Genomic DNA, 144179 nt, shown 5'->3' on the forward strand with positions numbered 1-144179 from the left:
AGGTTATAAATAGACCTATAAATTTTTTTAACTAGAAGGCAACAGGCTTAGCATAGCTATTCTTCCTTGCTGGTTCTCCTCCCTGCGCTGCTTTGCCTATTAAATCCCTGCTACCAGGCAGATCCACCTGCCTCTTAGCCAATCCGCTGCAGCAGCCTCAGGAGTGCTAGGCTGGAAACTGGCTTCTATTGACTCCAGGTTGTGACCTTGCTTGTGGAAAAGTGTAAATCTTCCTATCTTCTCTCTGGCTAATTGGGCAGGAGGTAGAGGAGACAAGAATTTATGCTACAATTTTCCACCTGCTGACTAGAACACTAATGTATCCATTTCAGAGGCGGGCACTGATTTTAGTGACAGGCTGAAGAGAAAAAGGATGTAGGCTGGGTTTCTGGAACATGTAGTGAAGACCTGCTTGTGGAGCTTTTAACTACAAGATCTGAAGACTGGTATTTTACTGGCCAAGTTATATGTGGCTTGTGTTTTGTGTGTGTATGAGAGAGAGAGAGAGAAGCAGAGAGACAGAGAGATTGATTTCATCTCTCCTAACAGATCCAAAGGCATCTGAGCATTCAGGGACTTAGAAATTATTTAGCCCAGGGCGTCTCAAACTTTGTTGTACATCAGAATCACCTAGGGCTTGTTAAACACTGATTGCTAGGTGCCGCCCTCAGTGTTTCTTTCTTTTTTTAAAAAAATAAATTTATTTATTTGTTTATTTATTTTATTTATTTGGCTGTGTTGGGTTTTCATTGGTGCACTCAGGCATTTTCTAGTTGCCGCTAGCAGGGGCTACACTTCGTTGCAGTGCGCAGGCTTCTCATTGCAGTGGCTTCTCTTGTTGCGGAGCATGGGCTCTAGGCGTGTGGGCTTCAGTTGTTGTGGCACGTGGGCTCAGTAGTTGTGGCTCGCGGACTCCAAAGCGCAGGCTCAGTAGGTGTGGCGCACGGGCTTAGTTGCTCCGCGGTATGTGGGATCTTCCCTGAGCAGGGCTTGAACCTGTGTCCCCTGCATTGGCAGGCGGATCCTTAACCATTGTGCCACCAGGGAAGTCCCCCACCCCCAGTGTTTCTGACTCAGTAGTTCTGGGTGGGGCCTGAGAATTTGCATTTCTCATAAGCTTCTGGGTGACACTGATGCTGCCAGTCTGAGGACCACACTTTGAAAACCACTGATTTAGCCCAATGTCCAGATCACAGATGAGGAAACCAGAGCCCAACAATTAATAAACGTATGTGTTTAAGGGCCCACAACTGATAATTAGCTAAAGTCAGACTAGAATAGAGACTCCCGACTCCTAATCTGGTGCTTTCCCCACCACTTCAGGCTGGTGCATGGTCAGAGTGCCAGGGAGGTACCATTCTAACGATAACCATGTTATCCTTTATGGCTGAAGATTACCAGTCTCCACGTTGTTTCCTCTTCTGCTGCCCTCCCCAGCCCAACGTCACTGGTCCTGCTGGCTCAGTACATAAATAGCCCAGCCCAGCCCACTCACTCCACCATCCAGTGGGACTAAGAATCAGGTCCTGTTCCCAAAGCCTGGTGCCTACTCCTAAAGGCTGGTGCCTACTCACTCCCCTCATAGCCTCACGGGTAAATGAGTGGAGATCTGAGGCCTCTGCAGTGACCATTGGTCATGCATATTGGCCCCGAGTTACAGCTCTTCCTACATCCTCCATGTTCATCAGAGCTTTGACCTTGGTGTCTGACATTTAAGTCTTTTATCCTGCTTAGCAACTAAGTCCCCTTCTGAGGCTGGAGCTCCACTCTGAATGACCATCCAGCATTGGGGGACTATGCTTCTGTTGGTCTTCTTCCTGTGCTGGACTGTTGGCCTATTCCCAAACCTGGTGACTGGGTCCTACAGCCCATGGGCAAACCTCCTACATGGTGTTTGCCCACCCAGAGGTCTTCTGAGCACTAATTGTCTCTTGAATTCCCCAGGGCTGTGCTCTACCTGCCAGATTGGAAATCCCAGGCTTGACCTGGTATAAGTCATTGCTGAGATTTTCATCAAGCCTTGGGATGCTTGTCTGCCTATCATGGGCCAGCTTCTCCATTGGATCAGTTCCCCCACCCCATCTCACCCTAGCCACATTCCTTGGTTTGCCCAGTGAGATTCAGCACAAAGATGTCCTAAAGAGGGCAGGTGCTTTGAGTGGGTTTTCCCCAGCGTGGGGAAGGGATACACTGACCCATCCACAATGGTACCTTAGAGGCCTCTTTTCATTTGGAAGTGATGCTCCAAAGGCATGGTCTGAAAGCAGACAAAGAGTTGGCTAAATTATTCTGCATAAGGAATTGGTGGATACTGGAGGTGATGGAGAGAACACAAAAGAGAGGACCCTGGAGAAGTTTGGAGTAGTTTGAGTGACACAGCAGGATGCTGTAACCTAGGGGGAAAGGAGCCAATAAGAGATTCCCTGTGTGGCATGACCAGAGGACTTCTGCTGTTCAATTTTAATTTGTCTGCTGTGGGACAATATGACCTCTTCCCTGCTAAAAATCTGGATACACCTGTACAGCTTTTGTGGTGGAGACATGAAGAGTGAGAGAGCAAGACAGTATAGAGAAACGTGGTCTGCTCCACTCTCCTCTGCTGAGACTCACGTGTAGCTAGCAGCATTGGATCTCGATTCTAGGCTGGAATCTGCTAGTTCCAGGTGGTCAACACTAGAGGGGTGAGCAGAAGCTAAAAGTGGGTCTGGGAGAAGCAGGGAGGAGTCTTTGACACAGAAACAACCGCGGGTAGACTTAGGCAGGGACATGAAACATACCCCCTGTTTGCCAAACATACTGGAGGCTTTGAAGGCAACTCTTAGATGACTGTGCCGGGTTATTCTGGGATTCACTGTCATTACACACTCACCATTTGAGAGAGCTGGCCTGATATGAGACACTCTAGAGTCTCTTAAATTTGGATCCAATTAACTTGGAATTTGTGTTCCCAGGGTCAGGGGTTTGGGTGAAATTATCTTTTTCTTGTCTGTGAAGAAACAAATCAGAAGTAGAGACAAGATGGTAGGAAACATGTTCAGCCTTTGTAAATTTAGTAATTCTTGGTTTATCGCCCTAGGGAAAAAATTACAATAAATGCATTGATAGTTAATGGGGGTTTACAGTTCTGGGGAAAATTGTTTTTAAAACCCTTGATCCTTTTTTTACAATTTGATTTGAGGATAGTTCCAAACCTCTTCCTAGCCACTCCCTCCCCTGTAGAGAGTTTATTCCTTTATTTCTCCCAAGCATACCTTGCATGGTGAGAAGATGCTATGGAAACCCAGGTTGCCATTTTAAAGGCTCCCCCAAGCATCCTGGAATGGGACAAATTTTCTTTCTCGCCTCCAAGTAAGTGTCAATCATCAGGGCTGGAGTAGATTGTCAGGATGTGGCAGTGGGAATGAAAAGGGAGGCGAGGAAAAGGTTTTTGCTGAAACCATTCCCTTTCCTTCATTTGTTCCTAATCCAAGAGCTGCTGGAAAGTATCTCTCAGAGCACACCTTGGTCCTTTTCCTGAGAAATCCAAACTTGGAAGTGACTAGCAGGTCTAACTGTGCCTCTGTGGAATCTAAATTCTGGAAGGAGACAAAGAGAGTTCTGGAGGCCTCTGACTGAAGAGCCTAATGGATTAAATCCAAGTCTCTTAACAGTCCCAAAAAGCTGTCAGGGTGCCTGGGCAGTGTGGAGCCAATCTGGACGATGCATTCCAGATGGTTTGCCTTCCTTCCTTGGGTTTGGGGCCAGTTGGAGCTCCCGGGCGGTCTCCCAAGGTAGACCCCCAGAGAGCACAGGGCAACTGTCCAGATGGGAGGGACCAGGCTGAGGATCACTGTGGCAGGCTTGAAATTAGAGGGAAGGGCCCCCTCCTTTGTGTTGAGCATCTGGATATCATTTTTCAGGCTATTAAATAAACTAACTCTACTCTGCTAAATGCAGCCAATTCATTTTTTTCAAAAAGCACTTGGGGGCCAAGCAGTTGCCCCAGAAGGGATCCAAATAATTCGGGGCTATATGATATGGTGAAGCTCAGAGAAGGGGCTCCAAAACTCTCTAACAGGCATCCAGCCACCACCCCCACTCCAACCTCCCAACTTCACCAGTTCATGGGCAATGACGCCACCAACTGCAAAGACTCAGGACCACGCCAGGTCTTTGCAGTATATTTTACTTTTTGTTTTTGTGCAAAATGTATGAGGCAGATGTAGAAGACTTTCTTCCATGTTGAAGGCTTTCTGATTAGGTTACTGAAAATAAGCAGGAGACAGATAGAAGGGTGGGGGCAGGAAGAGCATGTGAGAGAACAGAGAGAAGGAGCAGACTAGATGAACCACCAAAAATTCTCGGTGGACTCCAAGGTCTGTGAATAGGCTCTTGCCATGACTGAATTTTCTACTGCAGAAAGAAGGCCTGTTTGCCTATGGTCCTGTTGCAACCATGCGGTTTGGCCGGCAACCTAAGGGCAGGCAGCTAAGAGCAGCCCCCTCCCCAAGGGGCCTGGGGAGGAGACAGGAGGTGAAGAGTGAGCTTCTACCTATGAGTGTCCCAGGCTGGTTGGAAGAGAAGCGGTCCCTGCTCTGGGGAAATCCAGGCTAACGAGGCAGCAGGTCCTAGCGCTGGGGAGCTTTTGGCTTACTAGAAAAGAGTAATCACAGAGCAGCATGCGATAAACAATTGCAAGGGAAGGGAATCCATAAATATTGAGGGGATACAGGGAAGGGGTGAGCAGAACAGTCTGCGATTATTTGGAAGGAGAAGAGTTGCTAACAGAGAAAACCCTTTCCAATCCAATAATAACCTTACACAGAGGAAGCAGAGGAAGCCCAGGCACAGATCCTGCCCAACCATCCCAATGTCTAGTCTGTTGCTTTTGGAACTGTGCTTTAGTCAAGCTATTTTGGATACATTTCCAGAGGGTAAGTATTAGAGAATTAAAATCTTACACACCCAATTAATCCCCGAAAGTCACCCTATTTGAGGAGTGAACATGTCTTCTATATATATCTCCCAACTCTATGAACTACCTATGATGGCAGAAGCAGGTTTCCTAAAATTTTCAGCCTAGTCCATGTTGGGAGAAAGTGATGACATTCAGGACATAAATGTCTAAATATACATCATTATACATGAACAAGCCATGAATAATCAAATACACAAATCTGTATACTCCAGACTTGTGGTGGCATACCCCTGTGTGATGTATCCACACACCCCTAACTCTTACACTTTGTCCTTAGGAATCAGTCAAGAGTATTGTTATTGCCATTATTTAGAGACCTCACTTGACCCTGGTCCTCCTGGATGCCTGCAAATCTCCAGCCCCAAGCCTCAGACCCTCACCTCTCTTGACAAGGCTTTTCTAGGCTGCCAAACAGCTCCCTGTTGTATGTATTAATTAATGTTGATCTCGTTCATGGCAGCTCTGCTGTGAAATGTCAGTCCTGTTAATAGCTCACCATCAGGCTCTGTGCTTGTCTTCTCAGAGTCGTACCTCAGGACTAACCTTTACCTTCTTTTATGATACCAGAACATTGACAGACTCTCAAATGCCATAAACAATAATTTTCTGAAACTCATCCGCCTTGTAAGTGAAACACGTCATGAGCACCAGCCAATCCTTCTGAAATAATATTGATGTAAGTGACAGGCACGCAAGGAAATGATAGGTATTTTTGCCTCCAGATTCAAATGGAGTGTTTTGATATTGTTTCCCAGACCAGAAGACTTACATGGTGGAGAACCTTCCTGGACTGAATCTTTCTTGCTCACTTGAATATTAAGAGAAACTTTCTCAAGGGGTCCAGACAAGTATTGCTCTAATTCTTTACATGGAGCAACATTAGTTCTTGTCTTGTTCATACTTGGTAACCAGCGTTGCTCTCCTGCATGATGTTATGTACTTTCCCGCTATGGTTGGACCTCTGCCCTTGTGACTCCTGCTTCTTCACAATAGGTTGATGAGGGAGCCCGGGATTCTCCCAATCAGAGAAACCTGAGACAGGCCCCAAATCAGTTAGCCTAGGGAACAGAAGCAACAGGGGCAGGGCATTGCTACCCAGCCCCAATTCCATGGCCATCCCGTCCTCATTTCTTTTCCTGGAGTTGCCATGAGCTCCACTTGAGGTAGAAGCTCTGGTGCTTGCTCAGGAAGGAGATGCCTGGGGAACTATTCCATGATGAAAACTGGACTCCTTAAGGCTCTGCTCCATAGGGGTTTGGTCTAGATTTCCTAGGATAACTCATCCCCCCAGAGGAAATGAGCTCATCTGGTCACTGACCTGACAGATGGCAATGATTTGGGTCCAGAGTGCCAAGGAAAACTCCCCAGAAGATTGCTGCTCCTCCCTGCGGCTTTAGTGGCAGTGCCACATGGATGGGTCTGTCTGCCTGGTAGCCTTCTCACACCCACAGGGTGTAAATACCAAGAGCAGCCACGTTCCTTGGGATCTGCATAGGGGATGCCTCTGAGGGCATCTGACCTGATTTGAGTCAGCAGAGGAGAATCTGTCAAGCCAGATCTCATTCGGGAAATGTGGAGCTGTTTTTAGACTCTCACCTGGTAGAGTCCATCCTGGAACCACGAGCTGAGGAAAGTTGGCTGAAAAGAGCAAGACTCATTTAAGAAGCTGTGATGGAGGAACACCCATCCTGCCCTGGTGGCTGGCTGCCAAAGTAGATTGGCTCCAGGTAAGTCACTGGCAAAGACAAGAATACTTCTTCCTGCTCTGCCTCAGTACACTGTGCATGGATCGTGAGCGGCTGGAGCAAGGGCACGCTGTGGAATTGGAAGGGCACCAGGAGGTTTTTGCAGTCTGTACTCCTGGGGCTCAATGAATTCTTCCATCTGATCTCCTACTTCCAGGAGGCTTCCTCTCCTCGCTTCTCTCCAGGTACCGTGATAGGCCTTTCATTTGATATTGAACAGCTATTTCCATACCCTCTCTGTCCATGCCTTCATCTAAGAGAATTTGTTATGTTCTTGGCTGACCGAGGTGAATACAATCTGGGCTTTTTTCCCCCCAGTTTCTTTCACTTGTAACTGAGAAATGAGATTACCATGCAGTAAGTACTCTAGGAAGAAGGTACACATGTTTGCTGTTACCAAGAGTATCTAAATCCATAGCAATTCGTGTTAGACGGAAAGGCACAGCAGTTTTCCTTTTTCAAGAGTTTTCCCTCTGATTGTTCATTTTGTCCTTGTAACTCTTAGGACCTTGTAGGAACGAGTCAAATTACCTCCGTTTGACAGCTGAGGACAATGCAGCTCCATAGTGACTTGTTTGAGGGAGTCCAGAGAACTGGTGACAAAACTGATGTCTGGTCCTGATTTCCATTCCAGGGTTCTTTTTACCAATCTTCCTTATTTCATTCATTCAGTGTAGCAACTGAAATGAAAAATTGCCTACTACATGACATGGTAGAAATAGGTTTGTAGCCTTATCTCCCACAGCCTGCCCACATAAACCATCTGTCCAGCCACACCAAAATAGCATCGTGTTTCAGCCTCTGCACCTTTGCTCCTGCATGTCACTTGCTTGAACTGCCCTCCCCCAATTCTGTGCTTAATGAAACTTAACCATCCCTCAAGCCCAAGCTCAACTGCCCTCCCTTCTATATTGCTCTCCTGATTATAGCACCAAGAAGTAGTTTTTCTTGCTTGGGATGGAGTTAATAAAAAAGGGGCAACTTTGATGCCATCATATACTGCCTTGGATTATAGCTTTTTGCAGGTGAATTTTATCTCCCCAAATAAACTGTGAGTCAAAAGGAGACAGAAATTTGTGTCACAGATCTTGTGTTCCCTAGAGAGTCTTGCATAGACTATAAGCTCAGTATTTACTGAATGAGCAAATGCGACATGGAGGAGGTTAAGTGGCTCCTCTACAGTTTCACAGTACTGAAACTTGAATTCAGAATTCCAGAAGCTGATCTCCATGTTCTTTCCACCAAGTCATGCTGAAAACAATGCAGTTTTCACTATGATTAGCCTCTTTGCAGGTCAAAAATGGTTGAAAGTAGGCTACTTCATATTGGCTCAATCTAATACAATGCATATGGAGTTATTCTGAAAGAACAGAATAGTTTAAATGATTGGGCTCAAAAAAGTGAACTTCTTGGGCTGTTGGCTTGCATGAAATGAGCAGCCCTTTCCCAAGGATGCTGCTTCCTTTCATAAATTTGAATTGATTCTCACCATGAGTCAATGTGGGAATAAAGTATGGTGGTCATTAAGGTGCCTTCATGGGCCAAACAAAGAGGAGAATGAGAGAGTGATCCAGTGTTACCTTCTTTTGATCATCCATGCACTATTTACATCTGCACTGACTAAGCATGCTCTGTCTGCCCACAGTGGACCAGTTAATGTAGATACAGAAAAAAAGACAAAAGTCCCTAATGGAATGCCAGTCTAGTGACCATCTATGGCCATTTAAGTAAAAATCTTAAATTCAGTGGAATTTTTTGTCTCTCTTCTTTTTGTTTCACCTGAAGAGTTGAATTAAGGTTGGAACTCCAGGTATCGTTCTGTAAATGAAATGTATACTCAGTCTGTATACTGAATCAATCTATATACTGAAATGGAATAAAATAGAGCTAATTATGCTTACTTGGAACCTCTCAGGAAGCTGCTTGGGGAGGGAGACTCCCAAGGGAGTTACTCAAGTGACAGCAGAAGTGTGCTCACCTGCCTTCAGAGAGGGGTGGGGTGTGGTCAACTGTAGAGCTCTTCTGCTGAGCAGAGGGTACAAGTTTGGGTCAGAACTAAATTGCTCAAGCCAATAGAGAAGAGACAGATTCTATCCTCTTTCCCTTGTGGTTGTCAGGCTGTCTTTAAATAAATATTAAGCCCATATTTAAGATTATGTGTTTGAAGCAATACCAAATTGGCCCATTAAGGCAGCTGTCTGTCTTGGTCTAGGCTTGTTTATCGGTGTCATTTTACTTATCAAAGGAAATAGACCACTCCTTGAGCAGTCACAGAAACCACAATGGAACTCAGGAATCTTAACCCAGTCTTGCATCCTATGCATTAACATCCCATTGCTAATAGCAATTCATTCCATTTGTTTATTTATTAATGACAATTATCTGCATTGCTCAAATGACTTCCTCATCCAAATTAAATATTAGGATATTAGGTCAACAACATCAGTTTTCTGAAGGCGATTCCTCTCTGAAGTACAAAAGAGAGTTAACAAATCAAGCGAAGACCAACAGCCTACTTCCTACCAGGTGCTGTGCTGGGCACTGGATGTCACAGTAGGTTAGATCTAGTTTGGTTTATTCAGAAGACAACTCTGGTAGACAAACCAAGGAAAGTTTTTGTAGAAGGATAAAAATAGTCTTTAGTACATAATCTTTACAAAATTATAGACACATCCTAAGCAGCTCTTGCTTCCTTTAACAACTCATTGTGAATTCTTTATCCATGCAGTTACCTACATTCCTATAGCATTTATTTTGTTCATGTCTCCAGTGCTTCTTGGTATGACGAATTTATAACTCAAAGACTAAAAGCAGAATTTCCTCTTACATGTTCTAAAATTACTCCTTTCAAAGTTCAATGGCTGCTTCTTCCCTTTAGTTTTAGTGATGGAAAATCTGGTGGATCATTCCTGATTACACAGTGTATTAACTTCATATTTTCATAAAATCTAATCATGTTTCTGTTCAGTCTTCTTTCCAAAGTGCTTCACCCCATTCAGTAAGTCAACAGTCCTCAAGTCATTTCTGAAACCTTTCTGGAACTTTCTAGATCTTCATGTTTATATTGATGTGTATTGTTTCCAGGAGAGAAGGCAATAGGTACTTGAGGTACAGACTACCACGATTCTATATATATCCAGGTTGATGTCTACATAGTTCTTTAATAATAAACAGGTCAGTATTTCACAGCACAGTTTGTCATTAATCCATGCTTCTTACCCAGATATTTCATTGCTATATAAATTTCCTTACTGCAAAAACAAACAAAACAGCTCTACTGAAGCAAACACCTGTCTAGAACATTCCTTCAAAACTCCTTGTCTACTGCTACATTCTCTTCCCTGATTTTGGTTTTCTGTGTACACTTAAGCACTCATCTATGTGCTCAAAATAAACAAACATGCAAAACAAAACCAAACCAACATATCCTTCCTTTTCTCCTGCAAAATACAAATCAACAAACCCTCTCCTTATTCCCTACACACCCCGATTTTTCTCTTTACCATACTTCTACTCTCTCACTAAACTCCATTTTCTCTTCTGGCCCATAGGGGTTCTTTGTCATCTTTTTTTTTTTTTCCCACTGGGTATATGTTGAAAACACAACAAAAAGAAAAGACTTCCCATTCTCCAACTAATGTGTAGCCAACGCAGCAAGGAGAAAATAGGTCTCTTAGGCCAAATAAATTTTAGCAATTAACAGTATCTTCTGTGCCTCGTACTTAAAAATACAGCTTTTGACATTTCATACTTCACAAACGTCAATTGTGAAACTTGCATTTAGGTAATAATTAACTGCTTTAAAAATAGACTCCACAACATTGAGTATGATTTAGCATGGTTCCTTGTGTATAGCAAATGTATAGTAAGTAATTGATGAGGCTTTACTCTGATAACTACATGAGAAATGCCTCACTATCCTATAGGTTATACTTCTTACTGCAGATGTCTGGTGGTAGTTTAGTTAGCTCTATGAATGTTTTTGTTGGATGGATAGAAATCATGTTGTGGATTGATGAGGAATGGATGGAGTGTATGGGTTTTAAGTTTTTAGGAGGTAATATTCCCTTTGGGACCTTCTAGATAGTTTGAGGGCTAGTACTCTGCAGAATTAACACAAATATGACAGCGATATATATTTAAGTAAATTAATTAGTTCTAGAAAATGATGCATTTTAATGTTTCATTGGTGTGTCTTCAAAAAAGGCAGCATTGTATCCATTCACTCAGGAAAAGCTTGTTTTAAAAAAGCAGATTAAAATTGGAAAATTGTCCAGAGTGTCTTTAATCTTTCACTGAACTGTCCACTCTAAGTACTTTTAGTCTAGGGAATCATCATTGTCCTCAAAACTTCCCAAAGAAAGCCTCTACTGAGTTTTCATCCTGAGTTTTCTAGTGACAGGTTCAATGCCAGTAGGGCTGCATGGACATGTAAGTGTCACCTTTACATACTCAGGCCACTGAGTAGGTGGCATCATATTTCAGTATTGGGAGTGAACACAAAATTCACAGGGACAAATGTTGACCCAAGCATAAGAAGATTGCTGAGTCTAATATTCTAAAATATATAATTAGTCAATGACTAGGAACCCTTCCACACATCAGTCTGGAAAGATAGTCAAATACAGAATGTTTTCTTTTTCTTAAATATCTGCACTAGTTAAGTAGACAATACTATGTCCGTTGCTAATTTTAGAGGCCTTGGACTCAATTTTACAGTATAGACATAAACGAAATATGAGGACAAAAAAAGCAATTTTTTTGAGAACATAACGAAAGTCCCTGTCAGAAGCTACATGTCGTTCATGAGAATCCTGTTGAAATGGAAGAATATAATAAAAACCAACTGTCCATCCCTGCTGACTTACTTTTTGAAGAAAGCTGAAAAAACACAGACATATGACTTGTGATTTGAGAGTTGCCCAAATAAACTCCTTCAACATATTTATATTCAAACGACCCCACAGAGATCTTCAGTTTCTGCTTCAAAGATGCTATGGCTTATGGAAGGATCCATATGCACCTTCCTCCTGACTGGGCCTCTGAAAGGCAGTATGTTTCCCTGTCCTCCAGCTGCCTTATTCATCTCAGAGCAGTCCGTAAAGATTCTATAAAAATTCTACAGAACTGAAGATCCCACCAGCTCTTATTTACAAAGCTCTCTGATACCTATTCACAGACTTTTGGTTCAGAATGAAAATGCACAGCACGTACAGCCTCTTCCTAGAATATTCACTATTTTCCTTTTGCTATTTAAGAATAGGAAGTGTATTAATTTAAAGCAAATTTCCACAGAAAGCACATCATCCTCCAGGTAATTTGGTCATATCTACCAAATTTTAAAGCGAGGAGGGAATTCTGGGAAGATGGAGGAAGTGGTAGCATAGCTTTGAATGCCCCCAGATCCCTTCCCCAAAAAAAAGTAACTAGATAGCAAAACTCAAAACCCTTGAAAATATTTACAGTAAAGCTAGGTGACACAGTAGCTCCATGAATATCAAAATATCAATGAAAGGGGATAGCCAGAAGACCTGCATGTTATCAGCACCTATGCAGGAGGAAGCAGAGAACTCCAAGAGAAACAGTGTATCCGAAAGATCTGGGGACAGGTAAGTTCAACAATAGCTAAGGGGTATTCACTGGAAAGCATTGTGGGCTCATGTGACAACAACCCTGAGTTCTTCAACAGAGAAATTGGAAAGGAAAAGAAAAGTTTGGAAGGGAAAACTGCATATTTAAAGAGATTTAAAAGATACATCAGAAGTTTTTTTAGTGGACAAAACTAAACTATCATGTTTATGGATGCTACTTGGGTGGTAAAACCACAAAAAAATAGAAGGAAGTGATTTCTATAAAAGTCAGAATAGTGGTTATTTTCAGGGAGGGAGGAAGTTTTGATCACAGAGCACATGGAGGGCTTCTTTCGTTGCTGACAAAGTTCTCTTTCTTGATCTGGGTGATGGTTAAAGGGGCCTTGCCTTATAACAATCCATTAAGCTCTGCATTTACTTTGTTTGGTTTTCTGTATTTGTATTTTATAATAAGAGGCTTTAAAATTTTTAAATGCACATATCCTTTGTCCTAGTAATTCCACTGCGAGGGATTTGTCTATAAGATAAACTCACCAAAGTATGCAAAGATAGGCATGCCCATTGCATCACTGTTTGAAATAGCCAAAAAGTTGGGGGTGGTGGTGGTGGAAATGAATGTCTGTTAGGTGGGGACTCATTGAATAAATTATGATACAGCCAGCCATACAACAGAATAGTATGCAGTCAAGAAAAAAAATGAGATGGGTCTGGTCTATGGGTTCCCAGACATATCGTTAAGTTTTTAAAAGAGAGAGGCATACAACAATATTATTATGATCCCATGTGTGTAAATACACACAGAGACACACATTGTATTTGCATTTAAAATATTTGGAAGAATATCTAAGAAACAGTTAAATTCTTTACCTTTAAAGTTGAGGTGGGACTAGGGATGGAGTCAAAGGGTGAGAATTCACTTGTCATTTTATATGCTTTTATACTTTTCAAAAGTATGTATATATTTTACTTTTATAATTTTTAAAAAGCTGATGCCTTGATTGCAGTCTTGTGAGAGGCCCTGAGTGGGAGAAACCAGCTAAGCTGTACCTGGATTCCTGACAGAAAGAAACTGTAAGATAATAAGTATTGTTTAAGCTCTCAGTTTTGGGATATTTGTTACACAGCAACATAGAACTAATACGGTTGACTAAATCCCATCCCTTTTGGAAGTAGACCACATAAGGAAAGACACTTGCCTTTGGGAGAATATCTGGCACATTGGGTGGATGTAGTAAAGTCATGATGGTTTGATTTTTAGCAAATGTCCTCACCTGTGCCACTTTGTTTTGTTTCACCCCTTCCAGTGAGGTGACCTTATCTGTGAAGGCGCAGTTCAAAATGGGCTTTCTTTACAAATTCATTTTGTTTTCTGGCATTGAGTTTTTTCAATCTCATTTTTTTTTTTTTTTTTTTTTTTATGGCTGTGTTGGGTCTTCGTTTCTGTGCGAGGGCTTTCTCTAGTTGTGGCAAGCGGGGGCCACTCTTCATCGCAGTGCGCGGGCCTCTCACTCTCGCGGCCTCTGTTATTGCGGAGCACAGGCTCCAGACGCGCAGGCTCAGTAATTGTGGCTCACGGGCCCAGTTGCTCCGCGGCATGTGGGATCTTCCCAGACCAGGGCTCGAACCCGTGTCCCCTGCATTGGCAGGCAGATTCTCAACCACTGCGCCACCAGGGAAGCCCTCAATCTCATTTTTAATTTGAAAACTGCAATTTGAAAGTGATTTAGTTAAGAATCATCCCAGACTCCAATTTATTACTCTATACACTTATTATTTTCTGTCCTTGACTGCTTTTCTCCATTGTCTGCATTCTTCCACCTTTCTTTAAAGTTTTTCTTAATTCTTTCAGCTCTTGGATGGAGCATAAGAATCTACTTGAGTAAGACCTCATATTATTTCCACATTTCAACATGTTTTCTTTTCTTTTTCTGGCTGGAACTGCATTTTTTATATTATAGTCATTTCTCTGAAAGCTTGTGCATGACTTCCTTTAATTTCTCATTTAATTAAAAAAGAAGGAATAAATTCTACTTTAAGAGATAGACCATATGACCACATTTAGTAGTGGGAGAACAATATTTGCATTATTTTTTGCAGAATTGTCAGAATACTTGTTCTTTGAACAACATAAGGAATCCAGATTTAGGAGGCCTGAAATTAGAGGGTGCTCTTGCCTCCTCTCCCCACCACCTCTCAGAATGGTAATTCCTCAGCTATATGGGAGAATTTAGAAAGATAAGTGGAAAGGGAAGATTTTTGAATACCGTTTTACTTTGTTTACCAAGTTCTGAGAAAGCCTATCTGGCATGAAACACAAAGGGATCCAAAGATTATTTTGACTGAATCAAGATTATAGGCTCTCTGGGACTTCCCTGGTGGTCCAGTGGTAAAGAATCCGCCTTCCAATGCAGGAGACGTGGGTTCGATCCCTGGTTGGGGAACTAAGATCCCACATGCCGCGGGACAACTAAGCCTGCGGGCCACAACTACTGAGCTCAATGAGAGATCCCGCGTGCCACAAACTACAGAGCCCACATGCCCTGGAGCCCACGTGCCACAACTAGAGAGAGAAAACCTGCACACCACAACTAGAGAGAAACCCACGTGCCACAACTAGAGAGAAACCCGCGTGCCACAATGAAAAGCCCATGCCACAACGAAAGATCCCGCATGCCTCAACTAAGACCTGATGCAGCCAAAAAAATTAATTAATTTTAAAAAAATGGACAATGCATTAAACACAGTTAAAGCATTAAAAAGAAAAGATTTTAGGCTCTCTAAGTTACAAATAATAATAATAACAAAACAAACCAAAAAATACATCACTTTTCCTTCTAAAATATTTAAAGAGAGATGCACGCAATGTGAGGAAAATAGCCTTAGAAGAACATAGCAATATATGTCTTCTACCACGAAAACACACATGAGATCATGTCAAATAAGAGATCAAAAAAGCTGACAACGAATCCTGCAAGGTTTTTACTTATTTTACCCCTTTCTAAGTGCAGCACAGACCTGACATAGTAAATGTACTCTTCACCAATCAAAACACAGTGGCAACAACAACAAAGACATGCATAAAAAATTTGTTAAATTTTATTTGTTTGTTTGTTTAATTAGCACATGGCCCCAGAGAAGCTAACCGAAGACTCAGTCCTCTAGCTCTGGGTGTTACTCTAAGTTGCTCCTCAGGGCAATGCAGACATCAGATATGGGTACTTGAAGAAGAAAGATACTCCTTTCCAACCTAGAAGAAAATATTCAAGGATTTGGGAGAGAGCATATGATAGTTTGCAAGGTGCCACCAGTCTTTCTCAATAAAATATCACCAGTGAAAATACATGGAGGCCAGAAAGGGCTGCTGAAGGAGAAGTATGACAAGGAGGGCTGGCAAGAGTAAACCCTTGGTGAATTCAACCCAAGGGAAGATACAGAGAGAGAACATAAGTGAGTATTTCTCAAAAGTTTTTCTCACCAAATTCCTTTCATTTTAGAGTTTAGGAAACTGAGACATGGGCATAATGACCAAAGGCATACAACTAGTAACTGACAGAGCTGGCTCTTTCTACTATATCACAGTGCCTCTTCACGTTCCTAATTTCCTACCTCTGTTCTATTCTAAATTGCCCTTGTTAATTGGCATTAAAGTCTCTGCACCTAGTGTTTTAGACGTATTCGGAAACTTCTTTTAAACACGTTGATTCATTCATTCAGGGCTGAATTATTTGTGACGGCAGTAACAACTCCACCCTGGGGCGTATCCAACAGGGTGAGGGATTCAGGAATCAATCATGTTGTGTTCCATTCTTCCAGGCTCTCGATATTTTCACAGAGGAGAAATCAGTTTCCTGAGAGTGCACAAGCCCCAACAAGCCATCATAAGGGTGTCTGTGGAGAAAAGAAGGCAAAGTCCCATGGGTCCAGCTACCCTCCACAATCATCCTTAGGATGAACTTGGGGAACTTGATTCCTCCTTTGGCAAGGATGTATGTGGATTGGGTGATTTGGGAGAGGCAGGTTAATGAGCTATATGTATGTAGTTAAGTCTTTGGTCCTTCTTAGCATCAGCTGGCAAGACCATGTCCTTGTCGCACTGCCTCTGAGAGCCGCTGCCTCTAGGCAGGGAGAGGAAGAGGGGGTGATATTGCATCTAACTTTGAGAGTAACCATTACCGTGTCAGTGTGCAAATGACATGTTCCAATGGGCACAGAATTGTCTACCTATCTTGTATATTATAGGCATGGTCTAATTCTTCCTCATATTCTTTCTTCCAATAATGAATTGTGAGAGAACAGGATGTACTGTTGTGCTTTATAATTCAGGAAAACAATACAGGTATTGGCTAACGTTGACATGATCAGCTGCTTTTTAAAAAAATTTTTAAAGCCAGTCTGGCAGAAAAGCATTGGCCTATTGTGGGAGTTGTGTTGGCCCTTCCAACCCTTTTCAGTCCAGTCCATTAATCAGCAGCAGAATTGCCAAGAGACCACATTACTACGTTGTAGCTCAAAAAGGTCTGTGGTTGTGAGTGAGTTGACTGGGAACAAAGTTATATCATTCCAATTCTGATTGATTAATGCTGAAGTCCTTGCTAAATAATGATCACCAGTCCCAGTCTCCACAAATCATTCAGCGGTGAATAAGGACTAAGTTAAACAAATTTGGGCCTGTGAACACAGATTTTTCTTGCAGTGGGGGGCAGAGGTGTAGAGATGGTAGGAGAGGCGAGAGAAAATCTAGATTTGACTGAATAAGCGAAGAAAAAATAACTGCAGTCTGGGTTCTCATGGCGCCTTGGGCACTTCCCTTCCTCCTGCTGTTGCCTTGTCCCCATCTCTGCATTCGCCATCTCTCTGCAGTCAGATTACCTCCAAATGGTACCACCATAGTCACTCCCTTCTATCACCCTTGGCTCTTTCCTTACAGATGCCCATTACTAGCCAGATGGAGTTATTGCCTAGTCAAATGGTTTAAACCTCCCCTCTCTGAAGGCTTTTCTACCCAAATTCTCCAACTCCCCCCAATTCCTCCCAATTACTTGTTTCTAGCAAAGTACATTCCAAGTCATTCCCTTTGTCTCTTTCTCCCAGTTTCTCTTCTTTTTCACTCCCATATCCAAGTATGCTCATGCGTGGAAAGATAGCATTCTTCTGCTTTGGTTAGATGGCCTTTTCAAAAATGCTTAGTGTATTTCCACCAATCCTGGACATGGAGTAGGTAGGGTATTAGAGTTGCATGAATGTTTTGGACAATATCAAATTTAAATATTGCTTTTCTGTTTGGGGTTCTTTGAGACATATCCAAACAATAATGGGGAAAATTTTTTTTTCAGTTTTATGTAAGCTCTGGTTGCTTCGGTGTCAGCAATCTCAAGTGTTGCTTCTTGCCAGCTTTCCATTTGGTAGAAGGTGCTTCCTAAAGATGAACTTCTGTGAAGTCAGAACCAGCATAGACTGAGCCAAATCACGATTAAAATGCTTGCTGGCTGCTCCTTTTGCCAGTATAGGTCTGTGTTTCCACTTGTTGGAAATCTATCTGCCTATCAATGTTTGCAAACGCCAGTACCTTTTTGTTATAACAAACTCACAATGTTCCCTTCAAGAATGCCAGCATTCGTAATTTTTAAGCTTCCAACTTTGAAGAAATGGAAGCCTCTGAATTTAAAAGTAGAAAGGGTAGTATTACATAGCTAGAATTTCTGTAAAGTGGATTGGCAATAATGTTATTTATGCTTTCAAAAATAGGGTTCTTCTAAATTTATGCCTGTGTATCAGTCACAAGCTAATAAATTCTTTGACTTTAAACTACTTCGTTTCTTGTCCTAGAAATCCTGAATGATTGCTATGATGTAGACATTTACAGAAGTTTGACTTGAGACAAAATGTTTCAAAACTCAGGTAGATGTAAATTATAATTTATTACTGGAAGGAAAACACTTAGTTCCAACATCTCTGACTGGAAAGTTTTTGAATTTTCTAGATATGACAAATAAAGATTTATGAGGTGTGATTTCACAGAAGAAAAAGCATTTTGAAGAAAACTTTTTTTTGGTAGGTAAAATAGGAAATCACAAGAGTAACCAGGATGAACTTCAGTGAAAATCATCTGTGAACTTAATTGATCAAATGAAATCCATTAAACTCTGGGAAACTAAACATACATGTTTATTATTTAGTTTCTGGTATTGAGTCCTTTCCATTTCCCTACAGAGTTGTTTGTGGGATCTATTATTTGGAAAACATTCTATTTTAACTTGAGTTGTCAATAACTTGATCCTAGTAATTTGGTAGAAAGGGCATTAGATTAGGAACCAGATGGCCAGGGTTTCATTCTCACTCTGCTACTCACCAAGTTTGTGACTCTGGACATCTCTCTTCCATACTTTGGACCTCTGTCTTCTCATCTGTTTGACAATAAGAAGAAATACCTGATCTGTTGCCTCTTAATGTTGTTGTGAGGATCAAAAAAGGTCCTAGTTGTTAAATCATTTTGAAACTATAAAGTGCTATATAATATAAGGCAGTCTACTCATTATCACCTCAGAATTCCTCTCAGATTACATTGCCTCAAATGCATTATTTAGGAAAAGCACAAACTTGAATACCATATGGAGTCCCTGTTGACACTGCAGATGTTGGTTAATTTTAGATTCTGAAAGAACAAAAGAACAGAAGCACCACCAAGCAAATTAGCCTCTCTTTAGCTTTTTCTTCGAAATCTCCTATTATACAAATACCAAACTAAAACTGGCATGCTAAATATTATAGAAAATTACATCATTTGAAGCACTGAAATTCTGTATATCCAAGCCTTTTTGCAGTTTATTTTTGCAGGAGTTTATCCCCTTCAAAGCACATCACCAGTGAATTTAATGCTATAAGATTAATTATGGTTATTTCTTCGAGGACCAAGTAAGAGGATTTTAATCTTAAACTTTAACCTCAAATAGCACAGAGACAGGGGAAACAAATGTTTCAGAAGAGTCACAAAAAGATATGCAATCCATTTTGGTGGTCATAGTCTCTCTTGAACTAGTGGAAAACTGAACTAAGCTCAGCTAGCCTTGCGCTCTGATTCTGAAGGTTCATATTTACGAGTGGGAATTTCCTTGTAGAACAGGTGTGCACATACCTGTTCACATATGTGAACAGACTTGCACATACTCATGACAACTGCTTTTACAGCCTTATCAGTTTGGAAAGACCTGTTCTGCTCATGTGTGCCATCTGTAAGACATCTCTTTGCATTTTGTCAAATCTGACTCCCTGCTTACACATGCACCAGCAAGAGGTGTTTTTGTAAAATATATAGATGGCATCTGTCTTTCTATCTCTTGTTTGTATACCACCCACTAACAAAAAATATCCTGGAACAAGCTGAGCATTCTGTAAGTGTCTTGAAATTATTTATATTATAAATATATAATAGTTATATTATTATATAATAAATTATAACTATTATATTTATTATATTTACTTATTTATTTATATAATAAATTATAACTATTATATTTATAGTTATATTTATTATATAATAAATATAACTATAACTATTATAAATATATAATAGTTATATTATTATTATAACTATATAATTATATATATATAAAGGTCCAGTTGATATTCTAAACCTAGATTTTTACTTTTTATTTTAGAGGATAATCAATGTCCCCAAATTGTTCACTAAGTTTTAGTGCCTTGAGATATTGACAGACTATCACTTTAATTAGAAAAAATTTTCAAACTCAGGCCATAAATGTTTCAGCTACAAGACACTTGCTCTTCTAAAAGAGGTAAAATTTTCAAAGTATGTTTCAGCCTATCTTTTAGTGATTTGGTGGATACTATATGATATTTCAAAATATGCTCTCATGTGGATTAGAAATATTAAAAGCAAATCCAAAGAGTAGATTTTATGACACAGCTTATTATGGATGCAGTCTAGGCTGATTATTTTAGTATTAACTATACTATTAATCACCTCCCTCTCCTGCCCATATGCTACCTCTTTTAGCACAAAATGCCTAATAAGACAGGTGCAACTTGATTCTACTTTACATAGTTCTCTCAAACTGGAACAAAATTTTAACTCCCCCAAATATTTTCTCTTTGTGAAGGACTTTGGATTACTGCAGGTGATTACAGGCCTAAACCAGAAATGGATTCAAACAACTCTCATTCACTGCTGAAACTGAACTGGAACTGACCCCCAAAATAAATTGGCTTAATTCCCTATAAGAGGAATATGAATCAGGTTGCCATCTGTTCCCTTCTTTCTTTAACTTCACCAGTGGGCTGGGTTTAAACATAGAACTGGAGGAGTCTTTAGGGGAAGGGGAAGAGATTTCTGGTTTGGTGTCTAGACAGGTATGCTGCAAGGGTAGATTCACTCTAGATGCAAGAAGAAAGGAGTCTGTGTATTAGCTGGGGAAATCATGTAATTTGGCAAACCGTGGGAACAACGTGAGTTTAATTTGTCTAATTTTGTTTGAAGATGTTGCATCAACTAAAAATCCTTTGCTCTCCAGAGGTGAAAAACGTAATCCAAAGTAGCTTAATCAAAAGGGGTAAATTTACTGGCTCATGTAACTGAATAATTTAGAGTATCTGGTTCAGGTGAAGCTTGATCCAGGGCTCAAACAGTATGACCTAGGACTTGGTTTCTCTCTCTCCATTTCTCAATTCAGCATCTTCAACATTGGCTCCATTCTTGGGCAAGCTCTCACCTCGTGTACCCAATAAGGATGCAAGCTGCTACTTACCTGTAGGTTCAAATCCAGAGCCAACTTTTCTAGTAGATCTAAAATGGATCACTGTGACCAGGGGAATAGGATATACTGATGACCTAGACCAAGGTCACATGTTTCACCCCTGAGGCATGGGGGTAGAGATATCGCTATTCTCCCCAAGCCCTGAGAGTATGGAGGACCAGAGTCCCCAGAACAAAATTAGAGTGTGGTCAGTAGAACTGATGTTCTCTACAAACACTCAGGGACCAGATGCACAAATAATTTTGTCAAGTATTATTCCTCACTTAAGCAGGAATTCTGGCTATCTCCTAAAGACAGAGTCCAAGTCTTACCAACTGAAGAGAAAAAAGGGGAATGTATAATTGACATTTCCTAATGTTCACATAGAAGAGTGAGTACTTAATGAAAACTTGAAGGATAAATATTGCAAATAGAGAAACCAAAATATATGAGAAGGAATTTAAAAATTAATTAATTTAAAAACAAAAAAGGTGGGGGGGGGGTGCGTAATGGCCAAAAGAGAGACTGTAGAATCCTCGTGTGAGACATTTAAAAAATTGAAGATAGTTTCAGTTAGAGCTGGGACTAGATACGCTTCAGAGATATTGTACAGTTCTAGTTCTATAATTTGTAGATTTTGTGATTTCTGACGAAGAGAGCTTTAGAGCTAAGGAAAGCTTCCTAGATGGCTGTTGGCTGAAACTTGTCAATTTCATGGGGTTTTTTTTGTTTAATAAATTTATTTATTTATTTATTTATGGCTGTGTTGGGTCTTCGTTGCTACACGCTTTCTCTAGTTGCAGAGAATGGGGGCTACTCTTTGTTGCGGTGCACGGGCTTCTCATTGCGGTGGCTTCTCTTGTTGCGGAGCATGGGCTCTAGGTGTGCAGGCTTCAGTAGCTGCGGCACACGGGCTCAGTAGTTGTGGCTCGCAGGCTCTAGAGTGCAGGCTCAGTAGTCGTGGCCCACGGGCTTAGTTGCTCCGTGGCATGTGGGATCTTCCTGGACCAGGGCTCGAACCCGTGTCCCCTGCATTGGCAGGTGGATTCTTAACCACTGCGCCACCAGGGAAGTCCCTCATGGTTTATTTTTAAATACTTCCTTTCATGCTATAATTAAAACAAACAAGCAAATAAACAAACCTCCCCACACATAAAATGGAACCAAAGAGAAGTTCTATGTGGAAAGATAATTTTATTTTCTAATAATGATAGTAATATGGACGGGCTAGCTTCTTAAGATGTATACATATATTTTTTAAATGGCAGCTCTCACTGACACGTTACTTGTACATATTTCTACATCTGTATATGCTCTCCTAAATATTTCATGTAAATTAAGTGCCCTAGGATTCTTCCATCCTGGTCTCATGTATCTGGAATCTAATAAATAAGAAAAAGTATGGGTGGTGGCTAGTGTAAAGACAAGATACTTACTTTACATGGCTCAGTTATAAAGTACATTTACCGAAGTCTACCCATTTCACCAAGCCGTTAAACCTATTTTCCAAAAGCAACCATGGAAAACTGAAGAATTACAAAGAGAAATGTAAAGGGGTGCTAATAAAAAATGGCTGAAGGATATTTGACCCTGGGGCTAGGGTAGCACTAGAGCTGTTTGGGGCAGTGTATACCTTACAAGTTCTCAACTCCAAACCCATCAATCCCATCTGAGACTTCATTCTAGAGATGCTTCTATAGGTTGAATTAAGAAAACTCAAGTATTTTCTAGAGTTTGCAATTCATTAACTGGGGCATAATCAAGCTGAATTTTATTCTCTCTTTTTTCTTCTTTTTTAAAACATTATGCCAGCTATTACTGGTTGCAGGAGAAGCAGATTAAATATTTTTAAAATTTCTTTTTTGGGGCTTCCCTAGTGGCGCAATGGTTAAGAATCCACCTGCCAATGCAGGCGACACGGGTTCGAGCCCTGGTCCAGGAAGATCCCACATGCCACGGAGCAACTAAGCCCGTGGGCCACGACTACTGAGCCTGCACTCTAGAGCCTGCGAGCCACAACTACTGAAGCCCACGTGCCACAACTACTGAAGCCCGCACACCTAGAGCCCGTGCTCCACAACAAGAAGCCACTGCAGTGAGAAGCCCGTGCACCGCAACAAAGAGTAGCCCCCGCTCGCCGCAACTAGAGAAAGCCTGTGCACAGCGATGAAGACCCAATGCAGCCAAAAATAAATAAACAAATAAATTTATTTTTAAAAAAATTCCTTTTTGGAAAACATACAAAGATACAATTTACAGGCCAACGAATGAGGAACTATTCTTAGTGGAATGTGAGAGTTAATCCTTGGAAAGCTAAGGTTCTACTTTGGAAATCTAGTCATACCACCTTAGAATATTCCTTTAGAAGATTTTATTAAAGTGTTTGGGAGACTTCTGGGGATTTATCCTATGGATAAAGCTGCAGACATATGTGTCAGGTTATTCATCACACCACTGTTTGTAACAAATAGCAAAGATTGTAAACAGCCCAAGTGTTCATCAACAGGGGAATGGTTAAATAAACTGTAGTGTAATGCTATGCAGCTGTTTAAAAGAATGAGGAAGCTCTCTTAGTACTGATATGAAAGATCTCCAAGAGACATTGTCAGAGGGAAAGCAAGATGCAGATCAGGAGATATAATATGCCACCTCTTGTGTAAGAAGGGAGGAAGAGAAGAAAGAAGAATTGCTTGTATTTGTGTGAAGAAACACTGTAAGGACACATGGGAAAACACTATAAATAGTTATCTCTACCTATGAGGGTGGGTGGGCATGGAGGGTGGAAGAAGCAGGGTGGGAGGGAGACTTTTCACCATATACCTTTTAATTTTGTTTTGATTTTTGAAACATGTGAATGTATCAGCTAGCCAAATATTAAAAATTAAATAAATACCAGAAAGAAAAAAGCTTGAGAAAAGCCATTCAGGAGTCATATGGTAACTTCATAAAAGTTCCAGTTACAATTACAATAAAAAGAAGAAGAAATCTGAATTCATCCTCAACCAAAGGCATACTGTTGGCCTGGTACGAGTAGGCGGGTACAGCAGAAGCTCAGACCATACTGATTCCCATTCCTGTTAGCTGAGCACCTTGCCTCTGTCCAGCATCTTTAACCTACTGGCTGTTTTTCCATATTCTTCCTTCCTCTTCTCTTAAAAAAAAAATCCAAGATCCTGGAAGATGCTGCTGACAACTATGGAAAGTTATTCATAAAGAGTTAAATTAAAGCTTTATCTAGAATGTGGATTGCTGCACATATTCACAAAAGCCAAGAAAGTGCCCTAGTTATCTTCCCAAGAGAGTAGGCCTCCTGGTTCACTTAGCTGGACTAGACTAGGGGCTCCTTCCTGACACTCTCAGTGTACTCTATGCAGAGCTCTGACATTGTGCTTAAAACATCCCACAGAAGTCACCGGGGTAGGAGGCAGACCTCCCCACTAGCCTGGGTTTTTTGAGAGCAAGTACTGTGTCTTACTCAGTGGGCTTTGTATTCTCAGAGCCTAACACAGCACCTCCGCCTCCGTAGGCACTGTGTCAACTCAGTAAACTGAACTTTTATCCACCTCACTGCTTAGCTCTTAATCCTGAGTCATCTTTAATGTCTTTCCCTCACTCACTGTCACTAAATCCATCTAGACTGGTCAATTCTATCTGCCAAACATACACCCAAACCTACTACTCTTTACAATCTTCAGGCTACCACCCTAATCCAGACCACCACCATCTCTAGTCTGGACCAAAATCACTAGTCTGCTTTCTGATCCTCTCTCCCATTGCCCCCAGAACGCATTCTCCATATGTAGTTAGGGAGATCTTTTTAAAAAACAATCAAATCATATCATACTCCTGCTTAAAATCCTTTAGAGGTTTCTATTACAATTAGAATACAATTTAAACTCTTTACCCTGCCCTTCCAAGCCCTGCCTGCTTCTTTGACTTCACCTCCTACCACTGCCCCTCCCTTCCTCCACACCATGTCGGCCTTCTTTCAGTTCCTCACATCTACTTTGCCTTCTCCTGTCTCAGGGCCTCTGTCTGTGCTCTTCCCTCTGCCTGGAAGGCTATTCCTCCTTCCTTCTGTAGGATTGTCTCCTCATTACTGATGGTCAAAGGCCACTTTCTCAGGGAGGCTTTCTCTGACCACTCCTGTTCCACCAGCCCCACCCTCAACATTGTTCTATTTGTAGCACCTTTGACTCTACAGATTACCATCTTTATTTGTTGGTTTGTGCTTACTGTCCCCACTCTAATGTAAGTTCTGTGAAGGCTCTTGTTAGCCTCTGGATGACCAGTGCCTAGAACAGGGCTGGCATTTAATGGCTCTAAAAAGTTTTTGTTGAATAAAAATAAAGGCATTTAAAATTAATCATGGATAGACTATATATTCCATTTCCTCAGAGACCTTTGATGAAACTATTTAATTATAAAGACAATAAACAATTATGAAAAGAAATGAGGATGTCATGATTGGCTTTTATATTGTACAAAGTAGGCTAAGAGAGTAAACAGAGAGAATATGATTCTGCAAGAAATGGTAACTTACGTCATAAACCAGTCTAGGCAACAGGCAGCTCTGAGTATTATGTTAGGTAGAAGGGATATAAAGATAACCAGATGCTGGTTTTGCACTCAAGGAGCTCACAATATATCAGAAGATACAGCTTTGTTATTATATCTCTAATATCTGTATAGTGCAGATCACGTTCACATTTATAATTATTTCATTTAATCACCAGAAGAGTCTTATGAGGGGGTTATTATTATGTGTTATCCCAATTTTATAGATTAAATAACTGAGGTTCAGAGAGGTTATGTGACTTGCCTCAGATGCACAGCAAATGGTGAATGAGATTTTTAAGTTAGACCCAGATCTTCTGACTCAGCTCTCCTGTTCTATTTCACCACTCTGTCTGTTCAGTGTGATAAATGTATGTGCAGCATGCTATGGGAGGTCAAGTGTAACAGACAGAAAGATTATTTTTATCTGGAGAGGTCTGGGAAGACTTTACCGAGGAAAGTCATATAAATGGGGCTGTGAAAGTTGGAGGAGTTTCCCGGTGGAGGAAGAGGCACATTTCAGACAGAGATCTGAGAAAATGCACAGAAAGATGAAAATGTATAGCATGCTTTATGTGGCAGGGAGCAGAGGAATCCAGGAGGGGAGGTTGGGACTGTACGGTGAAAGATTTTCAGTGCCACTTTGTATGCAGTTGGGCAGTCTCTGAATGTAGAGGTTTTAAACAGTCAGATCTGGGTTTTCAAGAAAATTAGAGTGGCAGATTGGTGGATGAATTGGATCATGAAGAAACTAGTCAGGAGTTTTTTTGTGATTGTGCAAGTGAGATGTGTCTGAATGGGGATACTGGAAATGGAAAGGACTGATTACAAAATGTTTGTGTGAAGTAGAATCACTTTTTTGGGAGGTTGAAGAGAGGGAAGAGTGAAGATTATTTTTAAAATTTTCTAGCTTATATGACTCAGTGGATGATGACTACCTCAGCCAAATTGAAGAATACAGAAAAATGATTTGAGAAGGGAATTGGAAGTAGGAGAGGGGGGTTTTCTTGTAGCTAAGATAAAGCACTTGCTTTATCTTTTCGTCCTGTTTGATTTGAGGTACCTGTGTGTAGTATCCAGGTAGATATGTCAAGTAGGTAGCTAAAAGTATGGGCCTAGAATTTGAAAGCGAGGTTGAAGCTGGCGATCTAGATTTAGAGTAACCAAAATATAAGTTGTATTAAAATTCCAACTGCAAAAGGGCCACAAGGGAGCTTTTTGGGGGTGATGTAAATGTTCTATTTCATGATTACAATAGTGGTTACAAGGGTATACGTGTCTCAAAACAGATCAAACTGTACACTTTAAACAGGTTCATTTTATTGAATCTTAAACTCCTTGAAAAAAACCCCACTAAAAATAGAAGTGAACTGCCTTGTACAACATAGTGCTAAATAGTTTTTAAAAAATTGTTAATCAATTGTTTTAGAAGAAATAAGAGAATGAGAAATTGTTCTACATACATCAGTTAAAAACAACTGATAGGCAGCAGGGAAAGCTGCCACGGTTCCAGTTGTTTCAGAAGCCAGTGCCCGATGTGCCAGTTTATGGGCCATTTGGGAGTCCTCCATTCAAAAACTTATTCCCTCCCCAAACCACCCTCCTCCATCCTCACCCCACCCTTGTACCACCTGGGTTGACTTCCTCATTTGGAAGAACTGAGATAATAAAGGTACTTGAAGAATATAATATGACTCATCACTGAACAAGAACTCTTTCTCCTTATTGATTGATTTTAGGCTTATGGCCAATTTGGCCTCCTTGTTTGGCACCATTCCCTCAGCATCACTTCTGAATTGTCCTTTCAATGCTCAGCTTAAAATCTATTTTGTTCAAAAAACCATTTTTAATTTGACAGAAGGAGGTGGTATCTGATACCTATATTCATCTCCCAGTGTGGACACATCTACCATGAGTATACAGTCACCAAATTTGCATATTTATGTTAGAATCTCAGTTCTGTCACTAAGTCTTTGAGACCTTGAAGAAAATAAGGATAATAAAACCCACCTTGCAGGGTGGTGTGGATCAAGTCAGTTAGCATATGTGAAAATGCCAAGTATGGCATTGAGTAGGTGCTCAATAAAAGGCAGATGCCTTGTCAAGCCTGACTATACCTGCTGAATTATTTAGTCTGTATTATAAGTTTCTTGAAAGTAAAAGCACTCTTTTCTGCACTCTGTACTCCCACCCTAACTAATACATCCTCTTGAGACATTGTAGAATGATGTTTAGAAAGCTGGCAGGTCAAGGATAAAGTTGAAAAAGATTTACACAATAAATATGTAGATGAGAAGAGATCATTCAGGGGACATGGAAAAAAAGGAACTCCATTTAGAGGTGGTGGCAAAGGTCTTTCTTTACATTTCCTCTTTTCATTCATTTAAAATTTTATCTTGCCAAAAAGAGGGGACAGAAGGTTTCATTTTGATGAGCGGAGCTGCAGGACTGTGTGCCAATACACCTGGTATTGATTCATGCCAGCTGGGAGAGGAGCTTGGCTTCTCTGTGTTTTACTACTGTGGTTTTCTGGGCTGGGCAGCTGGGTGCCTAATAATGATAAAAACCATAATAATACTTCATAATTACGCACCGCCCTTTGCCAGAACTTGGGTTTAATTACAATGACTATGTCGGAACTGGCAACATCTCACTCCCTGTTGGGGTGCAATACCCAAGGGCCTGGAAATAGAGTCAAGTGGCAACTGCAATCCTTCTCCTGCAGGGCCTCTCCTGGCAATTCACCCAGAGTGCTCTGGGTTTGAAGCTCGTCATCAGAAACAAAGAATACTTTTAAATTGCCCACATGTACTAGGCACTGTCAAGTAAAGTAGTGCTTATGATGCAACTCCTGCGCGACATGGGGCACAGCATCATGGAATCCCAGGCCTGGAAGGGACCAACAGAGGTAATCTCATTCATTATTACCCTGCCCCCTGCCATGAGGCATCACTGCCTCTACACTCTAATAGATGAGCTCACTGACCTTCCATTCTGATTGGGCTGGAGATGCTTCTGTGGCAGCCTGATTCAGGGGTCAGGGGATTCACCAGTTCATTTCAACATGCATTTTGTGAGCACCTATTCTGAGCCAAGGCCCTGTGGAGGCACAAAAATGTATAAGGTGTGATCCCTGCCCTCAAAGTAGCTTATCTCCTAGTTGGGGGATTTGTATTAAGGCAGCTGTAACATAAAGATAGAGGGAAGTCCTGGCAGATGAAAGGAAAGAAAATCACTCCAGTTGAAAGGATCAGGGCCATCTTTTCTTCGAGAATAAGAGGAAAGGATGAGAAGGTGTTGAGCAGGGTGGGGAGGCCGAGGGGCATGGGGGAGCGGGCTGGGGGAGATTGACGCGAAGAGCTGGGCAACAACTTCAGGAGGTTCTTGCAGGTTTCCCTGTTTTTCTGGGTCGGGGGGGATCTTTATAGCACATATCACCCCTGAATTATTTTTTTCCTTAAGAAATATAGCTTATTTATTTTTTTAATTAATTTTTGTTGAAGTATAGTTGCTTTACAATGTTGTGTTAGTTTCTGCTGTACAGCAAAGTGAATCAGCTATACATATACATATATCCCCTCTTTTTTGGATTTCCTTCCCGTTTAGGTCACCACAGTGCACTAAGTAGAGTTCCCTGTGCTATACAGTATGTTCTCATTAGTTATCTATTTTATATATAATATCAATACTGTGTATGTGTCAATCCCAATCTCCCGATTCCTCCCACCACCCCCTCTTACCCCCTTGGTATCCATACATTTGTTCTCTACATCTGTGTCTTTATTTCTGCTTTGCAAATAAGATCATCTGTACCATTTTTCTAGATTCCACAAATATGCGTTAATATATTTGTTTTTCTCTTTCTGACTTACTTCACTCTGTACGACATTCTCTAGGTCCATCCACATCTCTACAAATGACCCAATTTCGTTCCTCTTTATGGCTGAGTAATATTCCATTGTATATAGTACCACATCTTTATCCATCCCTCTGTTGATGGACATTTAGGTTGCTTTCATGTCCTGGCTATTGTAAATAGTGTTGCTATGAACACTGGGGTATCACCCCTTAATTATTTATTTGCTAATTTACTCATATATACTTTGTCTCACCCTACTCAGGAATTTTGTCCGTTTTGTTCACCACTATATCCTGAGCACCTCAAAAAATGCCTGGCACATTGTAAAATGCTTAGTAAATACTGGGCTAATGAATAAATGGCCCAGGTGAGGCAGTGGCTGTAGAAATTGAGACAAAAGGGCATTTAGTAAATATAATCAGCATGACAAAGTTCAAAGGGGTAGGGAAGTGTTACAGCAGTGAAGGAGTAGCCTGGAGGACTGCTCGCAGATTCTGGTTTGCTTAAGTGAATGAATGGTAATGTTATCAAAGAAGATAAAGAACAGATGGGAAGGAGCAGGTTTGTGGTCTTCTTAGTACAGTATTTGAGTTCTGATTTGGATATGTCAAGATTAGATTCAAGTGGAGATATCCAAAAGCACTTAGGTATGCAGATCAGGATCTCATTAAAGGTACACTCAGCCATCAAAATGGTTAGACCACCTAGCGTGCAGTAGAATGACTATGCACCAACTGAGGATCAGATCCTGGGACTCTCTTAAAAAGCCAACACAGAACCGATTTATAAAGGTTAACTGAAGAGAAATACAATCTGAGGGTTTATGGTCTTAGGTAAACTGGGGTGAGGGGTACATTGGGGAGGAGAGAAAGGATGTAGTCCATAGAATCAACTGCAAAAGAGATCATATAAGAACGAAAAAGTGATCCTTGAACTCGATCATATGGATGTCACTGGTAGCCTTAAGAGAAGCACTTTCAGTGGGTTAGTAAGGAGTATAATTTAGTCTGTACTGGAAGCATGAATTGAAATAAGGATGAGAACTAGACAGGGTCTCATAGTCAACTTTGTTTTGTTCTGTCTGGAGGCGTTGTAATACGATCAGGGGTATGTCTAACACAGAAGTGGCGGGTAAGTTTGTGAATGACGACAAGGCTTCTATAAGGCCAGATGGCCTGCCCTGGCGTCGGCACAATGCCTCAACTACGCTTTTATTCTTTCAGCCATTTCTAGGGCGGGGGCCCTTCCATACAAAGTGCAAGCAAAAAGTGGGAGACACTCCTCCATCTGATCATTGAGTCACGTTTGTGACAGCTGGGAGTGGGGATGGGAATGCTTGAATTAAAGTGCCCTGGTTCCCGTGGATCTTGGAATTTAGTAACAGGGAGGCTCCTTGCTGGAGGGAGCTAGGGAGACTCATTCACATTTTCCGACCGGGCACTCACGCCCTCCATTCAACATTTTTCCTTTCCTTTTCCCTAACAGAGTTGAAACCAGGGACAAAGCTTTCCTGCTTCTCCCACCTCAAGGTTGACCTTCCGCCCCCAAGCCCACCTCTGGACCTTCTCCGACCACGTGACCCTCTTCAGCCCCCGTGACTCGCCGCCGCCAACCCCTCCCCTCCGGCCGCAGCCCGCCTTATCCCGCCTCTCAAGCTCACGTGACCCCCTCTCTCCCACCTGACTGGCTCCTCCCTTTCCCCCGGGCCAGACCCGGCCGCCGTCGCAGCGGCCCGACTCCAAAATGGCAGCCGCGCACAGCGCGCACCCGAGCGGCCGGACCTCCCTGACTCCCGGGCCTCCCCGCTCTTGCTCCCTGCCTCCCTCCTTCGGCCTTCACCTACACGCCTTTGGATTGGCCGTTAGGAATCCCGCCCCTCCAGAGCCCCGCCTGCTATTGGTCACGGTAGGCTGCCTTTCAGAGAGGCGTGCCCCCTCCGCCCCCCGCCCCGGGAGGTATTTTCCATTCCGGTGGGGGTTGGGGGGAGGGGGGGAGGGGAAAAGGGTGAAGAGGGGGAGGTGGCCGGGGAAAGGGGTGGGGGCTTGGCGGGGGCATCCGGCGGAGCTGGGGTCCCCGGACTACGTCCGGAGGAAGCGAGACTGCACCCGCTCGGGCAGTCGGTGGGAACGGGACGGGACCGGCGGGCGGGCGGGCTCGCCCTCTCGGTGACTGCGCCGTCCGGGCCCGTCCTGCCTGGCCGCAGGTGCCCCTGGATGAGGCCGCCCCGCGCGCCCCGACCGGTGAGTGTCCCCGGTGGCCCGGCCGTTGAGTGCTCCCCGGCCCCCGCACAGCCGTTAGCGGCCGCCTCTCCGGCCCCCGGTGCTCGCGCCCAGCGCAGTCCGCCTCCGGCCGGCGCCTCCACACCCCGGGCGGAGGCAGCGCCGGCCCTCTGGCCGAGAAGAGGACGACGGGCGGGGGACGGCGGACCCGGGCCGCGAGCCCCGTGCAGACCGTGCGGCGCGTAGTGGGAGCTTGCGCTCAGTGGGCTCTTGATGCATTTCGTTGAATTGTTTTTCTGGTTGGAGGAACGTAGGGCCCCTAAGAGGAAGGGGGTCGCTCCGGGCTAGCCGGAGGGCGTTCGTGATATGGGTCGTGGTGAATCGGGGGGGAGGTCACCGGAGACTGTGGGGCATTTGCGCGCGCTGCAGGGGAGGGGGCACCCGCCAAGTCACTTGGGGCTCTAAGGCTCCGATCCGGGGGTCCTCAAGGTCGACGAGAAGAGAGGTTCATCCGGAGATGAGAGAGGGAACTGGGGAGCTTGGATGGGGGAAGTGACTGGAGCACCTCCGGAGTTTAACCCGAGGTGGAAAGGGATGCGCAGGCGGGCGCTGGAAGACCCTCTGCAACTACTTGGGGTCCTCAGATTCTTTGGTGCTGGGATTTGGGGATTCAAGCAGCTGAAGCGAAGCGACTTTCTGGAGAGGGAGTTGCATTTAAAAAAGGATGCTCAGAAGCAGTTTAAGCACACAACTTGCTTGGTTCTGAACTTTGAGAGGCCGGGGTATTGGAGTCACGAGGTGATTTCTGACATTTTCTTTCGGCATTCCAACCAAAAGGTGGACCTTGGCAGTTATCTTTTATTTTAAAAGGTATGTATGCGTTCGATGGTGTTTTACCAGTTACTAGTTTTGCTGGAGATTCTCAAACTGCACCTTGAAATTCTTGTAGCAGCTTCTCCATCTGCTGAAGATCCTTTTCTTCAGGTCTCTCCATCCATAGCAGTGGCTTACTTCCAATTTAACATTTAGACTGGACTGTATTATTACAGTTTGCTATTGGCATTTATTCTAGAAGATTAATAAGTAATTCACATGCTTTCTTTCCCTTGCTTTTAACTGTTTCTTTACAAGGTCATGCAATTTTAACTTTTTTAAGTGTTGAACTGGGCAGATGTTGGTAAGCTAGCAGCTCTAGAAAGCAGTATGCAAATTTGGGAATCTTAATGTCAGATGCTTAGTTTAATTTTAATAATCTTGTATTTGCATAACGCCCTTGAGAGTTAAGAACATAGAAAATGCATACCAGGGTTGGTCCACAGAATCCACCTCTGTGGCAGCCCACGAGGTGCTTCATGTCACTGAGAAGAGGAAGCTAAGAATTGCACAGCTAGCTTTTTAATCTTTTCTTAATCATATATGTTATCTTACTAGTTCCTCACAATTTACAAAATAAAAGCTTTTTTTTTAAAGGGAGCACTTAAACATGTATGAGAAAATTTTGTAGATTGTATTTTCCCTTTGCTATAAAATGTAATTCATCAGAGAAAACATTTCTGCAAAAAGGTGTTAATATATTCAGTTGGCACTTTCTTAGTTATTGAATAAATAATGGATAATTAAATTTTTTCTCCCTATTGTCCTTGAATTTTACTATCCGTCTTTAGGGAGAAAGTACTGGCACACAAAACAGTAGCCTAAAATATTGAAACCTAACACCTTTTAACATTATAATAGCTTTTACATTATGCACCTTCAGACTCATCTATGGCAAACCAGTGGTCAGGAAGGCTTTCTCCTATCACCTTTGTTTAGAATGGGCTGTTTTCTCCCATTGTAAAACTAAGGAAAAATAACGCTTAATGCCTGCAAAGTAGTGGTAATAACTAAACAGAATGAGAATGGGAAGCTTGGAAAAAAGATGTATGTGTATGAGTCACATTTCTTTTAGAGCTGGAAGAGTAGACCATGGATATGATTATGTTGCAGATCAGGAGACTGAGACCCAGACCAGTGGAAGGGACTAAAATGCTAGCTAGCGACGAGCCAGGATTGGTGGGCAGGTCTCTGAACTCTAGTCCAGGGTTTTTCTACTTTATGACATTCACATTGTTTATTTCTAAAGCATTCTAGTGCCAACTGTAAGTGGTTTTAGGATTATGGGTGATGTTGTTCCCTTCTAAGGATAGAGAAGTTTGGGTTGACTAGTTTTATGCATGAAATGACATAAAACAAGATGAGCTTTTATTGCAAAGTTTAAAACAGTATGCTGCAGTGTTAGTGGAAGTGCTGATGTTCCCCTCTTATTGGGAAGAGACAAACTGTCATCTAGATTGAAGTATTGGATGAACTTCTTGGAGTAGGCTAGTGTGCTTTAACTTTTATGCTAAAAATTAATTGCTTAAAAATTTCTCAGAATTCAAAAGGCTCTAGTATTTTCAAGATAAATTATACAAAAATTATTATTTTAAGGAAGTGTGGGGGTTTTGTTACGTTAAAATGGGTTTTGGTACCTTTGCAAAGAGCAGTAGTAGAATTACATGATACTTACAAAAACATGATTTTGATCATAGTTGTAGTAAAGACTGGATTTGTATAATTAACATTATGATCCTTGGCAAGTTATTTAACCATTATGTACCTAGGTTTCCTCACATGTAAAGTGAGGTTAATAAAAGTACCCACCTCAGTAGGGTATTGGTGAGGATTAAAAGTGTTTCCTTAGCACAGAGAAAGGGTGCAACAAATACTAGATATTATTTGTAATGTTCATTAGGTATGTACAGGTACTTGTATGCTCATTTGTTTCCTTGCTGTTAACGAAGTCACTTTGTGGCTACAGAAAATTCCCAGATAAATACGTGATCAGTATTTATCATATTTATTTTATAAATAACAGTCTGCTTTAAGGGGCACTTAGTGCAAATGATGCCCTCATTTATTATTTTTTTTAGTCCTTACTCTGCTCACCTTGGACCTTGAGTTAGGTGTACCTATCAAGTTAGAGTGAAGGTGGCTGTTTTTCTGAATGTCATTGGGAGACCCTGTTGCAGTTTCATTATTCTAGAATTAAAATGTTAATAATTGATTTGCAGATATTCTACTGAAAATACAGTGAGTTCTGGAGTCCTACTGGTCAAACTTAGCTGAGGAAACCAGGGCTTTATAAGGCCTATTATTATTTGCAACCCCTTTCTCCCAATGGAACCTTGAGAAAATCATTGAGCCTTGTTTTCTGTTAAGTGAATATTTTGATGACTTCATTCATTAAACTGTTAGGTTTTAGTGATAAAATTTGCTTAGCTCCAATTTTGTAACGTTTCGTTCTTTTTGATTTGCTATAGTCCAGGCCTAGTTAGTCTCAAGAACATGTGGTTTAGCAAATGTGCTTTATGGTGACAGTGGTGGATTTCTTCTCCTGGATATTCTGGAGTTCTTCCTTATCAGGTTCTGCAGCTGATTTTATAGCAGCTCGTCTTCCATTTACAGTCCTCTTAACTTTTATTCTCCCACATGTTTGTGGTCTTTCCTTCTCACAACATCTTTACCATCTGTACCTCCACGTAGCTTCTTACCAGCTGTCACACATGAGCTTACTTTTTTTTATACCTCTTTTTTTTAACATTAATTTCAGTTATTTTTAAAATGTATATCACATAATATTTTAAAATTGCCCTTATTTTTAGAGTTTCATTGAATTGAGCCCATTTTACAGGTTTGAGATTAAAATCAGAAACAGGTTATAGCTCAAAAGCATCTTTATTATGCCAGTAGTTGATTTTTCCTATTTTGTTTTAGATCTCAGGCAGGCATTCTGTTGGTGGTACTTCAGATGATAAATACGTCCCTTTACTCTGAAGTAATGCTAACCAGCAGGGCTAAGAGAGTTACATGGAGCCATCAAAAGCTTCCAGTCATTTTTTTTTCTTTCATTGATACAGAATTTTAATGTTTGAGAGTGACTGGCTCCTAATCTTCTTCTGATAAATTGTTTTAATAAAGATTATGAAATTATTACAATTTGTTGGCCATTTTTGGCCTCATGACATGCTTTTAGGAATTTTGCAGAACTTAGACATGCAGATCTTTTCTTCACGTCTATTGCATAATCTAATTACGTGAATAAAATATTTAGTTAAATATGGTTTCAAAAGATACCGTAAATACCGTGCTATAATAAAAAACAACCAACCATTGCTCAGTTTTTCATTAAGTTGATTTTCTTTATATATTTAAAAATAATAAACACATATATATGGAGTCTAAAAAAAATGGTTCTGAAAAACCTAGGGGCAGGACAGGAATAAAGACGCAGATGTAGAGAATGGACTTGAGGACACGGGGAGGGGGAAGGGTAAGCTGGGACAAAGTGAGAGAGTGGCATGGACATATATACACTACCAAATGTAAAATAGATAGCTAGTGGGAAGCAGCCACATAGCACAGGGAGATCAGCTTGGTGCTTTGTGACCACCTAGAGGGGTGGGATGGGGAGGGTGGGAGGGAGGGAGATGCAAGAGGGAGGAGATATGGGGATATATGTATATGTATAGCTGATTCACTTTGTTATAAAGCAGAAAGTAACACACCATTGTAAAGCAATTATACTCCAATAAAGATGTTAAAAAAAATAATTATGGCTTATGAATTGCCTGTTAGTCATATTGAAAATTCATGGGTACATGGACTGAGTAGATACAACCCATGCAAACTACTTTCTTAGCTTCAATGTAGATGTTAGAGAGTGAGAGTTAGAGATGTTAGAGAGTGAGATAGTCTAAATTATATTTAGAGGCTGAGTTGTGACCCAGGAAGGGGATCCAGAAGTCATGGAGATAACTTCCTTGAAGGCATTTATTGTAGTTACTGGCTGGCTACAAAGTCCGAGGAAGAACATGTTGAGTGTTGTGGGACATGGTTCTGAAAACAAGAATGATGTTGTACGTGAAAATAATTATAAAAGGGGTTACCATTTTTTGACTGTTATGTTCCAGGCCAAGTGATTTGCAATCATTCTTTGATTTAATTCTCTTAACAGTTCTGAAAGGTGGGTGGCATTATCCAGTTTTATCAAAGAGGAAATTTGATTCAGGGAGGTTAAGTGACTTTCCCAAGTTGGCCAATATGTGGTACAATTGGGACTAAGGCCCTTGTCTTTTGATTGTTAACCCTAAACATTTCCGGGATATCAGAAGGCAGCTCTTAAAACTTGTAATTGTTTAATTTAGAGTTTATGAAATGCCGTTTTACTTCTTTGCTGTGGCAACTTTGGATGTCATCACCACAAGAGGTAGTATCTAGATATTTTGAGAGGATTTAGAGACATTCCTTAAATTCTTGATTGTTAAGGAAATCTAGGGATGTTTTGGTGTACAGTCTTATCTGCAGTGCTGGCTGCCCATAAAATGTTTCTCCTGTTGCCTTTGTAAAATGCTGGATCATTAATGGGCATTAATAAGGGTAACATTAACAAAGAAAATAGTTTTTGGTGGAAAAGACTACAGAGTAGGCGTCCAGAGACCTGGGTTCTTCTAGTGGTCTGAAAGACTGGTGTGAAAACATTAGGATAGCATTGAAACAGGCTTAACGTTCTTGCTCTGGGAGTACGGGAAGGCCTGAGCTGTGTCTTAAGAGACGAGCAGGTGAGGAGAGGTTGTAGAGTTGTAAGCAGAGGGAGTACCAGTGTGTTAGATGAATCACTGAGCTGTATTTTTTTGAACTGTAATTTCTTCAAATGTGAGTTAAAATATAAGAAAATATTTTATATTTTACTTATAAGGGTAACGTATTGTAAAGAAACTGTTACACATATTTTGTATTTGTTGATTTTGGAATCCTCCAAAAATGAGGTTCTAAGAACCAAGTAAATGTGAAAGTGCTTTGTAAATTTTTAAGTGTTCTACCAGTAAGAGGGATAGAGGAATACTGATACTCTTGTGAAGGATGGACAAAGAGGATGCTGTGAAAACTTAGGTAGCAGGAAGAGAAAAGTACAAGAGGAGAAACAGCAGAAGTGGAGAAGGGAGGTGTTAAAAGATGAAAGAAAGGAAGTGAATAGATGTGAAGAAGATTGAGTTGTAGTTCTCTTTGTGCCTGTTGATCAAAAGGAGGGTTATAAGTCTGTAACTGAAGACTTTTAACATTAATTTATGGTAAGGAAAAAGCTCAGCAGGTAGTTGAAACATTTTATTCACTTTTCGTGTAGTCCACACTGACCATGTTAACAAGGCTATGAAAATAGGCTAATTGAGAGTTGGCTGTATTGTCTGATTGTTTCCTCACTTCTGTATAGGTTTAGCTAATGGCTTTAAATTGTATAAGGGTGCTCATAAAAATAAAATAAGCTGCACTGAGTTACTGTTTATTCTAGATTTATTGAAAATAAAAGGGCATAGTGTGTTTAAGGAAAAGGGTGAAGTTTGATCTGTCAAAATGAGTGCAAAAGAAAATTAGGAAATCAGACTAGAACCAAGGTAGAATGGGAACAAAATGCCATAGTAGGAGTTAGTATTTTTATTTTGTTTTATAGATGAGGAAGTGATACAAATAGTTTGGTTCTTTAAAAACTGCTTATAGCTGTAATGAAGAGTACAGGCTGGAGGAACAGAGAATTGAGACATTTATTCACCAAGGAATACGTATGGCAGGGTGAATGAATGAGGCATTTTCTCTGGCCTCTGGTAGGCAAATCACAGTCAAGGATGCCATTTAAGGCTCTGCCCTAGTTCAGGAACGAGATTATGATGGTCTGGATTAAGGAATTTGTAGTAGGGATAGAAACAAGACCACTGATTTCAGAGATATTTAGGAGTTTAAGTCCTCCAGACTTGGTTAGTGTTTGGAGGTGATAGAAGTTGAAGACGAGTCTAAGGTTCCTGACTTGGCAGGAGAATAATATGTGCAAGTTTGAGAGAAGGGGAATACTGAGTTTGCTTTCAGATAAGTAGTTACACTTTTTAGATAAGTAATAACAAGATATCAGTTGGAAATAACGGGTCTAGCTCAGGAACATGGTTAAGTTTATAGATGTGATTTGGAAGGCATGATGTTTATAGTTGAAAGTTTTGAAATTAGACAAGTAATGACCATAATTCCTAAATAATAATGCATGCAGAACAAAAAGTAACTGCCAGTGCTGGCCCTAAGTTTGAGAGTGTAGACGTTTTAAAATATGTATTTTAAATTTTGCCCACCTCCAGGCAAACCCCCACCGCGTAGCTTTATAAAGAATATATAGAAATATTTGCTGCCAGAAATATTTTAGTGTCCTTGAAATAGTGTACCGCATCCTGTCTGGCCATCAGCATAACAGGGAATTTGTAGACAAATGCACTTCCTTATTCTTCACTTTAGTCTCTTTTTGGAATTCTCTTTGCTTCCTTGAGCTGGTGAGGTAGTCTGAACGGATTTTGAAGCCTGAAGGCTTTTTTCACCTTCTTTAAAATCTAGCCCAGATCAGCCCTATTCAACCATCTCTTTGCCTCTCTTTCTCTCCTACTCCTACAGCCCTATGGAGCTCAAGGCTCTGGCAAATAAAATGGCACTCCAGGAAAGAAAAGTAAAAACAGCACAAGAGAAAGAACCTTGAAGAGGACTGTAATCTTTTCAGTTCTCCCCCAAAGGTTCTACTCTCTAAGCCAGGGGATGGAGTTGGTGAGTCATTAAGAAGTGATGTCCAAATTCAGTAAAATAAATACATCTATTGGGAGCAAGGTCTTCAAGTGCTGAGGGAATTTGGAAAGAATCTGAGGTGGTTTAGCACTTAGTGGAAAAGATGAGTTTTTGGTTCAGTTTTAAAGGAGGTAGAAAGACAAGGCTGTGCAGCAAAAGGTAACAATAACATTATTAAAGAGGGAGGGAAAACAGTATGTACCAAGGAAGTAGAACATTAAGAAAAAACAAAGGAACTGGTGAACAGGACTCTTTATCTAAAATGCACGGTTTGGGATGGAGTTAATGAGAAATTAGGGTTGTTAAATGATTGAAGACTAAAATTTGGAGTTAGTACTCCTTGAACACATAGTAGAAAATTGAACATGAACAGAAGAGTATGTAACATGATTTAAATAGCAATTAAGCAATTATGGAAGATGACAACTGTTATATATAGGTTATGATGTATATGGCACTGATTAATTTATATACCACCCAAATCCCTTATATTTTCTCTTTTTGTTTTCTTATTATGTACTTCTATACCCGTAGTTCTCAAACTTTCCTGGGCATACAAATTATATGAAGCTCTTGTTTGAAATATAGATTCATCCATGTTACATGTAACAGTGTTTAGGTCCTTTCAGTTGCTGACTAGTGTTGCATTGTATGGATATACTGTAGTTTGTTTATTATTATTGTGGAAAGAGTTGTTCTAGTTTTCAACTGTTATGAGGAAAGCTGCTATGAACATTCTTGTATAGGCTTTTTGTGACACATGTATTCTTTACTTGTCGGTGAATACCTAGAAGTGGAATTGCTGGGTATATGGGATAGGTGTGTTTAACATGAGAAATTAACAGAGCAATTTCCAAGGTGGGTTTACCATTTTACACTCCTACCAGCAGTGTTCCCACTTCCTTTCTTTTAGGGAAGAGTTTGGGTGCAATTGATGTTCTTCCTTAAATGTTTGTAGACTTCACCAATGAAGCCATCTGGACCTGGAATTTTCTTCGTGGAAAGGCTTTTAATTAAGGATTCAGTTTTTAAAAGAATAGGTCTAAGACTGTTCAGATTTTCTGTTTCTTTTTGTGTCTGTTTTGGTAATTTGTGTCTTCCAAGGAATTTGTCCACTTCATCTAACTTGTCAAATTTATCAGCTTGAAAATAAATTATATATTTTATGAAACAGTATTTCCTTTTAATGTGAGTAGGATATGTATTGATGTTCCCTTTTATTCCTGGATATTGGATTCATTTTCTCCTTTTCCTTCCTGATTAGTGTAGCTAGGGGTTATCAATTTCTTCAGTCCTTTCATATAATCAACTTTTGGTTTTGCTGATTTTCTCTGTGGTTTATCTGTTTTCCATTTCATGATTTGAGCTCTTTTACTAATTCCTTACTTTCTCCATACTTGGGTTTAATTTGCTCTCCTTTTTCTAGCTTTTAAGGTGAAAGCTTAGGTCATTGATTTTTAATTTTTTAAAAAAATTATCAACACTTAAAGCTATACATTTTCATTATCATTATATACAAAATAGTTCCTAATTTCTCTTATAATTTTTCTTTGATTCATGGGTTGTTTCAAAGAGTTTTGCCAAATAATTTCCCAATATTTGGAATTTTCCAGGTGTTTTGTTACTGTGTTTTCATTTAATGCCATTGTGATCAGAGAACAAACTCTTAATAATTTCAATCCATTTAAGCTTTTTTTATTGTTTTATGGCCCAACACGTGGTATATCTTGCTGAATGTTCAATGTGTACTTGAGAAGAATGTATATTCTCCTGTTGCTGGGTGGAATGCTCTCTAAATGTCAATTAAGTTAGGTTGGTCTTTGTATATCTTCTACATTTTTACTAATTTTCTGCCTGCTTGTTCTGTCAATTACTGAGAGAGCAGAGTTGAAGTTTTCACCTACAATTTTGGATTTCTCTGTTTCTCTTTTCAGTTCTATCAGATTTTGTTTCATGTTTCAAGCACTGTTAGAGCACTGTTAGGTGCATGCACATTTAGGATTGTTAAGTCTTGTTAATGAATTGGTCCCCATGTCATCATGAAATGTCCCTTTTTATTCCTGGTAATTTCCCTTGTTCTGAAGTCTCTGTGTCCTTTTGATTTTGCATGGTATATCTTCTTCCATCCTTTTACTTTTAACCTATCTGTATTGTTATATTTAAAGTGGGTTTCTTGTAAACAGCATGTAGCTGGGTCTTGCTTTTTTATCCAGTCTGACAATATCTCTTTTAATTTGGTGTGTTTATACCAGGAATTGGCAAACTATGGCTGGCAGACCAAACTCTACCACCTGTTTATGTAAATAAAGTTTTATTGGGACATAGTCATGTTCATTCATTTACATATTGTTTGTGGTTGCTTTTGTGCTACAGGTGGCAAGGTTAAGTAGCTGGGACAGAGACCAAAGCATAAAATATTTTCTGGTTCTTTATAGAAAATGGTTGCCTACCACTAGCTTAGACCATTTACACTTAATGTAATTAAGGTTGGATTAAAATGTACTATCTTACTATTTGTTTACTATTTGTTCTTTTTTCCTTGTCTTCTTTTGGATGGATTATTCTTTATGGTTCCATTTTATTTTTTCTGTTTATAAAATATTTCTCCTAAAAAAATTTTTAGTGGTAGTCCTTATAGTTAATTAATAACAGTCTGCCATCAAATAATATTATACCACTTCATGAGTAATGCAAGAATCGTACATAATGTTACAATTTCTCCTTCCCATCTTTTGTGCTTTTTTGTCATACATTTTGATAATGTGTGTTTTAACCCTGTTGCTGATCTTTTTGCTTTTGTCAGGCAGTTACCTTTTAGAACAATTAAAAATGAGAAAAATGTCTTTCATATTTGTCTCATTTTAATCATTTCTTTAGATCTTCATTTCTTTGTGTAGATTCAAGTTTGTGTCTAATATCATATTCCTTTTGCTTGAAAAGCTTCCTTTTACATTTCTTTTAGTGCAGCTTTCTCTCTCTTTCCCTCTCTCCCCACTTTGTCTCTCACTTTGCCTTCAGTTTTGGAAGTTATTGTTAGTAGTTACAGAATTCTAGGTTTTCAGGGTTTTTTTTACCCCTTTGAGCACCTTAAAATGTTATTCTCCATCTTCTCATATGCATAGCTTCTGACAAGAACTCTGTGGTGATTTTTATGTTTGTTTCCCCATATGTAATATGTGTTTTCCCTTTGGCTGCTTTTATGATTTTTCTCTTTATCACTGGTTTTCAGCAACTTTATTATGATGCTCCTTGGTGTGGTTTTATTTGTGTTTATTCTTGTGATTTATTGAGCTTCTTAGATCTGTGGGTGTATTGTTTTCATCATATTTGTAAAATTTGTAGCCATCTAACTTCGAATTTTTGAATTCCCAAGTATTTTTCTCCTCAGACTCCAGTCCTGCATATGTTCATTCAGCCACTTAATATTAGTTCACAGGTCACTGAAGCTCTCTCCATTTTTCTTCTAATCCGTTTTTCTTTTCTTTCAACGTGAAAAGTTTGTGTTTCCCAGTCTTCAAGCACACTGATTTTAAAAAATTCTCCTTTGTCTAATAGGCTGTTATACCCATCAAGTTAAATTTTTATATCAGGTGTTATTTTTTTTTTTAGTTCTAGAATTACCATTGATTTAAAAAAAATAACTTCCACTTCTCTGTTAAGATTTTTTTCTTTTTTTTCATTATGTCCATGTTTTCCTTTAAGCCTTTGAACTCTTTTCTAATAGCTATTTTGAAGTCCTTGTATTAAAATTCTCTTTATCCCTACCACTCCTGGATCCTGATTATAGGTTACCATTTCTTATTTTTTCTTACATCTGGTAATTTCTTTGGGGGTTATGGTGTTGAATATTTGCCTTGATTTTTTTTTTTTTTTTTTTTTTTGTCTTTCTTTCTTGAGTATTAAGTTTTATTCTGGCAGGCAGTTGCTTTGTGGATCAGATTGATCTTTTGAGTTTTGTTTTCAGGGTTTTTTGGGTTTTGGTTTTGGGCAGTTCTAGAATAGCTTTCAGTTTAGGGCTAGTTTGGGCCCATTACTGAGGCATGCCCCTTCTTGTGTCTCACTTGATTGCCCCATGTGTTCATCAAGGTTTATTCATCCCAGCTGGTGGAAACTGAATGATCCTGGCCCTGTGTGAACTCTGGAAGTTGTTAGGCTTAGAGCTCCCTGGTATTTGTTATTTTCTTGAAGTTTTTCTTTGTCTAGCCTCATAGATTTACATACCACACATACGCAGATTGGTGTTTAGCCAGAAACTCAGGGAGACCTCTTCTTTAGATTGTTGAGCATTTCTGTTTAGTTTCTTCCTTTATGGTAATATGCCCTGCAAATTCTAGTCGTCTCAGACTCCACAAATTCTGAGCTCTGTCACCTCATCTCAGTGAGACTGTTGGCTCTGTTTGGGTTCCCACTCCTTTTGTTGTAGTTCCAAACAGAAAGCTGGGGCAGTCTTTGGGTTCACCTCATTTCTTTCCCTTTTTTCAGAGGTCATATTTCCATACTGCCTGTTACCTAGTGTCTGAAAATAATTGTTTTATGTTTTGTCTAGTTTTCTACTTGTTTGTGTCAGGAGGACAATTCTGGACTTTGTTGGTCCCTTTTGCCTTCATTTTTGAAGGGTATTTATGCTGGATGTAGAAATTTAAGTTGACAGCTCTTTTTTTTTTTTTTTTTTTCCTTGTAGCACTTTAACATCATCATTTCAATATTCTCTTGTTTAAGTTGTTCCTGATGAGAAGTTAGTAGCCATTCTTACCATTGTTCACTTGATGTAATACGTCTTTTTCCCCCCCTCTGGCTGCTTTAAAGATTTTCTCTTTATCTTTGGTTTTCAGCAATTTTATTTATTCCAAGACTAGCTTAGCCCTAATACCAAGGCATGGCCTTTCTGAGATCTCTATCAAATGCATGTCATGTTCATTGAGGTCTCTCTACTCTAGCTGCCAGGAATTTGAACAACTCCCAGGTAGTTGTTCAGCTCATGCTCCATAGTTGTTCTTTCACCAGATTTTGTTCTTTGACTCGCCTCATGCAGTTTTGCCTTGTGCATATGCAGCTTAGTCCCTAGGCAAAGGATTAGGAGATCTCTCTACAGGTTTTTGAAACTTTTTCTCTCCACAGCTCCCTTCTTTCTTGTATTGTGCTCCTTAAATTCCATGCCTTCAGTAGCCTCAGACTTGGAGCTCTATTTTCTCAACTCAGTGAAATATCTGTGTTCTTTGGGGGTTCCCCTTCCCTGTGGCACAAGCAGAAAGCCAGGGCGTTCGTGAGTCTTTGTTTCCCTTCTCTCAGAAATCACAGTCCTATGCTGCCTGTTGTCCAGCATCTGAAAATTATACTTAATATATATTGCCCCGTTTGATGGGCAATACGTATAAAGTATTATTTTCAGATGTTGGACAACAGTCAACATAGGACTGCCTTTCACATCAGGAGGTCATAACTGGAAATGGAAGTGTAGAATTTCATTTTAATTTTTCTTCTTTTTAAAAACTTTTTTGCCTCACGGCTTGTGGGATCTTAGTTCCTGACCAGGGATCGAACCTAGGCCCTCGGCAGTGAAAGTGCAGAGTCCTAACCAGTGGACCGCTGGGGAATTCCCTGAAAACTTTTATAATTTTTGGTACAGTATATCATACTTTTTAGAGTATGGCTTCATTAAAAAAATAATGCCAGCTCATATTTTAATTTGCAAGCCATACAGAGAGCTACAAAGAAGAAAGTTCACAAGAAAGAAAGAAAGAAAGCTCAATATCCCAAAACCCAGAGTTTACCATGGTTACCTTTATCATTTCAGATCTCATTGCAAATATGCACATAGAAGAATAATTTATTTTTTAAATGGATTCATGCAGTTCATGCTATTTTTAATTAAAAGCACTTAAATTTAATTAACGGGGTAAATTTATTAAACAGAAGCAACACTGGAAAAATGGCTCAACCACAGATAAATATTTATTTACTACAAGAGATATTTCCTAAAAGATTTTTCTCTAAGGTTATGAAATGAGATTATGGAAAAAGCCTAAGAGGTTAGAATCATTATGTCATAGTTCGCATGCTTCAATAGGTCTCTCATATAAAAAAGAATCACGTGTTGGTAAATACCTGCTGTTGGTAGGAGAATAAATTGGTACAAATTTCTAAATGGCTATTTTAGCTCAAGCTGCTATAACAAAATACCATAAACTTATGGTATTATAAACAACAGGTGGCTTATAAACAACAGAATTTATTTCTTACAGTTCTGGAGCCTTGAAGTTCGAGATTGGGATGCCAGCATGGCTGGGTTCTGGTGAGTGCCCTCATCAGGGTTGCAGACTGCAGACTTCTTGTATCCTCAAATGGCAGAAAGAGAGCTAGCTAGCTCTCTGACTGCTTCTTATAAGGGCCCTAATCCCATTCATGAGGGCTCCATCCTCGTGGTCTAATTACCTCCCAAAGGCCCCACTTCCAAATACCATCACATTGGGGATTAGATTTCAATATATGAATTTTGGGGAGATACAAACATTCAGTCCATTACAATGGCAATTTGGCAGTATTCAGAATCCTTAAAAATGTTCACATCCTTTGCCCCAAATTCCATTTTTAGGAATTTATTATAAGCAAATAAGAGATGTGTACATTATGTGTACACATGAGTGTGTGTGTGTGTTATTCATTTCAGTGCTATTTATGTTTAAAAATTAGAAGCCTGTTAAATGATTAAATTATGATACAGCCATATAACCAAATACCATAAAAACATAAATTATGTTTTTTAAATTTTTTGTTTAGTATACTACTAATAAAAATAATTGGCAGGTGATAAAAATCATGAGCTTTAAGATGTTTAAGGGTATAAGGTATAAGAAAATATTCAAATATAGTAAATAAAAAAAGTAAGATGATATTTTGGAGTATCTTAAAAAGGATATATTTATTTAAAAAATAGGATGTAAAATAAAATACGCTAACTTTGAGTAGTTAAATTATGGGTTATTTTTCAATTATATACTGTTTAATATTTTTCACATTTTCTACAATAAGCATGTACTATGTTAAAAATCATACAAAAAACTTAATTTTTAAAATTCTGATAAATTGAATGATTGGGAGGATGAGGGAAGAAGGATTTAAGTGATTGTAGTTTTTCTCATCTTAATCATGCCTCTTCTCCATTTTTGCAGGTACTTTAGCTTGAACTTTATCTGTATAGATTTAGTGAAACAGGCATTTATTCTTATACTGTATATGTAATATATATCCTAAACTTTTTCTAATTTAAGGCAATCTCCCATGTTTCATAGTTTAAAATTGTGGGTTTGTATCAAGCACTGCTTTGCACACTTGAAGAGATTTAATATTGCTTTCTTTCCCTTTTCCATTTATTTCCAGAGCTGTTTTTTTAAGTTTTTGTCTTGCTTTCTCAGCCAGTGTTACTGCCCACCTCCTTGCAGATGTGGATGCCTTTATGTTAAAGAAAGAAGTCGTAGTCTTTAGTTTTCTTAATAAAATATTACATTTGCTGTCTCAGTCCCTAGCATCTTAGGCATATGGACCTGGTGCTCTTCAGGAACTCACTCTAGTGACTCAGCTTCACATTTTTTGCTATATATTGAACATGTTAGAAATCCAGTGGAGAAAGTTACTATTCTAAAAAAGAGACAAAGGAATGTTGTGGTTAATGAATAAAGAAATAGACATGTCCTCCAGGGAGGTATCATTTATACCAGACTTCAGAGAATGACCTTAACTTGAATAGTCTAGTGTCTATACCTCAGCAGTTACAGATCCAGAAAACTCATTTTGGTCAGGGGAACTGATTTCATGCTAAGCAAATTTACTGAAGACTCATATGGGAAACAAAGTTAATTTCTTAATTTACATTAAGAAATAATATCAAGCCATAATATTTTGATAGCCTACATCTTCATTGTAGGGCTACATCTACCAAAGGGATGTGAACAGTTGGGGTCCAATAATCAGACTGTGTTTTCCTGAAGGCTCAAGGCAGTACATTCTTCTTCGATTACCTTATTTTTAGTCTTTGTGAAGGGCTCTATAGCTGTGGGCAAATTTTTTAACCTCCAGAGTCTCATCATTAAAATTGTGATAATAACTAGCTACTTCCTAGGCTTGTTGTGAGAACTAAATAAGATAATCTATGAAAAGTGACTAACCTAGTGCCTATCAGACAGTTGCCATTCAGTAATTGTTCAGATGATTTGTTGTCTTCTACTTCTAGATTTGAGGTCTGGGGTTTAAGAAAGGCACTCTTGTTCTTTTCTTTCCCTCTGCAGGCATTGCTGGGAACTCTACTGGGCTAAGTGGTGTTGAGGTACTAACACTACTTGATTTACAAGAATATTGTTGTTCTGAGTGATAAAGTTTAACTTAATCTAGTGAAGAACTGTAATGAATCTTTGCATAGGTTATGTTTCACTGTGAGATCTAGCCATTTTAATATTTTGAGACTAAGGTAAGAATCATTCTTTTAAGGAATTCGGTAGTGTTTGCTTTTCCAATTTGACATTTGTAAAACAGCTTGCTATTTCTTGTAAAACAAACAAGTAAATTCCAGATAACAAATTTAATAAGCTGTTTTTACTCGTTGCTGACAACTTAGTAAGGTTCGTGCTCTGTAGTTAATATTTCTAATTCATTATATTCATAGATTGTAATGTTGTAAAAGACCTAATCCCTTCCCCTTTCCTTCAGATGAGCTTACTGAGGCCCAGAGAACCAGCCTGAAACTAAGCCAGACAGCTGATGCATCATAGCGGGTCCCTGGGACTGTGAGGTGCCAGTGCAGCTGGGCCCAGGACAGTGAGGCCCTTGATATAAGAGTTTGTACTCTGGAGGAGGCAAGGAGAGCGGCCAGCTCCTTCTTTTGGATGTCAGCATCCTTTCTTTCACATGGTTGTGAGAAGGCGGTATTGAATTCAAGCAGTGAGCTTGCCATAGTCCTGAGTGGCAGACATCCTAAGTGAGTCCCTTCTAGAAGGAGCCCCTGCTTGCCCCTCCTTCCTTGCTTAGCCAAATCCAAATCAGAGTGAATGAACAAATGTCCTTTTTGTGTCAGGTACCACGTCTACTAACTAGGCACTGTGGAGCAGTTGGGACTTACCTGGGAGGTTTTTTTTTTTTAATTATTTATTTTTGGCTGCGTTGGGTCTTCGTTGCTGCGCGTGGACTTTCTCTAGTTGTGTCTAGCGGGGGCTACTCTTCATTGCGGTGCACGGGCTTCTCATTGTGGTGGCTTCTCTGTTGCAGAGCGTGGGATCTAGGCCCGCAGGCTTCAGTAGTTGTGGCACACGGGCTTAGTTGCTCCGTGGCATGTGGGATCTTCCCAGACCAGGGTTCGAACCCGTGTCCCCTGCATTGGCAGGCGGATTCTTAACCACTGCGCCACCAGGGAAGTCCCTACCTGGGAGTTTTTAATGGCAGAGCTGAGACAGGTCTCTAGACTCCAGCACACTCTTCTTTTTGCCATATCCCTGTCCTCCCTACATCAGATGAATTTTTTTTTCTCTTCTGAATTACTGCTTGACTTATATGGGAGACTTGTTAAAGAATATTTTGACATCTGTTTAGAAGTTATTCTCTAATTGTCCTAAGTAGTACTTTCTTATTTACAGTTCTGGTTTCTCATTATCTCGTGGGTGTGTATTATGTCCTCAGCTAAATCCTTGTGGACCTATACCATTTTGATCTCTTTCCTGTGACCCTTAGGGCTTGGAATATTTTAAGCATTCAGTAAATTGTTGATCAGTAAGTAAATATTGGTTATCAATTTTTTAATTGTACCAGACTTTACATTTTAACATACTTTCAACTAGAGAAGGATCTGGATTTGCTACTTAAAGCTTGTAATCTCAGAAGATTTAAGATTGAAAAGAGTTATAAAAGTGCTGTTGTCATTTGAAAGAAATTGAGTGCTCTCACAGATAACTAACTTCGAATGCTTTAAGATCTAGGAAAAGTTAGGGACGGTGAGGTTGGTCCCTTATTTAAATGAATGACTTGTGGCCATCCGGTTGTGTTTTTGTTTTTTAAAATCACAATCTAAGATCTAACTTTTTTGGCAGCCAGCAAAAAATATATATGGTTATAGAGAAGAGCTGTCTTGAATTATAATCCTCTGTGTGTTTTGGTGGACTAATTTGCTATGGGTTTATTTCTTGAGAAGAAAAAAAAAATTTCATGCCTCCTTAGGATGGTTTACAGAGGTGCAGTTATGACCAGTCTTAGCACGTGGTCCCAGTCAGCAGTCTTTTTTCTCCCCCCAGCTTTATGGAGGTATAATTGGTAAGTAAAAATTGTACATATTTAAGGTATACAGTGTGACGATATGATACACATATACATTGTGAAATAATTACTGCAATCAAGCTAATTTATATATCCATCATCTCACATAGTTACCCTCTTTTGCGGGGTGGCTGAAAACATTCAGGATCTACCCTTTTTGCAGATTTCAAGTATACGATACAGTAGTGTTAACTGTAGCCACCATGCCATACATTAGATCCCCATAAATTATTCATCTTATAACTGAAAGTTTGTGCCCTTTGACCAACATCTCCCTATTTCCCCCACCCCCAGGCCCCTGGCAATCACCATTCTACTCTCTGTTTTTATATATCTCACCTTTTCTTTATCTATCCTGTCAGCATTCTTAAAAGTGTATGCTTTTTATATCAAGGAGAATCAGATGAGAAAAATCTGGATAAACCGTTGTAAATCTATAATTGCTATTAGAAAAAATAAGGGACATACCATACTAATAATGGACAATAATGTCATTTTTATTTCAAGGACCAAATGAATATCTAGTATGAATGTGGAATCTTTCTTTTGACTTGATATTATTTGTTTTGTCTCAAATTATCTTTCTTACATGGTGATGTTAAATATTTATCTTTAGTTGTTACTAGGTATTAACAGCCTCTATGGTTGGTTGAGGGATGTAATTGTTTCTGAGTCTAGAATTTATACTTACGCCATATCTTTGTATAATTTTTTAAAATTTACGTCTCCTGTCTGCTATCTCTGCATGCTCCCATTTCACTGGTGTTCACATTTATTTTGAGCCTTAATTTGTAAATAACTAGAAAGTTCTAGGATAATTTATACTATGTATTTTTTTTTAAACAAGTTTTCATAATCAGAACAATTTTTGTGGTTTTTTTCCGGCTGTGTTGGGTCTTCGTTGCTAAACGCAAGCCTTCGCTAGTTGCGGCGAGCAGGGGCTACTCTTCGTTACAGTGGCTTTTCTTGCGGAGCACAGGCTCTAGGCACGTGGACTTCAGTAGTTGCAGCATGTGGGCTCAGTAGTTGTGGCTCACGGGCTGTAGAGCACAGGCTCAGTAGTTGTGGCGCATGGGCTTAGTTGCTCTGCAGCATGTGGATCTTCCCGGACCAGGGCTCAAACCCGTGTCCCCTGCATTGGCAGGCGGATTCTTAACGACTGCGCCACCAGGGAAGTCTCTACGTATTTTTAAAAGCTTTAAAAACCTTTGATTAACGTACAGTAAAATTGACTTTTTTGGTGGGGAGGGCATATGGTTATTTAAATTTTACCTCGTATATAGATCCATGTAACCACCACCACAGTCAGGATACAAAACAGTTCCATCATGCCCCAGAACTCCCTCATGCTGTCCCTTTGGATCACACCCCAAACCCCTGGCTATCCCCTCTTAACCCCGGACAATCACTGATGGTCATGTAAATGGAATCATACAGTATGTATACTTTTGAGACTGGATTCTTTCATTCGCAGTAATGCTCTTGAAATTCATCCAAGCTACTGCATATATCAATAATTCTATTTTGTTGCTCAGTAGTATTCCATTGATAAACTGTACTACAGTTTGATTATCTGTTCACCTATTGAAAAACATTTGGGTTATTTTCAGTTTGGGGCAATTATGAAAGAACTGTTATAAACACTTATGTACAGGTTTTTGTGTGAGCACAGATTTTCATTTCTGTAAGATAAATACCAGGGAGTGGGATTGCTGGGTCATATGGTAAGTGTATATTTAACTTCATAAGGAACTTGCCAAACTTTTTCAGAATTTATGTCCCATTTTGCCTTCCTACTTAGAATGTATGCAAGTTGTAGTTGCTCTGCATCTCCTCCAGCATTTGGCGTTACACTTTTTAAAAACAATTTTAGCTGTTATAATATCGTTATGCCTTTAATTTAGATATCCCTAATAGCTAAAAATATTGACCACCTTTTAATGTAGTCAGTTGCCCTCCATCTAGCTCTTTGGTGCACTTTTTGTTCAAGTCTTTTACCCAGTTTTTAATTGGGGTCTGTGTTTTCTTACTGTTGAGTTTTGAGAGTTCTTTACATATTCAGAATTCAAATCCTCTGTCACATATGCCGTTTGTAAATATTTTCTCCCAGTCTTGTAGCTTGGTATTCATTTTCTTGACAATGTCTTTCACAAAGCAAAAGTTTTTAATTTTGAAGTCCAATTTATAATTTTTTTTCTTTTATGGATCATGCTTTTGGTGTCGTGTGTAAAACTTTGCCTAACCCCATGTCACTACAGTTTTATCCTGTAGATTCTAAAAGTTTTATAGCTTTGTATTTTACATTAAGATCTGTGATCCATTTTTAGTTAATTTCTGTATAAGGTGTGAGGTTTAGGTTATATTTTTGCCTATGGATGTCCAGTTGTTACAACACTATTTTTGGAAAAGACTATCCTTTTTCCATTAAATTGCCTTTGCAGACATCTTTGTCCAAAATCAGTTGCCATATTTGTGTGGATCTGTTTCTCAACTATAGTCCATTGATTTATGTGTCTGTTCTTTAACCCAATACTGTACCCTCTTAATTACTGTAGCTTTAGAGTAACTTTTAACATCAATTAGTATGATTCTTTCATTTTTATTCTTTTTAAGAATTGTTTGGCTTTTTTAGTTCCTTTACTGTTGTTGTTAGAACAAGTTTGTCTATATATACAAAAAATATCCTGGGGGGTGGTAGTTTGATCAGAACTGTGTTTAATCTACAGATTAAATGGGAAGAATTGACACCTTTACTATGCTGAGCTTCCAATTCATGAATGTGATACGACTTTCCATTTATTTAGATCTTCTTTGATTTCTTTAATAGTGGTGTAGCTTTGGCATACAGCTCTTATACCTGTTCTATTAGATTTATACCTCTGTATTTCAAATTTTGGGGAGCTATCATAATGATATTTAAAAATTTTGGTTTCCACTTTTTCATTGCTAGTATTATATACATGATTGATTTTTGTGTGTTGACCTTATACTTTATGACTTTGTAATTTTACTTATTAGTTCTGGGAGATTTTGTGTAGATTCTTTGAGATTTTTATGTAGACAAACATGTTGTCTGCAAATAGGACTTATTTTTTTCTTTGTAATCTGTATGCTTTTTTTTCCCCTTGCCTTCTCATACTTGCTAGGACTTTGAATACAGTGTTGAATAGAAGTGGTGAGAGTAGGTATCATTGACTTGTTCCCAATCATAGGGGGAATGTATTCAGTCTTTCACCATTAAGTATGATGTTAGCTGTAAGCATGTCCTTCCTTCTACTTGATTTGGGTTTACTTTGCTCTTCTTTTTTTCTAATTTAAGGTGGACACTTAAGATTATTGATTTGAGAATTTTCTTCTTTGATAATGTAAGCATTTAATGCTATAAATTGTCCCCTGAGCATTGCTTAACTGCATTGTACAAATTCTGATGTGTTTTAATTTTCTTTCAATTAAAAATATTTTCTAATTTTCCTTGAGATTTCCTCTCTGACCTGTCGATTATTTGTAAGTGCATCATTTAATTTCCCAATTTTTAGAGATTTTTCTGTTATCTTTCTGTTATTGATTTCTAGCTTAAATTCATTGTGGTCAGAGAACATATTTTGTGTTACTTAAGTTCTTTTAAATTGCTAAGATTGTTTTATGACCCAGGAGAAGGTCTGCCTTGATGAACATTCTCTGTGGACTTGAAGAGACAGTTGTTGGGTGGAGTGTTCTACAAATGTCAGTTAGATCCAGTTGGTTGACAGTTTTGTTCAGTTTTCTATCCTTGCTGATTTTTTGTTTACTAATTAGATAGATTACTGAGATAAGCATGTTGAAGTCTCCAGCTATAGTTAGAGATTTCTGTATTTTTCCTTCCAGTTCTGTCAGATTTCACTTCATGTATTTTGACGCTCTGTTAGGTGCACACACATTTAGGATTATTATAATCTTCTTGGTGAATTGACTCTTTTATCATCATATAATGTCATTTTTTATGCCTGGTAATTTTCTTTGGTTTGAAGTTTACTTTATTTGGTATTAATATAGCTACTCCACCTTTCTCTTGATTAGTATTTCTATGATATATCTTTCCCCATCCTTTTACTTCTAACCTACTTATATTATCATAGTTGAAATAAATTTCTTGTAGGTGACATGTAATAGGATCTTATTTTTTCTTATCCATTTTCATAATCTTTGTCTTTTTTTTTTTAATTTATTTATTTATTTATTTTTATTTATTTATGGCTGTGTTGGGTCTTCGTTTCTGTGCGAGGGCTTTCTCTAGTTGTGGCAAGCGGGGGCCACTCTTCATCGCGGTGCCTGGGCCCCTCACTATCGCGGCCTCTCTTGTTGCGGAGCACAGGCTCCAGACGCGCAGGCTCAGTAGTTGTGGCTCACGGGCCTAGTTGCTCCACGGCATGTGGGATCTTCCCAGACCAGGGCTCAAACCCGTGTCCCCTGCATTGGCAGGCAGACTCTCAACCACTGTGCCACCAGGGAAGCCCCAATCTTTGTCTTTTAATTGGTATGTTTAGGTGCTTTACATGTAATGTAACTGCTTATATATTTGGACTGAGTGCTACCATTTTATTGTTTGCTCTCTGTTCTTTTTGGTTTTTGTTTCTCTTTTTCCCCTTTCTGCCTTCTTTTTGGTTATTTGAACAGCTTTTGGAGTTCCATTTTTAAGTTTATCTTTTTTTTTTTTTTACTATATCTCAATCTAGTGTTGGTGTGGGTGTGTGTGGTTGCTCTAGGGATTGTAATATACATATCTAAATTTTTATAGTCTACTTAGGATAAATATTTTCCCACTTAAGTGGGATGTAGAAATCGTAATACTATATATCTCTTTACTCCCCTCTTTTTTTGTTGTGTTGTCATATATATTATGTCTACATACAGAGAAAACTCCATCAGACAATGTTACAGCTTTTACTTTTAACCACCAAACATTTTCAAGAATTCAAGAAGAGAAAAATAGTTTATTGTATTTACCCATATGGTTATTAATTCTTCTTTTTCATAATTCTTTTTCATTCCATTTTTCCCTTGGCATCATATCCCTTCTGCCGTTTAGTAATTCTGTTAGAGCTGATTTGCTTGTAGTGAATTTTCTTGGTTTTACCTTCACCTGAGAGTGTCTTTATTTTGCCTTCATTCCTGAAGGATATTTTCACTGGATATAGAAATTCTGTGTTGATGGTTCTTTTCTTTCAGTCTTTTAAAAATATGCCATTTCCTTCTGAACTTAATGGTTCCTGGTGAGAAATTCACATCCATTCAAATTGCTCTTCCCTTATAAACACTGAATCACTTTTCTTTTTCTGTCTACTTTCAATTTTTTTCTTTGTTTTTAGTTTTTATCAGTTTGACTTTTATGTGTCTGGGCATGGATTTCTTTTTTTTGAATTTTATTTTACTTATTTTTTTATACAGCAGGTTCTTATTAGTCATCTATTTTATACATATTAGTGTATATATGTCAATCCCAATCTCCCAATTCATCCCACCACACCCCCCCCCCCCACTTTCGCCCCTTGGTGTCCATACGTTTGTTGTCTACATCTGCGTCTCTATTTCTGCCCTGCAAACTGGTTCATCTGTACCATTTTTCTAGGTTCCACATATATGGGCATGGATTTCTTAGGGGTTTATTCTGTTTGGGTTCTCTGAACTTCTCAAATCTATATATACATTGTGTCTTTTACCAAGTTTGGAAAGTTTTCAGCCATTATTTCCTCAAATGCTTTTCTGCACTGCACTCTTTCACTTTCCTTTTAGGATACCAGTGACTCCAGTGTTAGACCTTTTGGTATCCCAGTGGTCCTTGAGGCTTTATTAATTTTTTTTTTCTCCTTGTTTTTCAGACTTGATAATTTCTATCCATCTGTCTTCAAGTTCACTGACTTTGTTTTGCCATCTCCATTTTGCTTATTGAGCTCATCCAGTGAATTATTTCAGCTGTATTTTTTAGATCTAAAATTTACATTTGGTTCTATTTCTTTGCTGAGACTTTTTTTAAGTCTTGTAAATTATTAGATTAATTATAAAAATTAGTACATGCTTGTAAAATAAAGATATATGTAGAAGTATACGAAGTTTTAAAATCTCATTGTGTGGCTGTTACTATTAATAGCCATATAAATTTTTACTTTTTTTCTATTGCAAACCAACATGCAAGTTTATATGTGTATATTCGTGCGCACACACTCCCACTTGTACGTCTATAGAGTAAATTTTAGAAGTAGAATTCTGGGTAGGCATCATTTTGAATACCCACAAAAGAGTCCACATAACCTTTCCCCATTGAGGTGTAGTGTGAAGGTTATTTCTTGTTTTGCACTAGCATAAATTCTTGGGGAAAAAAATTTTTTTTGATCAGAAAAGCTTTTCTTATGTTTTAGATTAGTTCAGTAAAATGGCTTCCCAGAACCAGAATTAGTAGGTTAATTGTTATGAACATGCTTAAAGTTTTTGATAATTTGTAAATTGATGTTCCAAAGACTTGGTTGATTGACACTTGTAACTATGGAATTTAAGCTCAGGAATAAAGCCTTTGTGTCTCCACTACCAAAGAACAAGAGAGTATTGGCAATTTGCAGAGACCTTCTATTCATTTCAAAAGTGTTTGCCCTTCTTGGAGCATTTTTATAATAGCTGCTTTGAAGTCTGTCAGATACTTCCAACAACTGTGTCATTCTCAATTGTTGATGTCTCTTTATTGTACCATGCAAGTTGAGATTTTCCTGGTTCTTCATATGCCAAATAATTTTGGATTGCATCCTGAAGTATTATGAGACCCTGGGTCTTGCTTAAATTCAGTGGTGAATGTTCATTTTTGTGTTTTAGCAGCCAGTGGACCCTGTTGGTTTAGGCTGCAAGTTGCAGCTAGCTTTCTGTGGGTTGTGATTTCAATATCAGTTTGGTTTTCAAAGCCTGTAGTGCTTTGCTATTTGGATCTGTCCTGTGTGTACACTGCCCATTGGCCAGTTTGAGATAGGTGACTATTTTTTTCTTTGTTCTATTCTCAAAAGTTTTTGGTTTGCTATTTAGGATAAATTCGATGCCATGTTCAGCTCTGGAGTGAGCCCAGGCGTTCATAAGCAACCTTATGGAGTCGCTTTTCTGAGTTCCTCCCACTCAGCTATTTCCGCTATACTTTCTACTTCCCTGGGAACTCCCCTTTTTAGTCCTCCAGCCAGAAAGCTTTGTCTACTGTGCTCACTTCCTGTGATTGTGCCCACATGCAGGGACCAGCGGTAGGAGCACAGAGAGGGGGGAAAAGAAGGTTAGGAGAGGGTTTTGCCCCACCCTCTTGAAACCACAGCTTCTGGGATTGGAGAGGATTTCTCTCCCTCAGACCTTTAGGTACCTGTGGGCCCCCTGTTGTTACTGCCTCCCTTTTCCTGCCCAAGCCTGAACTAAAGCACTTCACGTGAAACACTGTCTACATTGCTGCCCACTTCCAGGTTTCCCGCAGTCCACGTGGCAGGATACAAGAGGGAAAAAAGTGAACCCACCCTCGGTTCCATGGCCCTTTGAATTCTGGTCGTCTTCCCCAATCTACCTGCTACCATTTACTTTTTACAGTCTTTAAATAACTGCTCCGTACATTTTGTTTAGATTTGATAGCTGTATTCAGTAGGAGGGACAGGGTGGAGTGTTTTTACTTTATCTTAGCTGGCACTAGGAAGAACCCTGTATTGTGTACTTTTAAGAAGGGCATTATTTATTCAACCAACATATGTCCTTATCATTTGAGTCCTCACCATGTGCTGGGCACTTTAAATATATTATTTGTTTAATTCTCTGACAACTGTCCCCCTTTTAGACATGAGGAAATTGAGGAGTAAACTCTTAAACTAGGTCCAGAGGCACAGATAGTAAGTGACAGGCTGGGATTTGAACACAGGACCCAAGGTGTGTTCCCAGGACCAGCATCATCAGACCCACATGAGAACTTGCTAGAAATGCAAAATCTCTAACCCCGCCTCAGATCTACTAAATCAGAATTCTGGGAATGGGGCCCAGTAATTTGTTTTGATGAGCCTCTGTTAATCTGATGTATGCTAAATTTGAGCACCACTTCTCTATGCTGTAGGACTTAACAATACTATGTTTTAGTTTCTTAGCAGAACTTTAATATAAGAAACAGAAGTAGCTTTTCACCCTTGCTTGAGACATATGGTAGTATGTGGAGTGAGAACTAATTTTCTTACTCATGTCACTAACATATAGCTTTAAAATCACACTTTTCTATATTATTCAAGCTTATGGTAGTTAAAATATAAATACTATGAATTTTAAAAATTTAAATGTGTGTGTATGCAAAGAAATCAATTTAGATGTGGTTTTTGACCAATAAATCACTTAGCCTCTGGTAATTACTATGTTATATAATGCTCTGTATTTTAAATTTTAGGATATTATTACTGATTTCCCTCAATTTCAGGGTAGCTTTTGATACAGGTTTAGAATAATATTGGGTTGGGAAAAATGGCCCGTATTTGCAGGATAGGTCCTATTTTGTGTAATTTTATCTTTTTCCACCAAAGATTAAATGTATCATTATAACTAAATTTAATTTGCATATTCTTATAAGACATTTTATTTTTTTTATTGAAGTATAGTTGATTTAAAATGTTGTGTTAGTTTCTGGTATACAGCAAAGTGATTCAGGTATACATAGCTATATATATTCTTTTTCACATTCTTTTCTATTATGGTTTATTACAAGATATTGAATATAGTCTCCTGTGCTCTACAGTAGGACCTTGTTGTTTACCTATTTTATATATAGTAGTTTGTATTTGCTAATCGGAAACTCCTAATTTATCCCTCCCCACCTCCTTTCCCCTTTGGTAACCATAAGTTTGTTTTCTATGTATGTAAGTCTGTTTCTGTTTTATAAATAAGTTCATTTGTATCATATTTTAGATTCCACATGTAAGTGATATCATATGGTATTTGTCTTTGTCTGATTTCACTTAGTATGATAATCTTAAGGTCCGTCCATGTTGCTGCAAATGGCATTATTTCATTCTTTTTATGGCTAATTAGTATTCCATTGTGTGTGTGTGTGTGTGTATGCTACATCTTCTTTATCCATTCATCTGTTGATGGACATTTAGGTGGCTTCCATGTCTTGGCTGTTGTGAAGAGTGCTGCTGTGAACATAGGGGTGCATATATCTTTTTGAATTGTAGTTTTCTCTGGATATATGCCCCAGGAGTGGAATTGCTGGATCATATGGCAACTCTATTTTTAGTTTTTTAGGGAACCTCCATACTGTTTTCCATAGTGACTGCACCAATTTACATTCCCACCAACAGTGTAGGAGGGTTCATTTTTCTCCACACCCTCTCCAGCATTTATTATTTGTAGACTTATTTATTTATTTATTTATTTATTTATGGCTGTGTTGGGTCTTCGTTTCTGTGCGAGGGCCTTCTCTAGTTGCGGCAAGCGGGGGCCACTCTTCATCGCGGTGCGCTGGCCTCTCACCGTCGCGGCCTCTCTTGTTGCGGAGCACAGGCTCCAGACGCACAGGCTCAGTAGTTGTGGCTCACGGGCCTAGTTGCTCCGCGGCATGTGGGATCCTCCCAGACCAGGGCTCGAACCCGTGTCCCCTGCATTGGCAGGCAGATTCTCAACCACTGCGCCACCAGGGAAGCCCCTTGTAGACTTTTTAATCATGGCCATCCTGACCGGTGTGAGGTGATATCTCATTGTAGTTTTGATTTGCATTTCTCTAATAATTAGCAATGTTGAGCATCTTTTCTTGCACCTTTTGGCTATCTGTATGATAAGACATTTTAAATAAATTTACCAATCAGGAAAAAAAGTCTATTAGAGCACATCTTCAGAATCTGTTTGTTTTTTTTTTAATTAGCTTACAATCCACGTATACTTTGAGGTATGTAGATTAGTAGAGTAGATTAGTAGGTATATGGAGATTAGTTATGGAGCATTTTCTTTTGTGATAATCTCTCCTCTTACTAATAGAGTAGCTGGCGGTTGGGGCAGAGAAGATATTCCCTATTGTAGAAATAGGTTTTATAGTTATCATTATTTATATTAGATTTGAGGTCTGTTACCCTCTGGTATCTGCATTAGCAAGACACATAATAATCACTGAGTATTCTTGAGGGAATGTCAGCAAAAAGGGCCCTACCCTCAAGGAGCTTACTGCCTATTGAAATAAACAGAGAAACAGTTATTCAAAAAAATAATTACTGTGACAAAGATATGTAGAGTACTGTGGGTATGGTGTGTTGGAGAGAGGCTGGACCCGTGAACCTAGCTGTTAGTATTTGAAATCATCTGTGGTGGTATGTATACTACACAAATCAGCAGATGCTACATACATACAGTCAGTTTTGCTGTAATGGGATGCATTCCTAAAAATCACGAAGTGGAGGGGAAAATGGGATTGGGCACAATACTCAAAAACTTCCTCAGCAACACATTAAAAAAAAAAAAAGGAGAAACCAAATTAAAATGGTAACACAGTTTTGCATGTTAAAATGGAAATAGTTAAGAAAAAAATAAATATTAAAATAAATATGGTGCTTTACCTTGAAAAAGACCAGAGGTTTGCTTGAGAAGTGGGCGAGGGAGAGGTTGCCTCTTGTGAATTATTGTGGAATGGTGGAGGGAAGGTGTCTGAAATCCGAGGAAAAGTTAACACCCCACGTGGATGGGTGAGGCTCCCGACAGGAGGTGGGCTGAGGTAGCTGGGAGATGTTTGAGGTAGGTGTGTGTGCTGTGTATTCCCAGGCACTGGGCTCAGTGCAGCTGGGCACAGTTTTCTGCATCCATCTAGTGTTTAATGGCACGTAAGCAAATAACAGTTATTCAGTGCTCTTGTTGTTCCCTAGTGTAACAAGCACATTGAAACAAATTTGAGTTTTCCAGACAAATGTTAGAGCAGAACTGACTGTAACAGGGCTTTTCTTCCCCTTCTGCGAACTGATTGACCAGCACACCTCTGGAAATGGAGCTCTTCGGTCAGCCTGGAGGAGTCTTGGAAGACTTGACAGAGAAGATGACACTTGAACTGAGACTTGGCAAATAAGTACAGCGTTTTGCCAGGTATGGCATAGGTAGAAGGAGGGCATTCCAGGCAGGGGGACAGCAGCATCTGAAAAAGCATGCAGATGTAAGCCTGGTATGTTCAGGAAACTCTTACATAGTTCAGTGTTAAAAGAGTAGTTCAGTGTTAAAAAAGGTTAGAACTTGGAAGGAAGGAAGGAAGGAAAAGTAAACATTATAAATAAAACATAATGGTTAGGCAGGGGCCAAATTCTCAATATCCCTGTATGCCACATGAAAGAATTTACATTTTATCCCTCAGGGGGTAGAGAACACTGAAAATTTTTCAACAGTGAATTGTATTTTCTAACACTAATTTACATAGCACTCACTGTGACAGTTTGGAAGGTAGACTGAAGGAGACTGAACTGGAGTCTGGGAATCTATTGGGATAAGGGGGAACTAGTGTGGATCTTTCATAGGCTTGACCTCTTTGAGAGTATTATAAAAGCTGTAGATGCTTATTAGCAACTGTGTCCTTTCTGTGTTTTTAGAAGCTACTACTTCTGTAACCCTGTTTCTTGGTATTAAGGACTAGGGCCATGAGAGTTAGTCTATAATTTAGTTATAAAACTAAAAATTTATAAGAATGATACATGACTATTGCAGAAAAATAAAAGAATACTAGCATGAATAAAAATTAAAACTCTTAATAACCTTAAAGAGTATTAATTTTTTTTTCCTCCCTCATCATTTTTATAACTCTTCTTTGATAGGGAAAGGTGTTTGACCATCAAATACCAAGTTCTTACTATAGACTAGATGCTGTTCCGTTATTACTTAGTATGATACCCTATGATAGCCACTTGTGAAAAGAAACCATGGATATAAGCATATAATAAAAATGTGTCATAATCGGATGGTCATAGTTATACTGTAGTTCATGGACCTCATTTGCCTTAAAAGGCAGGTTCTAATCTTTACCTAATCCAGACATTACCAAATTATATATGTATGCTTCCTCTTTTCTGTATTGTCCATATTCCTCTCCCATAGCTCTCAGGACTCGTAATCTTTACTTTGTGCCAGCTATTTCTTCTAGTCCTCAGCATTTACAGAAATAATAGTGTGCCTTTCTCTAATAGAAATAAGGCTTTCTTTTTCTTCCTGACCCTGTCCTCACCATATCTTAATCCATATTGCTTTGTTTTCTGACTGAGCCATTTGGCTCCTCTAGAATATGCAGAGAATCACCAGTGAAGTCATAGTCATTTAATACAACCAAGTACAGGAATAAATCACCCTTTTTAAGCATGGCATGTAAGACCCTTTAGAGTCTTTCTTCCTGGCTTTTCAGGCTGCTTTTTCTTTTACTTCACTCCACCTGTCCTGTACTTCAGCCACCTAAACCACTCCTCACCTTTGGAAAGCCAGATCCTGTCCTCTCTCTCTGCCTGAAATGCCTTTCTCCACTCAGCAGGCAACTAATTCATTCTTTAAAACCTCAATTTTAAGCTCAAAATTACCTTTTCTGTGAAACCTTCCCCGACCCTCTGCATTAGTTAGGATCTGGTACAGTGGCAAGTAACAGAACCTCCAAAATAACAGTGGTCTGAAAACGAGAGAGAATTTATCTCTCTCCTATAACAGTGGACTTTGCAGTGTGGGGCTGAAATGACAGCTCTGCTTCATGACGTCATTAGGGAAGTAATGTCTACCTCATGGCTTCAGAATCTCTCACATTTAACCCTTGTCCTCACCATCCAAAATGGAGCTATCTGTTTTATGCTCTATGATGTACAAGGGAACAAAAAAGGGACTAAGGACGTTTGAGAGCTATCTCTTAACATTTCCCTAAAGCTCCCAAATTACATACCTGCTTGCATCTCATTGGCCTCAGGGAAGGCCTGGAAATAGTCTTTATTCGTGGTGGCTCTGTACCAGCTAATTGTATTATTAGGGAAGAAAGGGAGAACAGGTGCGGAGGACAGCTAGTAGTGTGCCACACTTTCCCAGCTAGAGGTAGTTTCTTTGTGCTTTGTGTTCCCGACAGCACTCTAATTAATTAGTATTTAAGTTGTTAGAATTCATTTGTCTTCTTCACCAGATTGTGGACTTCTAAAGGCATTCAGGAAAATTATAGCAAAAGTCTCAGAGACAAAAGCAGGGAATGATATTTAAATACCCATGTGAACAAGGGAATTGCTTATATAGAGCTGATTTCTTAGACTTACATTTTTTTTTTCTATTTTCTCCATTTTGTAGAGGGAAGTGGACACTGCCAATAGTAGAGGGCATGGCTTCTCCTTTTCAATAATGCCTCAAAATTGATCACACAGAGAGAACACAGTTATTTAAAAGGTGATATATTCTCTGTATTATACTGTTTCTTTTAATTGTGGTAAAATATACATAAAAGTTACCATTGTAACCATTTTTAAGTGTACTGTTCTGTGGCATTAAGTACATTCACACTGTTGTACAACCATCACCACCATCCATCACCAGAACTTCTCTGTCTTCCCTGAGATTCAGAACCCATTAAACACTAACTCCCTGTTACCCCTCCCCCAAGCCCCTGGCAACCACCATTCTACTTTCTGTCTATGAATTTGACGACTCTAGGAATTTTATATAAGAGGAATCTGTATTTGTTCTTTTGTGACTGGCTTATTTCACTTAGAAGGTCTTCAAGGTTCATTGTGTTGTAGCATGTGTCAGAATTTCTTTCCTTTTTAAGGCTAAATATATTGTTATATATATGTACCACATTTTATTTGTCCTTTCATCTATCAGTGGACACTTGGATTTCTGTGTTACACTGTTTTTTTGGTAAGATTTTTGTTTTCTAAAGATATTCTCCACACAAATAATGTCTTATTATAATTTCACCACAACTACCCCCAGACACAAACCACATAATAACATATCTTTTTAAAAGGAAATTTAACAAAAATGCAAAGAAGATAAAAACCATCACCTATATTAGAAATGTATTTTTATAGGAAGTAATCCCCCCTCCCAATCACAGTTTCTGAAGTATAAACTAAAAAATAAAATTAAGTTATGAAAAACATCCTGGTGTCAAATCTGGAAAATAGGTACAAGAATGGAATTAGAAAGAAATATAGTAGTTTTTCACAAGAAAATATTATATTTTGTTATATTTAAGAGTCTCTTGATGATATGATAGAGACACATAGGAGAGTGCAACCTGTGAATCCCTATTCTTTTGAAATATGGAAATTTTACCAGTGGACAGTGAGAAAGAAATGGTTATAGCTGTAGCCTGCTGGATTTGCTTTTATGAAGTTTCTCCAGCATTGAAGAGAAAAGGGTTATAAATGGGTGGAGTAAGGAAAAATAGCTCCATTTCTCTCACCTCACCTCCTTTGTTATCAGATGGGAGTTAGTTTAGTGACAGTAATTATTGGATGTTTGATTGCCAGTAATGTGACTGATGCCTAGAAAATTCTGGGTTTTGGCCTCTATCCCACTGTATACATAGTCCAAATTGGTAGTTAAATTCTTACTAAAATTCTGAGTAAGCTTTCAAATAGTTACTTAAATAAAATGCATGTCCAGTGGTTTAAACTGGATCTCACAGATACTTTCCCATTTCAGCTGATTGTTTGGTCAGTTTGGCAAAATGGTGAGTCATACTTCTCTAGCCAGCCACAGACCAGCTGTTGATTTACTACTCAGTTACTTGAGCCAAGACTGAAGCACCAGAATAGAATAGAGCACCTTGGCTCTGATACCGTTTTATCTTTTTCCTAAAAGTCTGGATGTAAATTTCCATCCTTCCCCTAGGTGTTTTGAGTTACAAGAAGCAGTCTAAGAGTTCTTTGTCTTTTAAATCTTCTAGTACTGTTGTAGAAATAAAATTGACATGCCTGAAAGGATCTGAGAAGAAAAAAACACATTGTGGGGTTAGCTGTAAACTCTTCTAGGGAAATTAGAACTTGATGTAGACATTAAAAATAGAATTGAATGGTGAAGGACAAAGTAGTGGAGGTGTTTTACAGCAAGAATTAAGTTTGGATAAAATGGGGCCTAATTATGGATGGCAGTGAGTGAAGGTCAGCCACGAGAAGCTGTGTGTGACTGTTGAATGTTCCTGAAAGGAAATGAGTCTGGCGGTGTTAGGAGTTAGGAAGAGAGGAGAGACTAAGGTGTTGCAGAAATCTAGGAAAGTGGCAATGGAAATCTGGACAAGGTTACTGGCAGTGAAAGTGCAGAAAAAAAGGTAAATTTGAGAGCCATTCTGGAAAAAGAAACTATAATTGTGTCACATGGAAGAAGAGTAAAATAAAAAAATTTCTAAGAAATTCCGTGGTGTACTGATATCCCATTTTGGGGAGAACTCAAACTCTTGAATTAACTCTAGATATGGTGAATTTGAGGTGCGATGGGGAATAGCCAAAATAAGACAGATTTTTTTCAGGCTATTAGTGGACTGAAAAGTGGGTGGAATGTGTGAACTAGACTTGTGCTTCTGGTACAAATCTAGCTGTACTCAAGGAGGTAAGAATTGGTCCTAGAAAATACCTGATTATAACAGTAAAGGCAAGAACATACGTTCTCATAGCTTCTGCATACCTGAAAAGCTCTTAAAATCAAATAAGTTTTTTTTTTCCCCCCATTAGCTTTATTTCAACTGAAGGCACTAGGTTAGTTAAATAGGTGTAATTCATAAATTACATCCAGGACACTGAAGTTCTTCTCCCATACTATTAAATAAGAAAGTAGAATCTAGATTGCCTTACCTAGAAAGATGCAGAACAGGGGCAAGAACTTAGATTCTTTCATAAAGAACAACATCTTAGAGTAAATAGATACTGTGGCAGAATAATGGCATACCAAGGAACATTATGTTCTTAAATATTTTAAGTTAAGTTATTGAGTTAACCGTATTTAACTTGTAGTGTAATTTGTAACATTTGAGTAATCTAGTGTGTAATTGAACGTTTTGTGTTTTTCTTTAGTGGAGCCTTTAGTTGGAGCTGTGTGCCAAGTGTTTCTTTATGGCTTTCTCTCTCTGAGTGGCTCTTCGTATATGTAGCAAAACATTTAGAACCCTGTGGAGTAAAGTAGAAAAAAAACTTGGCAAAAGAGTATTTCTCTTATAATTAGAAATTGTCTTAAGATACAATATGTTACAGCAATGATAAAGCTAATATATTAGAGAAATAATAGCTTAGTGTAGAGGTGACTGGCATTTCGCTGAAGATACCTAAGGGGGTAGCGTTTCCCTAGTGCCCTAGTGCCTGCAACAAATACTGCTTACTGCTTTCTGCTTTCTTCTCGCTCGAACCCGCGCCCCCTGCAGTGGAATCGCGGAGTCATAACCACTGGACCGCCAGGGAAGTCCCTCTTCTCTCTCGTGTACACTTCTTTTTTTGCTCTTTATTCCTTCTTTTTATGGTGAAATATAACATATATATAGCACAGTGAATAAAATAGAAAGGTACAGTTTAATGAATAACTATAAAGCGTATTCACCACCCAGATCAAGAAACAGAACACTGCAAGTATACCAGAAGCCTGCTACGTGCCCCTTGCCAGTCAAACCCCGCTTGTGTGCATCCCGTCCTATCCTCCAGAAGTAACCATAGTCTTACTTCGGTGATTATCATTTCTTCCTTCTCTTTGAAGTTTATCACCAAGTATGTGTCCCTAAATGATGTAGTTTACTTTTGCCTCTTTTGTATACATATATACAGACATATGTATATATGTCAATACATAGTTTTTTGTATCTGACTTATTTTTGTGCCATTTATCCGTGTGTGTATAACATTTTCATTTCTCTGATCCATTATTTGCATACTGTTCCACTGTATGAATATGCCATAATATATGTATTCTCTTCCGTTTCCTAATATTGAAAAACTCAGCCTGTGACTGTTCTTGTATATTTTTCTTGGGGCACATGGGCACCAGTATTTCAAGAGTTTATACTTAGGAGTGGAATTGCTGGATCATAGGAAATTCACATCTGCCAATTCACTGCATAATACCAAAGTGTTTTTTTAAAGTGGTTATTTATACTCACCCCAGCAGGATATGAGCATTCCTGTTGTTCTCCATTCTCGCCATCACTTGGTATTGACACACTTAAGTGTTTTGGGCAGGAAAACTGTGTCTCTTATGATTTTATTAAGGAGGATGAGCCCCTTTTCATATTTGAATTTCTTTTTGTGAAGTGCCTGTTAAAAAGGTCTTTTATCCCCTTTTCTATTTGGTTATCAGTTTTTTCCTACTGAGTTTTAGAAGTTCTTTATATTTTCTGGATATTAGTCTTTTAGTCTCTAAACACTTTTGTGTATTGAGAACTTTGTTTCCTTCCCTGTGTTTTTGATGATTAGAGAAGCCTTTAATTTTAACGTCATATGACTTATTCTTTTCCTTACAGATTATACTTTTTTTTTCCTGTAAAAATTTGCAGATATTTTCTTAGATTTGTCCTAAGTACTTCATATCATTGATGCTATTGCAAATGGTATGTAATTTTACATTTTGTTGTTTGTTGCTGACAGGTAGGACCACAATAGATATTTTATATACTGATTTGTATCTGCCAATGCTTCCACATTCTTGTTAATTCTAACAATTTTTTAGATAATTTTGAATTTTTTAAAATACACAATTATTTCATCTGAGAATAATGATAACTGTTTTTTTTCAGATCTGTAGAGATGAATTTAAACAATGCCTTTTATTCCTTAACTTGCCTTATGCTGCTGATTAGGACCTCTATTACAATGTACAATAGGAAGGATGATAATAGGTATCCTTTTCTTCTTCCAATCTCAGCATTTCTTCAAGGATAACGTTAGCTGTCGTTTTTTGGAAATGCTCTTTATTTAAGTTAGGTAAGGTTACGTTTCAGTCTTAGTTTGCTAAAAATTTTCATCAGAAATGGATGTTGAATTTTATGAAATACTTTTTTTCCATTTTATTTTTTATTTCTTTTTTTATGAAATACTTTTTCTACATCTCATGAGATTGTCATGTATTTTTTGTTCACTAACTATCAGTGTGATAAATTACATTAATTTTCTAATGTTAATTCAACCTTGCATTCCTAGGCTGTATCTAACTTGATCATGTTTATATACATTGGATTCAGCTCGCTAAAATTTTGTTTTAAAAAACTTGTATTTATATTCATGACTGAGATTAGCCTGTATTCTTTCTTCTCATAGTGTCCTTGTTAGGCTTTGGTATCAGGTTATATTAGCCTAATAAAATAAATTGGGGAATGTTTCCCTGTTCTGATCTCTGAAAGAGCTTGTGTAAGACTGTAATTTTTTTTTTCCTTAAATAATGATAGAATTCACCAATGAAGTTACCTAGGCCTTGGGATTTTCTTTTTGGAAAGAATTTCACTACAGATACTTTAATATTATTATATTTTATTTCCTGTGGACTCTTGTTCTCACTTACGATGTCTTCTGTGTGCTTATATTTGACTGTTCCTAATGCTTTTTGTTTTTAAAATTACTTGTGGGTATTCTTTGAGGCCTAGAATGAAGTTGTCTTCCTTCAGAGAGGGTTTATGTTTCCTTCTGCTAAGATGTGTGTAGGTACCATTAGCCCAGGAACATTTTAAAAGAATTTCACAGTTTGAAGTTCCCTGGATTAGGAGTCCATGCAGACACAGACTGCAAACCCCTGCCCAGGCTGCTCAAACTTCTTAGGGACCTACATCCTGGATGTTCTACCCACCATTCTCTTTTTCTCGTGCTTCTCTCTGAGCTAAAACAATCTTCCCTGCAATCTCCTGAGGGTGGGATTAGGATTTAGATTCAGTTGTAGTTTACCTTTACCTGAGGTTATAGCCTTTTAGGATCCCAGTTTAATGTGGGGAAGAGTTCCCTTGCGCTCTCTACCTTTCGAAGAATCTGTGTTTGAGAAATTTGTTGCCCTCATCCTATGAGACCAGTGAAACCAAAGACCTAATTTACTGAGCTCTATCTACAATTGCCCTCAGGGCCAGAGTATCTTCAGGGAGTCCTATTACCTCTCTAGGTTCTAGTTGCGCCTAGTTTGTCTGGCAGTTTCGCACCATCTTGTCAGCTTTTTATTTAAGGTGTTTTTGGTTTTTTTGTATCTAAGGATTTTTAATTGTTTTCAGTAGGAGGGTTGATCTAAAAAAATCCTAGTCTGTCATTACTAGAAATGGTAGTTCCTCTTAATTTTTTCCCCCCACTCAGTCTTCTATTTCTTTTGTTGACTTCAGCCTCCATGTTAATGCCTTAGTTTCACAAATATTCATATATTGAGCATCTAATATGTATCAAGCATGGCACAAAACAAAGTCCTTTGCTTTCTTGAAGCTAACATTGTAGTGGATTCTGGATTGTGGGGAAAGTTGCAGCACCATTGGACAGCATTTTCCACACTGATTCACAGAGCATTGGTGACCTGTGAAATCCTAGTAAGGTTGTCAAGTAAATTTGAGAAATAATGCCCAGGAGGATATCCTCTCTTAGAGAACTAAGGCACTAACTTATTTGAACTAAAACCTTTATTTGTAGAATACCTCTTAATATCTCATTAGCATACTAGAATTCCAGGGAACATGATTTATGAAATGTTGGAGTAGGACTAATGTATTAAACATCTCTATATTATTTACATGTTGTCACAGAGCAGTTTCAACTTCTGCTCTCCCACAGTCATGTCTAAGGGGAACATCTGCTGAGGGAGTAAACCAAGGCAGCTGGGCTCTGCATTCTGAATGACTTTCCTTACTTGGCCGTGGGTAGTTAGACTAGCATGGGTACCCAAATCAAAGATGCCAGACATAGGTCAGTCACTGGCCAACCAGAGAAAGTGTAGAAAGTGCTGAATTAAGTTGTCACAGATCTCGTTGGTTGGTTAAAGAAATAGAGCTCCTGCTTTCAACTTTATGTCTAGATGTACTCCGGATTGACAAGTAAGGGAGAGTGGTGGTTCTGTAAGGATACATATGATGATGCGGATCACAAAACTCACAAAAAGAAACATATTTGGCAGTTAAGCAGTGGAAGAAGCAGAATTTGAAAAATCAAGAGAAAGAGATAGAAGGGACCTATGATGGACCAAGAATTAGCCAAAGGTATGGCAGGTTGGCAACTATGAGATAGAAAAACAATCAAGCGGAGAAGCACAGAGACCAGCTTGTGGTTAGAGGCAAATCAGATACCAAAAGCCTGGTATCCAGGGAGTTGCTGAGCCACAAGAATGGCAGGAGCACTGAAATAAGGACCCACAAACTCCTGAGGCTCGGTGCTCTAGGGCAGCGTTGGGACTGGACCAGGATTTCTGTTCCAGAATCCTTAGGGCCTAGGCCCACTTGTTACTGATTTTGTTCTTGGGTTTTTGTGTGACTTCTTGTTTCCCTTATCATCAAATTCATACTTATAATCAGTTCTCCTCCCCCACCACACACACCTACATCTGCCAACCTGAGTGTCAGTGCCCTGCCACCAGAAGAGACTGATACATAAGGAAAGAGTTGGATTTATAAGACTGATGTATGAGTTGAATTCATATCAGTACTACTTTTTTGATTAACATTTTTATAACAATGGAATACCCACCATTCCTACCACTGCTTTTTATCTTCTCTTTTTATTACATTTTGGAAACTCGTCTTCTAAGCTCAGCTGTGCTAGCAGTGTTAATGTTGTATTGCATCACATAATCTATTTCTGTTGGTTATCCTATAAATCAGGGGTCCCCAACCCCCGGTCCGCGGACCAATACCGGTCCGCCGCTTGTTGGGAACCGGGCCGCACAGCAGGAGGTGAGCGGCGGGGGAGCGAGCCAAGCTTCATCTGCCGCTCCCTGTCGCTCGCAGTACCGCCTGAACCACCACCCCCCAACCCACTCCGTGGAAAAATTGTCTTCCACGAAACCAGTCCCTGGTGCCAGGAGGGTTGGGGACCGCTGCTATAAATAGTATCTCCATATACAAAAGAATGCACATTACTTACTCTTGGTGCTCTTTGGCAAAGGATATTTCCTACTTCCCAATCCAATGTTATTTGCTACTGATCCCCAATACTGTTTGAGAATCACGTTGGCTTTAGTGGAGATCTCTGTATTCGTTATTCCTTTCTCCACTGATTGTGTTCATCTGCCCCTCTAACCCCCATTTCTTTGTGTCTTTTTCCTCCACACTCTTCCCCCACCTTTTCTTTAAAAAGTTTTTTTAATACTTCATTATTTATTTCTTCTGCATTTTACACATAATTTTGGGTTTATAATACGAAATTAGATTGGTCTTTTTGAAGATCTACTTCCTTTTTAAATAACATTTTTCCAGCCAAGAAATCCGTACATTTGAATGCAATGTCTTGGAAAGTACAGAAAAGAAAAAAGAAAAAATGAAATTATAATAATCAAAAACCACCCAAAATAGCCACAGTAGTATTTCCTATCCATAATGTTTTTATTAAAATATGTTTATATGTATATGTATGTGTTGAGGTCAATTTATATACTGTTTTATAACCGTATTTATTTTATATCATGAATATTTCCAGAACATTAAATGCTCTGGAAACATGGTTTTAATGTCTATTGTTCCAGTAAATGAAAGCACTACAATTTATTTAACCAATCCTCTATTAACTGAACAATACGGTTATTGCCAATTTTTTTGCTAATATTATACCATGGTGAATATCTCTTGTATATAAACCTTTGTGTCTTTATCTGATTATTTTCTTGGAATACACTTCTGTTGTGAAACCTTGAGTCAAAAGGTATATACATCTTTTTAAAGTTTTGATACATAATACTATATAAAATTTCCTTCTTGAAATGCCATGTGGATTTATGTCCTCACATCAATGTGTAAAAATACTAGCTTTTCTTTCTTTGAAAGAAATAAAAACAAACTTTGCCAAGTTGATAAGGGAAAAATCTTATATCACACTTAAATTTAGATGTCTGATCAATACTAAGAATGACCTTTTTCATATCTTTATTGGCCAAGTGTATATCTGATTTTGTTATTTTTCTGGACATGTCCTTTGCTATTTTCTATTTGAGGTGTGTTTTATCTTCTTCTTATAAATGTATTAACACTTTGTCATATGTTGAAAATTTTTTCCAGCTTATCACTTGTCCTTTAATTTTGTTTATGGCATTTTTTGACATGTAATAGTTTAAAATGTTCAGTCATTAAGTATTTTGATAATTTCGTTTTGGTCTCTTTTTCAGCATTTTGTTTAAATAGACTTTCCCATCTCTTCTTTGAGAGGTTAAATGGTTTCTTATATTTACTTCTTTATTTATGTTGAGTCTGTTTGTTTTTACAATTCATTGAAATCACCCGTTCTTCTAATATTGGAATATTTGAGATTACAAACTCTTAGGTCCAGATGTATAGAGTTTTCTAGTTTCAGAAAATCTGTTAACTTTATTTTTACTCCCATCTACTTCCAAGAAGAAGGAAAAAAATCAATTAACAATAAACCTACACTTGGACATTTAGTATGATGATAATTGATTTAGACTTATGCAGGGGCATGCGAGGGATATCTCAAAGTCTGTCAGAAATTTATAAACTAAGGCCTTCCATTTGGGTTTCCTGTTAGTTAATAGCAGAAAGGAGGAGGAACAATGAGTTACATGTTTCTCATTGTCTGCTTAAAGGAAACATCAGTTTTCTTAAAAGAGAAATCTTGGCAGTAAAGTCAAAGAGGAATTTTTTGTGTGGGTCTTTATGTGAGGAATGATGTCTTGATACCATTTTTATAGAACATAGAATAAAACAAGGCAGTTTATTTTATAAACTCTTAGTAAAAGGGCATAATATTAAGTTCTAATTATGGTAAAGTACTGTATCTGCAGGCAGTCAAAATAATACAAACCACATATGTGTCTTTCTGGTGAAGTAATTTGATAAGGGGTAGAGCTTAGAAAATCTCTGGTTAGATATTTCTTAAACTAGCTCTTTCAACATAATAGTTGAGATTTTTAAAAATCAGATTTTGATTCATGTATATTTGTGATTTCTAGTTAGAAATAGCAATTGTGGAATGATTCATACACATTAGGTCCAAGTGTTTAACTGGAAAGTTTGACATTTTATTGTGAGAATTAGCCTATTATTTGAGAAGGTGGAGAATTATCTTATATAAGTGGGTTTCCAGAATTACCTGCAATCAATTACAATTTTTGCTTGCTACACTTCAGTTATAATGTGAACAGTTTAAGTAAATAGTAAATCTTACTTCATTTCAGATCTGACAGAATGTCTAAGAATTTTTTGTTTTTCATGAAGTACTGCTTCCTTCATTATCAAAGAATATTGAGAATTAAGTGTACTTTAAGCTGCTCAATTCATCTTTGAAACTATTTAAACTTAACTTTATCTGTGATATAACCCTCATTTTTAAGCTGTGTGTAAGGGAAGTAAATATATCTTAAACTGTGTAGGAAGGTTTTTTTAAGGGAAAACAGGAAGGGGAAAATGTGTTGACAGAACAGTATTGCTTTTATTAGTTGTTTTTTTTTTTTGCAGCTGACACTAAACTTGCAGTGTTTATATTGAACATTAAATCAGCACGTGACTGAAACATGACTAGCTAGAGAGTTCAAGACTATTTAAGATAACTCAGTATGTTGGACGTTAGGGGACTGTACTTTAATCAGACAGTAGTGTGATTAGGAATCAGAGTTGTATCTGATGTGCTACCGCTAGACCTGAAATAACTTGAGTCTATTTGTGGAATGCTATGCTTATATTTTAAATTCTAATATTTAAAAAAAATCACAGATCGCTGAGGTTAGTTAATTCAGTTGCTTGTAGAGGAAGGACTACCTGGGCTTGCTAGAGACAGAGGGTTGCTTATCCTCTGTAACATCTCCCATGAAAGACTCCTCACAACTCTCTTTTGGTTGTTTATTTACATTTTTAACTATTTGAAATATTAATTTTTTCTAAGAGTTTCTTTGTTTTTATCTTCAGAAGGATTGAAGAGTGACCACTCAGAATTCTCCTTTTTAGAGAAAGACTCTTTATATACATAAATACAACCCACTGGTTATGTTATTTTTCCAGGTGAGATGATTTCAGCTGTGTCTTTATATTCCTAAATTATAATACTGATAACTGTTGTTTTGTTGCTCCTTTTGTGCTGAGTTCTTAAGATGTAGAGGAAGCAGCCAGACATAGAGTCCCTTGACTTTTCTTAGCTGCTTGAAATTCTGGGATCAATTTTATGGCAGATGTTCTAGAGGGGAGTGAGAGTGGAGGAAGGTACACTATTTAAGCAGCTGTTTCAAGTAATACATGCAAATGATGATGAAGACTGAACCTGGGAGAAGGGCAGTGGAGATAGAGAGGAGGGGAGGACCTGATAGGGCTCTGGAGTGGACTGTAGACCCCATTTTTCCAGTTCACCACTCCCTAGGGGAAGTATAAAGGCAGTGGTAACTCTAGGCTATCTAGCATATTTCTCCCCCTGCAGTTTGAATCTCCTCATCCTTCTGGAACATACAGAAGTTAGGGCTTTGGCTAAAGGCATTATTTTAAAGAAATGTCCCATCAGCCTGTTTCCTTACCCTTTAAGGTCATGTTCTTTGTTGCATCCATTTTAATTTCAGTTTCCATATGTTTGTTTTTAGCATATAGATCTTGTATCCTGTAACCCTGCTGGGTTTTCTTTTCCTTTTTTTTTTTTTTTTTTAATTTTTTTTAAGATTCCTTAGGGTTTTCTATGTGGACAATCATGTCATCTGAAAATGGGTAGTTTTATTTCTTCCTTTCCTATCAGTTTTGCATTTATTTATTTATTTTTCTTGCCTTACTGTGCTGGCTCTCGCTTCTCTTTTGACCCTAACCTCTTGCTCTGGCCACAAGTGATTAGAAATCATAGTTGTTAGACAGATTGACTTTTGCCTGGAACAGAAGTCAGGGTTGCCTGGGTTGGTGCTTTTCTTATGCAGAGATTTTTAATTACTGATTCAAAATCTTTTAGAGTTATGGGTTTTGCTTTTTCATTTGTTTTTGAGTCAGTTTTGAAATTTTATGTTTTTCTAAAAATCTAGCCATCCCTTTTTAAAAAGCTTTTTAATTTATTGGCTTAAAGTTCTTCATGATGGTTTCTTTTAAATGTTTGCTCCTTTTTAATGTCTTACAGTGTGTATCCCTGTAGTTTGTGACCCCAGGCTATTATGCTTTCTAAGGTTTTTTAGTCTCTTGCTCTGGTCTGTGTACTGGCTCAAAAAAGCACTTCTCTTCTCTCTAAAGCCCCTGCCCCCACGGCCCTTTTCTCATTTGCAGTTTCCAAACTGCTAAGCACTTCTGCATGTAGTATCAGTAAATGTTAAAATGAATATATATTTTTATCATCTTTTCAGATTACCTGTTTTTCAACTTTTGATAGGTGAGGTTTTATTTCATTTCTGTTAACAAGCTAAAGGTTTTTTGATTGTCCTTTTTTTTTTTTTTTAAGGGCAGTTGACTTTTTAAAAAATGTTTATTTATTTGGCTACGTCGGGTCTTAGTTGTGGCACGCGGGATCTGCGTTGCAGCGTGTGGGCCTTACTCTAGCTGTGGTGCGGGCTTTAGAGCACGCAGGCTTAGTTGCCCCACGGCATGTGGGAGCTTCCCGGACCAGGGCTCGAACCTGCGTCCCCTGCACTGCAAGGCGGATTCTTAACCACTGCGCCACCAGGGAAGTCCCTCGTTGTCCTATTTTTAAAAAATAAAATACATAACGTAAAACTGGGGTATATTGCTTGGAATTTCTGGTCTATAATTTTGGTCAGAGAGCTTCTCTTGGAATTAGTTTTCTTAAATGGTTAAAAGGTATCCTGTTTGTCTTTACCTCTCCCAGTACTCCTCCCAAATATCTTTCTAAAGCATAGACTAATTTCAAGATGTTTAAAATTTCTTTTTACTTAGGCCAGTTTGAGGATCTAGGTAAAAAAACAAAGGAAGTTGTCCCGATTATGGGTTTTTTTTTTCTTTCTTTCTTGGTTCATTACAAGCTGTCAAATTATTTGAAGACCCTGGTTTCTTCAGGCCTATAATTTGGCATAGAAGAGAGTAGTATCCTTTAGTTTGTAAAGGAATGATAACTATATTCTAAGTAGTTTTAGGTAAACAATAGAAGGAAAGTGTTACTATTTTTAAAAAATCATTTTAGTCCTTAGAGTCTTTGTATTTCTTGTGATGCTAAACTACTAGAGTTACAAAATGGTTATCCTTCCTAGAGAAGGAAATGGTCCAGATTACAGTTGCTCACTTACCATTGGTAATTGAGTATACCTTGTAAATTATTAGCAGGATCACAGTGAGCTCATTGTTAAGCAGTCCCAAATCAGAGATTCTTTTCTGGGTTAAGGCTAACCAGTGTGGTAGCTTGATCCACTAGGTTTCTCAACTGAGAGTTGTTTTGCTTTGTTGGTCTTCATTTCTTTCTAGTTCACCTTTCGGCCGTAAGGGAGATTTGTGTGTGTGTGGGTTGGGGGGTAGGGGTGGGGTTGATGCCCTTTGCTCTAGGGAACGTTACAGGCATTGCTGAGACAGCACTAATCGCATTCCATTATGATGCTTAGTAGAAACAGTTTTGCTTTTTGCTGCTATCACCAACATGTAGCTTCTGCTGCCCTGTGGATTGGTTGTATAACAACAGAAGCTACCATTTTTGAGCCCCTGTTATAGACTCAGCTGTACGTACCTTTATGTCGTGTTATCCTCTTAAAAACCCTTGTAGGAGAGGGGTAGTTGTTCCTGTTTTTAGATGGAAAGGCTGAGGCTTAGATTTCACACAGCTAGTGAGTGCTTGAATTTGCTTTTAGGGCTCTCTGAAGCGAAAGCACATGTTCTTTGTGTTCCACCACAGTCTGCCAGAAATGCTGGCCAGATAAGAAATATTTCAATGAATAGTATGTTTGTTAGTATATTACATAAGATACTTTCTCCATAGAAAAGGAAGCCTAACTTAGGATTTTATGCCTCCCTAGTGTGCAGTATCTATATGGTAAAATTTAAATTGTGGTGGTGTTAAAGACTAAAAAGGAATTTTGAAGCAAAAAAATGAATAAGGATTATGTTCCTGGGCCTTGCCCAGTACTACACAGATTGGCTATGTTTAGTTCAGGTTGTAGATGAGCTATAGCTTCAACTGCTAAGGAACACTGAAATCCCTGTAATGTTTCCTAGGGAATAGTATAGAGGTTTAAATGATTAATAATAGAACTTGCAGGGGCTTCCCTGGTGGCGCAGTGGTTGAGAATCTGCCTGCCAATGCAGGGGACACGGGTTCGAGCCCTGGTCTGGGAAGATCCCACATGCCGCAGAGCACCTAGGCCCGTGAGCCACAAGTACTGAGCCTGCGCGTTTGGAGCCTGTGCTCCGCAACGAGAGAGGCCGTGACAGTGAGAGGCCCGCGCACCGCGATGAAGAGTGGCCCCCACTCGCCTCAACTAGAGAAAGCCCACGCACAGAAATGACGACCCAACACAGCCAAAAATAAATAAATAAATAAAGTGTAAAAAAAAATTAAAAAAAAAAAATAGAACTTGCAATCCCGCATGTGTTGTACATAGGAAAATACTGACATTTGTGGCATGTCGTAGAAGGAATGAAAGGGAGAATTATTTTTAAAAAGAAAGAGAAGCTAAAGCTTTATGCTAGATAGTACTGGTAACATTTTAAAAACTCCTGTCTTTTGAGTGTCTCCTGGGAGCCAAAGGCTTTATAGATATGGTTTCTAATCCTCACACCCAACCCATGAGGTAGATATTGTTATCCTCATTTTACCAAGAGGGACATTGAGGTTCAGAAATCTGAAGAACTACATCAAAGTTCACAGCATTCTTAAGTGGTGAAGTTGGAATTCAGCCTCCTCCCTACCACACCCCCTCAACTGACTGTCTCTTGCCTATGCCCTTTTCATTATGTTGCCCTAAGCAAAGTTCAGGCAGAATCACTACAGGCTTTAAGAATCTGGGATTTTGATGGTTCCGAGCACCCTCCTGTATGACACTGGAAATTAGAATTCTGTGAGTAAAATTGAAGAAGCAGAGATGCAAGTTTTAGATCCTTTTTTTTTTTTTAATCAGAAAAAGAAATAGCTCTTAAATTGTCTTTTTTTGGGGGGGGGGGCGGTATTAATGCAGAGTCTATATAACACTGTTACTCTTAATTTGATTTTATGTCCTTTTTCTTTTTTCTTCTTTTTTAAGATGTACTACTGTATTTCCCTTAATATAAAGAAAGAAATATGACAACTTCTTAAACTTCATCCCTTGAAATTAGGCATGTGGTTTCAAACGTATTCTTTTTCTTTTTTGATAATTTTAATGTTTTTATTTATTTTATTTTTTAACATCTTTATTGGAGCAAACGTATTCTTAATTGACCATATAGTTGAAAGTAGTATTCTAGAAAAGAAGCGAAATTTAGTCATATAGATCCATTAGTTATAATAATATCAGAACATTTTTGAGTGGTATACAAGCCTACAGAGTTATGACTTTCACAGTAGATAGGCATAGAATATAGACACCAAAACATTATCAATAGGCCTGTGAATATACCTTTTGCTCTGGGTTCTTTTGGTCAGAGTAATGTTTCACACGTTGCAATTAAAATGGAGCAAGCCAGTAGTTTTCTTTTGAGTGTGCACGTGCTGGGTTTGTCAGATTGTAATATCAGTTCCATCCTTTAATGGAACATTTTGATTGATTGCCATACAGAAAAAAATCCCCCAAATATTAATATGCTATTTTCTAAATAGTCTAATTTTCAGTTTTGAATTCTTGTTTTACCTAAGAGTTACGAGAGCCTTTTATTTTCCTAGTGGGTTTTTCTTTGTTTAATATTTGGTTATTAATTCCCATTATGGTCCAAATGTGGCTGTATAATTTTAAAAATTTTATTGTGCAATGTATCATGTACAGGAAAGAATGTGTAAAATTGTAAGTGAAGTCTAAAGAATATTTAATAAGTAAAAACCATATAGCCATTACCCAGCCAAACAAATAGGAAATTAACAGTGTTTTAGAAGCCTTCTGAGTGCCTCTAATCCTATATCCCTCCCCACAAAGGCAGCCATTTACCTGCTTTTTATATTCTTACTAGATATGTATACATATCTCAACAACATATTTTGGACTTAGCCTGTTTAAAAGATAAATTGATTCATACTGTATATATCTTAATTTCGTATCTTTCTCTAAGCATTATATCTTTGAGATTCATATGTATAGATGCAAGTAACAGTAGTTTATCACCCCTGCTGTATAGTAATACATTATTTGAATATACACTCAGACTGATGAGGTTTCACTAGGATGTCTCAATGACAGTCTCAACTGCAATGTTTCCTAAATTGAATTTATTAACTCTCTTCAACCCCTCACTTGCCAAAACTGCTCTATCTATTGTGTTTTCTGTCTCTGAAATAGCATCTCTTTCCACCCATTTGCCCAAGCTGGAAACTCGTTTTTGACACCTCTTCCTCATTCCCCATTTCAAGGCAATCTTTAATCCTGCAGGTTTATCTTCTAAACATTTCAAATCTATCTCTATCTCCACTGTCACCACCCTAGTCGAGTTCTTACCTGGACCTCTGTAGTAGTCTTTGTGCAGTATCAACATCCTTTTTCATTCTCTTACCGTGGATTATAGGCCTGCCTACCTCTTCCACTTCATCTTGGCACTCTTTCCTTCACTTGCTAGTCTATGTTAACTTCAGCCATTGTTCATGCCATGCTTATTCCTGCTTCAGGACCTTTGCAAACGCTGCTTCCTCTGCCTGTGGAACACTGTCCCTAATTCATTCTTACTCATCCTTTAGGACAAAATTTTGAAATACCACCTCCTCAGAGAGAAGTCTTCCTTGCTCACCATCCCTTAATCTAGATCATGACTCCCTGTTATCATTAGGCCTTTGTACTCATCCCACCTGGCACTACTATAAAATTAATTAAATGATTATTAAGGAAGACCTCTCCTTTGATTCAGTCAGTGACAGTAGTCTACAGAGTCTAATAAAGCAAGAAATCATAAAAAGGGATGCATGCCTTAAAATTTTTACTCTAAGAACATGACTGCATGTTCATTTGTCAGTCTTTTTATTAAGGGACAAAGGCCTTTTCTTTGGGAGTAGGTCCATTAGCTGCCAGTTCCATATTGTTTATCTTTCAGAAACCATACCCATAATATATCATCTCAGATTTCCAGTTTGGGTCTTTTAAGTAGAACAAGTATTTAGACTCTTCTGATACATTCTGAGTTTAGAATCCTTATGGGTTTTTGCAATATTTTTTCCAATTTTTAAAACTATTTTCTTGCCTGTACCTAATTCAGCAACATAAGTATCTCACTTTTACTGAGGATTTCAAAGTCATTCAACTCAGTCTTCCCCACTCCCCCGCATTCTGTGAAGTTAATTAACAAATCACCTAATTACAATAATAAGTATAAATGGCATGAACAGGTCTGGAAGCGAACTCAGTAAAAGTATAACGTAGCTGATGGGAAGAAGTCTCTAAGTGTACTAGGTCGGTGGACTCTACGGTTTTTGAGTGCACATGTACATGGTCTAGTGTATTGATATATTATCTATAGTGCAATACTGTAACTCTGAGGTTGAATTATGTGGCCGTTTATTACCCACAAAACAGCAATTTTATGTGGTTGAGTATAATATTAAATAACAGTATAAAAGATGAACAGGCATCCAGTTGGATAATATAGATCATGTCACAGTAAAGTATGTAAATAATTTTAAAATAATTTTCTAAAGAACTCCAATGGTTCTCAGGTTCTTTTAAGGGACTATAGCTATGATAGCCATGCATCCCTGGATTTCTGGGTCAGTCTTTAATATTTAACATTGTATTATTTTTTCTAAAAATTATTGAAATGTCACCAAAATATCAATCAAAAATGGAATCTCCTAAACTGCCTCTTGTACTTGACTTTAGCACAGAAATACTTTAATCAGCCATGTGTCCCAATTTTTGTACTGTAACTGAAGAGCTTTCTATTGGAAAGGTATTACCATGACTTAAGTAGTCTAGGTAGACTAAACAGTAGAGGAAGGATTTTAGTTGGGTCACATTCTTCCTCTTTACTCAACTGTGGCATGCCATGTAGTCTTAAAACTTGTTGAATTTAATTTATTTCCAATAAAGTGTGGATCAAGTCCCATTGAAATGAACTCCTGGGAACTATTTCAATTATTTTGTTTTGTGGAAATTTTGTAATAGATACTACTTGGTATTAAGAGGGCCATTGACTATGGTCTTTACTTTTTTAATATATGTAAATTTTTGTAGTAATGGAATTTGACCTCTGATATTTCATAATTCTGATTTATAGCTTATCCTGTTAAGTATCATTTTTCAGCAAAAGCTATTTTACTTACTACATTATTATAAAACCAATTTTAAATTATGATTGATTGTCCTTCAAGGAAGGAATGACTTTTTAGAAATTTGCTTTGGATAGTTTTAAGGATAACTCTCCAGGTATAGAAATGTGAAAGATTGTAATAGATGATGAACTTTCAATCTAGAATCAATACAATTGAAATTTAACACTTTTTTATAGCCCTGTGTAACTTTATATAAAACCATAAAGTAATAGAGTTTTAATTTAGTTCTCAAAGGGTTTCATCCAAACACATTTCCAAAAATTTAACAAGAAAACAAATAAAAGAACCTCAGAACTGACATTGTAAATATTAAGATAGTTGAAATGCCTTCCTGATTCTTACATGGACTCTTCTATGAATCACTATCAGTGATTTTGTTCCCAGCATTACAGCCGCCCACATAGCATTCCCCATCTTAGGAAAAATCTACTTTCTGTCCCCAAAGGGGTGTGGGAGCATAATAGTCTTTCTTTAAATTAGGGTGTTTTGTCACGATGCAATCTAGCAGCAGTCTCCACATTATGAATAGAGAAACCACTAAATTTCATGCTCTGTCTGTCTGTGAAACTGAACCAAGGGCTTAGTGTTAGAAACTGCCTACTGTCACCTAGCAAGTACAGATGTTTTCTGCATGTCCCACTTGTTTATACAGCTTACAAAGAACTGTATATGGAATAAGTGGTTTTAAGTTTGGTCGCTTTCTAAAATGGACAGTCATTTTTTTAGGTATAATTTGCTTGTCAAAGAAATATCTTTAGATAGCTACAAAATTTATCTTATAAACATGGAGAAGAGAGATTTCTGTACTTTTTGAATATTGCTCTTTTAGTTTCTGCAGTGGTGTGGTTTATAATCTTAACATACACTAGACCAAGGTCAACAAACTTTTTCTGTAAAGAGCCAGATAGAAAATACTTTAGGCTTTGTAGGCTACATGCGGTCTCTGTCGAATGTTCTTTGTGGGTTTTTTGTTTTTGTTTTTTTAATCCCTTTTAAAAATGTAAAAACCATTCTTAGCTGAGTCTATACAGAAATAGGCCACAGGCCAGATTTGCTTCTCGGTCTGTAGCCTGCTGACCCCTTCTCTAGAACAGTACTGTCCAATAGAAATATAATTTGAACCATATATGTAATTTAAAATTTTCTAGTGGCCACATTTAAAAAGCAAAAAGCAGATGAAATTAATTTTAATACTATATTTTACCAGTTGTATGCAAACTATTTTTATTTCAATATGTGGCACTAGCCACATTTCAAGGACTCAGTAACCACATATATCAGACAGCACAGCTCTAGAGCAGAGCTATTCAAAGTATGGACCATGAACTGGTGCCGGCCTACAGTTTGTTACCAGTTTATGACAGGTTAAGTATAGAAATTAAAAGCAAGAATTTAAAATATTTTATAGCAATTTAACAGTTATTTTATATCTTCAAACTAATAAGAAACTTGGCACTTGTACTTCATATATCTTTTTTTACATTTCATTTTTTAAGCAATTTATTATTATATCTTACAAAAGAATCAGTCTGTGAAGTCAAAAAGAAACTGGCTCTTCACTACAGATAATTTAAGAGGCACTGTTCTAGACAGTTCCGCCTAAGATTCTGCAGGCCTCTTGTATACATGGCAAAAATAAAAAAAGAAACGGTGATAAGATTGTGGTAGGAAGTTTATTTAGTACTATTCACATGCCACCAACCACTACAGAGCAGTGTCCTTTTACTTGTCTCTTTCAGAGCTACCATTGGCGCCTCTGACCAGGCTACCCTAGGCCAGTGGTTTTCTTACTCTGCTCTAGAATCACTCAGAGAGCTTATAAAAAATAGCAGTGTCCAGGCCCAACTCCAGGCCAGTTGAATCAGAATTCCTTGGGAGGGGGCCTGTGTACAGGTTAAAAAGCTGTATATTTTTCCAGTTACATCCAGGTGATTATGTTTTACAGCCAGCATTATTGTATGGATTCCCTCATCCCAGAAAAATTTGCTCTTTCTCCGTTTGGAAGAAATCATTAATCTGGGTGGGGGATTTTCTATGTGGGACCATTCACTTTCTTTAACAGTGAAAGGGGGACTTTCCGGTTAAATATGTCAGATTGAACTTTGGCATTTTATCTTTACGCCCTCCTAGAACCCCACTGAAATGAAAGGAATAAAAAAAATAGACGGCATAAATCACAAGTAGAAAGCAAATGAGAGGAGACAGAAGTAGGCCTGATTGGTCAACAAGTTTTTGATAGAAGCAGGTTTGTAGAAATTAGCAGAACTGAGAAAGCTGATCTAAAAACCTGATGTTAAAAAGAAGCAACCCAGTTTATGCTGCTGGCTCAGAAATTCAAGGAACCGGTTACCTCAGAAGGTAAGGGTGGAGTATGGAGCTGAAAACAGGAACTGTGGGAAGTCTGTGTATCCGTCTCCCATGTGTCCTCCTTCACCCCGAGCAGCCTGGGAACGATTGTTCCTTTACCTCGGATAAAACAAGAGGTTAGAGCTGGGAGAAATTTAAGAAGTTAGTCGTAACTGAAGTTGGGATATCTTGTGAAAATAAGGACAACTTTTGAAAAACAGGGACTAAGCGAAAGTCTGAATATTGAGGTTAAGACCTCACCATTCCCTTTTCCCTGTTCTCAAAACGTGGCAGTCAGGTGTCTATGCCCCAGACAGGAGATTGGAGCATTTCTCTCTGGGATGAGCAGCCCGGAGACAAGGTTTACAGATGCTAACTTCTGAGGATTTCCCTAATAAAAAACCAACTCATTGTCTCATCACCTTGTAATAAAGCCAGTTGACAAGCACCGCCCACCCACCCCCACCTCCCCAAGTGGACAGAGCTTCTGATCAGCATGTCAGTGGTGATGCATCATCAGACACTTGTAGAAAGCCTCTGAAGTAAAAAAACAGAGACCTAAAGATTTAAGGAGAAAAAAATAAGGTACTAAGAAGAAACAGATAAAAATATTTAAAATGTTAAAAAAAAGAAAAAAGAAAACATTTTAAAACTTTGTATCCTTAGAGAAATGAGATATTATATCCAAGAAGCTAGAATAGGATGCTATTAAAAAGAACATTCAGGACTTCCCTGGTGGCGCAGTGGTTAAGAATCTGCCTGCCAATGCAGGGGACACGGGTTCGAGCCCTGATCCGGGAAGATCCCACACGCTGCGGAGCAGCTAAGCCCGTGCACCACAACTACTGAGCCTGCGCTCTAGAGCCCGTGAGCCGCAACTGCTGGGCCTGCGCACCACAACTACTGAAGCCCGCGCGCCTAGAGCCCGCGCTCCGCAACTTGAGAAGCCACCGCAATGAGAAGGCTGTGCACCGCAACGAAGAGTAGCCCCCGCTCACTGCAACTAGAGAAAGCCTGCGCGCAGCAACAAAGACCCAACACAGCGAAAAGTAAATAAATAAATAAATCTATTTTTTAAAAAAAGAACATTCAGAGAAGAAGAAAATGGTCTTGGAAATTAAAACTGTGATAGGAAGAATTGTAACTGCAAGAGAACTGTTAGAAAGTGATGCCAAAGAAATCTAGCAATAGAAAATGAAAAGAAATGCAATCTTGAAGATATATGATAATCAAAAGATGAATCTAAGTGGTCGAGTGTCTAATGAAAAGGACTTTCGGGAGGGAGGGAAGATGGGGGAATAAAAAGACACTGAAAGGGCATGGCACAACGAGTGTAGAAAAGGCCCCACACTAAGGAGAAAAAGAAGAGGTACAATTTTTCATGAAATAAAAACAGGTCACATACAGAAGACTGGGAATTGGTGTGATATTAGACTTTTCAACAGCCATGTTGAAGCCACTAGAACAGTGGAATAATGCCCTCAAAATTTGAGGGGTAAATTATTTCCATCACCCAATAGAATGTTATCAACCAATAGCAATATGAACATGTTATCTAGAAACAACGAGGAAAATAGCAGCAAGAAACAGCTAACAGAATTCAAAGTAATTTTCCTTGATTCACTGGGAGTGGGAATCAAGAATGGAGAGGATGTTGCAGGCAATGCTCTTTTTTGTTATAAGCCTCGCAGTAGTATTTGACCTTTGGAACTATAAATGTATGAATTAGGTAAAAATAAAAAGCAACTTAAAGAAACGAGAAGGAAGCCAGGCTAGAAGGGACTAGGGTATCGGAAGAGTAGATCTCCAAATTTTGGAGTCAACAGGAATGTAGCAGGAATTAGTCCTAAAAATAACAGGGCTATGAGTGAAATCTTAACATAAAAAACAGTAAGTGATAACAACAGGCATGTTAAGTTCAAATGGTGTAAGCCGCAAAAAAAGGCTTACAAAAAAATTTTTTTGCAAGGAGGAAGAGACAGAATGTTCTGACAGAGTTTAATAAGATTTAACAGTTCCATCTAATAGATTTTATTAGAATATATACCACCTACCACGCAAGCTTCTATGTACTTAACAGTAAGCTTTTAATAAAGAAGAATCTGAAAGTACAATTTATGATTTGGTAGACATAAATTCTCTTATGTTGGCATTGTCACTAGTCCAAGAGCACTGTTAGTCCAAGAGCCCTTTCTGTAAGAAACTAAAGGGAAGATATGTAATTCATCTTAAGGAAGTTTATTCTTTATTTCTCTTGATCATACTCAGCTTCTTGAAAAATGCAAGTATTTCTGACAAAAAGGATTAGTCAGTTATGGAAGGATCAGCTCTAATGACTCTCACCACTGTAAGAAACAACTCAGATAGTTTTCCGATACTGATTCTAAACTGTGCAGAATAGTACATAATGACATAGTAAACATGAACAAAAAATCCAGCGGAAAAAGTGCCATACTTACTAAATGGCAAAATAGAAAAAGAACACTTTTTAAAAACTTTTTGCTGTCATGTTGTGACAAAACTAGTTGAATTTTAAGTTTAGGCTTTTCCATTTCATCTAATGTTGACTTTTAGGTTACTGAATGAGACAGTGTGCCTATAAATATTGTAGTCTTAAAATAACTCACTTGTAAAGTGCCATAAACTGCTTTAGATTTTTTTTTAAAGGAGCAAGAATAAAGATGCCAAATTGCATATTTTTTGTTTTTTAATTACTAAAGTATCATAACTTTTTTTCTATCACTCTGTTATTTTCAAGCTCTTCCAGGGTTAAGAATTGGGAAGCTTAAAGACATCTTCCATTTAAACCTAAATTTTATATTCTCTTTCTTTTCTCCTATCTTCCGTTATACTCAAACTGCTTCTTCAAAATCATGGATAAAATTTGTTATGTCATAGGGCGAGGAGGGAAGATATGGAATTTTTACAAGTGATTGACCTGTAAGGTTTAGACTGCCAGATGAGTAGAGCGGCAGTTAGTTGGTAAGTGAAATTGGTAAGATTACTACTTAAAGGTTTTTTAACTAATTTTAATGTATTACACAAATGTGGCCCTGATTATCACTTTTGAGAAGTTGAGTGCAGATACCTTTCAACAATACAGAACATACTTTCCCTTTGTAATACTTGAGGCAGTACCTAAATTATTCAAAGAAAGGAGACAGAAATCAATGTCATAATGAAATGAGGTCGATGCATAGGAAAAAAAACAACCAGAGTTTAAGGGTTTGTTTCCTTTCCCCTGAGTTCTGAGTATTCTATCCGAAAGGAAGTGGAAAGTGAGGACTAGCTTGAATAATGGTGCCGCAGAAGGGTCTGATGGCCTTACAGCTGCCAAACACTGTAAGAGCCTCATCACCTTAGCAGGGCAATGTAAGGTGAATTTCTGACCAGAACCCCTGAAATTTCCAATGAGAAGAAGGAGGGTGGGTACTTACTGCCTTTTCTGTTTTCACACACTACTTTGATTAACTTATTTTCTCCTTTTCCTGTTTTTGTCTTTAGGTCTTATAATCAATGGATAAAGTGGGGAAAATGTGGAATAACTTCAAATACAGGTGTCAGAATCTCTTCAGTCATGAGGGAGGAAGCCGTAGTGAAAATGTGGATATGAACTCCAACAGATGTTTGTCTGTCAGAGACAAAAACATCTGTATAGGAGACTCAGCTCCTCAGCAACAAAGCAGTCCCTTAAGAGAAAATGTTGCCTTACAACTGGGGTTAAGCCCTTCAAAGAATTCTTCGAGGAGAAACCAAAACTGTGCCACTGAAATTCCTCAGATTGTTGAAATAAGCATTGAAAAGGATAATGACTCATGTGTCACTCCAGGAACAAGACTTGCAAGAAGAGATTCCTACTCTCGACATGCTCCTTGGGGTGGGAAGAAGAAACATTCCTGTTCTACAAAGACACAGAGTTCACTGGATACTGATAAAAAGTTTGGTAGAACTCGAAGTGGACTTCAAAGGAGAGAGAGGCGATACGGTGTAAGCTCTGTGCACGACATGGACAGCGTTTCCAGCAGAGCCGTAGGAAGTCGCTCTCTGAGACAGAGGTTGCAGGATACTGTGGGCTTGTGTTTTCCCACGAGAACTTACAACAAGCAGTCAAAGCCCCTCTTTTCTAATAAAAGAAAAATACACCTTTCTGAATTAATGCTTGAGAAATGCCCTTTTCCTGCTGGCTCGGATTTGGCCCAAAAATGGCATTTGATTAAACAGCATACAGCCCCTGTGAGCCCACATTCAACATTTTTTGATACATTTGATCCATCCTTGGTTTCTACAGAAGATGAAGAAGATAGGCTTCGAGAGAGAAGGCGGCTTAGTATTGAAGAAGGGGTTGACCCCCCTCCCAACGCACAAATACATACGTTTGAAGCCACTGCACAGGTTAACCCGTTATATAAACTGGGACCAAAGTTAGCTCCTGGAATGACTGAAATGAATGGGGACAATTCTGCAATTCCACAAGCTAACTGTGACTCTGAAGAGGACACAACCACGCTATGTTTGCAGTCACGGAGGCAGAAGCAACGTCAGGTATCTGGAGACAGCCATGCCCACGTTAGCAGACAGGGAGCTTGGAAAGTTCATACACAGATTGATTACATACACTGCCTCGTGCCGGATTTGCTTCAGATCACAGGTAATCCCTGTTACTGGGGAGTGATGGACCGTTACGAAGCAGAAGCCCTTCTGGAAGGGAAACCTGAAGGTACATTTTTGCTCAGGGACTCTGCGCAGGAGGACTACCTCTTCTCTGTGAGCTTCCGTCGCTACAACAGATCCCTGCATGCCCGAATTGAACAGTGGAATCACAACTTTAGTTTTGATGCTCACGACCCGTGTGTGTTTCACTCCTCCACTGTAACAGGACTTTTGGAACATTACAAAGACCCCAGTTCTTGCATGTTTTTTGAACCATTGCTTACAATATCACTAAATAGGACTTTCCCTTTTAGCCTGCAGTACATCTGCCGTGCAGTCATCTGCAGATGCACTACGTATGATGGAATTGATGGGCTCCCTTTACCGTCAATGTTACAGGATTTTTTAAAAGAGTATCATTATAAACAAAAAGTTAGAGTTCGCTGGCTAGAACGAGAACCAGTCAAGGCAAAGTAAACCCTCCTGTCCCCAAAGGGCATTAACTAGATCTGCTTTTATGTGCATCGGGCAGTACACCTCTAGCAAGCACACATATCAGTGTTAGGTTTTTTTCAGTACAGTATGTAAGCTTAGTGTTAGTGTTTGTCAGGTGCAATCTGCTGTTACTCAGATAAACGTGGTGCCTATTGAGACAACAGACGATACAGCTACAGGTGTTCAGTAAGGCTACAAAAACATTCTGCCGATTTAGCTGACAGTTTGGTTTTTAATGGCTGTAGTAACTGAGTGAAGCAACTCGGGGGCATTTGCTATGAAGAATTCTATTTCTTACTGAAGAACAAATTATTAATATTGGATGAGTATTTCAACAGTGTGACTAATGTTTGAAATTATTATTTTTTCTAAGAATTTTTCTATAACCTTCCAAAAGTAGTGATGTTTGTAGTTACTATAAATTAAGCTTTGGAAGTCCAAAAAATAAAGACTGCCTTCCTTTTAGAAAAAAAATGCAATTTTCTGGCCACAAGGGCATAGTGCAGTTCACTTAAGTGTTGATATAGTTTATAGTCAGTCTCCTTTTCTCTTCTGCAAAAGGTACTGTTAAGTAAACCAGGTTTTCTAAGTAGTAGTTCTTAAAATTTCAGACTTATGAAAAGTTGGTAGTAGAATTTTATTTAAGGCCTTAGGTATTCATTTTTTAATGAGTGCTTTAACATAACACATTGGGAATAGCTGCTGCAAAGTAGGCCTGCGTGTGATTTTTTTAAGTTGACATGTGCAGTCAAATCGCTGATTCGTTAAAGTTGGATCTTTTTCTATGCCCGTGATGAGTTTGTGAACCGTGAAGAAAATGAGACTAAAAGATACCCAAACAAGTCAGATACTACTACAGTGGTTGCTGATTGTTGAGATTATTGTTAAACTGTAATTCATAATTTGGATGGCAGTATTTATCTCTTTGTTGTAAAGTCTCATAGCTGAATTGCTTAAGTACAAGTTATAGAATTTCAGTGCACTTAATTTTTAATGGAAAATCTTAAACCTAAATTGCTGATTTAAAAGGTACTGTACAACCATTGTATCTGTAAATAACTTTACTTAGCACCCTTTTGTCACTTAGAATAGTATGCAGTACTACTTGAGTGAGCTATTTTGGAAGTAATACCAAGTTCTAGTGTTTGCTTCTTAGTATTGGACTGAATTTACAGTTCCGTCCTGGACATTTTGCACTAAAGTAGTCGAATCCATTCTTCTGTCTTTGTGTTAACGTGCTCTGTACCACTGGTGAGTGCTCCTTAGTTTCCTTACCTGCTGCTACAGAAGGTTGTTTTACATCCCAATGGCTATCGCCAAGGCCACAAAAAAGAAGAGCTATATTTGTATGCAACACTAACCCTTTGACTGCTAATGTATGTTTCCGCTTGCTGTGCCTTGTTACGGCTGCTTTTTTGTGCTAATAAAGTACGTTTGGTGTTCTCCTTGTATATCTGCTGTTTTATACATTTGCAACAATTTCTCTTGTAAATGGAATGGTTTGGGGTTTTTAAATAATCATTACCTGACAACCTACTATAGTTAATGCAGAATTACTGAACAGTCTAATATTGACTTATTCTGACTAAGCTAACTCTAAATTTAATTCTATACATCTTTCCAATCATAATCACATATACTGTGGAACAGTATCTATAGTTACTGCAAATTACTGTATAGTTTAGATTATAACAGAAAATGAACAGAGAAATACTGACTAAACCTACTGATTTCTCTGCTTATAAGTGAAAGATTGAAACTATCACTGACATGTTATAATAAATGCATATCTATAGCCTCCCACGGCATCAGAAACAAGTTACATGAAGTCTTGTAAACTAATAATACATCAGCGCCATTTATTGGTTTGGGGACCATTTTAATTAATAATAAATGCCCAAAATGTAGAACTTTAACCAAAGACTTGTCCATTTTAAAGCAAAATGGGGATTGAAGGGACTTTTCCTGTTGTTTCTAATAGAAGTCCCTGAAGAACATATACCAAAGTGTTTGAGAACTTCATCCAAACCTACTTTAAAGCATTATGTGCAATTAAGTTGTTATGACATAATTACACTGCATAATTGTTGGGTCCGTTTTCTTGAGCTTATAATGTACCTGGAAAATAAACCTCTTGGGGAAAAAAAAGTTCATACTGATTATTGGAGAAAGACTATATATGCAAGCAAGATCTTATTTTAAAGAGGTAACTTGAAACTCCAAGAAAGCACTTGATGTTTTATATGCTTGTAGCAAACTGATGTTTTAATTGTAGTTTTATGGAAAGTATTAATGCTTTTATGTATTTCAGAAATTTCATATGTTAAATGGAAATTGTTTTAAATGTGTAAATATTTGAGTTTATGTAAGCATGTATGTACTGTGCTAAAAGTCACTTATGTTTCGGTTCGTGTGTAATATTAATATGCAACTTTTGGTTTAAAATTTTTTCTTAAACAATTAGTGGCTTACATTTTAAAAAAGAAAAAGCACCAGCATGAAACTGCACCTAAGTCTATATTCACTGTGTCTTTTTCTGAATCCCGTTGTAGCCTGTCAACTAAATTTGTGTCTTCATGGTCTTTTTGAAGTGCATTTTGATAAGAACTAGGAAATTCTTTAGAAGTTTAGACACTTCATAGTGAGGTAATTATAATTTAACCCAAGGAAAGATTGCTCTGATTCATATCCATTCTCATTCTTACGTTCACTTATTCATTCATTCACACTCCCTATATACATATGGATATATATATACACATATATATATATTTATGCTGTTATTAACTTCAACATTAATATTGCCATCTGATTCAAAATCATGTAAAGGCCTTATTCTATATGTATACTATCCTTGTACCATTCACATTTGATTATCTGCACCTGAAGTTTAGTCTTACAACTATAATCTTGTTTGTAATACAGTTACCTTACAAAGAGCAAGCATTCATTAGTATTTTTTTTACTGGCTAAACACAGTAAAAAAATGTTTGAAGAAACAGCTTGGTTTAAATATAGTTATTAAGAGTCATAATTAAATTTATATTTTTTAGACAAAAATTGAGCCCAAGTGATCGTACTCCACAAACTGATCTGTGTTCCTGTGGTCCATGAGAAGGTTTATATCAGATTTATCTTGAACTATAAAAATTGATACTTGAACTCTAAGCTTCATTTTGACAATATTCAAAGTTTATGAACACTTTTATTTGACATTTTGATCTGGTTGCTATTCATTTGCCATCCTAAGCTTCCTTTGCTCCATGGCACTAAATACTAGTTTGGGAAGTTTTATTGAGATGGATGTTAGATCCCTTATTTTTGTAGCAAAGAAAGTTATAAAGTTCCTTTTTGGTAGAGGCAAAGAGTCTAGAGTGAGTCAGAACTCTCCTAGGAAAGATGCAGAGTCTATATCCATCTCTGGGAGTGTGTTACCACCACAAGTCACACCAGTTCCTTCATTTATTCTGTACCGCAACACATAACAGTTTTACCTAGATGAAATTAGGTAAACATGCACGCTAAGGGCTGACTTGAAGGTGAGAAACGTTTCCAAAGGGGGCAATGCTGCTTGGTGCATAAAAACTTCATATCTATATGGCTCAGGTTTTGTTTCATGTTTTTCCAACAGCCAATAGAGAACATAGTCTTTTATAATGTGGTATATTTCTAAGGAGATTTAGGGTAGGATTTCTGTGGGAGGTGGTTGGTTGTTGTTTTGGGGGGTGGGGCATGGAGGGATTGTCCTTTCAAAGCAGGGATCAGTTGGAACAACTGTTTCCATGCCCAGGAAGCTTGATTGGATATTTAGACTCATTTCAGCCATTCATTCAACAAATACTCATTGAAGACCCATGTGCCAGTCACCATTTTAGGTGATGGGTATACATTGGGTTACAAGACAAAGTTATGGGGTCACTGGAGAACAGTGACCTTGAGTGATGAGAAGATCACCAAGATCAAAGAAAAGAGTATTTTGATGAAAGAAACAAAACTAAAGGTCTCAAAGCAGGAATGAGCTTTTATACTGAAAGAGAGAATGCCAGTAAGACAAGTCCAGTGAGTGCGCTGAGGAATGGTGGGTGATAAGTTTGTAGAGATTGGCAAGGGCCTGATCACTTGGGACTATGGGCCCAAAGTAAGGAATCTAAATTTTATTTTGAGTCTGATGGTAAGTAAGGGAGTGACATGGTCTGCTTTATATGCCTTTAATAGATGGAGATCAAGCTATAGTGGGGCAAAATTAAGGTGACTGTTGCAGTTACCTAAGTGCGAGATGGTGAGAGCCTGGACTGGAGTGGTAGTCATAGGGAGGAGTTTTTTGGTGGAAAAACCTGACAGGATTTGGTGATGGGTTAGATGTGAAGAAGAAAGGAGAAATCAAAGATGAGTCTGATTTTGAGCAAAGGATGGTGATGCTGAGATTTCAGAACAACAATGGAGGAGCAAATTGGAGGGTTTAAATCAAATCTTGCCTTGGATATGTTGAGATTGGAGATTCCTATTAATTATCTCAATGGAGACATACATGGGGTAGACAGATGTATGAATGTAGAGTTAAGGGAAAAAAGTAAAATATGGGGAGTTGCTATATGGATAATATTTAAAACTATAGGACAGGATGGTAACAGCTAGGGATTTTGCAGGGGGTTAAGTATTTCTTCGGGGGAAGTAATTATGGCAGCATTTATCTTAGTTTGTCGATTCAAGATTCTGTATCATTGAAAGCCATCTACTTTCAATAGAGGACTTGCCATTCAAAAAGTTTTCAAATACTGGAATCATAAGCCTTGCACTCAGTTTTAAAACTTCATCCATGTCAAATCGGTTGTCATGTTTTCCATGTCAAGTTGACTTGTGTATCTTTTTTAGTACAAATTTTTATATGAGAAGTGCAAGTTTATTGTGGAATATTTAGAAAATACTGAAGATTATAAAGAATCAGGACCATGGAAAAGTCCATATTATCATTTTCTCTACCATCACCAACCCCGACCCTGACCCTCTCAACTCCCATTTTGTAATCTTCCAGAGGTAACTGCTATTAACATTTATTATATTCCCTCCCACTATTTTTAATGCATTTCTAACAATTAGAAGATGAAAGTTTATGAAATATGGATACAGATAGATGATAACATACCAAGGGAGGAAGAGAGTTATAGGCCTTGAGTCACTTTTAGAGAGTATACTCAGATGTGCTCCAAATTTTACTTTTTACCTGATTCAGTGTGGACCTAGGTTGCTTGAGACTTTTGAGACAGGTCATTCAATGGATAGAGTAACTGACACTGCTAAGGCCCAGTCACTGAGGGTTTCTTGAAATAAAATTTCAGTAGAAGATGAGAACCCTCATCTCATAGAACTTTTAAACTAATGGGGACAGAGGCAAATATATAAATGTGTAATGACGAGAATATATGAAAATAAGCAAAAAGTAATTGAGCAAAAACTGGTTGCATGCTTGATAAGGAAAAACACAAAAGTGACCCACGTGGAGGCAGGGTGATTCAGTGCCTTAGATTTGTTTCATCACAAGAATGTCTACGAAATTGACTTAGCAGATGGTAGAGCAGTCAGGTGTGGAAGTGTAGTGGTATGTAGCAACTGATGAGGGCAGGGTGTGGTAGAAGAATTTGTTGAGTGTAGCATTTGAGTATACTAGACTGAAGAGTCTGAATTTATCTAGGTTCATAAGCAAGGTAGAATTAGATTCTGCCAGCAGCTGTAAAATGGATTATGACCAGGAGAGATTGGAGAAAGGATGCCCTGTGAAATTTGCCTGGGTCAGATTGATAGCACTGGAATTAAGCTGAGGAGCACATCAGAAAGAAACCACAAAAGGGAAAAAAAAAATAGCACCAAAAATTTGGGGTAAGGAAGACAAGCAGTTTGCTTGCCTAGAAGATTGTTAGTTAACTATGTCATAATTTCTCCAAATTCAAGCAAATTATAAGAAAGCCAAGCTAGTATCTCCCATTTAATATGAATCCTATCTGTTTTTAAATAAAACTAAATATGGATAGTATATTTTTGAAAGGCACATTATTAATGCAAAAAAGTAATATTTAAATAAGGAAAACTTCATCACTCTTAGCTATACTTACATAGAGAAATTAGGAAAACTATGAAAAATCTAAACATCAAAACTTTTTTTTAACCTGACAAAAATGCTGAGAACAGGTGGCAAAATAAGATTTAAGAGGGAGTTACTGAATTTAACCCCCCAAATGCTATTGTGATTGATGTATTTTTTTCTCATTCTTAATTTGAGTGAAGCCTGCATTGAGTTTTTATTTAGTAGTCAGTCTTACATTTAGAAATGTATCGTATTACTGCCTGATATTTCTTCCTCTAAGTATTTACTAAGCATCCCTATATAACTGGAAAGCCAAGATTTTAGGGTATTTTTTTAAACTTAATATAACTTTATCATTACACTGAACGGTTTAATACTTTCTCATCTGTCTTAAAATACATACAATTATGCACTTAATCCTACTTAACTTTTTATTTGCTTCTATTTTTAAGATGAATTATTTTAAATTTATAGTGTTTTTTGTAAACACTTTTTTAATATATTTTTAAAAATTGAACTGGAATAATTTAAAGCTTTTGTCATCTAATTTTATAAATATTTTTTAGGTACCCTTGGGTGAAATACAGGCAGTATCGAATTTTAATGACATTATAGGAATAGAGAAAAATTTTGGTATACAGTAGTAGTTACAACACTGTGAATGATAAAATCTGTAAATTATATTTTTAAAATACTGTCTTTTAGCAATTTTTATCCAAATAATAATAATAGGATTAGAAAACTGAAATTAATTTCTAAAATTTGGCTATGCTAAATTTCTCATCTTTCAAATACATAATCTTAGAGGCAGTATAGTTTATTGGTGAAGTGAACAAAATAAACGTTAAGGGCCTACATTTGATCTATGAATTCTGCCAGAGGCCGAGTGATGTACCTAAAATAATCCTAGAGGGAAAGCTGCCAGAATAGCTTCCTGGCCCAGCAAACAAACCATATATAACCTGATGCAGCAGACAGATTATTATGTAATACATAAGATTTACCTGAGCTGCTGTGTTCTAATCCTCTACTTGTCTCTGATACCTGACTTAGAGGTATAATACTTGTCCAAGGTCACAGGAAGAGTGAATGTTGGAGCTAGGTTTTAAACACAGGTTGAGGCCAGAACCTAAACTCTTATCAATGATACTTTAATTTTTGGATCCTAATTTTGTTAGCCAAGTTCATATCTCTTCCAATGCTTTGTCCCTTATTTTCACCTCAAGGGGACAACAGATTTTCAACTGATAAAAATAGATTCTAAACCATTGATGAAAGTGTTGAAACAACAGGCCTCTAGAGTTTCCTTAATTCATATTCTCCAGTTCATTATCTAGGGAGTCACCCACATATTTCTCCCAACTTTTTCTAGCACTGCTCTTCCCCTTGCTCCTCTGCTGTCACGCTGGCCTTCATATGATGGCTCCAACACTCCAATATCGTTCCCACCTCAGAGCTTTTGCACCTGTTGCCCCCTCCTGAAATTCTCAACTTTCCTCTCTTCCACATAGCAAGATAGGTTCTTTTCATTCTTTATCTCTTAAGCTTAAATGTCACCTCCTCAGAGAGACCTGATTATGCCATTTAAAGGAGATCTCCCCCATATCATTCTCTGTCTCTGCCCTGCTTTTGTTTTTTTCATAGACTTTATTACAAGAAACTTGCAAATATGTTATTCATTTGGGTTTGGGTTTTGACTTTACCTTTTGAGAAACTCAGAAAAGAGACCACCTCTACCTTGTTTGCTATTTTATCCTCAATGCCTAGCAGAGTACTAACCCAGGGTAGATTATTAATATTTGTTAAGTGAGTGAATGAGTTAATCATCCTCTTGTATATATTTATCCACTTTACTGACAAATATATCATGAAAACCTTATTGCATGTCCTCCTAAAATCTAGATTTCTAAGAGGGAAGTTTATAGTGATACAAAGCTTACCTCAGGAAACAAGAGGAATCTCAAAGAAGAGAAATCCCACAGCCACCTCTAAACACACCCTTTGACATGGCCCTGCCCACCAGAGGGACAAGACCCAGCTCCACCCAGCAGTGGGCAGGTGCCAGTTGCTCCCACCAGGAAGCCTGCACAAGCCCCTGGACCAACCTCACCTACCAGGGGGACAGACAGCAGAAGTGAGAGGAGCTACAATCCAGCAGCCTGAGGAATGGAGGCCACAAACACAGAAAGTTTGACAAAATGAGACGGCAGAGAAATGTTCCAGATGAAGGAACAAGATAAAACTCCAGAAGAATAACTAAGTGAAGTGGAGATAGGCAATCTTCCTGAAAAAGAATTCAGAGTAATAATAGTAAAGATGATCCAAGATCTTGGAAAAAGAATGGAGGCACAAACCGAGATGATACATGACATGTTTAACAAAGAGCTAGAAGATTTAAAGAACAACAGAGATGAACAATACAATAACTGAAATGAAAAATGCACTAGAAGGAATCAATAGCAGGATAAATGGGGCAGAAGAACGAATAAGTAAGCTGGAAGACAGACTGGTGGAAATCACTGATGCAGAACAGAATAAAGAAAAAAGAATGAAAAGAAATGAGGACAGGGACTTCCCTCATGGCTCAGTGGTTAAGAATCTGCCTGCCAATGCAGGGGACACGGGTTCTATCCCTGGTCTGGGAAGGTCCCACATGCTGTGGAGCAACTAAGCCGGTGCACCACAGCTACTGATCCTGCGCTCTAGAGCCCGCGAGCCACAACTACTGAGCCCACATGCCACAACAACTGAAGCCTGCATGCCTAGAGCCCTTGCTCTGTAACAAGAGAAGCCACTGCAATGAGAAGCCAGCACACCGCAATGTAGAGTAGCCACCGCTCACTGCAACTAGAGAAAGCCTGCACGCAGCAATGAAGACCCAACGCAGCCAAAAATAAATAAATTAAATTAAATTAAAAAAAAAAAAGAAATGAGGACAGTCTCATAGACCTCTTAGACAACATTAAATGCATCAACATTTGCATTCTAGGGGTCCCAGAAGGAGATGAGAGAGAGAAAGGGCCTGAGAAAATATTTGAAGAGATAATAGCTGAAAACTTCCCTAACGTGAGAAAGGAAACACTCATGTCCAGGAAGCACAGAGAGTCCCATACAGGATAAACCCAAAGAGGGACACAGTGAGACACATATTAATCAAATTGACAAAAATTAAAGACAAAGAATATTAAAGGCAACAAGAGAAAAGCAACAAATAACATACAAGAGAATCCCCATAAGGATATCAGCTGATTTTTCAGCTCAAATTCTGCAGGCCAGAAGGGAGTGGCACGATATATTTAAAGGATGAAAGGGAAAAACCTACAACCAAGAATACTCTTCCCAGCAAGGCTCTCGTTCAGATTCAATGGAGAAATCAAAAGCTTTACAGACAAGCAAAAGCTAAGAGAATTCAGCACCACCAAACCAGCTATACAACAAATGCTAAAGGAACTTCTCTAGATGGAAAACAAAAGGCCACAACTAGAAACAAGAAAATTATGAATGGGAAAGCTCATTGGTAAAGGCACAAAAGACAAAAAGGTACAGGAGACAAAACACCTGTACTCTGAAAACTATAAGATGCTGATGAAAGAAATCGAAGATAACACAAATAGATAGAAAGATATACCATGTTCTTGGATTGAAAGAATCAATATTGTCAAAATGACTATACTACCCAAGGCAATCTACAGATTCAATGCAATCCCTAAAAATTAATACTGGCATTTTTCACAGAACCAGAACAAAAATTTTCTAAATTTATATGGAAACACAAAAGACCCTGAATAGCCAAAGCAATGCTAAGAAAGAAAACCAGAGCTGGAGGAATCAGGCTCCCTGACTTCAGGCTACACTACAAAGCTACAGTAATCAAAGCAGTATGGTACTGGCACAAAAACAAATATAGATCAATGGAACAGGGTAGAAAGCCCAGAAATAAACCCATGTGCCTATGGTCAATTATTCTATGACAAAGGAGACAAGAATATACAATGGAGAAAAGACAGTCTCTTCTATAAGTGCTGCTGGGAACACTGGACAGCTACATGTAAAAGAATGAAATTAGAACATTCTCTAACACCATACACAAAATAGGTTAAAGACCTAAATGTAAGATGAGATACTATAAAACTCTTAGAGGAAGACATAGGCAGAACACTCTGTGACATAAATCACAGCAATATCTTTTTGGATCCACCTCCTAGAGTAATGAAAATAAAAACAAAACTAAACAAATGGGATCTAATTAAACTTAAAAGCTTTTGCACAGCAAAGGAAAGCATAAACAAAGCAAAAAGACAACCCACAGAATGGGAGAAAATATTTGCAAGTGATGAGACTGACAAGAGATTAATCTCCAAAATATACAAATAGCTCATGCAGCTCAATATCAAAAAACAAACAACCCAACCAAAAAATGGGCAGAACAACCCAACCAAAAAATGGGCAGAATATCTAAATAGACATTTCTCCAAAGAAGACATACAGATGGCCAAAAAGCACATTAAAAGATGTTCAACATCACTAATTATTAGAGAAATGCAAACCAAAACTACAATGAGGTATCACCTTACACCGGTCAGAATGAACATCGTCAAAAAGTCTACAAACAATAAATGCTGGAGAGGGTGTGGGGAAAAGGGAACCCTCTTGCACTGTTGGTGGGAATGCAAATTGGTACAACAACTATGGAGAACAGTATGGGTGTTCCTTAAAAAACTAAAAATAGAACTACCACATTATCCAGCAATCCCACTCCTGAGCATATATCAAGAGAAAACCATACTTTGAAAAGATACATGCACCCCTATGTTCATTACAGCACTACTTACAATAGCCAAGACATAGAAGCAACCTAAATGTCTGTCAACAGAAGAATGGATAAATAAGATGTGGTACCTTTATACAATGGAATATTACTCAGCCATTAAAAAAGAATGAAATAATGCCATTTGCAGCAACATGGATGGACCTAGAAATTATCATACTAAGTGAAGTAAGTTAGACAAAGACAAATATTATATGATATCACTTATAAATGGAATCTTAAAAAAATGATGCACATGAACTTATTTAAAAAACAGAGACTCACAGACTTAGAAAACAAACTTATGGTTATCAAAGGGGAAAGGTGGGAGGGAGGGATAAATTAGGAGTTTTGGATTAACATATACACATTACTATATATAAAATAATCAACAAGGACCTTCTTTATAGCACAAGGAGCTCTACTCAATATTCTGTAATAATCTATATGGGGGGAAAAAACCTGAAAAAGAATGGATATATGCATATGTATATAACTGAATCACTTTGCTGTACACCTGAAACTAACACTACATTGTAAATCAACTATACTCCAAAATAAAATAAAAATTGAATTTAAAAAACAGCATTAAAAAAAGCATGTAAAAAAACAACCATATGAGTATCTCAACAGATGCAGAAAAAAGCTTTTGATAAAATTCAACATCCATTTATGATAAAAGCTCTCCAGAAAGTGGGCATAGAGGGAAAATACCTCAACATAATAAAGGCCACAAACCCATACGAACATCATACTCAATGATAGAAAAACTGAAAGTATTCCCTTTAAGATCAGGAGCAAGACAAGGATACCCACTCTCACCACTTTTATTCAACAAAGTTTTGGAAGTCCTAGCCACAGCAATCAGAGAAGAAAAAGAAAAGAAATCCAAATTGGAAAGGAAGAAGTAAAACTGTCACTGTTTGCAGATGACATGATACTATATATAGAAAATCCTAAAGATGCTACCAGAATACTAGAGCTCATTAATGAATTTCGTAAAGTTGCAGGATACAAAATTAATACACAGAAATCTCTTGCATTTCTATATGCTAACAACAAAAGATCAGAAAGTGAAATTAAGGAAACAAGCCCATTTACCACCACATCAAAAAGGATAAAATACCTAGGAATAAACTTACCTAAGGAGGCAAAAGACCATACTCTGAAAACTTTAAGATGCTGATGAAAGAAACTGAAGACGACACAAACAGTTGGAAAGATAAACTGTGTTCTTGGATTGGAACAATCAATATTGTTAAAATGACCATACTGTCCAAGGCAATCTACAGATTCAATGCAATCCCTATCAAATTAACAATGGCATTTTTCACAGAACCAGAACGAAAATTTTCTAAATTTGTATGGAAACACAAAGGACCCCAAATAGACAAAACAATCTTGAGAAAGAAAAATGGAGATGGAGGAATCACACGCCCTGACTTCAGACTATACTACAAAGCTACAGTAATCAAAACAGTATGGTACTGGCACAAACACAGACACACAGATCAGTGGATCAGGATGGAAAGCCCAGAAATAAACCTACACACTTACGGTTAATTAATCTATGACAAAGGGAGCAAGAATATACAATGGAGAAAAGACAGTCTCTTGTATAAGTGGTACTGGGAAAACGGAACAGCTACATGTAAAAGAATGAAATTAAAACATTCTCTAATACTATATACAAAAAATAAACTCAAAATGGATTAAAGACCTAAATGTAAGCCCAGATACTATAAAACTCCTAGAGGAAAACAGAGGCAGAACACTCTTTGACATAAATCGCAGCAATATTCTTTTGGCTCTGTCTCCTAGAGTAATGGAAACAAAAGCAAAAATAAACAAATTGGATCTTATTAAACTTAAAAGCTTTTGCACAACAAAGAGAACCATAAACAAAATGAAAAGACAACCTACAGAATGGGAGAAAATATTTGCAAATGATGCGACCGAGAGATTAATTTCCAAAATATGCAAACAGCTCATACAGCTCAATGTCAAAAAAAAAAAAAAATACAACTCAATCAAAAAAAGGAAGAAGACCTGAAGAGACATTTTTCCAAAGAAGATATACAGATGGCCAACAGGCACATGAAAAGATGCTCATCACTGTTAATTATTAGAGAAATGAAAATCAAAACTACAATGAGGTATCACCTCACATCGGTCAGAATGGGTATCATCAAAAAGTCTACAAATAACAAATGCTGGAGAGGGTGTGGAGAAAAGGGAACACTCTTGCACTGCTGGTGGGAATGTAAATGGGTGCAGCCACTATGGAGAACAGTATGGAGGTTCCTTAAAAAACTAAAAATAGAGTTACCATATGATCCAGCCTGGGCGTATATCTGGAAAAGAAGAAAAATCTAACTTGAAAAGATAAATGTATCCCATTTTTCACAGCAGCACTATTTACAATAGCCAAGAGATGGAAGCAACCTAAATGTCCATCAACAGATGATTGGATAAAGAATATGTGAGATATATATATATATATATATATATATATATGGAATGGAATATTACTTAGCCTTAAAAAGAATGAAATAATGCCATTTGCAGCAACGTGGATGGACCTAGAAATGATCATACTAAGTAAAGTAAGTCAGACAGAGAAAGACAAATATCATATGATACCACTTACATGTGGAATTTTTAAAAAATGATACAAATGAACCTACTGACGAAACAGAAATAGACTCACAGACATAGAATACAAACTTATGGTTACCAAAGGGGAAAGCGAGGGTAGGGATAAATTAGGAATTTGGGATTAACAGATACACACTACTACGTATTAAACAGATAGAAAACAAAGACCTATTGTATAGCACAGGGAACTATATTCAATATCTTGTAATAACCTATAATGGAAAAGAATCTGAAAAAAGAATAGATATAGATACAGATGTATAACTGAATCACTTTGCTGTACACCGGAAACATTGTAAATCAACTATACTTCAATTAAAAAATACAAAAAAAAAAAGAGAGAGAGAGAGACAAGGAGGTAACTAATATGATGGCCCTCCTGTGGTGAATGGGGAAACCCATGGATAATACACAGAAATAATGAATGCTGGAAACACTAAGGCAATAGTCTTAGGTAGTTGGAGGTAACTATACCTGTGAAACTACAGGCCCTAAGTTATATGTTACTGAAAGTCATCTTTTTCAAAAATTGGAAGACAGTGCCCTTGAAGAAACATTGTATGAGATTTTATGAGATTTTAGGGAGTTGGGATGTGATGGGGTTAGAAGACTTGGGTTCAGGTTCGGAGGCTACCACTCATGTCACCTTGTTCAAATCACAATTTCTCTTGGCTTTTGTTTCTTCTCATGGTGAAGGAAATATCTGTGCATTTCACAGAATCACATTTTGGAAATTATCTCAAATAAGAAATGACAGAAAAAGCACCAACCATTCATTTTCAGAATGCTGGCCTTTGGGAAAATGAACATTTCATAATATGTGGCTTAATGTAAGACAGAGAAGATTTACCTAAAATAATTTTTTAACTAAGAAAGAAGTTCTTTATATAACGTTTTTCTTCTGAAGAACTCAAGTTTATTTCATAGCTGTGTAGCTGTTCTCGGACTGCCGGGGTTGTGCTTCCACTCAGCTACCTACTAACTGGTAAGTTTCTTAACCCTTCTCAGGCTCAGTTTCTTCATCTCGGGCTCATCTATCTACCCTATTGTGGTGTGGAAATATATTCAATAATCCTTGAGAAGTACATATCACAGTGCCTGGCACATAGTAAGTGCTCAGTAAATATTGTTACTGTTTTTTTATCCTTCCATCCGTCATTGATTTCATTAGCAGACATGCAGAACTGCAATCTAGACCTTCTGATCTAGACCTTTTCTGTTAAAGGCTTGACTAAAATGTAAATTCAGCCAGTAGTTCTCTTATATACTGGTTTAATATGGTTAAATATGGAGGTTTATTGAAGGACATAATCAAAATGTTGAAACATTATCTCTAAACCTCAGAAAATTACTGTGGAGCAGGTAGGATAAAGCAAACCATAATTCTACCCAAATTTTTATTTCATTGCTTATAAGATGTTTTTGTTTTCCATAAAGTAAAAGATTTTATTTTTGGAATCGATAGAAGTATAGTTATTATGAATTTGGTTCATGTTTTTATATCCCAGTAGAAATGTGGCAATACACATAGAAAAGTTTCAGGAATTATTTTTCTCCAAGTGCACCATTTTATTTTATAACCTTGGCTATGACTATAGGACCAGGAAACACACACACACACACACACACACACACACACGGCATAGGCATGGCTACAGGAAGCCATAAGATCTGTTGTAGCCATCTTGTACTACCAATACAGATTACAACTGTGTCATCCTGTGAGAAATCCACATTGCTATCAATTGCTGCCTGAGACTTTGAAAACCAATGTGGCTCCTTTCATGATTGAGATTTCTGGGAAAATACCCTAGTTTCACTTTTCATCTAATTTGTTTGTCCCCTCCCCACTTTATAGGCTGAATCATTGCTGTTCGTTCCTGTGCGCTTTGTGAGGGCAGAGACCGCACTACCACATTCCCAGTTGTATCCCTAGTGCCCAGCCCACTTCATGGCTCATGGCAGGCACTCAGTAAATATTTGTTCAAAGAGTGGATTAATCTTCAAATATTAAGGAATTTAAGTATCTATTTTGCCTACATTTAAAAAGCATAAAACACAATGTTTTGCCCTAACACTTAAATCTCTTCAATTTGAAGGAATTAAAGAACAAGATAGCATTGTGTAACTGCTAGCTTTACCTTGTCTTATGTCAGAAATGTTAATAGAAGTCATTGTACTTTATTCTAACCTTATGACTTAATTAGCTGACTGCCTTATAGTTAAAAGTCTCTTAATTTTGAAATTGAGACTTAACCTTTTTAGGCCTATTGCATCTTTCTGCTGGTTATATAACTCCTTTAAACCATAAAGAGACTGCATTCACACCTTTTGATTCTAGAACTGCTGGAGGTTTAGAAGATGCCAGTTTTGCCTTGAGGTTGCAGTGCCTACCATTCGTTGAGAAGTGAGGCTCAGAGGACCTGCAGTGTATCAGTTAAAGGAGGAAAGTGCTTCCACCTAATTAACAGCAAGTATTTCCTGAAAGAGAGACAAGAGACAGTGGGACACAGGTAAAGGCCAGAGAGCTGTCCCTCCTGAATGTGTCTATCTACGCTGCATGGATATCAGAGTGGTACTTTCATTCTCTAAGGCAAAATGTTTAGAATCTTGGGACCGACGCTGGAGCAGTTTCTACTGGAACGTTCTCAAAACTATATGACAATTTAAGGCAGCAGTCTGCAACCTTTTTGGCACCAGGGACCAGTTTTGTGGAAGACAATTTTTCCTTGGGGCAGGGGGGCAGTGGTGGATGGTTTAGGCGGTAATGCGAGCGATGGGGAGCGGCAGATGAAAGCTTCTGCTCGCTCGCTCACCTGCCACTCACCTCCTGCTGTGCGGCCCGGTGCACGGCTGGGTACCGCTCCGTGGCCCGGGGGTTGGGGACTCCTGCTTTAAGGAATGTCTCTGAACGCCATTATACAGATCAAGCCAAAGAAAGCACTGTTTTGATTTTAATGGTTTGTGACTTCTAGTGCGTGTCCTGCCCTTGGGTCCTGGCCGCTGTGACACTGTGTGTGCTCTTCACTGCAGAGGCATGTGTTTCTCCAGGTCTGTCAGCATGGGAAGGAAGGTCAGGGTGAAAGAAGGGTATCCTGAAACAAACCACTTTGACCGTATCATTAAATTGAAGCCCAGCTCTACCTTAAGTCATTTGATTCTTCTTTGAGTTCAAGAAAGCTAATAATACCATAATCATACCAGAAAAATTTTGAGGAGAGAATAATTCCAATCTCTTTGGGTGATTCTAGTACCTTCAGGTTAAAAACTTGATATTATTTGATCCTATGATTATTTTATTATGTTATTAAATGAGAGGATAACATTGAATGACCCCAAATATATTTAATTTGAAAGTTTTGGTTAAATACATTAAGTGTTTAAAAATAGTAACTGTCTGGCAGGAATAAAGATGCAGACATAGAGAACGGACTTGAGGACACGGGGAGGGGGAAGGGTAAGCTGGGACGAAGTGAGAGAGTGGCATGGACATATATACACTACCAAATGTAAAATAGATAGCTAGTGGGAAGCAGCCGCATAGCACAGGGAGATCAGCTCGGTGCTTTGTGACCACCTAGAGGGGTGGGATAGGGAAGGTGGGAAGGAGACGCAAGAGGGAGGGGACATTATGGGGATATAAGTATACATATAGCTGATTCACTTTGTTATACAGCAGAAACTAATACAACAATGTAAAGCAATTATACTCCAATAAAGATGTTAAAAAAAAAGTAACTGTCTGGATCTCCCAAACTCACATCTTGGAAAAAGAATATCTCCATGCCTACCAGGAGTCTCTCTGTCCAATAAATGACTCCTTCAAGAAATGATATGGCCCCCACCCTCACAAGAGGTCTGCTCTAGTCCCTACCAGACCCTCAGGAGTGGCAGTTGTGTGGCCTTTTACTTGTGTCTATGTTCTTTTGTCTCTTTCTGGAATTAGAACCACTTCCTTCCTCTAACTGATGCACACCTCATGTCACTTGAGCCCATTGCCCTGATAATCCTAGGTTCCCATCAGTTTAGGGCAGCAGTTCTCAAACTTTTTGGTCTCAAGACTCCATTACACTCTATAAAACTATTGATGGCTCCTCAAAACTTTTATTTGTTAATTTATCTATCAATATTTACCATTTTAGAAATTAAAACAGAAATTAAAATATGTATTTATTTCTTTTTAAAAATCCATTAACTAACATTTTTTGAAAAATAACATATTTTGAAGAAATTTAGTAAGGAGAGCAGTATAATTTTAATTTTTGAAAGGCTCTTTAACATCTGGCTTAATAGAAAATATTCTTATCTGCCTCTGCATTCAATCTGTTGCAATATGTTGCTCTGGTTAAAGAATATGAAGAAACTCTGGTCTCACATAGATATGTAGTTGGAATAGGAAAGGAGTATTTTAATAGCCTTTTCAAATAATTGTGGCTATTCTTCAATAATACTAGGGTAAAACTCAGCAGATCATAGTTTCTTAAAGGCTGGTTACAAAGCAGAGTCTGAAACTGTATCAATGAACTTTTAAAATTTATTACATTAAAATCCAATGGTCTGGACTTCCCTGGTGGCGCAGTGGTTAAGAATCCGCCTGCCAATACAGGGGACACGGGTTTGATCCCTGGTCTGGGAAGATCCCACATGCCGTGGAGCAACTAAGCCCGTGCACCACAACTACTGAAGCCCACGCTCCTAGAGCTCGTGCTCCACAACAAGAGAAGCCACTGCGGTGAGAAGCCTACACACCGCAGGGAAGAAGAGTAGCCCCGGCTCTCTGCAACTAGAGATAGCCCGTGCACAGCAACGAAGTCCCAATGCAGCCAAAAAACAAAACAAAACAAAACCAATGGTCCAATGGTCTATCTTGCACTCTGAATGAGTTTTGTAGCATCATGCATTGGTTATTTAAAAAATATTAGTTCACTGAGTTATGCAGTTCTTCCAAATATTTACTCATTTTAATATATAATATCAAAAAAATCGCATTTGATAATAGCACCCAAATCTCATCTGTAAGTATTGGGCAACTCATAATATTTGATACAAGTTCTCCAAAATTCTAATTTTTGATTGAAAGCTCAAATTTTATCATTAGCAACAAATACTTTCAATTATTTACCTTGAAGTGACATTTTCAAGAAAACGTCTAAAAGATAAAGTCTGAATAACCACAGCTTGTCATTCTTTCAAGTAAAAATGGTGTTCCATTAAAAAGTGGCTAGTTCAGCTTGAAATTCAGTCACACAAGTGCTTTTCATGGAAACAACCATTTACTTCGAGACACAGCAGAATGCTTTTGTGCACTTCCTATTTTGTCATGCATAATATTAAAAAGATGTGTACTCAAGAGTTGAAATTGAATAAATCATCCTTTCTACTGCTTCATCAAGGACTTTCTTAGGTGGAGCTGGCTCTTTTTGTTTTGCCAGTGCATAGCAGTAAAGAATACAATAACTCCTAGTACAGTTTAGTATCACCTCCTTGATTGATATAAAGGCACCGTTTTTGCCCACCATGGCTTTTGCACCATCAGTGCACATTTTGACACAGTTGTATAGAATAAACCATGAGATTTGAAAAAGTTATTGAACACTTTGACCATTTCAGCACAAGTATTTATATAATAAAAGATCTTCAATGACTAATCAGGGCTGATATGTACAAATATAAGCAAAACAGCAAATCCAGTCACATCTGCAGATCTGTCCATTTTTAAGGCACAGGTGCAATTCTGTAGATGAGATATTAATCTTCTTGTTTGCAGTGAAATCTGTAATTTGACAAGTTCTTGTGTCTTTGGGAAGTGGCACTGGATGCTTTTACTGATTTTTCATCCAGCAGGCATTCAGCAATGTCAATTTGCAGGACTTTATTATTCTTTCAACTATTGTGTATACTTCTCCAGCCAATGCTAGACACGTAACTCACCCTGGGAGATGATTCGGCATCTTTTCTGTGGCTAGTTTGAAAAACTGAAACAAACAATATTAGCTTTTAAACAGCATATCATGTCTACATGTAAACTATTCCTTTTTCTTTAAACTCTGATCAGTCTCAAAATGACAATTTGAAATTGTTTTGTTGCATAAGACATAATAAGGTGAATTATTAGCATCCATATACAGGTGAGGGGGAAGGTATCTTTCCTTGTACTTTCACTTCTTATTAGTGGTTTCATCCAGCTTCTTTGAAGTTGATTCTCTCTTCCATGTGTCAGAGAACTCTGATATTTCACTTTCATCTTCTTCAGCATCTTTGGACATAGATGCTACATAAGTGGATTGAGAAAGTGAGTCTTATCTCTTGTTTTTAAGCCAACAATCCATCCTTAAAGATAATAAAAGTGTCCTATAGATATTTCTATTGATTGATTGATTAACTGATTGCCATGCTACATGGCTTACGGGATCTTAGTTCCCCGACCAAGGACTGAACCCGGGCCATGGCAGTGAAAGCGCCAAGTCCTAACCACAGGACCACCATGGAATTCCCTATTTCTTTTTATTTAGAATAAAATAATGAATTCTAAAGAAACCATATGAGACTTAAATTTCTCAATTTGAAAAGTTTTCAAAAAAATTTTAAATATTATTGCAACAAACAACAACAAAGTATACTTATTTCTTGTTGAGCTTCCAAATGTATGCAAGGAAAACTTCAGGATTTCAAAACAATACATTGGACAATAAGTTACACAAATTATAGCAGGTGTAAGCAAAGATAGTAAGAACATTGTCCAAGTATTATGAACAAACTGAGTTAATCTCTGAAAATGCACATATTTATACGCTAAACCTAACACCTTAGAAAATTCTAGAAAACACAAGAATACACAAAGCACATCTTCCATTACTTCCAGAACAATGATGTCATCATATACCATGTGGCCTCTGGAAAACTCCAATGTATACTTGTGAGAGAACGAAAGTGAAAACAGCAAATAATGTCTTAGCATTATTATAAATTACTTTTGACCTCACAGACCTCCTGGAAGATCTCAGAGCCCTCAGAACCCCCCAGACTACACTCTAGGGAGCCATCAGTTTTGAATGCATTTAAATTATCTTAAATATGCCAAGGGGGTGAGGTATGCTACTTTTTCTTTATTTGATGCACCTTAAAAAGCCTAAATTAGATTTTAGGATTTACTGATGCCTTGAATGAAATAATCAGTGGTTCCCAAGGTTAACAGTCCAAGAGCCACGGATTCAAACTTAGATCCAGCAACTCCTTCCACCTTTGCAGTATGAATCTGGAAGCCTAGTCAGTTCTGATAAAGAAGCTAGAAATAGCTATTTGATAAATTTATGAATTTAAATTCCCACATGCTAATCCTCCAGATCCCTTCATAATCACTAATTTTCCTTCAAATAGGAAACTGAAGCAGCTAGAAATGTTTGTGTATGTTTGGAATTTAATCACTTTATATTTTGAACATTCCTTCTGAAAGAAATTTCCTTCAATTCAATACAAAATACATGAGTACCATGCACCCAATACTAACTAGGTACTTCAGGGAATAAAACCAGGTGAATACTCCTCCTTCTCAATTAATTTTTGCAAATACTTACTGCATGAAACAAAGGACGTATAGTTAAATGTTGCCTCAGATGTAGGTTATGAGCAATAAGAATAGAGATTTGGGGGTTTCACAGAGAAGGTGACGGATAGAGACAGGGTGGAGGCCTATTCCAGGGGATTCATGGTTTGGACTAAGGAACTGAAGCTGGAAGCTGGAGCCAAGCCTGAGGGATTGGAGGTCATTGGGACTGTAAATATTTGCACACAGCCACATCCAGAGCTGGAGAGGTGAAGGGAAAGGACTGGAATAGTTCTTTCTTCTCCCTCCTACCCTCCAATTGCCTTTAGTTGAGCCAGGAGGATAGAAAGTAAACCAAGGGACGTGGGGGAAGCAACTCCAGAGTGAGTCATAGCCAAAAGAGGTTGTCAAAATAAAATGACCAAGAGTGTCAGGACACCATTGTCCGTGGTAGACCAGATGCACTGCTTAGATCTCCATTCCAGAAAGGACCTGCTACCCATCTACAGGAAGCATTGGCAGTCAGCCTCCAACTGTCAGCTCCTTCAGGTTCAGCCTCAGCCACAAAGAGCCGCTTCGCTGCAAAAAGCTACCATGCTCAAGGTCAGACCCTTCCCAGGGCAGTTTGCATCCATTAACAGAGAGGCAGGGATGTAAAGGCATAGCCATCCTAGACGACTCTGCAGAATGGTATTTGCTCCAAAGCTCCCTGCTGGATTGGCTGAGGCCTTGATGCAATTCACCTTCTCCTTCTGACCCATGCTTCTTTCTGCTTCTTCTCGCAGGTGGGATCCCTAAGAATATCTTGCACCCCAAATTCTGCCCCAGTATCTGATTGTGGAGAATCTAACCTGTGACATTCTCTCATCCAGAGCATAATATATATATATCATGTTTATGTATATGTGTACACATTTATGTATATGTACATATGCCTATGTATACATATAATATTTATTAATTACTTTCTCCATTCAAAAGTACACTGCCCACAAATTATCACCAAATTGTGTTTTCAACCTATATTCTAAATATAGCTGTTATTTCCCCTTAATGAAAACCTTTGTTGACAAAAAATTTTTATAATGGCAAAATTATTTACTTTTCCCAATAATCCCTATGTAATTTTTGCCCATTTTGGAGATACTAAGATCCTAAATATGCACCATTTGTTCAGAACAGTAGGGCAAGATATAAACATATACAATCAACTAGTTTACTGGTAATTGTAGGCATTAGCTGTAACTTCCATATGACACAACTATGAATGTTGGTACCAGGCTCTCAAAACTTGACTGGGAGATGGGATAATGTTTATTTTTTATTTTACTTTTTATGTTTGGCCACGCCTCTCGCCTCGTGGGATCTTAGTTCCCTGACCAAGGATCGAACCTGCACCCTTGGCAGTGAAAGCACAGAGTCCTAACCACTGGACCACCAGGGAATTCCCAAGAGATAACGTTTATTTAGAATAGGACGTCCAGCAGTTATACTCAGCTTCAGATCCCTGCACCTAGCGTTATTGTTTTGGCCTCAGTAATATTAATCATAAGTAAGAGCAATTCTTGCTAAGAATGGAAAATATTCCAGTTGTAACTTCAAAAATATGATACCTGGAAGATTGAAAGTCACTTTCTCAGCACTGCCTGGTGTAAGCCTTAGTTTTGACACCTCTATTTAGTAGCACACTCTGTCCTTTAGCCTCGTGTGCAGTGCAGAGGACCAGGGTCTGATTGAACTGGATCTGTTTGCAGGAAACTCAAGCAAGGTCAAGCCTTTTCTGAAAGACCTTCCATCAAAGGAGTTGGACTAGAGGATCCCTAAGGTTGTTCTTTTTCTAACATCCCAGGTCCCAAGTTCTGTGTTATGTTGACACATGGGTTATTTTGAGTCCTGAGAAGTAGATTAAACTATGATTTAAAATGTTTATTTTAGGCAAGGCTTTTTATATAAAACAACAACAAGCAAATGTGACAGCCCTAAAATTCGTCATGAGAAATAGGTGTTCCTTTTGTGAAGCCCAGGTGGGAGGGCAGCCCTGGGCTGGACCGGAAGCCCAGCAGAGGCATCTTCAGCGTTCTTCCCACGTCTCCTCTCTGTGCCCTGCCTGGTGACTCCGGCCTGCCTCTCACCATCCTGCCCCTCTCACCACAACTCCTGAATAGCACTTCTACAGTTGCTGTTCCACTGACTCCCCAGGGCCACAGAATGCAATCCAGACCCCACAGGCTGGCACACAGGACCTCTGTGGTCTGACCACTGGCCCCCTTTCTAACTGCGCTTGAGCCTCTCTCCCACCCATGCACTCTGTCTCTAGCTGCTCTGGAATCCTCACAGCCCACGAACACACCACTCACTCTCTCGGCTCTGCCTTTGTGCCCGCTGTTCCTCTGTCCACCCACCCCCATCTGCCTGGCGAAGCCCTGCTTAACCCCCTGCCCCATTACCTCCCTCTGTTTTTTCCTGACTCCTCCCACCTGCTCTGGATTTCCTTTCTACTCTGTTCATAACTCCATTACAACCAGGTATTTTGCATTAGAGACAATTAATTTTTCACACCAGACACCTCGCTTGAATGTGAATGCCTGAGGAGCAAGAGCAGGATCTGGTTCACCTGTGCATCACCGGCGCTGTCACAGTGCCTGATACACAGCGGGCCTCAGTCACTGCTGCGTGTAGAAAACTGAATTAATGGCCTCCTGCCGCCACACCCCCCGCCCAACTCTGCTGAGAGAACTGTTTTTGTCTTGTTTGCTTATTTTAATTCTTTCCTTCTGGCCAAAGCATCTCCAACAAATGGGAGAAGTCTAGAGAGTGACTTTCAGACAAATCATATGCCAACTCCAATGCCCAGCATCTAATAAGCAAGTACTAAAACTTCACTAAATTAATGACTAGAGCCCCCATCAATAGGCAACGCTATGCCTTTCTTTTCTAACCCAGTGGTAACTCAATTTCAGGCTAGCGGGAAGAGATATGGCGGAGGGAGAAGTAGGCCTCTCAATGCCCTCAAGTCATGGCATATGAGGGTTACTGTAGTCTAAATGTTTTGTGTCCCCCCCTTCCCCGGCAAATTCCTACGTTGAGATCTAACCCGCAAGTTGATGGTATTAGGAGGTGGGGCCTTTAGGATGTGCTTAAGTGATGAGAGTGGAATCCTCATGAATGGGATTCATGCCCTTATAAAAGAGACTCCAGAGAGAGCCCTGGCACCTTCCACCAGGTGAGGATACAACGATAAGTCTGCAACCCAAAAGAGGGCCCTTACCTGGCTGTGCTGGCACCCTGATCTCAGACTTCCAGCCTCCAGAGCAGCGAGCAATGCATTTCTGCTGTTTTTAAGCTACCCAGTCTCAGGCACCTTGTTAGAGCAGCCTGAATGAACTAAGGCAGGGGGCCACCTGCTCATACACCTGGTTAAATATGGCTCCCAGAGGGTAAAAAAGGGATTACTTCAACCCTTTTCCTGGGCTCTGAGGGTATTAGTATTAGTTTTGTAAACTGAAGCAAAAAGGTATAGTAAGCCTTGGGAAACTGGGGTTGAGTGCTGGTGTGAAGCTGAAGTTGGTAGAGTCTCCCTCATCTACAGGTTTCATGGATATGATTGATGTTTGACTCTTGTCAAGTGGGGCTGCAGGGAGGTTCCAAGGCAGCCCTTTCACTAGGACTAGGAAACAGAGAAGGTGTGGGAAAATGTGTCTGAGAAGCTCATCCAGCACAAACATATTTGCTGCCGAACTATGAAATTGTTAAATCCAAGCCACTAGCCTGTTATTTAAAACATCATGGTAAAATTGCCTGCTGAAGCAGAAAAGAGAGCTTTGTGTACCTCTTGAGGGAGCGTTGTGCTCAGGTGTGAGTCCCTGCCTCCTCCTCTCCTCAGTACTTAGTATCTGTGTTTCTAAGACCCTGTGCTGCTCTCTGCTCCGTGAGTTTCAACTAGGATGTGAGCTCCTTGAGAACAAGGTCTTTACTATCATCTTCCTCTCTTATGCTGGGCACACAGCAGCTGCTCAATAGATGAGCATCTAATTAGACTGGAAGATGTTAACATTGCCAAGGCTGAATTGCCACCATGTGGCAGCATGGAGAGTCCAAAAATAGCTCCCTTTATTGCTCTGTACCAGATATGCGTGTTATCCCTTTTAATCCTCATAAACTACCCTGTATGGTAAGTGCCCTTATTATCCCAGTTTACAGATGTGTACACTGAGGCTTGGAGAAGTTAATCAGCTAGTCTGAGGTCACAAAGCTAGAGATTAGTGAGGGTAAATTTTAACTCAAGAACTTTCACATCTGGTATTGCCTGAGAAAGATCCTACCAGACCAGCCCTCCTGCAGATAATAACTATAAACTCTGAACAGAATGCAGATGATAACTAAAGTAGAACACAGCTACCTGAAGGCACTGGTGAGTGAACAAAAGCAGGCAGATTCTGGTGAGGACTCCATGCTTGAAGGAGGGGAGTTGTATGGAATGAGTTGCCATTTCCACAGCTTTTAGTCTAGAGCCAGACAGTCAGTGTGGCACATGGGACAGTGGGAGTGCTGGTGGAACACCTGCTGTCTTTCTGGGGAACCAGATGACTAAACATGGGGGAACCACAGCTGCTGGAAGGGACTCCCAGAAGAGAGAGAGCTGGAGAAGGGATCCCCAAATTCTGCCTGCCCTGAATCACACTTATGCAGAACAAACTCAAAGCAGCTCTGTTGAGGACAAAAGATCTGAACTGAGATTGGAGGTAGTGGGCAAAAAAAGGATTTGCTGAAGTTTGAGTCCAACAAAGATAATTGTCTGCTTTAAAAAGAAAAGAAAGAAAGAAAGAAAAAAATTTTAAGAAAGGAAAAGAAAAGAAGGAGTGCTTATCAGGGTAAAATAACATAATCCATAATCCAGAGTCTCCATAAATTGATGTTCATAATGCCTGGGATACAGTCCAAAATTACTCAAAATAAAAAGATACAAAAAATGGAACACATTCTCAAGAGAAAAGAATATCAACTGAGGAAAAAACCTGAGGTGAATAGGATATGGAATTAGCTGACAAATTTTAAAGCAGCTATCATAACTATCCTCAGTGAAGTAAAAGAAAATATGCTCACAATGAAGACAGAAAATTTCAGCAGAAAAATAGAAAAAATGATATTCTTAAAAAATTATATGTAAATATATAATATATATAAAATACATAATGGCTGAGTTTTTAGAAAATCTACTGGATAACTTTAAAAGCAGAATGGAGATAACAGAGGAAAAAGTAAGTGAACTTGAAGATAGAGCAATACAAACTATCCAATATGAAGAACAGAATTTTTTTTGTGTTTTTTTTTTTAAAGACTGAAAATAAATAAATAAATAAAAGCCTCGGACATCTCTTAGATAATATTAGTCGAAAATGTTTGTAATTGAAATTCCAGAAGGGGAAAAAAAAGAAAATAGGGCAGAAAAAAAAATACTTGAAGACATAATGACTGGAAATTTCCTCTATTTGTTGAAAACATAAAGCTATAGATTCAAAGTATTCAAAGAACACCAAGCAGGCTGTGCTAAAGCACATTATAGTCAAAATATTGAAAGTTGAATACAAAGGGCAAACGTTGCTGAGGTAGCAAGAAAAGAATAGCATATTGTGTTCAAGGAAAAACAATTCAATAAATGGCTGACTTCTTATCGGAAATTATGAAGGCCAGGAGAGAGTGGAACAATATTTCCAAAGTGCTGAAAGGAAATCTGTCAGCCCCGAATTCTATATCTAGCAAAAAAAATCCTTTAACAAAAATGAAGGTAAAATAAGGACATTTTCAGATAAAAGAAAACTAAGAGAATTTGACACCAGCAGACCGACCTTCACAAAGAAATGCTAATGGAAGTTTCTCAGGCAAAAGGAAATGATATCAGAGTGAAATTCAAATCATCTGAAAGGAATGAAGCAAAAGGAGTGACTAGGCAGCATTAGAACCTGCTTCCTCTCCTTTGGCCCAAACCCCTCTGCCAGCCCAAAAGTCAGAGACAAGATTGCCAGGTTTCCAAACAATCTGTGTCATTTTGTTAAAACTATTGATAAATACCATTTACAACACTGTACCATTTACAGTAGGATAAAAAACACCAAGTACCTAGGAATAAATCTAACAAAAAATGTTCAAGGAAAATTGAAAACTACAAAACATTGCTGGGGGGAATAAAAGAGAAGAGAAGACTATGCTGGTGGAGCACATTTGGTCCACCCCCCCCTGCAGGTTCTGCCTTGGTGGTCTAATGCCCCAATTTAGAATGGGGAGCAGATGGAAAACATGGGCCTCTGGCTGCTCTCCAGCTCTTGAGTTTATGTTACACATCCAACTACTTAGAAACAGTCTGACTTCTCTCTTGCTAAGTCCATATTCTAAATTTCTAGCCAATTGGCCCACTCCTGAAACAATTAACCATAACCATGCATTATTGCATAAAAGAGCTACCAGTATCAACTGCTTTTACCAAATGAGTTGGTAGGAGGCCGTTTCTACAAAGTGAGCAGGATGGCAGCTCATTTGGTGTCTAGTACAGTAAGAAAAGAAAGAAGAAAACTCTCTTGATGTTCCAGCAGGCAAATGCTAGGGTGAAACTACATCTTAGGAAAGTCTCCTTATTGGGAGGGTGCAGGATGTGCTAGCAAGGGGGAAAAGAAAAGGAACAGGAGGAGCTGGAGACCAGAAAAACATTTGGAATCAGGCATGTAAGGTGTTGGCGGGGATAATCAGCAGGAATATGCAGGTGTAGCCACACCAGTTTTTGTTAATATTGAAACTTCCATAATGGTTGGTCACGAGTGTAATAGTAACTGCATCATGTGGTAAATGAATGATATACATTTTGGCACGTGGCACTTATCTCAAAAACCACACAGCAATGCCACTTCAGAATATTTGTCTGGTTTGGGCAGTGGAGTTTAGAGCTGAGGGGAGGAGTACAGCTTGGAGGGTGGCAGACATCCTGCTGTTTATTTCAGGTGTTGGGGACTTGCTTATTCTCCATGATCATTTATTTTCTAGAGCCCTCTCCAGTATTCTCATCCACTTCCTCCTTCAGGACTCACAACGTTCTTGAGCGGGGCTTTGAGTACCTCCATTTCAACTGAAGCGGAGGGCGAGGCTTAGAGGTAGGGGTAGCTGTTCAGGGTTGGCTCTGGGGGCAGAGCCAGCTTTCAAGTCACCAGCGATGACATCAGTGCCTGCTGTGAGAGCCTGCCTGGGGGCCTTGGTCACGGTGGCACTGTGCCCCCGCCTTGGCCCACTGGGAAGTCCTCTGCGGGCTCAGAGGACAGTATGTGCAGATGACTTCCTGCCTCAAGCACCTGAGACTCTGCCCAAGGGCTTTGTCTGGGCCCGAGCACACTTTGCCTGTGGGCAGGTCAGACTGAAGGTTTGGGGGAGTTAATTCTTTTCAGGGGCACCCCTCAAACCACAAAGGACCAGAGTGGGTGGAGATACGCCAGCTTCCTCGCTGTTCCAGCCTCCTCATCCCCAGTGGGGTGACTCCGAGGTGAGTTGTACACTGACCCTCTGTGGGTCCTCGGCAGCACTGCCTCTCAGTTGCCCGAGCTCGGGCCCAGAGCTCAGTGACGTAACCCTGAGTGGCCTCCTCCCTTCCCTCTTTCCCTCAGGTCATTTCCATGCTTCTGGGAATCATCTCCCAAATAAACGACTTGTACCCAAATCCTTGTCTAGAGCCTGCTTTGTGGGGCACCCACACTGGGACAGATAGCAATCCTGTCCAAAGGCACCAGGTGTCTGAGTCAGTGGACCCCTCTGCCCAGACAAGTTGGGAGACCCTTGGTGGGGGGGGGCTCGAGGAGGGACAGGGTGGGGCTGTGAGGTCAGAGGATGGCATTTCAGGCAGGGGGCCTGGCATGAGCCTAGTCTGGAGGATGTGTGGGATGAAGTGGGAGGGTGGGGGGCAGTGGGAGCCTGCAGGGTGGTGGGGAGGGAATCGGGGGTGAGACCCTGCCTCTGCTAGCAAAGGGGACTGTGCCGACGGGCCTCAGAGCAGATGCCAGAGAGGCCACAGTCACCCTCTCAGCTCTGTCAAGGCTTTTAAGGGCTGGAATTGGAAATGCCATTTTCTGGCTTGCTGTTGGCCCAGTATTTCTTGTTATACATTTTTCCTCTGGAATTTCCATTGTCCTTACTCCTTAGAGGAGACTAGACTTTTGTGGGTAGTAAAATATGTCCTCCAGGTTAAATGTCATTTCAACAAATGCCATCATTACATTTTTCAGTTCCTGGCCATTTACGTAGCCTTTCATTTTGTGCTGACAAAATAGCCCTTTGCAGTCAGAAAGGCAGGGGCTAGAATTTCCATTTCTGAGATGCTGGCTAATGTGCCCAAGGTGACCCGGCTATAAGTGGCAACACCAACAAAGGCGAGAGGGGGCTCCCAGAGCCTGGCATGTGGCTTCACTCCTGCAGCGAGACAGAGTGGGGAGTTCAGCAGGACCACTGGGGGTGCGGCCCCTCCACGGGGCCAGTCAGCACTATGACAATAGTGGGCAGGGCTGGCCTCCGGGGGGCAGAGAACCAGCGCCTGGATGCAGACATCTGAGGCCCAGGCAGTGTTGTTCACCCTGATTCCATGACACCTGTCCTCTCTGGCCCCCACTGCAGCTAGCTGGACTTTCTAAAAGAAAGCTCTCTTTACCAAGAAGATCTCCAAGTCCTAGTTCTTGCAAGTGGTTCTGGAGATGGCAGCATTTGGACAGAACATTAGCACTTGGCCAGTGTCTGGCCTTGCCAAGGGCAGGCAACCTGGTGACTTGGGGCCCAGCTCAGGATCAAGTGTGACCGGTCTCAGGTCCATCTGAACCTCCCAAAGCACAGACAAGTGGCCAACTCTTTGTAGGTTTTGTATTTTTATGGCCTGCTGCAGCTTCCAAATATATGTGTAGGATGTTGAAAATGCTTGTTATTCCTTGTGTTAATATGATGAAAGCAATAATAATAAAGTGTGCTCGGTCTCTCAGAGGCTCTGTGAACAGGACTGGCCTTCCTGCTCTCCTGACCTTGGGTGAGGTGGGCTGCTCTGTGGCCAAGTCAGCTTCAGCTCTGGCAGAATACTGTGACCCTCCCAGCAGTTCTGATGCCCCGGCTCAGAGCCCTCAGCCTCTTGCTTCCCAGGGTTGGTCCCAGGCCAGGAAGCATCTCTAAGGCTTCCTGACAGGGCTGGCTGTGGAGCTGGAAGCAGGGGCCCTGCCCCATCCCCACTGACTCCAAATCCTTCCGGGCCTGGCCATGTGGAGTGGGGCCTGCCTTATGGACGGGAGAACTCAGAATCCCAGAGGTGCCCTGAGGTCTCCCGCTTTAGGGGGCAAAGGTCAGGGGGTAGGGGCTGACCAATGCCCTTTTTTTTTTTTTTCATTTTTTGGCCATGCTGCGTGGCATGTGGGAACTTATTTCCCCGACCAGGGATAGAACCTGCGCCCCCTGCAGTGGAAGCATGGAGTCCTAACCACTGGGCCTCCAGGGAAGTCCCCCAGTGCCCTGTCTGCTCGAACTCCTGTCTCTTTCTCATGCCCACCACCTTCAGGGAATTACAGCCTGTCTTGACCAGCATTTCACTCTAACCTTCTCAGTTTCCTCCCAGGAAAGTGAGGATTTAACGAAGCAGATTATGAAACTCCTCTGCTGGAATCAGACAAAAAGGAAGATCTTTAATAAGAGAACCAATTATGATTGTTACACTGTTAGGCCTAGTTCTCCAAGATGGCAAAGATGACAATGAGAACTAATGTTCTCTTAGCTCCTTTTCAAACCTTCTAGTTCTGAGTCTAGCTGTTGCCTCACGGAAACTTTTTCTCTGTGAATTCTCTAACGTTCCAATTGCCATGAAATTAACCTGGATTTTAGAGATGACATTTTTCTTCTCTTTGGAGAGTATTGTAAGAAGCCCATCTCTGAACGCAAAAGAATGGCTTTTGTCTCCTCCTTTCTTCCACTAAGGAAAAAGATGTCAGCTGGCCAATCTCGTTTCGTCCTTCACAGCCTCACCCCCATGAGAAGCTGACGCTCTGCCCATCTCAGGTACAACTGCCTAGACCAGGCGGACCTCTGACCTAGGGTACCTCTCCCAAGCCTGTTGAGTTGTGGCCTGGTGAAAAAGATGATCTGAGCCACTAAGATTCCTCCTTCAGGCCATAAGTAGGGGAGACTGAGAGGCTGCTGACATTTTGGAAATGGAAACCAAACCAGAAGGTTGTGGTACAGAAAGGGGAGAGAAGCAGGTGATCGTCATTATGGTCACACACGAGATGAGGGCACGGAGGAGACGCTGACAATAGCAACAACTAGAGGCCACGGGTTCTTGGAAAGATGGGGAATGTGGCCTTAGCTTGGGATGGCTTTTGCATCTCAGTCCCAGCTCCCTTGAGAGCTAGCTGAGTCAAGGCTCCCGTTCTAGGGGTCACCATCCCTTCCTCACAGATCCTTGCAGTAAACCCCTCTTCCCTGGGCCAGTTCAAGGAGAGTGGGGAGGTCTATTTCTGAAACACATCTGCTCATCAAGGGAAGGCGTTCAGATCTTTTACACTTAATGTAATTATTGATAGAGTCAGGTTTATATCTACCATCTTGCTACTTATTTTCTACTTGCCCCTGTTCCCTTTTTATTCTTTTTGTCTTCTTTTACATTAATTGTGCATTTTTTAGTATTCCATTTTATCTCCACTATTGGCTAACTATATCACCTTGTCTTATTTTTTAGTAGTTGCTCTAGGATTTAAAATATGCATAGGGACTTCCCTGGCAGTCTAGACTCTGCGCTTCTACTGCAGGGGGCACCAGTTTGATCCCTGTTTGGGGAACTAAGATCCCACATGCTGCACTGCACAACCAAAAAAAATAAAGTTGCCAATATAATAAATAAATAAAATATGCAGTTAACGTATCACAGTGTACCTTCAAATATTATAATACTGCTTCACATATAATATAAAAACTTTCCAACAGTATGCTCCCATGTTTCCATTCTGTACTTTGTGCTATTGCTGTCATATATTTTACTATTGTATATGCTATTAACACAATACATCCTTTTGATTTAAATCATTATTCTTTTTAAATTTTTTTATAAGGGGGAAAAAAAAGGTCTTTTATTTTTCCCTACATTATTTACCATTTCCCAATCTCTCCAGGCCTTTGTGTTGATCCAAGTTTCCATCTGGCATCATTTTCCTACTGCCCGAAGAACTTTAATATTTTTTAAGTTCAAGCCTGTAAATGCTCTCATCTTTTGTCTGTCTGAAAAAGTCATCATTTCACCTTCATTTTTAAGTTACTTTTTTGCTAGATTTAAAATTCTGGGCTGAGTTTTTTTTCTTTCTTTCAACACTTTAAGATGCATTCCACTGTCTTCTGGGTTGCACTTTTTTTTATAATAAATCTGTGATAAGTTTTATCTTTGTTCATCAGTACAAAATGTATCTTTTTCTCTGGACGCTTTAAAAATATTCTCTTTGTCACTGTTTTTCAGAAACATGATCATACTGTGTCATGGTGTAAGACATTTTGACCTGTAGATTTATAGTGCTCATTAATTTTGGCAAAAAATTTTGGCCATAATTTCTTCAAACATTTTTTCTGTTTCCTCCTCTCTTCCATCTTTCTGGAAGTCCAATTTCATGGACACTAGACTGCTTGCTATTATTGCATGGGTGATTGGGACAGTGCTGTGCACTTAAAACGTGTACATTTTTATATGTAAATTAAAACTAAATATAGTTGATTTAAATCAATGAGATAATATATAAAAGCCCCCCAGCACCATTCATGGCACACAATAGGTGCTTAATAAATATTATTTTTCATCTCCCCAACCTCACCTCTTTAATTTCTTTCCATGCTCCTGGTCTTTTTACCCTCTTTACACACTCAGCCTCTTTCACTTCTCACACCCCTCTGCCTCTCCAAATTCCTCTCATCCTTCAAGGTGCAGCTTGAATCCCTCCATCCTGAACATTTTCCAGGTTACTCCAGGTCACAGTTCAGATCTAAGCTCTCACTGTTTGTTTCCCCAGAATTAAGCATTGTCGTATATTGACACGTGTCCTTCATAATGTGTGGATGCATCTGTGTCTTGCCTCCCCTTTGGTTTTGAATTCCTCAGGGATGAGTACGACTTTATCCCCCTGCAACCTCATCACTACCTGCTCCAACACCGCCAAGAGGCATTTCCCATTGTCCATCACCTGGGATAGAGCCTCCCAGGCATCCTGGAGCCCCAGAGGTCTCCTGCCCCTGGTCAGCCAGCTCCCGGGGGGAAAGAAACTGCACTAGAGTGACAACGTGGTGGTCTGAAGGAAAAGGGACTTTGGAGCCCAACCATCCTGGTCCGAATCTCAGCCCTGTCTGCTTCCTACCTGTATGACTCCGGCCAAGTTACTTAGCTAAACTGAGCCTCAGCTTCCTCCTCAGTTTCATGCCTGGGATTGTTGGAGCAAGAGAATTGTGTCAGCACCTGGTTGCTATCTGCTGTTATGAGAGCTGGGTTAATGAATGCAGCGCAGGGCCCCAGCCTGGCAGGCAGTACATGGAGCTGGTACTCTTATTCAGAGAACACCTAGCCTCGTGGAGTTTTTGCCAGTTATGAACTCATTTCCCCAGGCTGTGTCTAAGGGCTCTGCATCCCTCTCAAAGGCTTATTGTGTTTCTTCAGCCCCATCCACACATCTGGTTGCACTTACTGATCTAAAAATGTATCCATCCTGCTTGCCATTTTCACATTTCAGAACACAGTGCAGCCCCAGGGGGAAAGAAAACTCATAAATACCATGCATTAAAAAAATTAATGCCGTGCATTTACATCCGTCCAAAAAAGGAAGGTCTAGGACAAGGAACATAGCCCTCTGTAAGCAGCAGGCACCTGGACAGCTCTGTACAACAGAGGTTGACACACCAGGGTCCCCAGGACTTGAACCTAGTGGTCCAAGGCTAGGAAAACCCTTCCAAAGCAGTGAGGAAGACTTCCAGGGCAAGGCATCCAGAAAATAAGAGGTTCTTTTGACTGCCTAGTAAAGGTTTACTTCCAAAGATAGGAAGAACAGCAAGGAGAGGTCAAGAGACCGGACACCTGGTTCTGCCTTTAGATTTCTTGAGTGACCAAGAGCATGCCTCTCAGTGTCTATGGGCCTCTCCTACCCATCTGTACGTAGCTGCTTATGTCTCCACTGCAGCTGTGATTCTGTGAATGTCTCTGAAATGAATGTGTGGGTGTGTGTGGCAGGGTGTGTCTGTACGAATGAGTCTGTGTGTTTGTATTTGTCCATGTTCTCAGTGCCTATTACAGTGCCTGGCATGTAGCAGATACTCCACAAATGTTTTTTGAATAGATGAATGTTATAAGGTTGAAATTGTAAGCCTCTATTTAGATATGCACTTTGCCCTCGACTACTATGACATTAAGTAACTTCATCCCTGAGCTCCAGTTTCCTCATTTGTAGAATAGACAATAGGCCTACACGTGATGATTGTGAAAATTAATAAAGGAAAGCCTCATTTTAAATGGAATTGAGAAGCCCTGAAGCGGGGAGCTTTCACATACACACCACCCGTTGCATTTTATTTTACAATTCTGGGCAGGAAGAAGCTCATCTTACTAACCCAGTAAGAGGAAGGAAGATTTTCTCTTCAACCAGCAAAAGCCCAGCCAATGAGTAAGTACCACAACTTACCACCCAGAACCCTCACTTTACTCCGATGGACTTTCATTCAAAGAAGCCCCTCCCAACTTCCTCCTTTTTATCTATAAAGTTACATTCCTCTCCTTTGTTCTCCAGACCTGCCCATGATTTGCCACAGCTTGCGTGTCCCGCATTGCAATTCCTCTGCTATTCCCAAATAAACCCATTTTGCTAGTAAAATAAGTGGCTGTTTTATTTTCAAGGTAGAAACGGTCAAATGAAATGTTCGTAAAACCCATAAAGAGTGCCTAGGGACTTCCCTGGTGGTGCAGTGGTTAAGACTCTACACTCCCAATGCAGGGGGCCCGGGTTTGATCCCTGGCCAGGGAACTAGATCCCACATGCATGCTGCAACTAAGAGTTCACATACCACAACTAAGGAGCCTGCGAGCCACAACTAAGGAGCCAGCAAGCCGCAACTAAGGAACCCACCTGCCACAACTAAGACCCAGTGCAACCAAATAAATAAATAAATAGTGCCTGATACAGAGAGGGTGCTGACTAAATGATAGCGATCATGGTTATTGTTGCATCTACCACAATTCTGCTTGTTAGTTTTTTGAAATGGCTGTAGGAATTTCCTCTCTTGTCTCTTTTTCCCCCACCCTCCCACGCCCAGTATAATGGTGCAGAGCCTGAATTTTCTCACTAAATGGTCCGTGTCTGAGGACCTGACCAAAAGAACTGACTTGTGTTATAGTAAGAGATTAGATTCAAGTTAGAGCTGAACAAGGGGTGTCAGATATTGAGAGAAGTTATGAAAAGAGATGGGGAAACTTTCCCCAGGAAATCTGTTGGAATATATAGATGTTTTCATCAGTGACTGGCTCCCGTGTTGACCCACGAGGAGCCATGTGGGACTATATGACCTTTTACTTGATGGCCTCTACAAGCCATGAACAGCTCAAGGACACTGTGATGAGACCAGTGGGCTCAGCCAGAGATGCTCTGTGTGTGATCTGCTCCATAGCAACCCACAGGTCTATGAGTTTACAGAGCTGCTGAGATGCATTAGTGCCACCCACGACAGAATGAAAAGAAGTAGAGCCCTGCCTGGCACCCAACCAGACCTGATGCCTGACTCTGAAAGAGGGAATCGAGAAGGGCCTCACTAGACCTGCTTTCTCATGAAACTCACATGTGCTGGGTCTTTCAAGAACCTCCTCGCAACTTTTAAAGCCAATCTAGGGTACTTTGGAGCCTCGCTGGGATTCTAGCACAACCTCAATGGCCAGGTCAGGCAGGGTCATGGGCCTACAGTGACCCCTTCTCTCCTCCTGCCCATTTCCCCGTGGGCTCGGTTTGTAAGGGGAGAAGAGGAGTCACGCTCTAGGCTGAGCTCAGTGTCCTCCAGGGGCTCTTCCATCAGTGCTGGAGACTGCCAACCATCACCCAGGGCCACCTCACTAAAGGAGCTGGGCCCTTGGTCTTGGTAGGAGAGACTGGGATGGGGGCAGGTGAAGTGCAGGGGAAGGGCTTGTTGTGAGTGAGGTTGGGGCAGAGAAGAGACAGAAAACTTCTCTGCTTGTGCGTCTTACCTACTTCACTAGCTCTGTTCGTGGCAGCTGAAGATAGGGAGGGCTGACCTAAGACTGGCAGGTAGTGTGAGGAGCAAGTTAAACTGGGCTGAGCTGAGCTAAGTGGAGTTGGAAAGACAGATCCTGCCCTCGTAGGCTCCCCTGGGCTGAGGCATCCATTCTGTGCAGAGATTGGGTTTGTTTTCCTCAGAACTGCTTCTGGCAAATGAAGAAGAGAAATGCTTTACTTATGGACGAGACACCGGGAAAACCATCTTAAGTCCCCAGAAGCAAGTCTCCGGCAGGTATCCCCACAAACCTCCTGGGCTGCCTCCATTCCCACTGTGCCTTCCCTTCCCTCTGCTCTCACTCCTCTTCCCCCATGGGCCTGGATTCTTCCCCACAGGCCTTTCTGGAATAACCCTGTGCCAGCCAGACTTCTGCACTTACCTGGCTGTATTCTACCTTACAGTGACCCCCATTCTCCATTTGTTTTGTCTCTCTGGGTCCTTCCCCTGAATAACTGACTGCTACAAAGGAGAGACTTGTAATTCTTTGGTGTCTCCTAGAATACAGAGCTCAGTATACAGTAGGTGCTCAATAAATGCTTCTTGAATGGATGACTGAAAGGTTGTATTACCTCATAACATAAGACGCAATTCTAAAAAGTTTGGGTCATAACAGGTGTGTACACTCAACTTACACCCTAAGGCTTACTCCTGAGAAACTTGGGGTTTCTCGGGCTCCAGCTCTGAGTGCCCTGAGGCTGGTGAGGCGGACTGGATTAGGGGTAAGGGCATTAGGCCGGTGTGCCAGGCCTGCCACCAATTTGTGTGTGATTGAGAGTAAGTCATATAACCTTTCTCCACATCCCTACCTGTGCAGTGGGTCACCACCACTTGTATAGAGTGTTGTGGGCAGAAAATGGGGCAGAGTTTTGAAAGAGCTTTGGTAAATGCTGTATAAATGAGGGAGATTATTATTCTCAGGGACTCGTGAGGGATTCATTCAACACACCTTAGTGAGAATCTACTCTGCATCAGATACTAGGAATGCAAATATAAAGGTGCTTCAGACCTTGCCCGTGGGAAGCTGGGGAGAGAGACTCAAATACTAACAATAGGATAAGCATTACAGGAAAGGGGGAAGGAAAGCATATGGGGGTGCGGACAGAGTGGCATTTGAAGAGGCCTTGGAGAGTCATCAGATGTCACCCGGAAGAAGGAGGGAGAGGCAGTAGCTCGAGCCTGACCGTGGGCTGAAGGTTGAAGGCGTGGATGGGAGCAGTGAATGGTGCCTTGTGGCTACAGCAGAGAAAAGCAGGGTGAGACGGCTGCAGGGGAGGTGAGCAGAGACGCTGGGAAGGCGGCAGGGCTGGTGAGCTCTGAGACTCTGGCGGAGTGGGGGTAGAGCAGGGTAGTAGTGTCGGAGGAGGAGGTTTCAGAACACCTCTGCGATTCTGGGCAGGTGCAGGCACAGGTAGGGCCTGGAACTACTGGGTGTGCAGGGAGGCCAGGCCTCCGGGGAGCTCAGAGCGGATGGGCAGAAGCATAGTGTCTGGTCCTTCCTTCTCTTAAGAGCTCCAAGGGCAGGCAGGCCAGATTACTCTCCTGCTCCTCAAATGTGTAAAACTCTTCTCACCTCTGTGCCTCTGCACAGGCTCTCCCTTTGCATGGAGTGTTGTTAATGGCTCTCACCCTCCAAGTCCCAGCTTCCATGTCACTCCCCCAGGGCCCTTCTGTCTCTATCACCGCGCCCCCATTGTTCCTTTCATGGCACTTAACACAATTGGTCCTTGGCTTTCTCGTAGGTCTCTCCCCACTAAAGTGTCAGTTCTGTGAGGTTGGGGACTTTGTCTCTCATCCAGAGCTGTTGCTGGAACCTGGCACACAGTGTCTGGTGCATAGTAGGTGCTGAATAACTGAATCAATGGCCTGACGGTAAAGCGTGACTTGAAAGGCATTACATTTAAACCTGCAGTATCGTCCATGGGTTACAGTGGGGATCAGTATCCTCCATAGTAGAGATCAAGAAACCAGGGTCGTATTCTTAGTCTTAAATATGTGTCACGTTAAATTTCATAGTAGGTGACAAGGAGAACCGACCACCAAGCCCCAAGGCTGAAATCTGGCTTTCCACCCCCAACTCCCCACTCAAGTACTGAGCATCATGTCCTAAATCCTAAATCCCAAATCCAGCCAGAGTGGGTAGTCCAGGGTAGACACGGTCCTAAATCCAGCCTGGTCAAAGGAACCATGCTGGCACAGGAGGGTCTCCCCTGGGGCCACGGCCAGCTACAGAGAATGGAAAGAACAGGCTTCAATGGGCAAAAGCTGCCATTGCCTTACTTAGCAACATACATGTCTTTTTAAAGAACAGATTTAAATAAGTAATGCAAACTGTGAAAATCTATGGCTAAAAATGAAAGAGGAGGAGTGGGAATAAAGACTCTAACAGATGGTTGCCGGGCCTCCCTTTGTGACAGGTGGGACGGAATCATCTGCACCAACACATCTCGAAAAGTCTTCTAGCGGCACGTTTTTTGGCATCCTGCAGAATGAGCCCTGTACGTTCACACTGCATCGTCAGCCCAGCCTAGAGCAGCTCTGGGAAGGAGGACCTCAGCCTTGGCTGGGCCTCACCTGTGGCCACAGAGTTGCTGGTGGGCAACGAGAGAGATCCAACCACAGGTGGGGAGGAAAGACCCGACGCTAGCCCTTGGGGTTTCTGAGTCAGCATCTCACACACACACACACACACACACACACACACACACACGTGTGCGCGTGCCGCCTGCGGCCCCAGGGCCTTCTTCCCGTCTGTTCCACCCACTCTCTAATGGCCAGGACTGTGGGGTCCTTGGAAAGATGCCACCTGGTCCACTAACTGGTTCACGTCGGAGAGTTGTGAGCCCCCAGCCAGACTGTGCCCCACTGGGAGGTGGAGACCAGCCCAGGTCCTTCAGCAGCCCTGTGGCCAGGCACAGGCCTCTCATGTCCCACATCCGAGGGGGCTCAGGTGCAGCCATCCTCATTTCCCAGCACGGCCATCAGTGTGGGGCCAGGCTCTTCTCCGTGGTCACCACTGTGTGTCTTGGGCAGGCCTCCTCCCCACGTCCTCCAGCCCCTGCGTGTGTGAGCGCTGAAGGCCGGAGGCTGATGCTGAGTCCACAGGGAGTCCCATGAGGGGCTGGCAGGGAGCTCTCCTAGGAAGCATACCCTCATCTTGGAGACGCCTGCCACGATCAAGCACTTGTCAGGCCAGCCACTGTGCTGAAATCTTTACGTGCAGAATCGCTTTAAATCTTTACAACACCCTATGAGGTGTGTCAGCATCACCATCATCATCATCTTCATTTCCTATACGAGGAACCTGAGACACAAAGAGGGCAAGGAACTGGTCCATGGCCACAGAGGCAGTCATGGCGAGCAGGATGCAGACCCCACGGTCACGCCCAACCCCAGTGAGGCTGTAGCAGTGCTGCACCACCACCCCGACCTCGCCTGTCTCACAGTCACAGGCACCTGTGCAGGGGCCACAGAACCCACAGGACCGTGCAGGCTCAGGGGCTAGTTCTCCGGGTCAAGTCATCGCCCCTCCCTGAGCCTCCACTTTCTCATCAGTAATACAGGGTTGTGAGAAAAGCTACCTCACAGGGTAACTAGAGGAAAAATGTGCTAATACATGTAACAGACTTAGAACAGACACACTCAGTAAATGTGAGCCTCTGTCACTATCATGAATAATATGAGTGTTCCAATGGAACATTCCAAGTCCCTGCCTGATCTGCAGTCCCTTCTCCAGGGGGTCCATGTACTGACTTCCAATATCTGCTGTCTTTTTGACATCTCCCTCCAGCTCATTCTTCCACCTTCTGCTTTTCCCCTCCTTCTACTCCCGACTTGCCATTGGATCTGTTTAATTCATTTTAATGCTCAGAGCTGCAGATCCCTGACTGTGACAGATTGAGGGGGTGGGGTGGAGGTGGAGAATGGAGGCGCTTGTGTAATGGGACATAAATAAACTTGCATATGCTTCTCTGTTTTACTTGCAGATTTTATCCCATCACGGGGCAATCTTTGCTTTGTCTTCTCTTGAATCGGTGGGAGGATGTTTTATTCATGCCCATCTCCCCAGCACGCAGCACAGGAGGTGCCCAGCGCGTTATGCACTTGGTTCTGTGAGGGCCAATGTTTATGTCAGGTGCTGTTTGTTCTCAGGACCTCACACACTCACTCACTGACGTTCTGATACCATCTTCATGTCCCCACGCCTGGCAGATAATAAGTACTCTGACATCTGGCTAGCAAGGAATGGTGTTCAGTCTGTACCCTCCTAATGGGCACACCATTTTAAACTCCAACTCGGTCTTGGTGACTCATTACTGTCCCCCCTTACTTCTGGCCTCACTCCTCTCTAACATTTAGGGAGGGGGTTTCAGTGCAAACTTTCAACTTGATGAATGGCCCAGGTGAGAGTGACAGATGAGCACACACCTAAAGGGACAGATGTTTCCCTACAGGGTTTGATTTGAGCAGCATCAAGAAAACCCCTCAAATCATCAAAAAACATCTCCCTCAGCAATGGAAAGACATTCCCTTGCATTACTTTTCCAAGTAACTCTCTAGAAACTGCAAATCATGGAGGCTTAACACATCACACCAAGTCACGGTCAGATACGCTTGGATTCACATCCTTGTCCTGTCATTTTTTGAGCAAATTCCTGATGCCCTCTGAGCCACAGCTTCCTCAGTGAAGAAACACAACTTGCGGGCTACCCCTTGGGGCTGTGGGGAGATCGCCCAGTTCAAAGATCTGCCGTTTAGTGGGTGCCTTCCTCACTCTAAGAGCCCACCTAGTGCAGGCTACTACGGAAAGAATTTCGAGGGAGAGAGAGGAGGGAGAAGAAAGGAAAGAAGGATGCTTTTAGGGTCTGTCAGGCCTGGGGGGGGGACAGGGTGGTGGGTGGAGGCTGGGAAAGGAACGAGCTGTTTACCGGCACAGTCAACAAACAAGGATTGAGACTATAAAGCAAGGCATTGTGCTAAGTGCTGAGGAAGTAAAAAGGAATTTTTATTTATAAGTTATACTCCACCTACTTCCCAGAAGAATCTGAAGGTGACTCATAGTGAAAACCACATATGCAACACGATCACTAAAATTGAAAATCAAATCCATGGAAATGAAGAAAGGAAACCAACACTGATGATCACCATGTGCCAAATTCTTGAGTGCCATCAGTCATTTAACCCAATGCCCCCATTTTACAGATGAGAAAGGCAAGAGTAAAGAGGCGGGTCCAGGCCAAGTGCAAGTACAAGCACGATGGGCTCGGGGCCATGATACTTTAGGAGCCTGTGAAAATGTATAAAAGGTTCTTTCAAAATCAGAATAAGAAAAAAAAGTTTAGGTCGAAGAAAATGTTTAAATATATAATGTTAATATATACCAACATAATCATAAAATATAATTTTTATTATTTTTTAATGGAGGAAGGGGCCTACAAATGTAAAGGTGCCCCAAAAGTCATCATGCAGCCCCAAACTTTGACCTGCCTAGCTCCAAACATGTGAGTGAGAATATTTGTTGTTATTGAGTATCACGTGCAAGTCAGCTCTGAAACTAAAGAGAGAGCATGATGAGATAAATAATTCTCAGTTTCATAAGAAGGACGTGTAGTGGGGCACATGTACTTACTTTACAATGCGATTGTGGATAAAAAAATGTAGTTTTCTCATTTTCTTTGTAACTAATCAACAATTTCTTATCAGTTCCACCAGGGAGCTGACCCCTACTTGGCTGGGGGGGTTGACTAAATTTTGTCCAATTTGATAAACTTCCAATCTGATTCAGTACTAAAATTGTCTTTCTAAGTAACGGATGACTCCGTTGAATCTCAACCTTTGGGAGACTGTTTTCTCTGCCTCCTGAACCCAGTGTGGCAAACGGTTCTGACAAGATCCTTGTGGCAGCCCAGGTGAAGGTCTTTGGATTCCTGGGTCATGCCCGGATCCCCACTGCTCTCCACTGCCAGAGGCTGGACGCAGGCTTCTCCCTGAACTGATGGACCACTGCGGTGGGACAGGCCCCATCTTGCTCTCCAGGGTGCTGTGTTGGGATGCATCGGTGGAGTCTATGGTCCCCACCAGCTGCCCAAATGACCACTTGGTCCTGTCCTCTGCCATCCTGCTGGCTCTCCCAGCACCTCCTCGGGTGCTGTCTCACGCTTCCCCACCTACCACTCCTGCTGCACATCCATGCCATCGTGTGGGTGCTTCTGGACTTGTCGTCTTCCCCGTGTGCCTGGGGTCAGATAGAATACTAGCCCAGACACTCACTGTCTCCTTCATACTTCTCTGGATGCCTCAAAAACTCCAATAGGTTGTGCCCTGACATACTGGTAGGGAAAGAGGAGGAGGCAATAAAGAAAGTGGCAGAGAAAAACCCTGGTGCCTGATCTACCTGTTCTCTCTCCATCCTCCTTTTCCTTCCCACTATCTATCAGAGGAGAAGAAACAGGATTTCCTCTCTTCATTTTCTAAGAACTAGTCAGGCAGGCCTCACTCTTGATACGTTCAATGAGAGTTAAAGGAATTCAGAAAACCTTTTCTCTTAACAATGAGAAATTGTTAAGATTCGTACATTCGTACATTCCATCCACGAATCTTGCTACAGACCCAGAAAAAATCTAATCGGATCATACTGATCTAATATTCTATCTGCCTTCCCCTCACCTCCTGCTCCAAACATTGCTTCAGTGGACAAGAAACCCCAGAACAATAAGATTTATAGGATGTGAAAATTCATTTAAAAATAATTTCAAAGAGTGTTAACCCTGTTGCAGAAACATGTTAGTTCAACAGGAGAAACCAACTATGCTGTATTAAATCCCAAAAGAAACGTATTCTCTGGGTCCTTATACAAGGAATATTGAACAACATAGTGAACACCATCTTCAATGCTTTTTTTTTAACCTACTACATCACAGGTTTATTATAAAAGGATATAACTCAAAACAGCCAGATGGAAGAGATGCGTAGGGTAAGGTATGCGTAAAGGACACAGAGCTTCCATGCCCTCTCCAGGCACACCACGCTCCCCACATCTGCCTGTGCTTACCAACCCAGAAGCTCTCTGAACCCTGTCCCAAAAGGGTGTTTATGGAGGCTTCGTCACACAGACGCGATCAATTAAATCATTGGTCATAGGCAACTGATTCAACCTCCAGCCCTCTCTCCTCCACAGAGGACAGGGGTGGGACCTTCAATGCTTGTTTTGCAAACCTTCTTCCAATAGATATTTGTTATATCAACTGTAAAAAAAAAAAAAGTAGACTAGAACCTTAGGCATTTCTCTATAAAAGGGAGCTCATTAAGTGAGTTCAGTTGTGCTATACCTGGTGTTCTTACAGCTGGATGCAGCTTAAACACCCAGAGAAGACGGCACAGCACAGCACGCCTAGGTCTTTCAGGCAGGGTTTAGATGGGGGAGCAAAGTCACTGTCCTTCTCTCCCAACTTGAAGGAGATCAGGGAGAGTTTCAAAAAACCAACCTCTCAGCCATGACAGTATTTTTAAGATTAGTCATGATTCAAAATGTGAGCCAGAAGTGGTTTGAGAGTTTTGATAGGAACTGAGTTTGGGGAGGAAATGACCCTACAAGTATGAAATGTTGGAGAATAAGAGATCAGACTCCAGGATCTTTTAGATTCAGGCTAGAGATATGCAACTACTAAAGGTCACCCAATACAAATACGACTCTTATTCTGGATCAGGAGAAAGACTCTAGAACAGCGGTCCCCAACCTTTTCGGACCAGGGACTGGTTTCATGGAAGACAATTTTTCCATGGACCAGGGAGGTGGGGGGATGGTTTTGGAATGATTCAAGCACATTACATTTATTGTACACTTTATTTCTATTATTATTACTGGGTGGGCCAAAAAGTGCCTGAGGGCTTCCTCTAGTTGTGGCGAGCAGGGGCTACACTTCTTTGCGGTGCACGGGCTTCTCATTGTGGTGGCTTCTCTTGTTGCTGAGGACGAGCTCTAGGCGCGTGGGCTTCAGTAGTTGCAGCACGCGGGCTCATTAGTTGCGGCATGAGGGCCCTAGAGCACGGGGTTCAGTAGTTGTGGCGCGTGGGCTTAGTTGTCCATGGCATGTAGGATCTTCCTGGACCAGGGATCGACCCTGTGCCCCCTGCACTGGCAGGTGGATTCTTGACCACTGCACCACCAGGGAAGTCCTGGTGTTTCAAGTAAAAATAAAAGACACATTTTTCATTTTCAGCAAGAACTTTATTGAACAACGTATTCACCCTTTTGTTCCTCTACCTTCTGCCATTTTTCAGGCAACTTCATAATTCCATCTTCCCAAAACTTTTCATCTTCTTGAGCAAAGACCTGTACCAGGTGCCTTTTACAGTCTTCCAGGGAATTGAAATTTTTTCCATTAAGAGAATTTTGTAAAGACCGAAATAAATGGAAATCCAAAGGTGCAGTGTCTGGTGAATACAGCGGGTGAATCAGAACTTCCCAGCCAAGCTGTAACAGTTTTTGCCTGGTCATCAAAGAAACATGTGGTCTTGCGTTATCCTGATGGAAGACTATGCATCTTCTGTTGACTAATTCTGAACGCTTTTCGTCGAGTTGGTCTAATTGGGAGCAGTACCTGTTGGAATTAATCATTTGGTTTTCCGGAAGGAGCTCATAATAGAGGACTCCCTTCCAATCCCACCATATACACAACATCACCATCTTTGGATGAAGACCGGCTTGCCCCACAATCTCTTCCATCACGTTGTTGTACAGTACCCACTTTTCATCGCCCGTCACAATTTGTTTTAAAAACGAAATGTTTTCATTATGTTTCAGTAGAGAATCGCATGTCGAAATATGGCCAAGAAGGTTTTTTTCACTTATGTGGAACCCAAACATCAAAGCGATACACATAACCAAGCTGGTGCAAATGATTTTCAGCACTTGATTTGGATATTTTCAGTATGTCAGCTATCTCCCGCATGGTATAACGTTGATTGTTCTCAATTATTGTTTTGATTTGATTTCTATCAACTTCAACTGGTCTACCCAACTGTGGAGCATCGTCCAGCAAGAAATCTCCAGCACGAAACTTCGCAAACCACTTTTGACACGTTCAACGGCACCTTCTCCATAACACTGCACAAATCTTTTTGTGCGTTTCAGTTGCGTTTTTACCTTTCTCGAAGTAATAAAGCATAATATGCAGAAAATGTTGCTTTTTTCTTCCATCTTCAATATTAAAATGGCCACACAAAAATTCACCAATTTTGATAAGTCTTGTTTCAAATGCACACGGATATGACAGCTGTCACATGCAATTTAACAAAATTGTTTCAAATGAAGTTAAAGACAACTAAGTGCTACTAGAGCCATCTTACAGAAAACACCGAAAGAACCTTTTGGCCCACTCAATACATTGTAATATATAATGAAATAATTATACAACTCACCATAATGCAGAATCGGTGGGAGCCCTGAACTTGTTTTCCTGCAACTAGATGGTCCCATCTGGGGGGGATGCGAGACAGTGACAGCCAAAGTGTGTGGCTTATGTCCAGTCTACTCTGTAATCTCGTTTTGGTTGCTGTCACTGCAGAAAACCCTGCTTCACGAAGATAGGATGCTGGAAATGGAAGCAGGCTTTTCGGTGCTTTTGTGGCAATCTCAGGATATTCCGCCTTGACTTTAATCCAGAACGTATGGAGATTTGAAGTTGTCTCAAACATAGTTTTAAGGCCACCATCATTTGCGATCTCAAGCAGTTGATCCTCTTCTAGCACGGACAAAGTTGATTCACCTGGCTTATTCACAAACAGGTCGCGGATCCATTCCTTCCCCGTCTGGGGGTCTTTTGTGGTTGGGAAGTAATGCTCAAACTCTTCTGAAAGCTGAGATAGGTGATCATGCACCAGCTGGGAGAAAGAAGGCCCTGGCTCAGTCTCTTTCAAAATCTCTGCTAATGTTTGAAACATGTCAAAAATCCCAATGTTCACTCAACACCCCCATAATTCGTTTGGCTTTGAATGCAGCCACTTTATTTGCCGACTTAAACACTGTTGTTGTTCTCCCCTGAAGTGACAGATTGAGTTCGCTGAGCAGGTTGAATATATTACAAAAGTAAGGAAGTTTTGCGACCCATTCTGAGTCGCTGAAATGTGCTGCCAGTGGTAACTGTTTTTCTAAAAGTAATCTCTGGAGCAGCTCTCATAACGCAGAAACGCTGGGCAGTGATCTACCTTTAGAAACCATCTCACTTCTGTGTATAAGAGAAGACATGTGTGCTCTGCATCCTCACAGAGCTGCCCAAACAGACGTGAGTTAAGGGCATGTACTTTAATGTGGTTGATAATTTTAATCACATCCTGCAAAACACTGTTAAGTTCAGGTGACACTTTTTGGCTAGCCAGCATTTCTCTATGGATGACACAGTGCGTAGACTCACATTCAGAAGCAACCTCTTTGACCAGAGTAGTAAAACCAGAAAGCCATCCAATCATGGCAGCCACTCCATCCGTGCATATACCAACACAAAATGACCAATTCAGTTTTCTTGATATGTAATCATACAAAGACTGGAATAGTTCTGCAGCTGTGGCGTTGACTGGCAACAGAAGTGCACATAACATATCCTCATGCACATCCTCCTGAAAAATACATCACACAAAAACAAGCATTGTTGCCTTGTTGTCAACATCAGTAGACTTGTCAACCTGGATTGCATACCACGGTGACTCATTAATCCTCTCTAACAATTATGCCTCAATATCCTCTGCTACTTCATCAATTTGTCTAGTTATGGTGCTAGCCAAAAGAGGAACGCGTGCCACTTTTTGAACTGCAGCCTCTCCTAAAAGTTCATGACAAATGTCTTTAGCAGCAGGCAGGATCAACTCTTCACCAACAGTAAAGGGCTTCTTAGCTTTAGCAATGCGGTTAGCCACTAAGAATGATACTCTCAGTGCAGACACATTTGATGAAGTGGTGGCCTTCAATAATTGCTTCTGTTCTTCGTGTTCACGTTTTTTTCTTTTGAAAAACTCCAAAGGCTTGTCTTTTAATGCAGGGTGCTTCATCTCCATGTGATGAAGAAGTTTTGAAGGTTTCATGGCTTCACTGGATAGTTGGTTGCCACATGTTATACAAAGCGGGCTTGAAGAACGTGAATCACCTGTTGCAATGAACCCATAACTTAAGTACGACTCTTGGAAGTTTCTTTTAAATGCAGCTTTCTTTTTGTTGGCAGTCTTAGAGTCTTCTGCTGTCTCATCATTGGGTCTTTCCCTCTTTTCAAAGAAGCTCCAGTCATGTCTGTTTCTCACTCATTTTGGTTAGGGTTAGCTTGTGGGCTTACCAAAACTGTGACTGAGACAAGTGAGCAGTGAGGGAAAGAGGCGCAGACAGAAGTGGTAAATAAAATAATGAGCAGGACACGCACGGACTGAAATAAGTGTCGGATTCTGACTTAAAGCCTGCCACCAGATGCAGCTGTACAACTGAAGTACATCAATTCACTTGCCACTATAAAGCCTGCCACCAGATGCAGTTTAATTGTCACTTGCCACTCACTGATAGGGTTTTGATATGAGTCTGCAAGCAATTGATTTATTATGGTCTCTGTGCAGTCAAACCTCTCTGCTAATGCTAATCTGTATTTGCAGCCGCTCCCCAGTGCTAGCATCACCGCCTCAGCTCCACCTCAGATTATCAGGCATTAGATTCTCATAAGAAGCCTGCAGCCTAGATCCCTTGCATGCGCAGTTCACAGTAAGGTTCATGCTCCTATGAGAATCTAATGCCGCTGCTGATCTGACAGGAAGCAGAGCTCAGGCAGTAATGCAAGCAATGGGGAGCGGCTGTAAATACAGAGGAGGCTTCGCTTGCTCACCCACTGCTCACCTCCTGCTGTGAGGCCTGGTTCCTAACAGGCCACAGACTGGCACAGGTCCATGGCCCAGGGGTTGGGGACCCCTGCTCTAGAAGACTGTGAGTACCTGCCTTAGTCAGAAAGAATATATCATGAGGAAAATCAAGATCTTTGCACTGGAAGGGACTCAAGAGATCAACTTGCCCAATCACTGCCTTCAAGATGGAGAACAAGACAAGGATGGTCACTATCACTACTTCTATCAACATAGTACTGAAGTCCTACTCATTTCAATAAAGAAAGAAAAAAACGTAACAGCTAAAATTGAGAAAAAAAGAGATAAAACTTTAAATATGTACAGATAATATTATTGCGTAAATAGAAAATCCAAGAGTCTACAAATAGTATTAGGCCTAGTAAGAAAGTTTAGCAAGATTGCTGCATATAAAATTAACACACAAAAAATGATTCTATTTCAATACATAACAATAAACACGAAAAAATGAAAAATTTTAAAAGTGATCACTTACATTTACCACCAAAATGAAGTATTTATGAATGAGTCTAACAAACTTTATGCTGAACTTCTATAAAACATTATTAAACTTTATTAAGAGACATTTTAAAGGATGTGCTAAGAAATGCAGAGGTATACTATATTCATGGATGGATGAGTTGGTATTGTAAAGATGTCATTTTTCCCAAATTTATATATAGATTCAATACATCTCAGTCAAAATCCCAACATATTATTACATGTGGAATCTGGCAAGCTTACTGTAAAATTCATATGAAAGTGTAATAAGAAGAAAAACAAGGTGAAGGAATTGTCCTATCAGGTATCATGACTTACTACAAAGCCATAGTAATTAAGACAGTGTGGCATTGGCACAGACATAGAGAAATAGATCAATGAAACAGAATAAAGAGCCCATGAACAGATCCAAACATATATGGATACTTGATATATGATAGAGGTAGGATTACAGAGCAGTGGGAAAGAAAAGACTTAAAAAATGATACTGAAAAATGAGTTATGGGGAAATGTGTTGTAAGGGAGGAGTAAGTCCCTTTTAGGGTCTTTAAGGATCACTCCAACATAAATTACACTTAGAGAGGCATATGAAATGAAAGGATTTATTATACTCACAGGCCCTAGAAGAGGGAGGCATGGCAGGCTACGCAAGGTCAGTTATATCTCAATTAAAAAAAAAGAATGCAGAGACTTCCCTGGTGGTACGGTGGTTAACAATCCGCCTGCCAATGCCGGGGACATGGATTCGATCCCTGGTCCAGAAAGATCCCACATGCTGTGGAGCAACTAAGCCCGTGCACCACAACTACCAAGCCTGTGCTCTAGAGCCCGCGAGCCACAACTACTGAGCCCACACGCCACAACTACTGAAGCCCAAGCACTCTAGGGCCCACATGTAGCAACTACTGAGCCCGCGTGCTGCAACTACTGAAGCCCACACACCTAGAGCCTGTGCTCCGCAACAAGAGAAGCCACCGCAATGAGAAGCCCGCGCACTGCAATGAAGAGTAGCCCCCACTCACCACAGCTAGAGAAAGCCTGCGCACAGCAACGAAGACCCAACGCAGCCAAAGGAAAAAAAAAAAGAATGCATATAGTATATTCCTTATTTACCAAGCCTAAAAATAGACTAAACTACTACCTTAAACTACAGTTGGCCCTCTGTATCCATATGTTCTGCATCCGTGGATTCAACCAATTGGATATCAAAACTATTCAGGGAAAAAAATTCCAGAAAGTTCTAAAAAGCAAAACTTGAATTGGCTGTGCTTCAGCAACTATTTACATGGCATTTACATTGTATTAGGTATTATAAGTAATCTAGAGATGATTTAAAGTATAATAGGATTGCATACGTTATTTGCAAATATTACACTATTTTATATGAGGAAGTTGAGCATCCTAGGATTTTGGTATCTGTGGGGGTCCTGAAACCAATCAATACTGAGGGATGAGTGTATATGAGATGCTGTTATTCAACCATTTTTGTTAACACAAAATGGCAATTTCCTACAGTTTACCCTAGTATTGTTCTGGGTGCATACACAGATGGTAAAATCATAAGGAAAGCAAGGTAATGATGAACTGAAATGTCAGGATAGCGTTACCCCTCTGGGGAGGAGGGAGGGGGATTTGACTGAAAGAGGTGGAGGCGGGGGAGGGGGAACTTCACAGGTACTGGAGAAATTCTACTCTATTTCTTGACCTCATGGGTATTTACAAAGATATTTGCTTTATAGTCCTTCCTTAAGCTATAAATAAGTTTTATGCATTTTTTAAAAGGAAAATAAGAAAAATATAGATGCCGATTCTGAACTCAGGGCACACTAGCCAAACAAGTCTTCTACAGTTGAGTGGCAGAGAGAGCAGGGTACCTCCTGCTGGAAGCCAGGGGGCCCACATTGCAGATTACCTGTAACAGCTGCCTGGCACTGTTGATTTGTCTTGTTTTGTTTATCCCAGATAACAATTGGTAATACTTTTATTATCCCACTTACAATGTATATTGATATATACTAAATTAGTTATGTGTGTTTCCCCAATAAAGGGTGAGCCCATTGAGGGCAAGGACTGAGAAGTTTCCATGGATGGCCCAGTGAAGCTGAGTGCCTGGCACACTGTAGATACTCGATGAAAAATTGGCTGAGAGGATAAATTCCAGAGGAATGGATGGATGGACAGATGGATGGATAGAGAGCTTAATGGTTGCAGGTCTTTATTGAATAGGGGATTTTATTTTCAGAACTAGTGAAGAGAGTTTTACAGCCAAACACGATGAATAGAGTGGCTTTATATGTGTAACAGTATAGTATAAACAGAGTATAGTATAAACTATATTTAATGATTTAGTGACTGGGACAACACACGCTGTGTTTTGAATACTCAGCGATGCCCCCGTCTAATTGTGCCGCTAAGACTTGCTTCTAGGACTTGCCAGCCACACAGGGCCTGCTATTTCCTTGCACAGCTGCAGGGCACCTACTCACTTCGTGTTTATGTAAATAGCACTCCCTGAGTTGTGCAATGAGGAGGTTCTCAAAACCTGCCTTTGTTGGGGGGAACTGTAGAGCGAGAGGCACAGGGATGACCCAGGAGGGGGGTTGTCGGAAAGCCACCCCTTGTGCAGGCTGGTTCCTTGATGCATCCTCAGTCTTGGCGGCTGCACTCAGAAGACACAGTGCAGGGAGACAGCTTCCTTCTTCACTCTCTCCCCTTCCTGTTCCCTTCCTTCTTGCCTGCTTTCCTCCGTCTCTCCCCTCCTCCTGTCCTTCTCGCTTTTCTCTCTTCCTCTCTTTTTCTCTCTTCCCTTTCCCTTCCTTGATTCCCTTTGTCCCCTCTGCCTCTCTCCATCCTTGCCCTTGTCCCTGTCTCTCTCTCTCACTCCCCCTTTCCTTCCCCACCCCTGCGCGGCACTCTTTCCAGTCCCCTATTTATCTCTCCTACCGTCAGTCAGCTGGACCCAGTGTAAAGAAACCCAAACATTTTACCTATCCTTCCTTCCCCTCCCCGAGGGACAACACTGCCTGTGGTTTTCAGGAGGCTGAATTCCCTCTGGGCCCTTCACCCCATCTACTCTCCATCCATGCCCACAGTCCATTGACCCCTCTGGGTGGCCTGGAATCTGCTCCACCAGGTGGCCACGAAGCCCCCTTGGGCTGCCCTGGGACCCCTTCCCAACCACAGCCAGAGAAGCGGCCATTTGTTACTTCTAAATGTATCCATCCTCAGCTCCATGAGCGAATGCCCCCGTTTCTGGACCCTATAATAGAAACAGATTTTGGCTGTCCTTCTCTTCACCCTAAAGAAGAGCTGCTTTTGCAATAAGGGGCATTAGAAAATTGTCGTCTGCCAGGAACACATAGATGTTTTTTCTCCACAGTCTCTGCCCTGGGCTGATCTGGCCTGATTGACAGGAGAGAGAGAGATCATGTATGAGGGGGAGAAGGAGGCTGGGAAGGGGGCTGGAGAGAGTACAGAGAAGCAGAGAGAAAGAAAGATCAAATTCCAGAATTTTAGAACTGGAGGAGGAGAAGGATGGTCATCCAGTAGGACTGTCCCAACACACACAACAGCCATTCTGCAGAGGAGGAAACCGAGGCCACAGAGACAAGAAGCAGTCTGCTTCCACCCTTTCCCACATCGATAACTGGCAGAGTCTGGACCAGCCGGCAGGTCTCCTGACTCTAATCCCAGCCCAGCATCGCCTGACTCAAGGCAGAGAAAGCTGACTGTCTTGGCAGCAAAATGAAACCTTTTGATTTACAAGGAATTCTGAGATATCTTCCAGTTGACAGTCTGGAGAATTGCATAAGCCCACACTTCTGCGGGGCAGCATTTAATGAAATGAACACATGAGTTATTCATTTTTCATTAAGGATGACATGCAGAGAGTCCATATCTAAGGATGAAAAATAGGTCCCATGGTCCCACGGAGCACTTGTCTCAAAACACAAACATTGACTGTCATATTCATTATCTCTTGTAACTCTCACAGAGACACGGAAAGCTAGGTAATATTGCTCTAGTGTTAGAAGGGAGAAAACTGAGGCTCAGAGAGAGCAGGTAACAAGCCCAAGTCACCCAGCTAGGGAGTGACAGAGTCAGATTTACATCCCAGGAGGCTTTGGCTCAGCTTCAATAGGCTGTCCAGGCAGGAATGGGAGGCTGACCGGGCAGGGCCTGGGGTCTAATTGTGCAGATGCCGCTCAGAGCAGGGCCCAAGTTGCAGACACTCACTCCAGACGGATGCTTCAAAGACAAAGGGGCCCTGGGTCCTGGCAAGGGGATCCTGGGCTTTAGTGTTCAGCCAGGCCCAGCTGGACAGTGGCCAAGCCTATGAAGTCCAGGGGACAGTGGGGCTGTGAAAAGGTTGCCTGATGGGCTCTGATTTCACTGCTTGCCCATTCCCCAGCCTTGGAGCAGCTTGGCATCTGCATCAAGAAACCCAGCCAGGGCCCCATCTCAAATGCTGGTACAAGTGTGGGCCTTGGAGCCAGGCAGACCCGAATCTGAATCCTAAGCCCGCCACTCAGTAACTGTCAGACCCTGAAAAAGTGCTTCAATAGTTACATAACAATACCTGCCTCTGCGCACTGTACTGAAAATTATTATTAACAGCAACTATTTAATAGTAATGACAACTGATACGTATTGAGGGCATTTTATGTGCCACGCACTAGACTAAGCATTTTACTATGCTCCCTGAGTTAATCTTCAATACAACCCTCTGAAGTGTACTATTATTAGCTCCATTTTACCTATGAGGAAACGAAAGCGCAGAGAAGTTACTTGCTTGCCCAGACCATAGAGTTAGCAAGTGACAGATCAGCCTTTGAACCAAGGTCTGTGTGCACCCCCAGCCCACTGACATGTCTATAAGCAAAGTACTGAGCACGTAGAAGACACTCAAGAAATGGGAGTTCCAGTCCCTTCTTTTTCCCCTAAAAGCCCAGATTCCCACAGTGCCCTCCAGGACTTGCTTTTGGGCTTGCCTACACAGAGTTCTCTGGAAGTCAGGAGAAAGCTGGAGGTGGGGGGATGAGGAGGGATCTCTCATTCCAGGCTACCCTCCCCTCCCCTCCCACCCGCCCCCCACCCCCTGCTTCCTTATAGGGTTTGGCAAAAGCTGCTTCACTCCAGGCCTCTTGTGTTGCTGGAAACAATGCAAGTTTATTTTGGCACCGCAAAGAGAGCCCGATTCTCCCGCTCTGGATGGCTGTGTGGGAAGAGGACCCAGAGAATGTGGCCCAGACCCCGTCAGTTCCCGTTATCCTCCCAGCCATCCATGGCACAGGCACAGCCATCACATGCAGCTTGGAGAAGGAAATGAGATAAGAGCTTTATTTCCACTTCATACAGATAAGATTTGCCCGCCCCTTCCACGTTCCCCCTCCAAAAAGAAGTCAAGCTGAGGGCATGGTGCTGCGGTTAAACGCCCACTCTTCTCCTATGCCGCTCTTATCTCAACCCTGTGGGCACTTCATCTGGCAGCGTCCTCACCGGGGCATCTGGCTACCTGTGCTGATTAAAGTCATCGACACTCAGAGTTGCAGGGGATCGCCTGCTCCAAACCCCTAGCTGGCTTAGATTCACAGTCAGCCAGCACTTATCTGATGCCAATCCTGGGCCAAGCAAGGAGTACTTTTGCATCTGTGCGTTCATATTTCAGAATCCTTATACTGCCCTTTTTCAGAAAAGCCTTCTTTCCCCGTTTTCACAAAAGCGGAGCCTGTGGCTCAGGGAGGTGAAGCAGCTGGCTGAAGGCCATGGAGCGAGTAGGTCAGAGGTCGAACCAGGATGGGGTCTTCCAACTCTGACACCAGCCTCATCTGTCCCAGCCCAGGAGGCGTCCCTTCTGCAACCCCCTCAATGGAAGCTTCACCCAGGCTTTGCCTGAGCTCCTCTGGTGTTCCCTGAGAAAGCCTCATCTAAACGGTCTTTCAGGTGAGCTAAAATCTGCCTCCTTGTCACTTTCTCTCACGGGTCCCCAAAGTCCTAAATCTGACGCCAGGAAAAAAGGGGAAATCCAGATCTCTGCCCTTGGCCATACCCATTCTTCAGAGATGGGAAAATGGCTCCAGATGGTCCCTCATCCTGAACCAGGACTGGGCGTGGGTGGGGCTGGGAACGCTCCCCAGGAGACTGGCCGTCGGAACACTGGCTCTGTGGGCCTTCTCTGGCTTTCTCTTCTGACTGCCCCACCTGGCTCTGGGTGGGAGTTAGGGGAAGCTTGAAGTGAAAGGTGTAAGCAGGTGAGCCTGCCAGGCAGGTCCCAGGTGAGAGGAATGGATGGGGACTCCTGCCCTGGCCCAGAGAATCGGAAATGTTCAGCAACACCGAGGAAGGCACCGCCGAGTGAGCTGTGACCCACGGTGGGGGGAGAGCCCTCGGGCCCTAGAGGGCACACACTCCACACCCCACACGCCCAGCTTGGCCCAGGGCCAGGGAGGGGAGGTGCTGATCTGCCAGCAGTAATGGCCCGGCTGACAGCTTTCAGAGCTCATTGAAGGAGGCTGGTAGGGCAAGCTTCATCTTGGTTTACAGATGTGGAAGACGAGCCCCAGAGAACTCAGATGCTTTCCCAAGGCCACACAGCCAGTGAGGGGCAGAGTGAGGCCCGAATGCAGGACCTCGAGCTCCTTTTCTGCTCTGCTGTGCCCCCCTCTTCCTCTGTCGACTCTAGGAAGACGGGTCCAGGCATAGCCGCAAAGACGCAGGTGGGAATAAGTAAGCTCGATCAAAGGACAGTGAGGAAAGGGACAGATGGATTGATTTGGTTGATTGAATCAGTAAGACCTCATCTTCCTGAGCGCCCCCAGCCCAGGCCAGCCCCACTCGGTCCACCCTCTCTACTGCCTCTCCGCTCTGAATAG

At 40.2% G+C, this 144179-nt stretch overlaps 1 protein-coding gene across 11 annotated transcripts; it reads left to right on the top strand.

Annotated features, from left to right (window-relative positions):
* Nucleotides 1-31199: 31199 nt before the first annotated feature.
* SOCS5 (suppressor of cytokine signaling 5) lies at nt 31200-91070 on the top strand. 11 transcript variants are annotated; one of them, XM_068564671.1, is made up of 5 exons: nt 31513-31699; nt 60611-60721; nt 62927-63022; nt 86311-86394; nt 86917-91070. In XM_068564671.1, exon 5 carries the CDS (start codon nt 86929-86931, stop codon nt 88537-88539), a length of 1611 nt encoding a protein of 536 aa, XP_068420772.1. In that variant the 5' UTR covers nt 31513-31699; nt 60611-60721; nt 62927-63022; nt 86311-86394; nt 86917-86928; the 3' UTR covers nt 88540-91070. The 11 variants fall into 11 exon arrangements, with proteins under 11 accessions (XP_068420777.1, XP_068420779.1, XP_068420772.1 ...); XM_068564673.1 differs by lacking the exon at nt 86311-86394; XM_068564674.1 differs by lacking the exons at nt 60611-60721; nt 62927-63022 and adding an exon at nt 73638-73730.
* Nucleotides 91071-144179: the final 53109 nt, after the last annotated feature.

The sequence above is a fragment of the Eschrichtius robustus genome, chromosome 15 (genome assembly GCF_028021215.1).
Source record: "Eschrichtius robustus isolate mEscRob2 chromosome 15, mEscRob2.pri, whole genome shotgun sequence".
In the NCBI taxonomy this organism is placed as follows: domain Eukaryota; kingdom Metazoa; phylum Chordata; class Mammalia; order Artiodactyla; family Eschrichtiidae; genus Eschrichtius; species Eschrichtius robustus.

Coding starts and splice junctions, on each gene's coding strand:
- SOCS5 (XM_068564676.1), top strand. CDS start 86,929: ATGGATAAAGTGGGGAAAATGTGGAATAACTTCAAATACAGGTGTCAG.